General features: G+C 40.4%; 2 protein-coding genes and 1 pseudogene across 2 annotated transcripts; 2 read left to right on the forward strand and 1 right to left on the reverse strand.

Annotated features, from left to right (window-relative positions):
• Window positions 1-11,089: 11,089 nt before the first annotated feature.
• Window positions 11,090-19,005, forward strand: ARL13A (ADP ribosylation factor like GTPase 13A). Its single transcript, XM_061136562.1, has 6 exons — window positions 11,090-11,275; window positions 11,646-11,716; window positions 15,511-15,766; window positions 16,621-16,726; window positions 17,231-17,418; window positions 18,015-19,005. The coding sequence occupies exons 1-6, from the start codon at window positions 11,217-11,219 to the stop codon at window positions 18,148-18,150; spliced, it is 816 nt and encodes a 271-aa protein (XP_060992545.1). The 5' UTR covers window positions 11,090-11,216; the 3' UTR covers window positions 18,151-19,005.
• On the forward strand, window positions 18,313-41,358 carry LOC133052684 (S-phase kinase-associated protein 2-like; annotated as a pseudogene).
• On the reverse strand, window positions 33,252-81,539 carry TRMT2B (tRNA methyltransferase 2 homolog B). The gene is given in 16 exon segments (XM_061137579.1): window positions 33,252-43,689; window positions 53,270-53,369; window positions 53,601-53,720; window positions 55,087-55,191; window positions 55,359-55,573; window positions 55,836-55,927; window positions 57,539-57,685; window positions 74,423-74,493; window positions 76,286-76,327; window positions 76,330-76,369; window positions 77,717-77,806; window positions 77,809-77,853; window positions 79,162-79,216; window positions 79,895-80,215; window positions 81,395-81,406; window positions 81,520-81,539. Coding segments are annotated over 16 exon segments (1,602 nt in total). The 3' UTR covers window positions 33,252-43,562.
• Window positions 81,540-104,074: the final 22,535 nt, after the last annotated feature.

Genomic DNA, 104,074 nt, shown 5'->3' on the forward strand with positions numbered 1-104,074 from the left:
GCCATTTCCTCTGTACTTGTCAGAACCTGTCTCTTTAAAATTAAGCCTTCAGAGGATCCAGAGGCTAAATTCTTAATTATTTTATATCTCCTGGACTAAAGTAGAACTGCAAAGCCATAGTCAAAGATTTTCCCAAAGTAACTGAAATCCTTACAGATTTGCCGAAGAATATTATATAGTTATTCAAACTTATCAACTCTGACTTAGATTAGTTAGTTCATATGCCTGTCAATGAAGACCAGGCCCAACTTTGGATGAAAATTCACAGCTGGGGAAATCCTGAAAGCTCTCTAGAATTATAACTGGGAGACCAGCCCATTAACATATAGGATCAAGCTCAGGCAATCACTAAGTGATTTCCAAGAGCAATTCATAGTGCTTTCCAAAAGCCTGCTAATTGGAACAAAATTAAGGCTTGCACACAAAAATCTGATGAACCTATTCAAGACTATTATGATCAACTTCAGAATGTATTTAAAGAAAATTCTTACCATCCTTCAGATGCTGATTCTACTTGGGTAGCTTTCAACTCTATTTTTATTAGTGGGCTGAACCAGGATATTTCTCCTCTAGTAAAAAGGACCAGGATTGAATGGGAAATTTTGTCCACTCCAGATTTAGTTAATCTGGCAAACCAGGTCTCTCACACTCTAGATTAGTCATGTAAAAGGAAAACTGCTAAAATTCTTAATCTTCAATTCAAGCAAATGGAGGCCCCTAAACAAAAACAAAACCCTCCTAGTTTCTGCTATTATTGCAAAGAGCCAGAATATTAGAAAAGAGATTGTTACCAATTTAAGCACTTTGGGTGCCTGCAGCCTTCTAAGTTGTCTTTCCAACATCCCCCTAATTCTCAATAACAAGAGTCAAAGGAACTATAAGAGCTATTCCCAATCCCTCCCTTTTGATTTTCTTGAATAACATTTCCCCATGCTAAGGATAAATTTTTTCCAGTCCTAAGTGAAACCAGAGCCACATTCTTTGGTGTTCAATCCCACTACAATAAACAGTCTCTGCCTTCGAGTACTGCTGCTACTGCTGCTAAGTCACTTCAGTTGTGTCCGACTCTGTGCGACCCCATCCCTGGGATTCTCCAGGCAAGAACACTGGAGTGGGTTGCCATTTATTTTTCCAATGCATAAAAGTGAAAAGTGAAAGTGAAGTCACTCAGTCATGTCCAACTCTTTTGCGACCCCATGGACTGCAGCCTACCAGGCTCCTACATCCATGGGATTTTCCAGGCAGGAGTACTGGAGTGGGGTGCCATTGCCTTCTCCAGCCTTTGAGTACTAAGATAGTTCAAATAGTAGGGCTGTCTGATGAACTTCAAAAGGTTCCTATCTCTGAAGCCATTCTATTCTTTAGGCCTTTTGAGAAACACACACCATTTTCTCCTCAGTTCCTTCACCCCTACTTATTTATTTGGCCAAGACTTCTTAGGGAAGTATTATGCCAGAATTTTTCTCTCCCACAAGGAGGAAATAATTCTACAGCTTGACAGTAGTCATCAGAGCAGTCAATCAGATAAATTAAATGACCCTTTGACATATTTTATTTGTTCTGTCTTTGATGATACTACAGATGATTCTGGAAACACTGATCATTTGTTCCTACTGGATCAGATACCACCCTCCTTATGGGCAAAATCTCCAACTGATATTGATAAAATTCACAGTTCATGTCCCATCAAGATCCAAATCAGTTCAGTTCACTGCAGTCGCTCAGTCGCGTCTGACTCTTTGTGACCCTATGAATCGCAGCATGCCAGGCCTCCCTGTCCATCACCAACTCCCAGAGTTTACTCAAACTCATGTCCATTGAGTCGGTGATGACATCAAGCCATCTCATCCTCTTTTGTCCCCTTCTCCTCCTGCCCCCAATCCCTCCCAGCATCAGGGTCTTTTCCAATGAGTCAACTCTTCGCATGAGGTGGCCAAAGTATTGGAGTTTCAGCTTCAGCATCAGTCCTTTCAATGAAAACCCAGGACTGATCTCCTTTACGATGGACTGGTTGGATCTCCTTGCAGTCCAAGGGACTCTCAAGAGTCTTCTCTAACACCACAGTTCAAAAGCATCAATTTTTCGGCACTCAGCTTTCTTCACAGTCCAACTCTCATATCCATAAATGGCCACTGGAAAAACCATAGCCTTGACCAGACGGACCACTGTTGGCAAAGTAATGTCTCTGCTTTTTAACATGCTATCTAGGTGGTCATAACTTTCCTTCCAAGGAGTAAGCGTCTTTTAATTTCATGGTTGCAATCACCATCTGCAGTGATTTTGGAGCCCCCAAAATAAAGTCAGCCACTGTTTCCCCATCTATTTGCCATGAAGTGATGGGACCAGATGCCATGTTCTTAGTTTTCTGAATGTTGAGCTTTAAGCCAACTTTTTCACTCTCCTCTTTCACTTTCATCAAGAGGCCCTTTAGTTCTTCTTCGCGTTCTGCCATAAGGGTGGTGTCATCTGCATATCTGAGGTTATTGATATTTCTCCTGGCAATCTGGATTCCAGCTTGTGCTTCTTCCAGCCCAACGTTTCTCAGGATGTACTCTGTATATAAGTTAAATAAGCAGGGTGACAATATACAGCCTTGACATACTCCTTTTCCTATTTGGAACCAGTCTGTTGTTCTATGTCCAGTTCTAACTGATGCTTCCTGACCTGCATATAGGTTTCTCAAGAGGCAGGTCAGGTGGTCTGGTATTCCCATCTCTTTCAGAATTTTCCATAGTTTATTGTGATCCACACAGTCACAGGCTTTGGCACAGTCAATAAAGCAGAAATAGATATGAGATCAGTGGAGGAATAACTCCAGAAAGAATGAAGAAATGGAGCCAAAGCAAAAACAATACCCAGTTGTGGATGGGACTGGTGATAGAAGCAAGGTCCGATGCTGTAAAGAGCAATATTGCATAGGAACCTGGAATGTTAGGTCCATGAATCAAGGCAAATTGGAAGTGGTCCAACAGGAGATGGCAAGAGTGAATGTTGACATTCTAGGAATCAGCGAACTAAAATGGACTGGAATGGGTGAATTTAACTCAGATGACCATTATATCTACTATTGTGGGCGGGAATCCCTTAGCAGAAATGGAGTAGCCATCATGGTCAACAAAAGAGTCCAAAATGCAGTACTTGCATGCAATCTCAAAAATGACAGAATGATCTCTGTTCGTTTCCAAGGCAAACCATTCAATATCATGGTAATCCAAGCCTATGCCCCAACCAGTAATTCTGAGAAAGCTGAAGTTGAATGGTTCTAAGAAGACCTACAAGACCTTTTAGAACTAACACCCAAAAAAGATGTCCTTTTCTTTCTTTCTTTTTTTTTTTTTTTTTGTCCTTTTCCTTATAGGGGACTGGAATGCAAAAGTAGGAAGTCAAGAAACACCTGGAGTAACAGGCAAATTTGGCCTTAGAACACAGAATGAAGCAGGGCAAAGGCTAATAGAGTTTTGCCAAGAGAATGCACTGGTCATAGCAAACACCCTCTTCCAACAACACAAGAGAAGACTCTACACATGGACATCACCAGATGGTCAACACCGAAATCAGATTGATTATATTCTTTGCAGCCAAAGATGGAGAAGCTCTATACAGTCAGCAAAAACAAGACCAGGAGCTGACTGTGTCTCAGATCATGAACTCCTTATTGCCAAATTCCGACTGAAATTGAACAAAGTGGAGAAAACCAGTAGACCATTCAGGTATGACCTAAATGAAATCTCTTATGACTATACAGTGGAAGTGAGAAATAGACTTAAGGGACTAGATCTGATAGACAGAGTGCCTGATGAACTGTGGACGGAAGTTCATGACATTGTACAGGAGACAGGGATCAAGACCATCCCCATAGAAAAGAAATGCAAAAAAGCAAAATGGTTGTCTGAGGAGGCCTTACAAATAGCTGTGAAAAGAAGAGAAGCAAAAAGCAAAGGAGAAAAGGAAAGATATTCCCATTTGAATGCAGAGTTCCAAAGAATAGCCAGGAGAGATAAGAAAGCCTTCCTCAGCGATCAATGCAAAGAAATAGAGGAAAACAACAGAATGGGAAAGACTAGAGATCTCTTCAAGAAAATTAGAGACACCAAGGGAACACTTCATGCAAAGATGGGATCGATAAAGGACAGAAATTGTATGGACCTAACAGAAGCAGAAGATAAGAAGAGGTGGCAAGAATACACAGAACTGTACAAAAAAGATCTTCATGACCCAGATAATCATGATGGTGTGATCACTCACCTAGAGCCAGACATCCAAGAATATGAAGTCAAGTGGGCCTTAGAAAGCATCACTACGGATAAAGCTAGTGGAGGTGATGGAATTCCAGGTGAGCTATTTCAAATCCTGAAAGATGATGCTGTGAAAGTGCTGCACTCAATATGTCAGCAAATTTGGAAAACTCAGCACTGGCCACATGTCTGGAAAAGGTCAGTTTCCATTCCAATCCCAAAGAAAGGCAATGCCAAAGAATGCTCAAACTACCGCAGAACTGCACTCATCTCACACGCTAGTAAAGCAATGCTCAAAATTCTCCAAGCCAGGCTTCAGCAATACGTGAACCGTGAACTTCCAGATGTTCAAGCTGGCTTTAGAAAAGGCAGAGGAACCAGAGATCAAATTGCCAACATCTGTTGGATCATCGAAAAAGCAAGAGAGTTCCAGAAAAACATCTACTTCTGCTTTATTGACTATGCCAAAGCCTTTGACTGTGTGGATCACAAGATCCAAATAAACCCCCCCTCCAAACTTCTCTCCAGAATTAACCTTTCCTGTAAGGAAAGAAGGCCTTCAAGGTAAAAAGCCTATAATAGAAGGTAACAAGTCATCATTATCCCTTGTGCTAATCCCTATAATCCCCTGATTTTACCATCGAGAAACCTAAGGGCTGAGGGTGGAAGTTTGTCCAGGATCTCTGAGCAACAAACAAGACTCTTATCCGTCGATACCCTGTTATTCCTGTCATACACTACTAACATCCATTTCCAACAGAAGCAAATTCTTTACTATAATTGATGTATGCAGTGCATTCTAACCAATACCTTTTTGCCTTCATTTGGAAAACAAAACAATGCATCCATACAGTAATGCCTTGGGGTTTTACTGAGAGCCTTTATTTCTCAGAAACCCTGAAGGCTGATCTGGATAATACAGAGTTCCTTAGGAGTTCTACTTTGGTGCAATGTGTGGATGATTTGCTTCTTTGTTCTCCTTCTCAAGCCTTCTCACAGGAAAGCAGCATCCACTTGCTAAAGTTATTAGCCTTAAAGGGACATAAGGTTGCCAAGGGAAAATTGCAGTTTTCCCAAACCTGCTTTGATATTTAGGACATCTGATACCAGAAAAAGGGCTATAGCTGAACCCTGAAGGCTTCATGATGTCCCAAGCTTCCAAAGTGCCAACTGTGAGGTTCTCTCGGGCTAGTTGGATATTACTCAAACTGGGTTCCAAATTTCTCTCTTACAGCCAAAATCTCTGTATATTTTACTAAAGAGCAACCTCAACCCAATTTTATGGGAAGAACCAGACAAAATAGTCTTTAAGGCCTTAAAGGAGAGTTTGATGAACCCACACACTCTTGGGCATCCAATGATCAGATTCTCTTTTCCGTTTTTATATATGAAAAGGAAGATAATGCCTTTGCGGTACTCACCCAAAAACATTAGGACCACCATCTATCCGCAGGGTATTAAAGCCAGCAACTGTACTCTGTGGCACAGTTCTACCCTGCTATTATTGCAATGAGCCAGGAGATTAGACAAAAAGATTGTTACCAATTAAGCACTTTGGGTGCCTGCAGCCTTCTAAGTTGTCTTTCCAACTTGCATTAGAGCCATACTGCCACTGCCTTTTTGGTTAAGGTCATCAAAAAGATTGAGGTCGATTTACATGTAAATCCATGGCTGATTCATGTCAATGTATGACAAAACCCACTACAATATTGTAAAGTAATTAGCCTCCAACTAATAAAAATAAATGAAAAAAAAAAAAAAAGATTGAGGTGGGATTCCTTTCAACCATTTTTGTACCTCATGCAGTAGAAGCCCTTCTGAATTCTCATCACACTCAATATTTCTCAGTCAGCTGCCTCACCTCCTAAGAAGTCCTTTTGTTAAGTTCCTCACATAACTCTTTTAGGTTGTAATAAGCTTAACCCTGCTGCTCTTCTGCCCTCCATCACCAGTGAAGTCTCTCACCACTACTTAACACTGATGGATCATATCCTGATGCCGTGTGATGACCTGCAAGAAAATAATTTGGGTAATGCTGACTTCTCAAAGTTCACTGATGGTTCTTATTTAAAAGGTGATCATGGTAAATACTGTGCTGGGTATGCTGTTGCAACTCTTTTCGATGTTTTTGAGGCAGCATCTTTGCCAATGGCTGCTTCAGCTCCAAAGTCTGAATTATATGATCTTACACAAGCTTGTACTTTACCCAAGTGCAAAACCGACAAAATTCATACTGATAGTAGATACAGTTTTGGAGAAGCTCATGATTTTGGAATGTTGTGGAAGCAACATGGCTTGCTAACTGTCAGTAGAGATAAACTTTAAAATGGCTCCTATGTCCAAACATTAGTGAATGAAGTACTTTTACCTGCCACTTATTATTAAAATTCCAGGGCATTCGTAACTTGACTCCCTAGAAGCTAAAGGAAATTACCTTGCTGACAGTTCCACAAGGAACGCTGCCCTTAAAGGAATCAAAAGCAGTCAAACTTCTGTCATGATACAAAGGAGTTTTTCCCCAAATGATAACTTAGAGAAACTGGCTGGAGAAGCCCAACAATTGGTCTCAGAAAAGAAAAAAGACTGGAAATTAAACTCCTTGTTTGATAAAAAGAGAAAGCTCTGATTCAGATCAAATAACAACTCAGTCCTACTAGAGATTCCAAAATTTATACTCCTAACCACTGTACATGCATTAGATCATTGGTCTACTGACAAAATTCCAGCTTTCATGAATCAATATTGGTGGGGAAACATTTACAAAGTTGCAAAAAGTGCCTACCTCACTTGCCCCACTAATCCAAAGGACAACCCAGGGAAGCCTGTTCTTACCGCTTCCAAGCATTTTAGACTAACGGACCATGCAAGGTCTGGCAATTGGATTTAATACAACTTTCTCCATCTCAGGGATATAAATATGCTTTGGTCATGGTGTGAATGTTTTCACACTGGACTTAAGCCTCCCCTTGCAGACAGGCTACTGCTTCTTCTGTGGCTGGTCTTTCTGGAAAATATTATCCCTACCTGGGGAAATCCTCCCACAATTCCTAACAATCAAGGGACCCATTTTACTGGTCAGATATTTTGATATCTGTGCTGTTTGGCCAGTTTTACACTTTCACTGCATTTAGCATCCTCAATCCTCTGGTCTAGTCAAATGCATTAATGGAATTATTAAAATTCAATTGGCAAAATTTGCATGGGCCCTCCATATATGTTGGCCAAAAGCACTGCCACTGCTCCTTCTAAATCTTATATCCATCCCTTGTGGAATTCAAACTCTCACCCTTTGAGATAGTCACAGGACACTCAATGCACTTGGCTCCTGCACTGTTTAACCTGCAGCTGATAAAATGAGAAATATTCTAATGTTGCAAATGCCTAATTGCTTCTATTAAAAATAACCATGTTTTGCTAGAGCAATGTTTTCACAGTGCGCTCTCCGGAGACAAAGACCTTAAGCACCCTTGCAACCCGGAGATTTCATATACTGAAAAAGACACCTCCAGAAGGATTTTCTTTAACCTCACTGGAAAGACCCCTATCAGGTACTGCTAACCAACCCTTGTGCCATGAAACTCCAGGCAACAGACTCTTGGATTCATATGACACACGGAGAGAAAGCACCACACCGAGTGGACCTGCACATCATCTGGTGACCTGACAGTAGATAGCTCCCAAAATTGAAGCAGACAACATCTGATGGACAGCTTTCCCAAGATAATTAGATCAGGCTTATCAGAAGTTTGTCTGCCAAATCTTTCATATGATCTCCAATGTTTGTGATCTTGATGATATATGGACTTTAGATACTAATAAAAAGTGGCCTGAGAGTTGTCCCTTCTACCCTTCCTTGTTACTCAAATGTGACCTCAATAGGTTTCCAGTGTGTATGCTTTCCTTCCATCATGGAATACCACACCCAGGAAAGGTCCTTTCTGGCACTGAGGGACAAAAAGTCACTGAAACCAGAAAACCCGAGTCTTAACCCACACTGCTTTCAGAGGAAGATCATCTGGAGAACGTGCTCAGTCGTGTCCGACTCTGCGACCCCATGGACTATAGCCCACCAGGCTACTCTGTCTGGATTTCCCAGGCAAGAATACTGGAGTGGGTTGCAATTTCCTTCTCAAGGGGATCTTCCCAACCCAGGGATCGAACCCATGTCTCCTGTATCTCCTGCACTGCAGGCAGATTCTTCACTTGCTGAGCCATCAGGGAAGCCCTTTCAGTGAAAGATCAAGATCAAAAGGAGGAAATGTAAAAATTAATAAATAAAAATCACAATTAGAATAGGAGGTCAGAAAGAGGAGCTCTCACACCCTATGACAACAGCAGAGCCCAACAGGAAGACTTCCATTTCTTGCCTGGTAAGAGCGAAGCCAGTGAGAGATTGCTACAACTCAGCCAATGAGAGATTGCCACAACTCAGCCAATGAAAAGCCACTATACTTCAAGCTCTAAATTCCCCCAAGAGAGTCTTTTGTTTAGTATAGCCCACCCAACTACCTTTCCCCCTCCTTGCTGTGAGGGGTACTTGTGTGTGACTTGCCATGATTGCAGACCCCAAATGTAATTCTTTGTTGATCCCGAATAAACCTATTTTTGCTGGAAAAATAACTGGCAGTCTATATGTGTTAGATTAATACTATTAATAACAGGGGAAAACAGGTGCAGGGTATAATGTGAACTCTTTGTACTATCTTTGTAACTTTTCTGTATATCTAAAACTGTTCTTAAAAAAGTTTGTTTTAAAGTTGACTTAAAAAGGAATACAATACAGTTTGTCCAGAAAAGATGGAATAGGCCCGGAGCTGTGGTAGTTTCTCTGGCCCCTGAAAATCTCACTCACACAGCTGGTGAGACCCTTAATACACAGACTCTGAAACTAGACCACCTGGGTTTGAATTCTGGGCATTACCACTTACTAAATGGGTAAATTTGGGCAAATTACTTAACCTTTTTTGAATGATGGCCCCTACTTTTTGCCATGTTATTAGTATTAAATGAGTTTAGTATGTATAGATTGCTTAAATGAGTGCCGGCACACTGTAAGTTCTATGTAGATACTTTGTAAACTTAAAAACGTGATGACTAAAAATTCATTTAGCAATTAGCTATATAATCAGACAAGGTAGGGAGATATGAGTTTGGCTGCTATAAACCAAGCAGTGGTTACCATGGATATGTCAGAACCTTGACAGCCATTGTTGGGACATTGCATTACCTTTTGTAAGGGGGCAACTGACCTTTGTTACTCTGGCAAGAAGGCTAGAAGGGGCAACACATCTTCCTATTATTCTACCCATTTTAAGTCTTTCTCTCAAAAGAACCAACTTACAATCAGATACATTATTAACCACCTCAAGGTAAGCAAAATATATCATTATCTTCATTCTGTAGATAAGAATTCTGAAAATGGTAGGTTTAACTTAGGTGATTTCATCCTAAAGTACCCAGGAGAGGTGCTGGAAGTGAAAGGACCTGATAATCCCTAGTCCAATTATTTTCCTTCTTGGTTATCCTACTTATCCTTCTTTAAGATATGTTCTTAAGGAAGAATTTGTGTGATGCCAGTTGGACCTTTCTTAGTGGTTCTAACAAATACAGACTGTCTGAGATCAAGCTAGGAAGCTCTGCAATTATCAGGAAATAGACATGAAGCTGCTACTTCCTGTCTTAAAGGGAGATGGCTACCATGGAACCCAGACAATCACTGGCGTTTCAGGCTCCTGGTCTTATCAGCTTCATGAGCAAAGCTGGAATAAGGCTGGTTTTGATCACAGGCCACATATCAGGTTCCCTTTGGAAGGGCATAAGCCAGACCTATTTTCCAGGAGGTCCTTATGGGAACCGGAATGATTTCCTAGGGAATGAACAATGTTCTAAGAAATGCTATGAAATGTGAGTCTCTATTTGGGGATAGCAGTTCTCTAAAACAGTGGGTGATTCTGCAGAATCCTGCTAAGTTATCCATTGATAAGCAGACACATACTCACCACATAATCATCAGAGAGCTAACCAAAGCCCATCTGAGTATCAGCCTAAGTACTTTGGTAACCCAACCAGAGCTTCCCCCAGCTCTGGGCCCCATACATAGTCATTAAGAAAATATAAATCAAAACCACAATCATTAGGTTGGCTGAAAGGTTTATTTGGGTTTTTCTCATGATCTCATGGACTTTTTGACCAGCCCAATAGACAATACTTCATACCCACTAATATGGCTATAAACAAAAAGACAATGAGAGTTGATGAGGATGTGGAGAAACTGGAACCATCCTCAACTGCTGGTAGGAATATAAAATATAGAAACAATCTGGCACTTCCTGAAAAGGTTAAACACAAAGTTATCATATGACCCAGCAATTACACTCCTAGGTATATACTCAAGAGAACTGAAACCATATGTCCATACAAAACTTATACAATCCTATACACATATATATATAGCAGGATTATTCATAAGAGTCAAAAAGTAGAAACAATCCAAACATCTTATCTTTTGATGAATGGATAAACAAAATATGGTATATCCATACAATGGAATGTTATTTAGCCATAGAAGGGAATGAAATATTAATACATGCTACAACATGGATTAACCGTGAAACAATTGTCTAAATTACCCTTTTTACTTAGGCAACGCATTTCTCCACCTCCATCCCCAATTCCAAGGTTGAATAAAGATATTCCTAACAGGGATGAACTATGGCTGAAGGGATAGGCCACACCTGATGCCATCATGCCTGTGTAGGTTGCTTTAATAAGAAATCACTGTTTTGCCACTAGAGTTGATGATAATCGGTTCCCCCGCACCCCACCCATGACATAAACAAGGTTGGACAGAATGAAATAATGGGCTTTTGACAATCCCAGTCTGTTTATCAGTTTCTGCATATTCATAAGCTAATTTAGGTTCAGAGTTAACCATGGGGCTGATTTCTTGTTTCCCTTAATATTAAAGAACTAAGCTGAATCATGTTCCGGCTTCTGACCTCCTGCTGGTCTCATCTAAAGACAACTGAAGAGACCCAAAGGTAATACTGTAATTATTTCCTTAGACCTGTTCCACCATTTCCTCCAATGTACCTGCCCATAGTCCCTCACAGGACAAATCTTTATGATATATATTATTAGGGGGCATGACTAAGTAGCGTCTACAAGATTAGGGGCAGGGTTGGGGGAGGATGGCCAGTTCTACAAGGCAAGTGAATCAGGGAAGCAAAGTGTCCTTGGAGGCTTTGGGGAGTAGTTCCCACTCCACCTTCTACCACCTGGCTGTGCCTTTATGACTGCATTGGGACTACTGCAGGCAGAGCCCCAAACACCAAGAGTATAATTCTTTCTTTAGCCTAAGAACTAACAGTACTTTTAAGGCTTTGACTCATTTTTCTTTTCCATTTCTAGACATGTAGCCATCATCATCATTGGACTGGACAACTCAGGCAAAACTGTTCTTGTGGAGGCATTCCAGAGAGGTAAGGAACTGAGAGCATTAGATACTAGTTTAGGTCTCCCCTGGGTCCCAGTGACCAATGAAATATCATTCCTTCCTACCCTTACTTCATGGCCCTCAAGTTACCTCATATGAAGGCAAACACTTCCCAACACACACAAACAAGACACACACACACAAAAAGACACACATACACTCCTCTCCTCAGGTGTTACCAGCCTGTTTATGTAATGTCTGTTACCTGCTCCCTTTATAAGATATGTTAATTGAAGGTCTTTTCATAGTGTCAGTATGAATGAACTGAGACTATGCAAAGCACTGCAGTTGATTAGGAAGGATAGCAAGTTTGAAACAATGTCTAGTTTCAGAGCTCAATTAAAGTGGAATTTGGTCTAGATAAGAGAGACAAGTGTGGGATGATGAAGTTTAGTAACGTGAAACTCTTTGTGACAGTTCATATAGAGGGTTGGAGCTTGAGAAATGGTGTCAGTTCAGAGACATGCAAGTTTAATACCAAATCTCCATTTTAATACCTTGACATTTCAGCCAGTGGTTCAGCCTGGTATTCCACCTTACAGGCAGCAAACTTGATTCTGCCTCTCCCAGTTCTCTGATTGGCAGAATGATGATTTTAAAAAAAAGGTAAGCAGCAGCAAGAAAATCAAGGAGCCAAGATAAATCACAAGGTTACTGATAAAGGAAATAATTTTTAGAGCCCAACTCAGCACCACCCCTAGATTCCCATCCAGTCTGAGTGGGGCCTGGGAATATATATTTTAAGAACACCCCAGGACTTCCTAATAGCCACCTTTGGGATGCACTCAACTGTAATTAGCCTTATGCTATTTTGCCTATGAGAATAACATGTGCTTTCCATCCTAATTCCTAGAAGATAGAGCTTGCAGTCTAATTTGTTACTGTTTAACGTGCCTTGTGCTTGATGAATAACTTGGGGCTGATTCATAAACTTCATTCACAAAGACGTTTTTGTGGCTAAAAAGCAAATTTCCACTGATGTCACATTCTGAAGAATTATCTCAGGCCACCTCTGTCCATGTAGGACTTCTAGAGACTAGTAGACTCCTTTGTACCCAAAATGCGATAGCTTGCCCCCTATAAGCTCCTGCAAATGTTTATAATTGCTGAAAACAGATAATAGCCTAGGGAGGAAGTTCCAATCTACAAGCAGTAACTTGAGTAAACATTTGAAGAAGACACTGGCTATAAAATATTTTGGGACATAAGCCATTATTATCAACATCATTCACTACAACTATTTTGTCTGGCATGGTCATATGGGGCAAGGGATCCAAGTATGAGTACCAGCAGTACTCTATATAAGGGCAGTTAAAGCAGTTTCAAACCCAGCTATATATTTCAAACTTTAAAAGAAAATGCTGTCTGAGCCCCACCCCAGATCTCTCTCAAAGAATGAGGCCTACTGTCATAGGTTTTAAGTGCTCCACAGGTGATCCTGGTGCATAGTGGGTACTGAGAGCCAAAAATCAGAATCACACCAACTCACAGGGGACCTGAAGGTTCAGATATTTGGGCCTGGAGAAGGCCCAGGGAATCAAAAATCTTGACAAGTGCACCAGATAATGCTGAGACACAACAGGCATAAATTCTACTGCTCTTTAAGGCAGTGAGTCTCAAAATCTAAGGTGAGAAGAATCACCTGGGATTTTGCTAAACATACAGATGCTTGGGTCCCAAGTGTATAGATTGTTATTCATTTGGCACAGGGTAGGACTGAAACATCACCCTCATGTAACTCTAAAGCAGGTGATCCTCAAACTACGCTTTATGTAGCATTCTCCTAGGGATATAGAGATGGATTTGACTCAGTACCTGTCCTCAGAGTGTTTATAAATTAATAGAGAAAATAAGAGAAAGGTAAATCGTCAGAGAGCAACTTCTGATGGTTTCTAGGGTTTGCCAACAATAGATTGAATTATTGAAGAATGGGTAAGGCTGCAAATAAAAAGAAATAACAGGGAAAAAACATAAAGCTTGCTTTGATATAGAAAACATGATTTAAAAATTACCTTTAGAGTTTTAACCTATTCACTTATTATTTTTAAATAGTCTAATATAGACATAACAAATAACACAAAATTGTGAATGAAAATTATATGTTCTGTGAAAGCTATAATTAAATCATTGACTAACATAAAAATAGAAGAGGACATTATGAGATGATAGTAAAATGTAATAATATATACATATATACACATATAGAGGCATATTATGTATACACATAAATGTGTGTATAGTCATACATTTCCAAAGATCTGAAAGCATCCTGTTAACTTCTCAGCTAAGCAACTTATTCTGGCAATCCTTTAGAAAATGTCCCATGTAAATTTGAAATAAGAAGCTACTGATTCTGGTCTTAGAACTCTCAGGTATGAGTGTAGAGAATCTGTAAAATCATCTTGCTACTAACATGGGCAGAGAGCTAGGCCAGGCTGTCAGTTTAATAGACTGGAATGTGTCTACAGAAATGCTGAACTGCATTTCTCTGGGGGCTGAGTGAAAGGTGGAATGCCCTGTGGGACTGTATGGTCTGGCCATAGCCTTGAAAAGGCAAAGGTGTCTGAGTTTGGCATGGTTTCTAGGAGAAATGAGAGGAAGAGGACTTCATACTCTCCTCCACAGTAACAGGCCCCATAAACATTTACTGAACACCTACTATGTGTAAGGGAATGCAGAGCCCCTGCCTCACAGAGCTTATATTTTCACTGGGGAGGCAGGATATGCACAGAATGAGGTGAAGGACCAGTTTAACACATCATGTGCTTAACTAGAGATCGAAGTGAGAGCTGGGCCAGTCAGCAAGGATTCCTAAAGAAAGTGGTACTTGAGCTGGGCCTTAAAGAAAGCATGGGAGAGAAGAGCTTCATCAGATGCATTCAACAAATATTTATTGAACACCTGTCTGCCAGTTACTGTGCTTGACATTGTGAATATATAATAGTAAATACTGAAGGGGTTTCTATCCTGTTGCAGTGTATAACCCAGATAAATAAATCACAGAATTTATAACTCTGTAATATGGGCTTCCCTGGTGGCTCAGACGGTAAAGAATCCACCTGCAATGCGGGAGACCTGGGTTCAGTCCCTGAGTTGGGAAGATCCCCTGGAGGACGGCATGGCAACCCACACCAGTATTCTTCCCTGGGGAATCCCTATGGAAAGAAGAACCTAGCAGGCTACAGTCCATGGGGTCGCAAAGAGTCAGACATGACTGAGAGACTAAGCATACATGTGCTATGGTAGTGGTAAGCCCAGAAGAAAGGCACCTTATCTGGACTTGGGGATGGTAGTGTGAGTTAAGAGAAAATTTTCTAGAAGAAACAAGATCTGAATTGACATTTTAAAAACACAATAGGTGTTAACCAAGCAGAGTAGTGGAGAAGTGTTCTAACCAGTAGCAATAGTATCTTGTGGAGGCCCAGGGCAAGGGAGAGCCTGACACTCATGTAGAATGGGGGATAGGGAGGCACATGAGTCAAGAAGCAGAGGGAGGAAGAGGCTGGATACCAGAGACCCTGGATATCAGTTAGGGAAGAAATGGATCTGGCAGGTTAGGAGGTAAAAGAGTTTGTATTCTGTCTTCAGAGCAGCAGGCACACAAGGAAGGTTACTGAGCCAGGTTAGGGTAATGTGGGCAAAGTGCTGGTTTAGGAAGATGAATCAGTGAGCATGAGCAGGATGGCAGGACACCTCCATAGGATTCCTGAGGGCAGGCTCTAATCAAGGTCCAGGTAATCATTTAACAAATTCTTTCATCCTCTCTTCCCCTATGCATAGAACTGCCTAGTAGGAGTAAGATGGACAGTTGTTCAAACTCTGAACTAACCACACTCCTGGTGGATAATTATGAAGTTTCCGTCTATGACCTGAAAGGAGACATGCAGGGCCGCGAAATCTGGCCAAACTACTATGCTCAGGCACATGGGCTTGTTTTTGTCCTGGATTCCAGCGACTGGGAGCGCATGCAGGAAGTGAAGGTCCTCTTACCCAACCTGCTGTCTGATGAAAGAGTGGCTGGGAAACCCATCCTACTGTAAGACTCTACCTTTGTGTCCAATTTCCCCTTCCCATTCTGAGCCTTTAGAAGAGAAGTAGACAGAGGAAGGGCTAGGTGGTCCCTTTGTCACATCCAATTAGACCGCCTCTCCTCTTTGGCCAAGGGGTAGTGGCCCAGTCCTTTATGGGCTGTTTTCAAGAGCCACTTTCTACCAGACACTGCCATGGGGAAACCTGTTAGCTAATTGTGCAAAGGTAATTTTGAAGGCAAGCATCAAATGGAAATGCACACACCCTCCTCACCCATCCGTCGACTCATCCTGAAGACTGCCTCCCTACATTTGCTTCCCTTTTCTGGATTCAGTCTCTGACCCTGAGATGAAGGCAGAAAACTCCTGTGTTGTATATTCAATGCAAGTGGCCTGCTCCCTTGGCAGACTGCCCGAGACTTATGCCACTACCTCTTATTCCAGGGTGATAGTTCAGGTGGCCTGTCAATCCTCCCTGCCCCCTTTTAGCCTTTTTTATTCCTTGTTAGCACCCCCAGCTCAAGCATGAACAGAGTTTAGGGGAGGGTATATAAGCTCCAAATTTGTTCCTATCCCGGTTAGAAATTCTAATTAAAGTTTGATGGTGTAGTGTAGAGTGAGAAATGAGGCTTGGGGATTATCTCTGATTCAAATTACTTGTGCTATTCTTTTCTCCATTGAGAGCTGGCTAAATGTCTGGCTCACCTTACTGGGTATGGCTTAAAAGCTAGTCCCTGGATATGGAGCAGCTGTACCAGAATTGGATGTCCCCCTCTTTCCTTTCTTTTCTTGTCCTTGGTTTCTATCTCAGTTTCACTCATCCTCTCTTCTTCCCTCAAAATCTTCCAATGCCTGGTTTTAGCCTGGCCAATAAGCAGGATAAGACGGGTGCCCTGCCGCCTGGTGATATCATTGACTATCTGCTGCTGGAGAGACTAATGAATGAGAACAAGTCTCCGTGCCGAGTGGTAAGTAAGTGTCCAGCCCTCCCTTCCCTTGTCCTCTCAACCAAGGCTGATGCCTTCCACAGCCCATAATCAGTTTCCTATGCCAGATCTCAGGCAAAGCCTCTCCCTGACACAAGTATGGTAATGATTTCTGACTCAATGGTGATAGTAAGTACCACTCACTTACAACACTTTTGCATCTATTTTCTCACTAGGCCTGCAAAGTAGCTCTTTAAAGCTGGAAGTTTCAGTAGCCGCATTTTATGGTTAAGAAAGCCAAGGCTCAGAGACTCTGTGTGTCTTGTCCGAGGTTATACATCCAAGATTTGACACTTCATTAAAGGACCTAGCTTTTGTACCTTTCATTTACCTTCTCAGGAGTAAATGTCGAGTATCTTTTAGGAAGTCTTAAGAGCCTCTCTAGGTACAGCAGAGCTTCTGTGTACCTGCGTGCTAAGGGTGACTGAGACTATGGACCCAAGAAGTCCCAAGTTCCTGGGCTGAAGTCTTCTCTTTTTGTCACAGGAACCTTGTTCAGTCATCAAAGACCTCCAAAGAAGGAGCCATCAACCTATAGTTGATGGCCTGCACTGGCTGTTATCTGCCATTCGAGAGAAATATGAAGAGCTGTGTACTCACCAACAGCCACTGCCACCAACCATTGCAGCCTCCAGAGGCACTAGAGGATTTGAGGAAAGATCCCTAGCAGACAGGTGCCGAGTTGCCTCTGTTAGGTGTACTGATAAGAATAGATGCGGGAGTTAATCTTCAACATAAGCAGGGAGTTCTGGGAGGAGCATGAATTCTGTGAGGTGCTGAGCAAGTCTCTCAAGATCAGTTGGCCCAAATGGAGTGAAGGCAGTGACCACAAACATCCCAACACTGTTAGGTACATCCTTCCCTAGGCACAATTTGAGTGGGATGAGTTAAATCCTCAGTAGTAGAATTTCTCCAAAACAGGGTTTCTATTCTCTGGTTTGTTACACAGAGGAGAAAAGGAACATAAGCCCCTTAAGGAGCTTATTGGCAATATTCTATAGATAACTATCTGGAGCTGCCCCACATTCTCCACTTCCCATTCTCTGATCATTTCAATAGTATAGCAAGGTGGGAGAGAACAGGAATATAGAAAAGAAAAAGAAACAGGAGGTGATCAAAGTTTTGACGAATAAAAAGACTAAATGTCCTCTTCCTCTTTTGTTCCTCTAATTGTCCGAAGACACATGGCAGGGATGGGGGGGATAGTTGAATTTGATTAAGGAGCCTGCATCTGTTTTCACTATGGCTTTATCCTCTCTATCTTCTCCAGCTTTGCTACCCAGATGGGAATGTCCAAAGAAAATAGACAGCATGTAGGACAACACTCAATGGAACCTAAGCCTCTGAAGTCAATCCTGCTAGTAAGTGGCTCATTAAATGTTATTGCCTCAGGGACCAATCTCTGAACTCTTTGAGCACCAATTGACTTTCTCTTCCATCTTCCTGTTATACAGAAAGAAGGTGTCAGAATAAGACCCAAGAAGAACGTATCAGTAACCTTTGCTTTAGATGAACCCATGGAGGAAGGTGAATATTCTGGGGGAAATGGATCTCATATCACCGCTGGAATGCATAACACCACTGGAACTCATAACACTGCTGGAGCTGGTAACACTGCTGGAGCTCGTCACACCGCTGGGGCTCATATCACCGCTGGAGCTCGTAACACCCCCGAGCTTCGCTATGCTCCAAGTGATGACTTTCAGCCCCCAGCCCCATACACTGAGGACGATCTTTTTGAAGGTAAGGCTGGATCATTGATTAGTTAGGGTAGGAAAGATATAAAGGCCTTTCCTCACAATTTAAAGTGGGGAGTTTTGAGCCCAAAACTCTTTTTTCATGCTATGGTTGGTGATCAGGAGAGAAGCAGATGAAGTGCTTGGAGAGTACCATCTGGCAGCCCAGTACGATGCTCCAAGATCTTTGTTTGGATGGCTGTAGGGTTATCTTAAAGGTTATGATTTCCACTGGTAGAAGTACAAATTGGTACAATCTTTAGAGTAGTTTGGTTGTCTGTCTCCTTCCTACTCTCCATCTCTCTCTGTACATGTGTGTGTGTGTGTGCGCGCATGTGTGTACACGTGCACATGCTCAGTTATGTCCAACTCTTTGCAACCCCATGGACTGTAACCTGCAAGGCTCCTCTGTCTATGGGATTTCCCAGGCAAGAATACTGGCATGGGTAGCCATTTCCTACTCCAGGGGATTTTCCCGACCCAAGGATTGAACCTGTGTCTCTTGTTCCATACACACACACACATATATATACATATATATGTGTGTATGTATATATATATATATGTATGTATGTATATATATATATACACATATATATGTATATATATCTTGGAGAAGGAAATGGCAACCCACTCTAGTATCCGTGCCTGGGAAATTCCATGGACAAAGGAGCCTGGTGGGCTACAGTCCATGGGATCACAAAAGAGTGGGACATAACTTAGCAACTGAACAACAAGAACAGCGTGTGTGTGTGTGTGTGTGTGTGTGTGTGTGTGTGTATATACATATATATATATATGTATATATATATATATATATTGAGAGAGAGAGAGAGAACTTTAAAATTGTGGAAACCATATGAGCCAATCATTTTATGTCTTGAATTGTAGCCAAAGATAATTACACAAGTACACAAAAAAGAATGCTCATAGTTGTTTAATCACAGCATTGTGCCTAACAGCTAAAAGCTGGAAACAAGCTAAAGGTCTAACAATGGTGAGTGGCTAAATAAATTATGGTGCAGCAATACAATGGAATACTATGCAGACCTTAAAAGGGCTAATGTGAATAAATTGACTGGCATGGAAAGTTTTCCACAACCCAATGTTTTGTTGGAGAAAATAGAAAGTCAGAGCACAGCATGTACAGCATGATGTATAAATGTGCATAGACTATCTGGAGGGAAATCACCAAACATGAGCAGTGGTTTTCTCTAAGGGTAAGATTCTAGGTGATTTTTAGAAGAGCCGAGGTACCTTTCTTAGGATTTTTGTATTATCAGAAATTTTTTAATAATCATATATGATTTCTCCCAATACACTAAAGGCACTAAAAAAAGAAAGCTGTGAGGATTTAAAGGCCCATTGTTGTTAATGGCTACTCCATCTCAAATGTTCCTTGGCCCCAGTTTCCATGACGGTAAACTGTCGATTTTATAATGTCATCTTTGCTCTCCAAAGAATCTGGCCCTTCAGGCTACCTCAGAGCCTTGGGTTGTTACACCTACACAGAGGGGCCTGGACAGGAACACTGAGGACAGAGGTGCTGCTCTGGTAAAGAGGATGAAAGTTGAGTGGCAGGAATCCTGCAGAAGAGTGGAAGAAGTGTCTTTCTAGATGTCTGATTCTACTCCTAAGTCTCTGTCCAAAATTGAAACCCATTTTTCATTTCTATAACCTCAGAGCCAAGGGCCAAAAGGAGAATGGACACCTGGGACTCAGAGGAGATGTTACTGGACAATCCCTGATGAAGCCTTTGGAGCCTGTGGTTAGTATTCCTTAGGTGAAGGGAAGAGAGCAAGAGGGAGAGCAAGTATGAGGTCAAGGCAGAGGGGGACACCTGGTGGGATGCAATCTACACCCCTTGGAAAGTAGGCAACACCCTCCTCACCTGGAAGGACAGGAAGCCTGGTGCCTAGCTTCACTTGCGGTAACTGCCTATTTTCTTTCTCTTTTTAGCAGACTTTTAACAGAGAGCTAAAGAGAAAAATGAAGGAATGTCAAAAGAAACATCTCATATCCCTCCTTTAGTAAATGGGTTCATCTGCAGAACCATTAAGATTTTTCAGTTTTCAAATTTGTCTGTTAATACCTCTACAGTCCCCCTATAATTCCACCTACTCTAACATATCCCTTAGAACTCCCATTGTGCCTATACATCAATCTTTGAGCCATCAAATGAATCTTATCCCCACCAAGAGGCTCAAAAATAGTTAAGGGGAATGAATAGTTTGAGAATAGTTTGAAATAGTTTAAGAATGAAGACGACCTTGGCAAAGATTAGATCTTTGTACCCAGATGCTCCTGATGAAGTCTGTGAGCAACATATCAAAGGTAACCAACTGCAATTGAGTCTTAGAAGTACAGGGTCAGTTTAGAACTATATTTTCTCCCCTTGTGTTCTTGGGTGGAAGGGGACTGGCATGAATAAATTATTCTGCTGAGAATTATGCTCTACGGAATCATTTTCAGTCACGCCTCCGAAAACAACTCGGTTTTAAATTCCCAGCCACTGGCAACAATTCTTTTGCTGTCCCTTCAGGAATAGCAACTGATGTCTCTCCTAACATTTAGGTTAGGTGTGCAAAAACTGCACGAGCTTAAAAACATTCAACTGTCCATCCTAGAGAGGGCAGTGTTAGTGGTGGGAATTCATTATGATTACAGCTGCTACTTTCACCATCAGTACCACAGCCCCCATTTCCTGAGTGCCTTCTGGTTGTCAAACACAGCACGAAGCTCTTCATGTTCATTATTTTATTCACAAAAACCCATGGTTGTGGCAGCATATTTGTTTTTGTTTTACAGATGAAGAAATTAAGGGGTAGAGAAAAATAACTTATCCAAGGTCCCAGAAGCTGTAAGATGCAGAACAAGGAACCAAATCCAGATCTGACTCTAAAGCTACTTTAGGCCAGAAAGATCTTATGCTTTTCTCAAACTTTGCCCAGAAGAGAAAGCTACATCCAGGGAAAATGCTAAAGCTTCATCATGCCCATGTTAGAAGAATTAGGTTGACTGCAGTAAGCATACTGATGGTAGTGGCAAACCCAGGTGAGTGAGCACTTCCATTCTGCCAGACACTAGGCTAAGTGGTTTACGTACATTACTGCCTTTCATCTTCACAAGCCTATGAGGTCAGTTCTACTACCATCATCTTACAGAGGCAGAAACTGATGTTTAAAGAGGTCAAATAATTTGTCCCAAGGCACCCATTAGGAAATGACAGAACTGCTCTTCAGACTAAACCAAGTTCCAACTCCATAACTCATGGTCTTAACTCCTACCCTATATGGTCTCACCAGGAAGTATAAACCAACTAGCCTATAATTGTTTCTGAGAGAGAGAAACCTGGCACATAATAAGCATCAGTCTCACAACCCCATCTGGAGCGCCAGACACTGTCTAAGGCTGCATCATTTGCTGTTATGCATTGCATATGGCCTTATGTCCAAGGAGACCACCTCAGGCACTTTGTGGGTCTTTGACAGGATTCTAAGGTTCGGCTTATTAGTCATGGCACTGGAAGCAATCTTAAAGAACCTCTAGTCCAATCCCAATTGTTATACAGATTAGGTATTTGGTACAGAGAGGTTAAATGACTTGCTGAAGACTGTAGAGCTGATCACTGACAGACATGCTCCTAAAATCCAGATCTCCTATATGCCTGAGCCAGTGTGCTATCTTCCCTGCCCCAATATACTACACCCTCTCTGGGTCTTCTCTGGGCACTCTTGACCCACCTGTACTTGTGCTTGCATAGTTGCTAAGTTGCTTCAGTCATGTCCAACTCTGTGCAACAGTATGGACTACAGCCCACCAGGTTCCTCTGTCCATGGGATTCTCTGGGGAAGACTACTGGAGTTGGTTGTCATGCCATCTTCCAGGGGATCTTCCCAACCCAGGTATCGAACCCACAACTCTTCCATCTCCTGAATTGGGAGGTGGGTTCTTTACCACTAGCACCACCTGGTAAGCCCCTCTTGACCCCACCTACATTCCTCCAATTTGTCCAATAAATATCACTGGAGAATTCTGCTGACAATCATTTCAACCCAGGGATATAGCAAAAGTCTCTACTGAAGAGGAGTTTATCAGACAGGAGACTATAATTCAACAAACCAAGGTTCTTCACTCACGCTGCTCTTTACAGCATTATGTCTTAGGCAGGCACACTTTCTCAGCCAAGAGGGGAAGAAAGTATGGCTAAAAGGGATTAGGAGTGCTATCTATGAATATGAGCAGGGTGAAGAATTTAGGTTGAAACAACCTCTGACAAAAGTGAATTTTAGTATATTGGCATACTTTCCTTTCTACTAAATATACGTGTTCCTGGGTGTCAACCAAATTTTCCTACAGAAAGTCTATTAATCAAAAATATTTAAAAAATATCCCCTCAATACAGCCAGGAAAACCTTATTTATTTTGAGTGAATAATTTGGTTGCTGCAGGGTGTTACCATACTTTCCAAACCCTTTATCAAGCTGGATGACCTGGCAATAACCCCCAGTGAGGACAAGAAGAAGAGCACATACCTCACAGGCTTGTTTTGAGGATCAAAGAAGACAAGCCAGGGCCAAAATGCTAGGCAGGGTGCCTGGCACATAATAAGTAGCTCATGAAATGTTACCTACTATTATTATGATTAGGGGAGGATCTTAGATCATCAGATAGCTATACTTCCATACTGGGAGAAGTATCCTCCTTTCTGCAAAGAATAACCCAAGGAGAGGTGTCTTAGATTCTAAAGTACAAACAGTATAGAGAAAGAATCTAGGGTAATTATAGGGCTTCCCTGGTGGCACAGCTGATAAAGAACCCACCTGCAATGCAGGAGACCCCGGTTTGATTCCTGGGTTGGGAAGACCCCCTGGAGAAAGGATAGGCTATCCACTCCAATATTCATGGGCTTCCCTGGTGGCTCAGACAGTAAAGAATCCACCTGAAAGACCTGGGTTTGATCCCTGGGTTGGGAAGAACTCCTGGAGAAGGGCATGGCAAGTCACTCCAGCATTCTTGCCTGGAGAATCCCCATGAACAGAGGAGCCTGATGGGCAACAGTCCATGGGGTCACAAAGAGTCAGACATGACTGAGTGACAGCACAGGGTGATTATAACCACCACTTCCCAGAGCCTCATCTTTGAGAATCCTAAAATCTGCAAAAAAAAAAATAAAAATAAATAAAAAAGGTCTTACAAACCTGTCTCAGTGTGTCAGCCCAAGGACGAAGATTAATGAGAGCTTCTTGAGCCTTGGGGGCAAATTTTCTTTCAGGCAAGTGGTTGCCTTGGAGTTTCTCTCCTTTCATTGTCAAGGTCTTGGCCTGCCTCCTCCAGGACTTGTAAAGTCTAGCTCCTGTCAGAGACACTTCAAATATATGACCCTGGCTCATCATTCAACGAGCCCTATGTGGCTCTGGGTACTTGTCCATTTCGTCTTGCAAGACAGGCCTGGGCTTTTGGATTAGAGAATTCCATGTGTATAGGTAGAGATGCTGTGTTCTGAATGGTTTTTACTCCTGAAATCTTGTCACCACTCTTCATACACTGTTACTACCCATCCTAGTGTGCAATCAGTAGCGTTGGTATCCAGTATGATCTGCAGAACATGGGTCAGAGATTCAGTACACTGTTAAGAGTTAAGGAAGAACTGTGGTGATTTAGGATTGGATATGGAAACCAAGAACAGGTAACCTAGTCACAAATCCCCGGGAAATTTGAGCTTTTGGTGCTTGAACCATCCCAGTTGTGTTTCAAATATCACTCTTTCCTCCCAGTATCCTATTAAGACCACTCATCTTCAAGGCAGTTGCAACTGGCAAGACTTAAATACACCACTCAGGAGAATTTTGCCAACTAGCATTTTTAACTATAAAACACCATTGGCTATGGGTAGGATAGGGCTCAAGTCGGGATTCACTGCTTTGTCATTCACCCCTATAAACTCTTCATTGGATAGCCCAAACTTGGATTTCTGACAGGAAAGGGTGCAGAAAACAGGTGTTCTATCGCCCACCATCCCAACATCCCACTTCATTTTCACAGGTGCACCTAAAAGAAATACAGCCATGGCACGTCTGACCCATGCCTATTCCTTTAACTATAATAATCCATCCTCCCACTCCCCTGGCTTTTTCTCTTTTATCAAGCCCTATGGGAAACACAGGTGGAGTTAATATCCCAGGCAAGAGAGAAAGCAGCAGAGGGAGACTGCTGTTGGGAGGGAGACAGTATCAGCTGAGGGTTGTGGGAGTCAGGGGGCTTGTACTTCCACTCTAGTGCTCCTGGAATGCCTGGCTCAGGTCCCAGGAACCCAGGAGGCTCTGCGGTCGGGTGGTGAGCAAAGCAATGTTAACAAAGCACTCTGTTAACTGTGCTGGGTGATGATGACTCAAGAATCCCACACAATCCCACGCTCCTGCTAGTCACCACTTCCAGGAATTAAAATAGACCTCTGGTGCTAAGAGACAGCAGGCCTTTTATATCTGCTCAAATAAATGAGCCCAGCCTTAAGGACTATCCTGCTATTTGATACAATGGAATATTACACAGCCATTAAAGATGCCAATTATGTGCACTGTGCAGTTGGGAACCAGAATGTGAAATAATGTTACACGAAAACAGCACAATAGGAAATAGGTACACATGCTGATCAGAACTGTGGAAAAAACACATTGAAGAATTCATCCCTAAAGTACCAAAGAGAATGAAGAGCACCACAGTCCTTTGAGTTTCCACCCCTACTCCCAACAACACCTTGTATTATAATACACTTTTTAAAATTGTTGTGCTGGTCATGCTAGGTTACTAAGGCATCTGCCTTTTTAAATGACACAGGAGTTAACTCTGCAGATTATTTGAATCAGGGAATAAATAAGAAGTGAATGCTAAGGGGGCTGATGCTTTAAAATGGGCTTCCCAGGTGGCACAGTGGTAAACAACCTGCCTGCCAACGCAGGACACGAAAAGAGACATGGGTTTGATCCCTGGGTTCAGAAGATCCCCTGGAGTAGGAAATGGCAACCCACTCCGGTATTCTTGGCTGGGAAATTCCACAGACAGAGGAGCCTGGTGGGCTACAGTCCATGAAGTTGCAAAGAGTCAGACGTGACTGAGCACATATACACCATTTCAGGTTTAGCACTCCAGTGAAAAATTCCTTCAAAACATCTAGTCCATCAAGCTCCAATATGGGAGTTTAAGGAAACATGTGTTTGGACCTCTTTTAAGTGGGATTGCTGTGTTTTGAACTAAGCTAGCTTATAAGGAGAGAAAGGAACTATTTTTGGATAGGCTTCCAGAAATCCCTTATTAAAGAAGAATTGCTACATGCTTTCCCCCAGCCCCACCCTTGTCTCTGGTAGTGCTTATTACACTTAGCCAAACATCTAGCACATATATGGGTGTCTGGGTAATCATTATTCTCTTTCTGGAGCCCTGGCCTCAAGCCCTGCCCAGACTTGGTTTTTTTTTAGAATTAGCTTTCAATCAGTACATCTAGTTTTTAAGACTATGTGTAGTCTTTTCTTTATTAAAAAAGAAAACTTTGTATTCTGAAATTTTAGATTTATGGAAGATTTGTAAATATAGTACAAAGAGTTCCCATATACCACTCACCCAACTTCCCCTAACGTTAAGACACATATAACTCTGGTAGATTGATCAAAACTATGATATTAACATTAGCACAATACTATTTATTAAACTATAGACTTAATTCAGATTTCACCAGTTTTCCCAATAATGTCCTTCTTCTGTGCAGGGTCTAATCCAGGATCCTATGCAGTGATTATAGTAGTTTAGTTAAAACAAACAAACAAACAAACCTAGAAACAATTCTCCTTTTAGGAGGTGAAACAGGTAAGCCAGTAAGTGACTGGCCAATTTATGATCCTGAGCTATTCTACTCATGAGGGAACTCTATCACTTCTGTACAAAGCTCTGAATCTGTGACACCTCTCATCATGGTTATTTTCAGAAAACATGTCTTACATCAGCACTTCTCACAGTAGTACAAAGGGATTTGACAAGCGGGTTATTTTAGCAACCAATATTATGAGGGTGACAAAATGAGCAGGATGGCCTTATCTGTTTCCCATGTGTCATTTTTCTTCAAACTGTATTTAAACGTCTAACTAGAAGCTGTAATATTTGACTGTAACATAAATGCTGAGAAACACCCACACCAGCACAGGGACTCTCTCCAACGTGTATTTCGTTTTGTTTGCCCGAAATGAAGTATTGAAATCTTACAGAAACCAAATTGAATAAGTTATTTTGACTCTTTGTGAATGTCAAGACAGGAAAGGGAAATGAGGCTATGATATCCATTTATTCCTTCAACAAATAATTGGATTATTAAGAATAATTCCCCCCTTAATCCAAGCAAACTAGGTGCCAGGCAATTTGCAAAGTGCTTCACAAATATTGTTTCACTGAATAAATCACAACAATCTCATGAAGTAAGTACCATTACCATTCTTTTACAGACAGAGGGGCAGGGAACAGAGGACAAGTAACTCACCCAAATTCACATGGCATGTAAAAGTGATGGAGCCAGAATTCAAGACTAGGTCAGCCTGATTCCACAGCTTGTCATCTTGGCCAGTATGCTATATCGTTGCTCTGAGCACCTGCTACATTTCATACACTGGCTTGGGTGCTGGACAGAAATACAATACTGAACAGTCCTTATTCCCTCAAATCTTATTCTAGTTGAAGGACAGAGACCCTTAAATAGGTAAATAACAGCCCTCTCTTCTCCTTAGGTATTCCTTGGATTGGTTACAAGATGAGCAGTAAATACAAACAGTGAATCCCAACACCTTTATATATTTAAATTCCCTCCGTGTACCCTGAAGATCTCTGACAGAAATGGACTAGAGGATATTGACATATTCTTTCATTTTGTGGCTCTGGGCAAGGTGTCAGCATCCCTCCCCACCCACTTAGTCTCCTTTGATGAAAAATATATATGAAAATGCATGTAACAATGAAATCAAATCAGCTGATGGAAATTTTTAAGTCTGGTACATAATAATTATACTCCAATTCAGCTGTCCTTGCACTTGCATTAATTGGTGAGCTCTAAGGGAGCTTCAATTGGTTCATGACTATACTTTATGGCATGCCATTTTGAAATATATTTCTCAGAAAAATGACAATGATGACCCTATAAATTATAAACTGGAAATGTGATTTGAAAAGTGAAGGACTGAAAGTCATTTTTTTAAATTTATTTTTATTAGTTGGAGGCTAATTACTTTACAATATTGTAGTGGTTTTTGCCATACATTGACATGAATCAGCCATGGATTTACATGTGTTCCCCATCCCGATCCCCTCTCCCGCCTCCCTCCCCATCCCATCCCTCTGGGTCTTCCCAGTGCACCAGACCTGAGCACTTGTCTCATGCATCCAACCTGGGCTGGTGGTCTGTTTCACCCTTGATAGTATAGTTGTTTCAATGCTATTCTCTCAGAACATCCCACCCTCACCTTCTCCAACAGAGTCCAAAAGTCTGTTCTGTACATCTGTGTTTCTTTTTCTGTTTTGCATATTGGGTTATTGTTACCATCTTTTTAAATTCCATATATATGCATTAGTATGCTGTATTGGTCTTTTATCTTTCTGGCTTACTTCACTCTGAATAATGGGCTCCAGTTTCATCCATCTCACTAGAACTGATTCAAATGAATTCTTTTTAATGGCTGGGTAATATTCCACTGTGTATATGTACCATAGCTTCCTTATCCATTCGTCTGCTGATGGGCATCTAGGTTGCTTCCATGTCTTGGCTATTATAAACAGTGCTGCGATGAACATTGGGGTACACATCTCTCTTTCAATTCTGGTTTCCTCGGTGTGTCTGCCCAGGAGTGGGATTGCTGGGTCATATGGCAGTTCTATTTCCAGTTTTTTAAGGAATCTTCACACTGTTCTCCATAGTGGCTGTACTAGTTTGCATTCCCACCAACAGTGCAAGAGGGTTCCCTTTTCTCCACACCCTCTCCAGCATTTATTGCTTGTAGACTTTTGGATAGCAGCCATCCTGACTGGCATGTAATGGTACCTCATTGTGGTTTTGATTTGCATTTCTCTGGTAATGAGTGATGTTGAGCATCTTTTCATGTGTTTGTTAGCCATCTGTATGTCTTCTTTGGAGAAATGTCTGTTTAGTTCTTTGGCCCATTTTTTGATTGGGTCATTTATTTTTCTGGAATTGAGCTGCAGGAGCTGCTTGTATATTTTTGAGATTAATCCTTTGTCTGTTGCTTCGTTTGCTATTATTTTCTCCCAATCTGAGGGCTGTCTTTTCACCTTGCTTATAGTTTCCTTTGTTGTGCAAAAGCTTTTACGTTTAATTAGGTCCCATTTGTGTATTTTTGCTTTTATTTCCAATATTCTGGAAGGTGAGTCATAGAGGATCCTGCTGTGATTTATGTCGGAGAGTGTTTTGCCTATGTTCTCCTCTTAAGAGTTTTATAGTTTCTGGTCTTACATTTAGATCTTTAATCCATTTTGAGTTTATTTTTTGTGTATGGTGTTAGAAAGTGTTCTACTTTCATTCTTTTACAAGTGGTTGACCAGTGTTCCCAGCACCACTTGTTAAAGAGGTTGTCTTTTTTCCATTGTATATCCTTGCCTCCTTTGTTGAAGATAAGGTGTCCATAGGTTCGTGGATTTATCTCTGGGCTTTCAATTCTGTTCCATTGATCTATATTTCTGTCTTTGTGCCAGTACCATACTGTCTTGATGACTGTGGCTTTGTAGTAGAGTCTGAAGTCAGGCAGGTTGATTCCTCCAGTTCCATTCTTCTTTCTCAAGATTGCTTTGGCTATTCGAGGTTTTTTGTATTTCCATACAAATTGTGAAATTATTTGATCTAGTTTTGTGAAAAATACCATTGGTAGCTTGATAGGGATTGCATTGAATCTATAGATTGCTTTGGGTAGTATAGTCATTTTCACAATATTGATTCTTCCAATCCATGAACATGATATATTTCTCCATCTGTTTGTGTCCTCTTTGATTTCTTTCATCAGTGGTTTATAGTTTACTATATATAGGTCTTTCATTTCTTTAGGTAGATATACTCCTAATTATTTTATTCTTTTTGTTGCAATGGTGAATGGTATTGTTTCCTTAATTTCTCTTTCTGTTTTCTCATTGTTAGCATATAGGAATGCAAGGGATTTCTGTGTGTTAATTTTATATCCTGCAACATTACTGTATTCATTGATTAGCTGCAGTAATTTTCTGGTAGAGTCTTTAGGGTTTTCTATGTACAGGATCATGTCCTCTGCAAACAGTGAGAGTTTTACTTCTTTTCCTATCTGGATTCCTTTTATTTCTTTTTCTGCTATGATTGCTGTGGCCAACACTTCCAAAACTATATTGAATAGTAGTGGTGAGAGTGGACACCCTTGTCTTGTTCCTGACTTTAAGGGAAATGCTTTCAATTTTTCATCATTGAGGATAATGTTTGCTGTGGGTTTGTCATATATAGCTTTTATTACGTTGAGGTATGTTCCTTCTATGCCTGCTTTCTGGAGAGTTTTTATCATAAATGGATGTTGAATTTTATCAAAGGCTTTTTCTGCATCTATTGAGATAATCATATGGTTTTTATCTTTCAATTTGTTAATGTTAACTTTCCAAAACTGAACCAGGAAGAAATAGAAGATCTTAACAGACCCATCACAAGCATGGAAATCAAACCTGTAATCAGAAATCTTCCAGCAAACAAAAGCCCAGGAGCAGATGGCTTCACAGCTGAATTCTACCAGAAATTTAGAGAAGAGCTAACACCTATCTTACTCAAACTCTTCCAGAAAATTGCAGAAGGCAGCAAACTTTCAAACTCATTCTATTAGGCCACCATCACCCTAATACCAAAACCAGAGAAGGATGCCACAAAAAAAGAAAACTACAGGCCAATATCACTGATGAACATAGATGCAAAAATCCTTAACAAAATTCTAGCAAACAGAATCCAACAACATATTAAAAAGATCATACATCATGACCAAGTGGGCTTTATCCCAGGAATGCAAGGATTCTTTAATATTTGCAAATCAATCAATGAAAGTCTTAAATCTCAGCAAATGACAATCATTCTCTCCTCTCTCCCAACTTCCAAACATCAAATACCCTAACCCAGTGGTTTTCAATGCTGGCTGCATATGGGAATCACTGGGGAAACTTCAAAATTACTAATGCCTGTGTCCATCCCGAGATTGTAATGATTTAATTATCTGAGGTGTGGCTTGGGTTTTGGAAGTTTTAAAAGATCCCCAGGGAATTTTAATGTGCAGACAAATTTGGGAACTTTGGCCCTTATTGGAGGATCATAACCCTGGCAGTGGACTTCCCAGGTGGCGCTAGTGGTAAAGAACCCACATACCAATGCAGGTAGACAGAAGAGACACAGGTTCGATTCCTAGGTCAGGAAGATCCCCTGGAGGAGGACACAGCAACCGACTCCAGTATTCATGTCTGGAGAATCCCACGGACAGAGGAGCCTGACAGGCTGCAGTCCATTGGGTCGCATAGTCAGACATGACTGATGCAACTTAGCACACATATGCAATCCTGGCTGTGGGCTTCCTCTGTGGCTCAGCAGTAAAGAATCCATTCGCAGTGTGTGAGATGTAAGAGACGCAGGTCTGATCCCTGGGTCAAGAAGATCTCCTGGAGGAAAGCATGGCGACCCATACCAGTATTCTTGCCTGGAGAATCCCATGGACAGAGGATCCTGGTAGGCTACAGTCCGTAGGGTCACAAAGAGTTGGACACGACTGAAGTAACTTAGCAAGCAAGCAAGCAACACTGGCTTCACGTTAGAATCACGTTCAGGGAATATTTTAAAAATCCTGATGCTTGGGCCACATCCCAGACCAATTAAATTAGAAGATCTAGGGGTAGGGCCCAAGTCCCAGAAACCAGGATTTTCTGAAAAGCTCCCAGAGGTAGTTCAATGTTCAGCCAAGACTGGGAAGCATGGTTGTGCGTGCAACTTCACACCTGTAATAAAGGCGACGGTAGAATTTGCACTCAGAGGTTCAGCAACTCTTAAGATGAGCCTAATGAGAAGCCAGTTCTAGACACCAGGTAGGAAGCAGGCTGAGGACAAACCCTTAGAATAACTGTCCTAATTAATATCAATAAAATGAGCTCACCTTTTCTTGCCATGTATGCGAGTCAATTTTAAGGCTTATCTAGGACCACTAGCAACTGATGGTTCTATGCCTGACTCCCTACCACACCTACCAAAATAACTGCAGAGAGAATGGGAAAGTAAGTGCTTTAAGGGGATGAAAACCTTTGCAAAGGACTGCAAACCAGTGCTCAGAGACCCTGCATGGATATAGACAAGGAGAAACCACAAAAGCAAGTTATTTAGCCTACACATTACCCAACTAGTTAGGTTTTCAAATTTATTTTATTGGAGTATAGTTGATTTACAATGTTGTGTTAGTTTCTGCTGCACAAAAAAGTGAATCTGTTATACATATACCTCAACTAGTTAGTTTTTATCTGCAACTTGAAGTGCATTTTTACTCATCAAGCCAAATGCTGGGTTTGGAGGGGAAAAAAAAAAAGCTAGCACAAGATTCTCATCCTTATTACACATTAGAGCCATCTGAGGAGGTTTTAAAATAATGATGCTAGGGCCACACCCAAAGTGAATTAAATCAGAATCTCTGAGGGCATGATACCCAGAAATCTGTTTTAAAATGTCTCCGGGTGGAAAGGTGAGGGAGAGGGATAAATTAGGAGGTTGGGATTAACATATACACACTATATATTTATACTATATGTAAAACAGATAATCAACAAAAACCTACTGTATAGCAGAGGGAACTCTATACTCTGTAAAAACCTATATGGGAAAAGATTCTGAAAAAGAATAGACATATATATATATACATTTGTATGTATATGTATATATGAGCTTCCCTTGTGGCTCAGCTGGTAAAGAATCCACCTGCAATGCAGGAGACCTGGGTTCGATCCCTGGGTTGGAAAGATCCCCTGGAGAAGGGAAAGGCAAGCCTCTCCAGTATTCTGGCCTGGAGAACTCCATGGACTGTATTGTACATGAGGTCGCAGAGTCGGACACAACTGAGCAACTTTCACTTTCACATGTGTATATATATATATGTGTGTGTGTGTGTGTGTGTGTATGTGTGTGTATGTGTGTAACTTAATCACTTTGCTTTATACCTGAAACTAACCCAACATTGTAAACCAACCACACTCCAATAAAAATAAAAATTAAAACACATAGTTTGATTAAAAATACTTTTAAAAGTAAAAATTGCTTTAAAGTGCTTAAAAAAAAAGGGTCCCCAGATGATTCTAATGTTGCAACCATAAAACAAAGAATGTTGCCCACCATCCACTCCTACCTAAAGTACCCCGAAAGGAATTCAGGGCAAAGGTCAGGAATGAGGCATTCTGTGCTCTTGGAAAAAAGGCCTATAGTTAGATATTTTCAGGAAAAAATTTTATGTACTCAGGTTTTTGCATCTTCCCATACCCAGAAAAGCACTAAAATCATTAACTGAGATACCTGTTCCTCGTGACAAGCAGCAACCTTCTACTGGGACATGTGCTTGATCGCTCATACCACCTCCTCCGTAATCACATACATGCTAACTTCTCCCCGGCTACCTCATCAGAGCAGTTCCTCAGAGCTATCTGAGAGGCTATCTCCTGGGCTACAACCCTCAGTAAGTCACCAAATAAAACTGAACTCACAGCTCGCAGGTTGTACGTTTTTATTTCCGTTGACACAACCAAGGTTGCGAACTGTCATTCTAAAGCAGTGGTTCTCAAACTTGAGTGTACATTACAACACACACATTCAGTAAAACACAAAAAGCTGGGTCTCACCCTGAGGCTCTAATCCAGTTAGGGTGGAACCTGGAAGTCTGCATTTCAAACAAGCTCCTAGATGATGCCAATGCTGTTGGTCTAGGGACCACACCTTGAAAGGCAGAGCCCCACATGGACCACTGGTTCTCAGCCTTTGCTGCACATAAGAATTACCGGTGGGGTGGGGGTTGCATTTTAAAAATACAGATGCCTGAGCCCTTCCCTAAACCAATTAAACTGGAATACCTGAGGTCCAGCGATCAGTATTTTTAAAGGTGATACTAATGTGCACTGAAGTTTGTTATCCTAGACCTAGATATTTTACAGTTGCAAAAGATCATTTAGTATAAACCCTTGAATTTCCTGAGAATTTAGAGGTACGTTAGCTACTACTGGTCCACAAACCCCAATTTCTACTATTCTCCCTTAATCATTACTAGGTATTAACTATGTGAACTGTAAATCAACTATACTTCAAGAAAAAATAATAATAAAAATCAACGTGACCAATTTAGGGTGACCAACTTGTCCTGGTTTGCCTAGGATGCTCCTGGTTTTAGCACTGAAAGTCCCTGATTCAAAGTAAATCAGGATAGTTGGTCATTACAGTTATGTTTTGCAGCTCACAGACTGGAATACAGTACTATTAGATTTTGCTTCTAACATCCAGCATCCAGATCTTGGTTTCTAAATACCATTCTCTAATAAAAGGGATCAGGGCTCCTTGGAAATGGCTGATTTCAGAACTAAAGCAGAGAAATGTATGACGAACCCAGGAATCTTCTGTCAGAATCTAAGTTAGTGATCAAAGACTCATGGAAGCATGTCTAAAGGACTAAAGGGACTCCTATTGGCAAAACCGGAGAAAATTTGAGCATTACAAAGAAAATGATGGAACTGGATGGAAAACATTAAATTTAAGTAACACTGAATTGAGTGATATCCAAAAAAATAAATAAATCTACCTCTCCACTATTGAAAGTAACTATTATATCAACTTGCTCTGAAAATTGGTATTTGAGGGGAAAGAATCTGGCTTTTACCTGGCCCTTTTGGGTCATATCCTACGGATAAGTAAAAGCTCATCTTTACAGAAGAATGCCAGCTAACAAATGTAGACCGGATGACAGAATTAGAAAATCACCATTCTGCAACCCCAATTAAATCACAAAATCAGGAAATACATTTTAAAAATTAGAAGAAAAAATTACTGAGTCAGGAAACAGTAACTGATGGATGCTGAATTTTAAGGTGAGAGGTAACTGAGGAACAGGACAGTCACAAGGTACCAAAGTAAGGCCAGATTTATTGTTAATTAGGAGGAGAAAATTAAAATTACATGGAGAGTTCTGAGGGCCACGACCTTAACCACCATCTTTACTATGAGTGGACAATTGCCAATGTGTACCTCTTAATGGGATGCTACATGAAGTATGCAGAATATTTATGAAGCATTCTTATCAAAATTGAATCTAGTGAGGTAGATAAACCTAGATCCTGTTATATGGAGTGAACTAAGTCAGAAAGGGAAAAACAAATATCATGTGCTGTGCTTAGTCACTCAGTTGTGTCCGACTCTTTGTGACACCATGGACTGTAGCCCACCAGTCTCCTCTGTCCATGGGGATTCTCTCCAGGCAAGAATACTGGAGTGGGTTGTCATGCCCTCCTCCAGGGGATCTTCCCGACCCAGGAATCAAACCCAGATCCCTTGCATTGCAATCAGATTCTTTACTGTTTGAGCCACCAGGGAAGCCCAAGAATACTAGAGTTGGTAGCCTATCCCTTCTCAGGGGATCTTCCTGACCCAGGAACCGAACCGGGATGTCCTGCATTGTAGGCAGATTCTTTACCAGCTGAGATATTAATGCATATATATGGAATCTAGGAAAATGATACTGATGAATCTATTTGCAGGGAAGGAATAGCAACGCAAATGTAGAAAACAGACTTGTGAACACAGTAGGGGAAGGAGAGGGTAGGATGAATTGAGAAGCTAGAATTGACATATACACACTATCAGGTGTAAAATAGTTAATGGGAAGCTACTATAAAACAAAGAGAGCCCAGACTGGCACTCTGTCACAACCTTGAGGGGTGGGATGGGAAGGGGGAGGGAGATTCATTAGGGAGGGGATATATATATATAATTATGACTGATTTACGTTGTTGCACAGCAGAAACATTGTAAACACAACATTGTAAAGCAATTATCCTCCATTTAAAAATAAATTTAAAAAAAACTGGATCTAATCAAGCCTCTAAACCCAATAATTTCCAGTTTATAGGAAACTCGGGGGCTGGAAGGGAAAGCTAAAGACAATCTTAAGAAAACAAACCATCCTGGTTTGCCCAGGACTGAGGACTCTCCAGGATGTTAGGGTCAGTGTTAAACCAGGAGAATCCTAGGCAAACCAGGACAGTTAGGCACACACACTACAATCAGACAGATTCATAAGTGGGGTAGACCTGGTCTCTAAAAGTCCATGCCATTAACAAAAAGTGAGCAAACTGTTTTATATTAAAAGACACTAAAGAGAGACCATACTCAAATGCAACATGTGAACCGACCATAAAAGACATTCGGGGGACAGCTGGGGAAATCTGAATATAGAGCAGTACTACTCAGGCAGCCCAGAGATGTAAATGAACCATGTCATAAAGTACAGGATTTAATCTGCCTGACATATTTCTGGAAATGAAACTTCCTCAATGAAGGATGTAGTGCACGTATTGATACACACTCTGGTGCAAGCTCCTTATCTTAGGAAAATGCTAATATTTGTTGAATCCTGGAGGTGGGTATACTGCCATTCATTGTATTCAGATCAGTTCAGTCACTCAGTCGTGTCTCTTTGCGACCCCATGGACTACAGCACACCAGGCTTGGCCAAAAAGTTCATCCAGGTTTTTTCATAAGATATTCCAGAAAAACCCAAACAAACTTTTTGGCCAACCCAATACTTATTCTTTCAACTTTCCTGTATGTTTAAAAGTTTCCATTATAAAAATGATGAAAGTACAAATTCTAAAATCATATTACTTACACAATGTACACTAACAACAGTTACCACGAAGCTGATTATCTACAACTAATCCTATATTTATTCAGTAGATATTCCTCAGGGAATAGCTAAGTTAAAAATAGAAAAATGAGTTAGCCAAAAGAAAAAAGCACATTCCATGCTGAGGAAACAGAATGTAGAAAGGACCAGAATGAAAGAAATTTGTCTTTTTCAAGGAAAGGAACTCAATGTATATAGAAAAATGAGGCTACCCAGATGATGAAAGGGCCGTGAGGCTCTATGAAGAAGGGTCTTTATTTTATTTAGGACTTTATTTTAAAAACAAGAAGCCCATGACAGACAGATTTCAAGCACTGGAGAAACAATGAGAATGGCATTTTAGAAAACTCACTCTGGCTACAGAGAATGGAATGGATGGGGGCAAGCATGAATACAGCTGCACAAGTTGGGAAGATGGCCGTTTCAATAATAACCTGGTCCAAGATGATGTAACCTGCAGGATGGAGACTTGGTGATCTGCTGCATGTGGGCAGAGGGTGTAGGAAAAGGACTCAGATGTAATTCCCAGGCTTCTAGCTTGAGTGACTGAGTAGATTGTTATATTCATCAAGATTGAAAATACAGAAGCAAGAACAGGTTTGGAGGAAAGATGTAAAGTACATAAATTAGATACTTTGAGTTCAGAGTACCTAGAAGATATCCAAGAAGAATCTACCTTGTAGGCAGTTGAATATGAGAATGAGAAAGATAACTCTGACTTCCAGTTTACATTTAGTAGATAGGGAACAAAGGAGGAGAAAATAAGTCATTTTACATTTATGCTTTATATTAAAATTTTTCCATTATAAAAATAATATACTAATATTATTTACATAAAATAAAAATGGGGAACTGGAAACATATGTCTATAATATATAAACATATATTATTTTCATAAAATGAAAAATAGGGAAATGGAAATAAAACTTATTTGACTACCATTAATCAACACTCTTTATCATTTGAGACTATTTCCTTCTAATATTTTTATATGGATATTCATACAATGGGGCTTCCCTTGTGGCTCAACTTGTTAAAGAACCCACCTGCAATGCAGGAGACCTGGGTTTGATCCCTGGGTTGGGAAGATCCCCTGGAGAAGGGAAAGGCTACCCACTCCAGTATTCTGGCCTGGAGAATTCCATGGACTGTATAGTCCATGGGGTCGCAAAGAGTCGGACACAACTGAATGACTTTCGCTTTTTCTTTTCATACAGCAGCTTTAAAAGCCGTATTTTTCTGACAAAGAGGCTTCTCTAGAGGTATTTACGGTTGACAAGAATTAGAAACACTAGGTGACCTGATATCACTTTGTAAATCAGACAGTGCTTGCTAAGTTACAAGTCCTTAGGCTGTTAAGATTCAAAACATAATTTAACTATTTTTAAATTATTAAATTTAATTAAATTAGGCTACTAAGATTCAAAACATAATTTGCCTATTTTTCTGAAACTCTTCCAAAAAATTGCAGAGAAAGGAACACTTCCAAACTCATTCTACGAGGCCACAAACACCCTGATACCAAAACCAGGCAAAGACAACATGAAAAAAGAAAATTACAGGCCAATATCACTGATGAACATAGATGCAAAACTCCTCGACAAAATTCTAGCAAACAGAATTCAACAGCACATTAAAAAGCTCATACATCATGATCAAGTCGGGTTTATTCCAGGGATGCAAGGATTCTTCAATATACACAAATCAATCAATGTGATATACCATATTAACAAACAGAAAGATAAAAACCATATGATCATCTCAATAGATGCAGAAAGAGACTTTGACAAAATTCAGCATCCTTTATGATAAAAATGCTTCAAAAAATGGGCATAAAATGAACCTACCTCAACATAGTAAAGGTCATACACGAAAAGCCCACAAATATTATTCTCAATGATGAAAAACTAAAAGCATTCCCTCCAAGATCAGGGACAAGACCAGGGTGTCCACTCTCACCACTATTAGTCAACATAGTTTTGGAAGTTCTAGCTATGGCAGTTAGAGAAGAAAAAGAAATAAAGGGAATCCAGATTGGAAAAGAAGAAGTAAAACTCACCGTTTGCAGATGACATGATACTATACATAGAAAACACAAAAGAGACTATCAGAAAATTACTAGAGCTAATCAGTGAATATAGCAAAGTCATGGGATACAAGGTTAATACACAGAAATCACTTGCACTCCTATATACTAACAATGAAAACTCAGAGAAATTAAGGAATCAATCCCATTCACCATTGCAACAAAAAGAATTAAATATCTAGGAATAAATCTACCTAAGGAGACAAAAGACCTGTATATGGAAAACTATAAGACACCAATCAAAGAAATAAAAAACGACATAAACAGATGGAGAGATACTCCATGTTCCTGGGTAGGAAGAAACAATATTGTGAAAATGACTAAACTACCAAATGCAATCTGCAAATTCAATGTGAATCCTATCAAATTACCAATGGCATTTTTAACAGAACTAGAACAAAAAATTTCACAATTCATATGGAAACACAAAAGACGCCGAATAGCCAAAGCAGTCTTGAGAAAGAAGAATGGAGCTGGACTTCAGGTTATACCACAAGGCTACAGTCATCAAGACAGTACGGTACTGGCACAAAAACAGAAATATATACCAATGGAACAAGATAGAGAACCCAGAGATAAACCCACGCACCTATGGGTACCTGATTTTTGACAAAGGAGGTAAGAATATACAATGTGGCAAAGACAGCCTCTTCAATAAGTGGTGCTGGGAAAACTGTACAGCCACGTGCAAAAGAATGAAATTAGATCACTACCTAACACCATACACAAAGATAAATTCAAAATGGATTAAAGACCTAAATGTAAGACCAGAAACTATTAAAACTCTTACAGGAGAATATAGGCAGACCACTCGATGACAGAAATAAAAGCAAGATCTTCTATGACCTGCCTCCTAGAGTAATGGGAATAAAAACAAAAATAAACAAGTGGGACCTAATTAAACTTAAAAGCTTTTGCATAGCAAAGGAAACTACAAACAAGGTGAAAAGACAACCCTTAGAATGGGATAAAATAATAGCAAATGAAACAACTGACAAAGGATTCATTTCCAAAATATACAAGCAGCTCATACAACTCAATGCCAGAAAAGCAAGCAACCCAATCAAAAAGTGGGAAAGGAACATGAAAAGACATTTCTCCCAAGAAGACATACAGATGGCTAACAAGCACATGAAAAGATGCTCAACATCACTCATTATTAGAGAAATGCAAATCAAAACTACCATGAGATACCACCTCACATCAGTCAGAATGGCCACCATCAAAAAGTCTACAAACAATAAATGCTGGAGAGGGTGTGGAGAAAAGGGAACACTCTTGCATTGCTGGTAGGAATGTAAATTGATACAGCCACTATGGAAGACAGTATGGAGATTCCTTAAAAAGTTAGGAATAAAACCACCATATGATCCAGCAATCCCACTCTGAGGCATATAACCTGAGGAAACCAAAATTGAAAAAGACACATGTATCCCAATGTTCACTACAGCACTATTTACAATAGCTAGAACACGGAAACAACCTAGATGTCCATCAACAGATGAATGGATAAAGAAGCAGTGGTACATATATACAATGGAATACTACTCAGCCATAAAAAGGAATGCATTTGAACCAGTTCCAATGAGGTGGAGGAACCTAGAGCCTTTTATACAGAGTGAAGTAAGTCAGAAACAGAAATATAAATACTATATACTGACACATATATATGGAATCTAAAGCAATAGCACTAGTGAATTTATTCTCAGGGCAGCAATGGAGGAACAGACATAGAGAACAGATCTATGGACATGGGGGGAGGAGAGGAGGAAGAAGGGGAGATGTATGGAGAAAGTAACATAGAAATTTACAGTACCATATGTAAAATGCTTCTTGGGGTGTAAAATGTTTCTTCAGGTGTTTCTTGGGACTCCCTTCCAGACGAGCTGCTCTTAGGAATCTTTTCCTGTCTGTGCCTCCCTGAACTCCTGAAAGTTTCCAGTGTTTGTAAGAGATGGTATCATCTAGCATTTGATGAGTCTCTCTGGCAGACTGTAGACCTCGCAGGCAGAAACATCTACCCAGACGTGGTTGGTCGGCTCTTGTCCCGAGGGGTGGTTGCCTTCTGCTGTCATTTATGGTCCTTTATGGACCAACCGTTAATTGAACATTTCAGCCCTTTTCATCTACAGCACCTGAAGCTGTCAAACTGTGTCTACCCTGCACAGTCTTCTGTCTCACTGCTCCAAGTTGCAGAATCTCAGCCTGGAAGGCCTCCAACTTTCAGATCCCATTGTCGATAATCTTGCTCTGAACACAAATTTACTGCGACTAAACCTTTCTGGGTGTTCTGGATTCTCTGAATCTGCCCTGAAGACTTTGCTGAGCAGCTGTTCCAGATTGGATGAACTGAACCTTTCTTGGTGCTATGATTTCACTGAAAAGCATGTACAGGTGGCTGTTGCACATGTGTCAGAGACCATCACCCAGCTAAATCTCAGTGGGTACCAAAAGAATCTGCAGAGATCAGATGTCTCTACCTTAGTTGGAAGATGTCCCAATCTTGTCCACCTAGACTTAAGTGATAGTGTCATGCTGAAAAATGACTGCTTTCCAGAATTTTACCAACTCAACTACCTCCAACACCTATCACTCAGTCGGTGCTATGATGTAATACCTGAAACTTTACTTGAACTTGGAGAAATTACCACATCAAAAACACTACAAGTCTTTGGAATGGTGCCAGACTGTACCCTTCAACTGTTAAAGGAAGCCCTCCCTCATCTACAGATTAATTGCTCCCATTTCACCACCATCGCCAGGCCGACGATTGGCAACAAGAAGAACCAAGAGATATGGGGCATCAAATGACGACTGTCACTGGAGAAGCCCAGTTGTCTATGAAGCCTCTATCGCAAGATGGTGTCTCCTCTTTTCTTTGAACAGGGAAAGTAAGCAGGAAGCCCAACTGTGGAGAGCTCCGCTATTTTTATTCTTGGTTTTCTGTTGCCTTCCTTCTACAGGTATATTAGAGAACCATTGGAGAGAGAAAACTATGAAGTGTTGCTTTTTAGAAATGACTATGAAAGCTTTTATCACTGCTATACCCTTAAGAGCCTAAGCTCTATGCTTCTTGAAATTTTAGGAAGAGTGAGCCTATAATTTCAAGATACCTTAAATAGCAAAATTTGAACCACATCTTCCAAGTGCCATTCTTCATAAATCTATTTAGAATCAAGCTTAAAAATCACCACTAGCAAATCATTTTCGTAGCATATATGGCAACTGAACTTTCTTCTATTTAATTTTTCAGCACTGCTTTATTATAAGACACAGGTTGCAAAAAATAATAAGCTATTTGTATTGTAAGCTGAAAAGAATGAGAATCATAGAGTAGCTTTGCAGCAATCTCTTCTAAGGATAGCAAGAAAAACAGACATTTCAACTGTGCCTTTAGACTCACAATCAGGTTGATGGAAACAAATAGCCCCAGGTCATTCACCTTTAAACCTAAATAAAGAAACAAGCAATCGGCCAACCAGAGGCGTAGAATTGGTATAGAATTTAAAGACTCAAGAGACAGATTTCTATAACAGGTTAAGCTGGGGTATCCTCTAGTGCACATCAATGAAGTCTCCTTTATGTACAGTTGGGAAGGTCCCCTGGAGGAGGAAACGGCAACCCACTCCAGTATTTTTGCCTAGAGAATCCCATGGACAGAGGAGCCTGGTGGGCTACAGTCCATGGGGTTGCAAAAACACTTAATACTTAAGGCAAGAACACTTAATACTAATACTATGTAAAATAGATAGCCAATGGGAATTTGCTGTATGACTCAGGGAACTCAAATAGGGGCTTTAACAGGCTGAAGGGTAGGATAGGGAGGGAGATGGGAGGGAGGCCTTGGAGGAAGGGAACATGGGTGTACCTATGGCTGATTCTTGTTGATGTGTGACAAAAAACCACAAAATTCTGTAAAGCAATTACACTTCAATTAAAATTTTTAAAAAATTGTTGGGCACATATCCAAGAACAACTCCAGAGTTGAAGAAATCATGACTAGAGAATGTTAGAGAAATATCCAGTTTGTTATAGTATATACTGTAGGGGGTTCTGGAACTTTCTGCCTCCATACTACACAGCACAATTATAGGTATTCAGTTTCTTCTTTGAAGTTCTCCTTTCCCATAGGGTCTTTACTACAATCACCTCTCCTTCCACAGGTGAGAGGTAATTGGGGGTATTGCTCTTAAGGGTAACCACACTTTTAAAGGCTGTTCTAGCCTAGAAAACCCAAAGGAATGAAGCTCTACTGAGATCACACAGCCACTCTGCAATCACTTCATAGCTTACTCTGCTTTTTGAAAAAGCTAGACTTGTTTCTGGAGAAGGCAATGGCACCCTACTCCAGTACTCTTGCCTGGAAAATCCCATGGATGGAGGAGCCTGGTAGGCTGCAGTCCACGGGGTCGAGAAGAGTCAGACACGACTGAGCAACTTCACTTTCACTTTTCACTTTCATGCATTGGAGAAGGAAATGGCAACCCACTCCAGTGTTCTTGCCTGGAGAATCCCAGGGACAGAGGAGCCTGGTGGGCTGCCATCTCTGGGGTTGCACAGCGTTGGACACAACTGACGCAACTTAGCAGCAGCAGCAGACTTGTTTCTAATTCTAATCCACGGCTACCTCATGAATGCAGAACACATCTAGTAAAATCTCTGGGCAAATACAGATACCCAAGTCAATGTGAAATTATGACCACATACAGAGAAAAGCTCAATTGTCACCCCAGAACCAGATGGAGGAGACAGGCTATAAACTAGGATCAAGGGAGCCGTGACAAGCTGACAGCAAAAGGAAGGAATAGTTCAGATCCACAGCCAAAGAATGGTCACAACCAGGCAAATATGCATGACAGCCAGTGAACCTGAAAACTAAGGTTATAAATCTGCCTTGGGAAGGAGGCCCACTTATTCTTCCTGCTCATGATCCAAAGATTGGTTTCCTCAGTAATATTTTCAGGGTCTGTGATGTCACAATATGGCAAACCTGGAAGTTACTGACACTTCAGCCTTAACAAAGAGCCGACAGGCTTGTAAGAGGCTGCTTATGGAGTGAAGAGAAGCTCTAGTTCACAGTGCAGGGTGTGGGGGAACAGATCCACAGGCACAGCTTGTCTCAGGATGAAAGTCTTGCCGAGGAGCTTCTTAGTGGAGTCTGGAGGACAGCACAACCTGTAGAAAACAATCCTAGTATCAGTTTAATAAACCAAGGAGAAACTACAGAAATCTAATTCCTTATAATTTAAGCCCTTGCTCTGTGTTCCCACAGCCCCGTGTTTCTCTCTTTAATAGCACTTATCATATTTAATGTAACCACCTGTTTTTTTTTTTTTTAAACCATCTTCCTCATGGGAGTATATAATCTTTTTAAGGGTAGAAATGAGGCCAAAACTGCTTATTATTCATCTCTGTGTTCTTGGTGTGTGACACAAAGTAGGGGTTCAATGGTAAATGGAGCATCACATATTTTTGTATAATCTGCAAACACTAGGTAATTAATATATATTACTGACTTACTCTATTGAAAATTTAGAACAAAAATTCACCTATAAGCTCATCATTCAGTGAAGAATAACTGCTGCTAACTTTTTAGGATATATCTTCCCAAGTATGTACATTTAAATTGGTGTCTTAAAGTGGAGTCACACTGTACATATTATACATATTGCTTTACCACAATTTCTTCAAGTAATAATGTATCATGAGCATATCTCCACTATATTATATGTAGTTACCTCTTATTTATTGGCTATATGGTATTTCATTAAATAAATGTAATGTAGCTTATTTATCTAATTCCTTGCCACTGGAAATATAAGTTGTTTCTAACCTTTTGCTATTTCAAAAAGTCTCTTCATCAATACTCTGACAGTAAAATTTTTGCATACATTTTTAGTTATGTAGTAGAACTGCTCAGTTGAAGAGTCTGTATGTTTTTAAGGCCCTAAGACATGTATGACTAAACAGTTGTTTAAAAATGTTATATTAGACTTCCCTGGTGGTCCAGTGGTTAAGAATCTGCCTGTCAATGCAGGAGACATGGATTCGATCCCTGGTCTGGGAAAATTTCACAGGCTCTGAAGCAACTAAGCCCACGTGCCACAACTACTGAGCCTGCACAATGCAACTACAGAAGCCTGCACCCTAGAGCCTTGTGCTCTGCAACAAGAGAAGCCATCACAATGAGAAGCCCACACACCACAACTAGAGAGTAGCCCCTACTCGCTGCAACTAGAGAAAGCCTGCACAGCAATGAAGACAGCACAGCCAAAATCAATCAATAAATAAAAATTGTAAATGTTGTACTAATTTACACTCAAACCAACAAAGAAGACGAGTTCTCGTTTCCCTGACTAACACTCAGTAGTTTCAAGCACTGCCCTATCAAAATAAGGAAAAAGACAAGATATGCACTATCAGTCCTACACAGGAACATCTTCTATCCAATATAATAAGGGGGAAAAAAGTATTTGAAGGAAAGAGACAAAACTGTTTTTATAAGGTGATCATATGACCAGCTACCAAGAATAAGCAAAAGAATCAACTGGAAAATGTATAAAGCAAAGAAAAGAATAGGTAGCTTGACACAAAATCTCCAATAACCAGTCAGCAAATATCATGAAAAAGGTCCCTTTCTTAATAGCAAGAAAAACTTTACAGTACATTAATCTTAAGAAAAAAGACCTAAATTGGAAAAAATTTCAAAAATCACATAAGCCTACAGTAATTTAAGAGACAGGTCACATATCTGAACAGAAAAAATACTGTAAAAATTTCAATTCTCCTTAAATGAATTAATCACTTCAGTGTACTTCCAATCACAAGCCCAAGAATATTTTTGATAAGTTGATTCTAGAGCTCTGTTAGAAAATACATGAAAATGTTAACAGTATATATCCTTTAACCCAGAAATTCCACATCAGGAATTTATCTCTTATATATATATATATATATATCTCATCACATACACTTATTCATAACATATATACAGTTATTACACAAAAACACAAAGATATATGTACAAGGACATTCACTAACATTATAATAATAATAAAGTAGAAACAACCTTAAAATTAATTAGCAACAGACAAGTTAAATGACATATTTATGGAAGTTAAAACTATATAGACTATGCTAAAAAATCAAGTAGACCTATAAGTACTGACATAGATTCTACATCATTGTAGAACAATCTCCAAAGTCTCTTGTTAAATGGCAAGCATGGTGCAGAACAGTGTTTTTTTTAAAAAATTTTAATTGAAGTATAGCTAATTTACAATATTGTGTTAGTTTCAGGGGTACAGCAAAGTGATTCAGTTATACATATATATAATATATAATATATATATATATATATATTCTTTTTAAATTCTTTTCCATTATAGGTTATTACAAGATAATGAATATACTTCCCTGTGCTATACAGTAGGTCATTGCTACTTACCTATTTTATATAAGTGCATGCTGTGTGCTAAGTTGCTTCAGTTGCATCTGACTCTTTGGGACCCATGGACTGTAGCCTGCCAGGCTCCTCTGTCCATGGGATTCTCCAGACAAGAACACTGGAGGGTATTGCCATTCCCTCCTCCAGGGGATCTTCTCAACCCAGGGATCGAACCCGCATCTCTTTATCTCCTGCATTGGCAAGCAGGTTCCTTACCACTAGTGCTACTTGGCAAGACCCATTTTATATATAGTAGTGTATATATGTTAATTCTAAATTCCTAATTTATCTCCCCAAAGAGTTGACTCATTGGAAAAGACCCTGATGCTGGGAGGGATTGGGGGCAGGAGAAGAAGGGGACGACAGAGGATGAGATGGCTGGATGGCATCACCGACTCCATGGACATGAGTTTGAGTAAACTCCAGGAGTTGGTGATGGACAGGGAGGCCTGGCGTGCTGCGATTCATGGGGTCACAAAGAGTCGGACATGACTGAGCGACTGAACTGAACTGAACTGAACCACTGCTGACCCTTTTGGTAACCATAATTTTGTTTTCTATGTCTGTGAGTCTATTTCTGTTTTGCAAATAAGTTTGTTTATATCACCTTTTTAGATTCTGCATATAAGTGATTTCGTTGGATCATAGAAAAAGCAAGAGAATTCCAGAAAAACATCTACTTCTGCTTCATTGATTTATGCCAAAACTTTTGACTGTGTGAGTGTGAAAGTCGCTCAGTCGTGTCTGACTCTTTGCAACCCCATGAACTAAACAGTCCATGGAATTCTCTAAGCCAGAATACTGGAGTGGGTAGCCTTTCCCTTTTCCAGCAGATCTTCCCAACCCAGGGATCAAACCCAGGTCTCCCACATTACAGGCAGATTCTATACAAGCTGAGCCACAAGGAAAGCCCCAAAGTTTGACTGTGTAGATCACAACAAACTATGAAAATTCTTCAAGAGATGAGAATACCAGACCACCTGACCTGCCTCCTGAGCAACCTGTAAGCAGGTCAAGAAGCAACAGTTAAAACCAGACACAGAACAATTAACTGGTTCCAAATTGGAAAAAGGGAGTATGTCAAGGCTGTGTATTGTCACCCTGCTTATTTAACTTATATGCAGAGTACATCATGAGAAATGCTGGGCTGGATGAAGCACAAGCTGGAATCAGGATTGCTGGGAGAAATACCAATAACCTCAGATACGCAGATGACACCACCCTTATGGCAGAAAGCAAAGAATTAAAGAGCCTCTTGATGAAAGTGAAAGAGGAGAGTGAAAAAGCTGGCTTAAAACTCAACATTCAGAAAACTAAGATCATGGCATCTGGTCCCATCACTTCATGGCAAATAGATGGAGAAACAATGGAAACAGTGACAGACTTTATTTTGGGGGGCTCCAAAATCACTGCAGATGGTGATAGCAGCCATGAAATTAAAAGATATTTGCTCCTCGGAAGAAAAGCCATGACCAACCTAAACAGCATATTAAAAAGCAGAGACATTACCTTGCCAACAAAGGTCTGACTAGTCAAAGCTATGGTTTTTCCAGTAGTCATGTATGGATGTGAGAGTTGGACTACAAAGAAAGCTGAGCAAAGAAGAATTGATGCTTTTGAACTGTGGTGATGGAGAAGACTCTTGAGAGTCCCTTGGACTGCAAGGAGATCAAACCAGTCACTCCTAAAGGAAATCAATCCTGAATATTCATTGGAAGGACTGATGCTGAAGCTGAAATTCCAATACTTTGGCCACATGATGCAAAGAACTGACTCATTTGAAAAGACCCTGATGCTGGGAAAGACTGAAGGCAGGAGGAGAAGGGGACAACAGAGGATGAAATGGCTGGATGGCATCACCAACTTGATGGATGTGAGTTAGAGCAAGCTCCGGGAGTTGGTGATGGACAGGAAAGCCTGGTGTGCTACAGTCCATAGGGTTGCAAAGAGTTGGACACAACTGAGCAACTGAACTGACTGAAGTAAGGGATATCATATGATATTTGTCCTTCTCTGCATGACTTACTTCACTTAATATGATAATCTCTAGGTCCTTTAGAACAGTGTTTATAGTCTGTTTCTACTTGTTTAAAAAAGAGATAAAGAAGGATGTGTACACACACACACACACACACACAGAATATCTCTGGTAGGCTACACAAGAAACTAGTAAGAATAGTGACATCTGAAGCACTAGAAGCCAGGAATAAAAAAGACTCATCAACTGCATGCACAAGCATTTTTTTATATTGTTTGAATTTTTCTACCACATGCACATACCATCTTTTCAAAATATTTTTTTTTTGCCTTTTTGACACCATGTTGCCTGTTTTATTCAGTCTGACCATTAGCAGAATTCTAGCTTACTCTAAATCATTGCATTTTTTAAATGTTTTGCAAAATATTTTCATTCTATTCAAAAGTGAAACAACATGTAAAGATATATAGTGAAGTTTCTCCCCACCTCTGACTCCCATCCCTGTAGTTTTCCTCCTCAGTAAGTAACTACTATTATCAGTTTCTTTTTTCTGCCCCACTCCGGCCATGTGGCATAACATTTAGAATCTTAGTCCTCTGACCAGGACCAGGGATCAAAACTGTGCCTCTTGCTGTGGAAAGGCAGACCTCTTAACCACCAGAATGCCAGGGAAGTCCTTTTCATTTTAATTTTTTTCAATTATCAGTTTCTTATAAAACTTATCAATTTCTCTATGCATATACAGCAAATATAAATCAATATTCTGTTCATCTTTTGCCCTTTTTTACAAAGATATTATGAATACCTTGCTATTTCAACTTAGTAACATATCTTATAACCAAAATCAGAAGCCACAAAAGAAAAAACAGACTGGACATCATCATAATTAAATAATCTTGTGCTTCAAAGGATAATGTCAAGAAAGTGAACAGACAACCCACACAATAGTAGAGAATTTTTGCAAATCATGTATCTGATAAGGAACCTGTATCTATAATTTTAAAATAATTATTAAAACTCAATAATAAAAAAGATGACCCAACTGAAAAATGGGCGGAGCATCTAAATAAACAGATCTCCAAAGAATATATACAAATGGCCAATAAACAGGAAAAAATGCTCAACACCACTAACCACAGGGAAATGCATGGTTAACATCATTAACCATGGGGAAATGCAACCAAAACCACAAGGAAATATCACTTCTCATCCACTGGGATGTATATAATAAAAAAGACAGACAGTAGAGTTGACAAGGATGTAGAGAAAGTGAAACATTCACATACTGCTGGTGGGAATATAAGATGGGCTAGCTGCTTTGGAAATAGTCTGGCAGTTCCACAAAAGGTTAAAATAGGTATCATATGACCCAGCAATTCTACTACTAGGTATCTTCCCAAGAGAAATGAAAACATATGTCCTCACAAAAATTTGCACATGAATAGTCATGGCAATACTACTCATAATAGCCAAATGAGGAAACAACCTAAGTGCCCATCAACTCACGAGTGAATAAATAAAATGTGGTATATCTATAGAATGGAATATTATTCAGCCACAAAAAGGAACGAAGTACTGCTACATGCTACAACACGGATGAACCTTACAAATATCACACTAAGAGAAAGAAGTCAGATACAAAGGACTACATTTGCAAAGAACTTCACTTGTATGAACTGTGCAGGATAGGCAAATCCATAGAGACAAAGTAGATTAGTGATTACCTAGGGCCAGGAAGTTAGGAAAAAATGGGGTGACAGGTGAGAGCTGCAGATTTCTTTTGGAGTGATGAAAATGTTTGCAATTAGACAGTAGTGATGACTGTATAAGTCTGATAATGTACCAAACATCTTTGAATTGTATGTTTTAATTAAGGATGAATTTTGTGCTATGTGAATTATATGTCAATAAAGTTGTTAACAAAAAATAACATACCTTACAGATCTTTCCATATCAGTAAACAGAGAACATCTTCATTCTTTTTTATAGCAGTATGGTATTCCATTGTATGGGATGTAGCATATTTAATTTAACTTAGTTCCTCACTGATGGGGCTTTTAGGCTATTTTATCATTTGTTGTTACAATACTGCAATCAATCAATCAATGTATGTCAGTATATTTGTAGGACAAAGCCTCAGGAATGGAATTACTATGTCAAAGGGTATACATACATTTGTAATCTTAATCCATATTGCTAAATTTCCCTCCATAGAGATAGTGCTAATTTACACTCTGATTGGTAAATTTTTAGGATTTGTGTTTCCCCACAGTATTGCCAACAGTGCATTATCAAATTTATGAAATTGCCAATCTAAGATATAAAAATGGTATCTCAGGGTAGTTTTAACTTGCAATGTCATAAACACATTTGTTTTCTTTTTATATCATGCATTCATTTTCCTTTTAGGCTATTGTGTTTTTTATCTATTTCCAGGAGTTCATCATAAATTAAGGAAAAAAGCCTTTGTGATATGAACTGCAAATTTTTTCCAGTTTGTATGTTTTCTCCTCTCTTTGCTTTTGATGCTTTTTATCAAGCAAGTTATTGATTTTTTTAAACTGTTTTACTGCAATATAATTCAGATACCATAAAGCACAATCCTTTATTCAGTTCAGTTTTTAGTATATTCACAGGGTTATGCATCTATCACAAAAATAAATTTTGAAACATTTTCATTAACTCCGTAGCAGTCACTCCCCATTTCTCCTCAAACCCCCGATCCTCTGCCTTTGTTGTTCAGTCACTACTAAGTCGTGTCTGACTCTTTGTGACCCCATGAACTGTAGCCTACCAGGCTCCTCTCTCCACGGGATTTCCCAGGCAAGAATACTGGAGTGGGCTGCCATTTCCTTCTCTAGGGGATCTTCCTGACCAAGGGATCGAACCCAAGTCTCCTGCATTAGCGGACAAATTCTTTACTGCTAAGCCACCAGGGAAGCCCCACTCTAAGGCCTAGGCAACAACAAATCTACTTTCTGTCTCTAGAGATCTGCCTAGTCTGGACATTTCCTATAAATGAAATCATATACCATGTGACCTTCTGTGCCTGGCTTCTGGATACCAGTTCCTTATCAGGTAAATGATTTTTCAAATATTTTCTCCTATTCTGTTATTCTGTGGGTTCTTTTCACTTTCTTGATGGTATCATTTGTAGCACAAAAAGTTTTTTTTTTTCCTTTGATGATGTTCAATCACACACACACACACACACACACATTCTTGTAGCTGTTCCTTGGGTCTTTGATGTTATTTCTAAGAAGGCTTTGCCTAACCCAAGGTCAAAGAGATGTACTCCCATGTTTCAGGCTCTTACATTTAGTTCTTTAAATCCATTTTGAAATCATTTTTGTGTATTGTGTAACAAAGGAAATTATGTTTTATGTAGCCACACTTAACAACTTTTTATTTTACATGGCTTCTGAATTTTCATAGTTAGAGTTTCTACACTTCAAGATTATTTTTAAAAATTCCCTGATTTCCTAGGGTATATTTATGATTTCCTCCTTTTACACTTAAATCTTTAACTCTTCCATAATTTATCCTGGTCTGCAGCATGAGATATGGATCTAATCATTTTTTTTTTTGCCTTGGCTCCACAGTTGTCAACCACCATCTAATCTATTAAGTAGTTCATTCGTTCCTCAGTGATTTGAGGTCCCATCTTCATAAACATATAGATAAACATTTTTAAACGGTATAATGAAAATAAAGGACAAGTGGAAGAGTATTCGAGAAAAGAGAAGGAAATAAGAGTGTGAAAATATATGGCTTCATGACTTTATTTTAGGTAGAAGAAGCTATTTAACTATTTTCTTAATTTTTTCTTGTGGGTGATGGTATGTTAAAGTTTACTATAGCTTCTAGAATTAATATTAGCCATTTGCATTCTTCTCGAAAATCTTCCATTTCACCTAGGTTTTTCAAAGTATTAGGAGGGAGTTATACAAAGTACTTCTTTAAATTTTTAAAAATGTCTTCATACCTATAGTTATACTCTTTTTTCTCATTTAAGACTATATTCCTGATTAGGTTTACTTATCTATTTCATTTTCTTCTTCCAATAATACCTTCTGGCTTATTTGTTGAAGTCTATAGGTTTTTTGTTTTGTAGTTCATTAATTTCTAGAATTTTAAAACGTTATTTATTTCTTCCTTTAGTTATTTTTAGCATCACTGTTCTTTTTCTAGCTCACTAACTTGAAAGCTTAATTTATTTCCTTTTAATTCGCACTTTCATCTAGGTATGTCATCTTTAATTTATCTATCTGTCTACTTATCTATTTATGCCACATCATACTTGTGTGGCATAAATGGGATCTTAGCTCCCCAACCAGGGACTGAAGCTGGGCCCTTGACAGTGAGAGCACACAGTCCTAATCACTGGACTGCCAAGGAATTCCCTCATTTGTACTTTATGCCTACCTATATTGTTTGAATATTACAAAGAAGTTATGTTACTTATGTAAAAAGAGAGAGAGAGATAGATTACAAGAAAACAACATTTCAAAGATCAAAATAATTTACCAGGGTCAGAACTGGGAATAAAGCAGGAGGCATTCACTGTGGGTGCAAAATGTAAAAGGGTGCCCCAAACTCAGTAATCAAGACATATGATATCTTCATGCAATAATCTGGAAAATCAAATTGTAAAACTATGACCTGCAGACTGGCTGCCTGCTTTTATAAATAAAGTTTTATTGGAAGTAGAGCCAGGACTAGAGTAAGACGAGTGAGGCATGGTTTAGCAAGTACAGGAATGTACTTAGTACTTCCTAAGTACTTAGTTAAAAAACTTAGTATTTTGTTCACAGATATTTTGGACTAATTTTAATTTTTTAAAATATTGCATTAAAAATGTTCTTGAGGATTTCCTGGTGGTCCAGTGGTTAAGAATCTCTCTGCCAATGAGGGAGACAAAAGTTCGATCCCTTGTCTGGGAAAATTCTACACGCCTCGAGGCAGCTGGGCCCATGTGCCACAATTGCTGAGCCCTCATACCTAGAGCCCATGCTATGAGTTAAGAGAAGGCCCCTCCACAGCAACAAAGACCCAGTGCAGCCAAAAATAAATAAATACATAAATAATTTTTTAAATGTGTCTTGATTACTAAGCTTTGGGGTATCCTCTTAAATTTTATACCCAATGTGGGTTGCTTTACTTGCTTCATCCAAGATCCAAGCCCCATAACTAACGCTTGATGATAGTATAATGACTTTTTTATTTCTTTTCACTTCTCTATGCTTTCCAAATTCTGCACAATAAACATAACAATAAGGATTACTTTGATCATCAGGAAAAGATAATCTGAAAATGAAGTCAAGACTCACTCAATGATGTTCCTTGTGGTTTCACCATGGGGCTTGCAGGAAACAAAAACTAGAGTGTGGATGGCCCCACAGTTGCAAATGGCTTGAACCACCTAGTAGTCTGAAGGAGGAAACACGTTGCTATTAATATAATCAAACTATCACGGTCCAGGTTATCACAAACTCCCAACTGGTGAGCACACAGGACTGGTTAGGAATAAAGAGGAGAAGCAGGTTCAGAACCAGCCCACTGAGAGCAGCCTTAACAAGGTGTAGAAATGAGGAACCAAAGCTGGTTGACATCATGGAAACACCTAACTTGCTCTGTAGCAGGAAAGCTAGTCATCCTTACACAGTCCCACCCGGGCTGGGTTCACCACAGCAACAATCAACTGCCCATCTTCCTTTGACTTTAGTAGCTGTGGCAAAATCTTCTCTGCTTGACCAGGGTGGAATTCACAGTTGGTGGTGCCTGCAAAAGAGAGGCCCGCGTGCCATAACCAGGGCTTGTTAACAACCTAGAGGGGTGGGACAGGGAGGGAGGTGAGAGGGATGTTCAAGTGGGGGAGGGACATGGGCAAACCTATGGCTGATTCATGCTGATGTTTGGTAGAAACCAACACAATACTGTAAGGCAATTATCCTTCAAATAAAAATAAATAAATGAAAAAAAAGAACAAGCCCAGCAGTTTGGGGTGGGGAGCTTCAGCTTTATGGAGACGTGCAGAAGCCAGTGATCTTCCCTTTGGATCTAGCATATTTCTGCCTAACAATGAAAGAAATGCTTTGGACCTGCTTCATTTTTTCCAATGTACTTCCCTTGCAGTATCTCAGTGAGACTTTCACCTTGAGAGACTAGATGTATTATTTTACAACTCAGCAACTCACACAGTACTTAAGGACCTATACCAAGAAGAGAACCTTGACTATAACTCAAGTGCTCCTTCTGCTATATTGGAGGCTTTCACACAGAGCCTCAGGAACTGTCTGGAGGTTGACGTAGAGGGGGAGAGAAAATCTTTTTTCTATGTTGCATTTGGCAGAAGATTTTGTTCAAAGAAAAGATCCTATTGCTAAAAATAGTTTGAAACCGAATGTATTATGTTATGATGCCTCCTAAGTCTAATGTCAAGAAGGCTCTTTTATATTAAAGCTTTGCCAAGTTCCCTTTCTATCAGCTAGGCTTATTCCTTTCTTTAGGCTTTTTCTGGATAGAAAAAAAGAATTATTCGGGATAATTAGGAGTTTGGGATAAATTCAGGTGGGATAAATTAACAGATACATACTACTATATGTAAAATAGGTAACCAACAAGGACCTATTGTTTAGGACAGGGAACTACACTTAATATTTTGTAACAACTTATAAGGGAAAATAATCTGAAAAAGAATATATCTTTATATATATGTATATATATATACATATATATATATATATATATATATATACACATGAATAATTTTGCTGTACACCTGAAATTAACACAACACTATAAATCAACTATTAGGGAAGGAAATGGCAACCCACTCCAGTATTCTTGCCTGGAGAATTCCATGGACAGAGGAACCTGGCAGGCTGCAGCCCATAGGGTCGCAAAGAGTCGGACACGACTGAGCGACTTTCACTCACCTGACATAAATCAACTATACTTCAGTTTAAAAAAGGGGGGGGGAGATTAGTTATGGGGACCTCTTTTGGAAAACCATCAGGATCCAACTCTGACCACTCCAGAATACTTTCCCTTCCTCCCCACAGTTGTGGATACAGTGCATGCTCTTTCCCACACAACCTTTCCCATGGCAGAGGAACAACAACTCCCCAGAAGGTAAGCAGTGTACCTTTGAAGGCTGCTGTCCACCAGGCATCCTCTACCGCCTGCTCCACCAACTCAATCCCAAGGACCTAGTAGGTATACTGGGCCAGAGAGAGGCCGATCACACCTGAAGAAGTAGGAGAGAATAAGAGGAGGGTATTTTAGGGTATGAGACCTGTGAGGTTATGCCAATACCACTACCACAACCTCCCAGTCTACAAGGGCCCTGGGTGCAGGGTGGATGGTATTAGGGAGATAAGCTGCATGCAGATTCTGCCCTGGGCTGCCACTTGTCGGTTCCACAGCAGATGTCAAGGAGGACGGTGTTAGAGTTCACTCCACTCAGCTCGCCCACAGTTCAGTACAGCATCTCTGCACCAGCAGTGTTGACCTGGAAAAAGGCATCCGGAGACATGCAGATCTTCAAGCCTAGGAGATCTTCAAAGATGCAGGGGTCCCCAAAGAGGAGCTGGTAGGGGGACTGCTGATGGCTGCAATGGGTCATTGTGCTACAAAAGAATAAAAGAAGACAGCCCTTTGGAATGGCAGGCCAACCTATCTCTGTGGTTGGCTGGAGAAGAAGCCCCCAGCATCTCAGCTAGGAGACAAAGCCTCCATGGCATGGCCCTGAGAGCTCTGCTGGTGTTCCCCTCTCAGGGGATGGAGTACATGCAGTCACTCAGCCATCAGTAGCTCTGCCTCACTAATCCACAACCCAGGATATAGCAAGCCATCAGCCTCCGGCTTGCTGTGGGGCTGTCCCAGGTTTATCTATCCTGGAAGTAAAGTGATGTTAAGTCACAGACTGCTCCTGGCCCTTTGGTGAAAAACTCCTTTGCAGCTTCCTTCTGAACACAGAGCTCCTCATGCCCAGAGCACAAAATCAGGAGTCAAGCAAAAACTCATCTCTCATAATGTTCTCTCCAAGCTCTATGGTAATCAGCCCTGCAGCAGTCAGACAAGAAGGTACATTTCTCAAATCCTATTATAAATAACACTTAACATAAAGCAATGATCTGTAGAACCAAAAAAATATTATTTTCACATTTGAGCAAAGCATTGCTTTGCTTATTAGGTTTTGACAAATCCTAAAGTGCCATAGACATGGCACTTTCTCTGGTTTGATCATCTTTAATAATTCTCTAAAGAAACTGTGACACTTATTCTTGTTGTAACCAAGGAGCTAAACTAAGCTTTTGTTCCATCACAAAGCAACAATGACCTTTCAATTCGCTTCATACTTCTCTGTTTCAAATATCCCACCCACCCATCCAAATACCACCTCAGAAGACATGCATCCTAGGAGAAAGGAAAGAAAGGGCATGGAAGAGAATGACCATAATAACTAAATCCTTTCTTCGAGTCCCAAATGTTTTAAAATTCTTGTATCACTACAGAGAGCCCTATCCATTAGCTTGACACAAGGACATATGACAATAAACAATGTTGGAGCTATAGAGTTAAAAGGCCAGGAATCAATGATGTAGGTTCAAGCCTTAGCCTTGCTATTCTGTTGTTGTTGTTAATCTCTTAAGTTGTGTCTGACTCTTTGCAACCCCATGGACTGCAGCATGCCAGTCTTCCCTGTTCTTCACCATCTCCCAGAGCTTGCTCTAACTCATGTCCATTGATTTGATGATGCTATCCAACCATCTCATCCTCTGTCACCCCCTTCTCTTCCTGCCCTCAATCTTTCCCAGGATCAGGGTCTTTTCCAATGAGTCAGCTCTTGGCATTTATTTACTGGCCCTGTAACCTTGGGTACCTCTATGCCACCCTCTCCTTCTCTAGTCTACTTCACCAATTACTTAACATGATCACATAAGTACAAGAATATTTTAATGTTGGAATGTTTGAAAGTTCTAAGTGTATTACAAATGTAAAAGTATTATGTGGATTATGAAATTCTGACCACATTCTGAAAAAAAAAGTCAAAGTATTAGTCTCTCAGTCACATTTGACTCTTTATGACCCCATGAACTGTAGCCTTCCAGGCTCCTCTGTCCATGGAATTCTCCAGGCAAGAATATTGGAGTGTGTTGCCATTTCCTTCTCCAGGGGAGTTTCTAGACTTAGGGATCAAACCCAGGTCTCCTGCATTGCAGGTGGATTCTTTACCATCTGAGCCACTGGAGAAGCTCTATATTCTAGTCTCTATTAAATTGCCTTTTTGAAGTTGGTAGAGCACCTAATAACTTCTGTGGGCAAAGTTCTTGTGAAAAAACTTAGGGATTCCTTCTGTGATAACTAACTTGGTAACGGAGCCCGTCCCTTTAGTTTGATTATGCCAGCAGCATGGTTAAGAGAATCCTGGCCATCTCGTTCTCCTCATCATCCCTAACCCTTCTTTCTAAAGCATACAAACGTCCCATGGATGCTTTGTATCTGCTATTTACTCTGAAACCTCTCAACACCAACTACAGCATACTGATAGTAAGGATTACTATAGAAGCTGCCCCTTGTCATTCCTTGAGTCTCTGCATTAATTCCTGAGAATGAAAAATGATGATGGCCATTGTGTGCCCTTGGCTGTTGGTGCGGACTATGAGCTCATGCCAGTACCCACCTTCATGAAACAGAAGGCACGGCTCCAATGGGGACTGTCAAAGGAATACTTCATAGTACTGGAAGAAAACAGTATTATTAACACAGGCAAAACTAACAAAGTTTGACAGCTGATTACTCATGCTGAGTGACTGTTATGGGCTAAAATACATTCCCCCCCCCCACCTTAATTCAAATGTTGAACCCTCAGTACCTCAGAATGTGACTAGATTTGAAGATGAGGTCTTTAAAGAGGTGATTAAGTTAAAATGAGGCCATTAGGGTGGTTTCAGTAGGCAAGGCTGCCACCTGAGTGGGCCCACCACACCAGTGGGCCTGGAGAACAGTATTAACCCAAAGAGGATTATTCTTGAGCTTTAAAATCAAATGGAATTTTCCTGCTAGATTTCAAATTTGCTTGGGACCTGTGACCCCTTTCTTATTTCCAATTTGTTCCTTTTGGAATGGGAATGACTATCCTCTGTTTCCCATACTTGGGAAGCAGTTAACTTGTTCCATTTCACAGGTTCACAGCTAAAGAGAAATTCTGTCTTAGGATGAATTATGTGTGTATGCACTCACTCAGTCATGTCTAACTCTTTGCGACCACATGGACTGCCGCCTGCCAGGCTCCTCTGTCCATGGAATTTTCCAGGCAAGAAAACTGGACAGGGTTGCTATTTCTTACTCCAGGGGATCTTCCCGACCCAGGGATCAAATCCCCATCTCCTGCATTGCAGGCAGATTCTTTACCACTACGCCAGCTGGGAAGCCCAATGTGAGTGAGGGCTTCCTGGGCTGCACATGCATGCTCAGTTGCTCAGTTGGGTCTGACTCTTTGTGACCCCATGGACTATACTATAGCCTGCCAGGCTACTCTGTCCAGCCACCTGGGAAGCCCAGGATGACTTATACCTTGATTGGTATCTCTCATCCATACTTCATTTAGATAAGATTTAAGACTTAAGAATTGATGCTGGAATGGGTTAAGAATTTTGGGCTGCTGGGATGGGCATGATTGTATTTGCATATGAGAAGAACATGAATTTTGAGGGGCCAGAGGATAGAGTATTATGAGCTAAACTGTCTCTCTAGGATTCATACATTGAAGTCCTAACGCCGAGTACATCAGAATGTGACTATGTTTGGAAAGAGGGCCTTTAAAGACGTAATTAAATTAAAATGAGGCAATTAGGGTGGGCCCTAATCCAATCTGACTGTTCTCTCAAGGAAATTTGGATACACAGAGACATTGGGGATGCACATGTGCACAGAGGAAAGACCACATGAGAACACAGCAAAAGGCAGCCATCTGAAAGCCAAGGAAAGAGGCCTCCAAAGAAACCAAACCTGCTGACACACTGATCTTGGGACTTCCAGCCTCCAGAACTTCGAGAAAACAAGTTTATGTTGTTTAAGCCACCCAGTCTGTGCAGTATTTTGTTATGGCGCCCCTAGCAAACTAATGCAGTGATATAAGAAATATGATTCCTGCCTATGACCTTACAGAGGGATCCTACCCATTGTAGCTCAAACTGTATGCTCCATGAAGACACAGAATTGTACCCTGAGTCTAGCATACAATGGGTGCTCAATAATTATTATTGAGAGAAGGTATGAAAGAACAGCAAAGGTATTTATATGTAGAATCTCAGTTTATTGTATGCATAATGTGGCATACAATAATCTTCCATTTCTGTGAATTCCTCCTGGCAGCAATTCCTAATATACTACTAAGCTGCTATAATTCCATTTTTATTATAACCTCCTAATGTAAGCCCATTGTTTCTATATTTCTTCATGGAACCAGGTGCCAACTATACCATAGCTTAGTCAGATCCTTCATCTTGTCCTGGTAAACACAGGTCAAAAGCAATCCTGATTGAGTTGTTGAGATATCAAAAATCCTTAAAGCCAACCTTCAAACAAAAGCCAGTTGCTAAGACAACAGGACACATTATCTGATTTACTAGGTCCTCTTGTTTTCATAATACATGTGTTCAGGGTCCACCCTATTTTCAAACAAACCCAAAATTGTGCATGGAAGGGAGAGTTACACCAAAAGCCAGTACTGCCTGAAAGGGTAAAAATCAATTAAGGGTGCACTTGATCACTTTTGCTATAATTTCATATAAATGCAGCATAAGATGCTTAACTATACTGAACATATTTTCCCAAATTTTGAAGTTGGTGATTTAAAGAAAGACTGGTTCAGGGACTTCCCTGGTAGCCTCATACACCTTTCAATTAAGGGGACATGGGTTCGATCCCTGGTCGGGGAACTAGTGTCCCACATGCCACATGGCAACTAAGCCCAAGCGCCACAACTACTGAGCCTGCATGATGCAATGAAGAGCCCACGAATTGCAACTAAGATCCAATGCAGTCAAAAAATATTTTTTTAAATTGTGAAAAAAATTAAAAGACTGGTTCAACTGTTGTTTACTTGCTGGTTGGAAATTAATGTTTTCTAGAGGCAAAATTCAAATGTCATTGAGGTCCTAGAAGGATGGAAACTGAAAAACTCAATCTGACCTGGAAGATAATGGGTAAGTAAATATGAAATACAGCTTCTCCACTGTATGAGCCAAGGCCTTGGTTTATTTATTTACAAAATAGAGGCTGAAACTCCTATTCTTACATGGGAATGCCAAGTTTCATATTACAATATACAGCTGACCCTTGAACAACATGGGTTTGAACTATGTGAGTCCACTTACATGTAGGTTTTTTTCAATAAAGAAGTACTACACTATCTGTGGTTATTTTAATCTGGGGTTAGTTGAACTTGAGATATAGAACCACAGATATGGGAAAACCAAGGCTATGGAGGGCTGACTATAAAGTTATAGGTGGATTTTCAACTGCAGAATGTCAGTGCCCAATCCCTATATTGTTCAAGGATCAACTGCATAAATGCATCAAATCAACACACTGTACACCCTAAACTTAGGCAATGCTGCATGTCAATTATACCTCAATAAAATAATTTTTTTAAGAGTGAAAGGGCCTTCTGGTTAAAATAACAGACTATTCCTCTTAAAAATCCCACTAAAATGAAATAGAAAAATAAAAAACATAAACTTATTTAAACTCATTACTCCACCAATTCTCCCTTCTTTCTCTCCTGCATCATTTTCATCCCTCATTACTGGATCATTCCCATCAATATATAAGCATGCCTTTCTTACTCTCCTACCTTTAAAAAGAAAAGTAACCTTTTCGACCCCACTTTCCCCACCAGCCACTGTTCCATCTCTCTGCTCTTCTTTGTATCAAAACTCTCAAAAGAATTGTCTATACTCACTGCCTCCCATTCCTCACTTCCTGTTCACCCACCTGAATCAGGTCCCCACTATTCCACCAAAACAGCTTCTGTTGCAGTCACCAATGACCCCTATGGTATGCAGAATTGTTAATTCGCAATCCTCATCTTGACCCACCAGCAGCACTGACATGGCTGATGAGCCTCTCCTCCTCAGTTCACAGTCTTCACGTGGCTTCTAGCATACCATACTCTCCTGGTTTCCTCCGACCTCACTGCCTGCTGCTTCTCAGTCACCTTTACTGGTTCATATTCTCCTCTCAGGTCTCTTAAAATGGGAGTGCCCCTGGGCTCAGTCCCTGTTCTCACTTCTACCTACACTCCCTTGAGGATGTCTTCCAGTCTCATGATTTTCAATAGCATCTACATGTTAACAACTCCAAGATTTCCAATTTTTGAACCTCATCCTAACAGATCCAACTACCTATTTAATATATCCACTCAGATGCCTAATAGGTATCTCAGTGCATTATATACAAAATTGAACTACTAACCTCCCCCTGCTCAAATCTGCTCTGCCACAGCCTTTTCCAACTCAGTTGATAGTAACTCCATTGTTCCATTTTGTCCTCCCAAAAACCTAGAGCCATCTCTCACTCCTCTCTTTCTCTTATATCTTTCATTCAATCCATCAAGAAATCCTGAAGTTCTATCTTCAAGATATACCCACCTCCACTGCTGCTCCCACTGGCCTACATCTCTCTCAATGGATTACCACAGGGCCTCCAAACCTGCTTCTACCTTTCCCCACAATAATTCATACACAATACCACAGCCAGAGTGCTCCTGTTTAAAATCTAAATCAGGAAATTCCTCCTCCTCCAATCAAAACTTCGAATAGCTCAGAATAAAAGCCAAAGTCCCCACAATGACCTCTAAGGTACTACATGTTCTGGCCCATATTAATCATCTTACCTCATCTCCTGTTCCTCTTCTGGGTGTACTTTCAGTTCCTCCAGAAAGCATGCCACACTCCTACCCTAGGGCTTTTGCCATGGCTGTTCTCTTTGCCTAGAATGGTCTTCCCTCCGACCTCCACATGGCAGATAGCCTCATTTCCTTTAAGTCTTAATTCCAAAGCTTCCCAACCTTGGCGTTATTGTCAATTCCTTGCATTGCAGGATGTTTTAACAGCATCCTTGGCCTCTACTAACTAGACAGATACCAGCAGCACTGTCCAACCTCCTCCCAGTGGTGACAGCCAAAAATTTCTCTAACAGTGCTAAATGTCTCCTGTGGAAAAAATAAAAGATGGTAAAGAATCTGCCTGCAACTTGGGAGACCCAGATTTGATCCCTCGGTCGGGAAGGTCCCCTGGAGAAGGAAAGGGCTACCCATTTTAGGCAACTAGCACACCCAGTTGAGAACTGCTTTATTCAAGTATCAGTATCAGTATATATGTCAAGTATTCAGGCTTCTCAATGAAGTCTGCCTTGATCCCATTTAAAATTACAACCCACATTTCCCCCAAACCTATGAATTCTCATCCTCCTTATCCTGCTGTAGGTTTCCCACAGCATTTATCTTAGTCTGTCTGGACTGCTAAAACAAAATCACCGTAAACTAAGTGACTTATAAAGAAAAAAATTCCTCAGTTCTGGAGACTGGGAAATCCAAACTCAAGATTCTGGCAGATTAAGTGTCTGGTGACAGTTTCCTCACTGATGGCTGTCTTTTCACTATAACCTCACATGGCAGATGGGACAACCTAGTTCTGTGGGGCCTCTTTTATAAGGGCACAATTTCTTTCATGAGAGCTCCATTTTCATGATCTAAGTACCCCACAAAGGCCCCAACCTTGTAATACTATTACCCTGAGGGTTAGGATTTCAACATATAAAATTTGGAGGGACATAAACATTCAGACCACAGCTACACTTATCATTTTCTAATATACTATATAATTTACTTTATTATTTTTTAAAATATGTCTCCCCCTACTAAAATGTAAGTTTCACAAGGGAAGGGATATTTTCTTCATTATTATATCCTAAGCACCCAAAATAGTGCCTGGCACTTAGTACTCAATTGTACTTGTTGAATGAATGAAAGAAAGAATAGAGATAATGGGAGAGAAGACAACAAGAGCAAACTAAATAAAGTTTTATTATTTTTTTCTAAATAAAGTTTTAAAAGAAGCAAAGCAGACTGTAGTGGCAACTGACTTAGCAAGATGAAGGAAGCTACATCTGGACTACCTACAAAGGGGGATCTGATGAAATATAAACCTTATCTGCTCCACACAAGTTGGAAAGGCTCAAACTTGAAGTTCAAGGTATTATAGGAGGCAGAGGTAGAATAAGGCATAGAGCTAAAAACAGGATTTAGTTGAAAGTCTGGACATAAAACTGGTAAATAACCTCATCCTACCAAAAACCTCTATCCTTCTATAGCAGGAGATTGGGGATTCTTTTTTCCTCAGGAGAAAATGAACACATAAAACACATATTTCTGAATTTGGAAATACCAGGCAGAGTGGTGGCAGAGCAATGGACACTGGAAAATTCAATACAAATTCTCTCAAGAAACTGAAAAGTCTCAGAGTAATGATCTCCCAATACAGAGACATGGGCCCCCACCCATAAGCACCAGCAGTGAAGCAAAGAATCAACAAACCCATTCAAGATGAATTGCCAATCAATTTTTAAGGCCTCATTTTTAAATATGAAGTCAGGCAAGTACCAACCAGCTATTTGATTAAAGCCTCCATTGCAAAAGACAGTGCCCCCCCCCCAAAAAAAAAACAAGAAAAAATATTCCTAAAGGAAGCAGATAATTCAATGAACAGGGAAAAAAAGCAAAATATATATATTTATATATATGTGTATATATGGACATGAACTTGGGCAAACTCCAAGAGGTGGTGAGGGGCAGGGAAGCCTGGCATTCTTCCATGGAGTCACAAAGAGTCAGACATGACTTGGCAACTGAACAACAACAACAACAAAATATATATATATATATATATACATACACACACATATATTACTAAAAAAGAGAAGATGCTATACAAAATGAACAATGAGAGAACAAGAAAAGCTTTTTAAAATTAAAAGGTAGTAGAAAAAAATCAATAAAAATGTTGGCATTTATGTCAAGAAAATTTCATAAAAAGAACAAAAGGGGAAAGAGATGGCAAATAGAAGAGGAGTGAGTAGCAGACTACAGAATTAATTGGTGAAGTCCAAAGTCTAAACACAGGCAGTATAGAGAGAACATATAAAATGAGAGAAAGGAGATAATTTAAAAAATAATATATCACACCAGTCAGAATACCCGTCATCAAAAAATCTACAAATAGTTAATGCTGGATAGAGTGTAGAGAAAAGGAAACCCTCCTACACCATTGGTAAGAACGTAAATTGGTGCAACCACTATGGAAAACAGTATGGAGATTCCTTAAAAAACTAAAAATAGAGTTTCTATATGATTCAGCAACCCTACTCCTGGGCACATATCTTGATAAAACTATAATTTGAAAATATACATGCACTCCAATGGGCATAGCAGCATTATTTACAATAGCCAAGACATGGAAGCAATCTAAATGTTCATCAATAGATGAGTGGATAAAGATATAGTATATACATGTATACAATGTAATGCTACTCAGTCATTAAAAAAGAAGAATGAAATAATGCCATTTGCAGCAACAGGGATAAGCCTAGTTCAGTTCAGTCACTCAGTCATGTGTGACTCTTTGTGACCCCATGAACCACAGCACGCCAGGCCACCCTGTCCATCACCAACTCCCGGAGTTCACCCAAACCCATGTCCATTGAGTCAGTGATGCCATTCAACCATCTCATCCTCTTTCATCCTCTTCTCCTGCCCTCAATCTTTTCCAGCATCAGGGTCTTTTCAAATGAATCAGCTCTTCGCATCAGGTGGCCCAAGTATTGGAGTTTCAGCTTCAACATCAGTGCTTCAAATGAACACCCGGGACTGATCTCCATTAGGATGGACTGGCTGGATCTCCTTGCAGTCCAAGGGACTCTCAAGAGTCTTATCCAACACCATAGTTCAAAAGGATCAATTCTTCCGTGCTCAGCTGTCTTTATAGTCCAACTCTCACATCCATACATGACCACTGGAAAAACCATAGCCTTGAGCAGATGGACCTTTCTTGCCAAAGTGATGTCTCTGCTTTTTAATATGCTGTCTAGGTTGCTCATAACTTTCCTTCCAAAGAGTAAGCATCTTTTAATTTCATGGTTGCAATCACCATCTGCAGTGATTTTGGAGCCCCCAAAATAAAGTCAGCCACTGTTTCCCCATCTATTTGCCATGAAGTGATGGGACCAGATGCCATGTTCTTAGTTTTCTGAATGTTGAGCTTTAAGCCAACTTTTTCACTCTCCTCTTTCACTTTCATCAAGAGGCCCTTTAGTTCTTCTTCGCGTTCTGCCATAAGGGTGGTGTCATCTGCATATCTGAGGTTATTGATATTTCTCCCGGCAATCTTGATTCCAGCCTGTGCTTCCTCCAGCCCAGCGTTTCTCATGATGTACTCTGCATATAAGTTAAATAAGCAGGGTGACAATATACAGCCTTGACATACTCCTTTTCCTATTTAGAACCAGTCTGTTGTTACACGTCCAGTTCTAACTATTGCTTCCTGACCTGCACACAGGTTTCTCAGGAGGCAGGTCAGGTGGTCTGGTATTCCTACCTCTTTCAGAATTTTCCACAGTTTATTGTGATCCACACAGTCAAAGGCTTTAGCATAGTCAATAAAGCAGAAATAGATGTTTTTCTGGAACTCTTATGCTTTTTCGATGATCTATCGGATGCTGGCAATTTGATCTCTGGTTCCTCTGCCTTTTCTAAAACCAGCGTGAACATCTGGAATTTCACGGTTCACGTATTGCTGAAGCCTGGCTTGGAGAATTTTAAGCATTCCTATACTAGCATGTGAGATGAGTGCAATTGTGCGGTAGTTTGAGCATTCTTTGGCATTGCCTTTCTTTGAGATTGGAATGCAAACTGACCTTTTCCAGTCCTGTGGCCACTGCTGACTTTTCCAAACTTGCTGGCATATTGAGTACAGCATTTTCACAGCATCATTTTCCAGGATTTGAAATAGCTCAACTAGAATTCCATCACCTCCACTAGCTTTGTTCGTAGTGATGCTTCCTAAGGCCTATTTGACTTCACATTCCAGGATAAGCCTAGAGATTACCATATTAAGTCAGACAGGAAAAAGATAAATATCATATGCTATCACTTATATGCAGAATCTCAAAAAATAACACAAACTAACTTATTTACAAAATAGAAAGACTCACAGATATAAAAACAAACTTATCTAAGGGGAAGCATTAGGGGAGGGATAAATTAGGAGTTTGGAATTAACATATACACACTACTATATATAAAATAGATAAGCAACAAGGATCTGCTATACAGTACAGGGAACTATATTCAACATCTTATAATAATCTATAAAGGAAAAGAATATGATAAAGAATATACATGTATCCATTCATCTGCTGATGGGCATCTAGGTTGCTTCCATGTCCTGGCTATTATAAACAGTGCTGCAATGAACATTGGGGTGCACGTGTCTCTTTCAGATCTGGTTTCCTCAGTGTGTATGCCCAGAAGTGGGATTGCTGGGTCATATGGCAGTTCTATTTCCAGTTGTTTAAGAAATCTCCACACTGTTTTCCATAGCGGCTGTACTAGTTTGCATTCCCATATGGAAGCTGTGGTACATATACACCATGGAATATTACTCAGCCATTAAAAAGAATTCATCTGAACCAGTCCTAATGAGATGGATGAAGCTGGAGCCCCTTATACAGAGTGAAGTAAGCCAGAAAGACAAAGAACATTACAGCATACTAACACATATATATGGAATTTAGAAAGATGGTAATGATAACCCTATATGCAAAACAGAAAAAGAGACACAGAAATACAGAACAGACTTTTGAACTCTGTGGGAGAAGGCGAGGGTGGGATGTTCCGAGAGGAATCGGGTGGAGAGGGAGGTGGGAGTGGGGATTGGGATGGGGAAGACGTGTAAATCCATGGCTGATTCATATCAGTGTATGACAAAACCCACTGAAATGTTGTGAAGTAATTAGCCTCCAACTAATAAAAAAATTTAAAAAAAAAAGAATATACATGTATAACTGAATCAGTTAGCTGTATACCTGAAACTAACACAACACTGTAAATCAACTATACTTCAAAAAATAAAATAAAAATAGAGAATTCCCTGGCAGTCCAGTGGTTAGGACTTGGCGGTTTCACTGCAAAGGCCAGGGTTCAATCCCTGGTCAGGGAATTAAGATCCCATGAGCTGAGTGGCATGGACAAAAAATAAAAATAAAAAATATTTAAAGAAATAACACAGGAAAATTCCCTACATCTGAAAGTGTTAACTTCTAGGTTAACAAAGGCTACAAAGTGCCCACCACCATGGGTGAAAGAAGAGCCACATGCTCATGAAGTTTCAGGGATAAAGAGATTTCCTAAAAGCTTCTAGACAGAAAAAGAGGGGAGAGATTATCTACAAAGAAATATAACTTCAAGTAGCATTTAGATTTACACCGCACTAGCAGTCAGATGCGGAGAAGGCAATGGCCTCCCACTCCAGTACTCTTGCCTGGAAAATCCCAGGGACGGGGGAGCCTGGCGGGCTGCTGTCTATGGGGTTGTACAGAGTCGGACACAACTGAAGCGACTTAGCAGCAGAAGCAGCAGCAGCAGCAGTCAGATGACAGTGAAACCAAGTCTTCAAATTTATAAAGGAAAATGATTCAAATCTAGAATTTGATATCTAGAAAAACTCTCAATCAAATGTCAGGAAAGAATGAAGACATTTATAGACATGCAAAGACTCTTATTCCTAGGCATCCTTCCTCAGGAAGCTAATGGAGGTTGTATTCCAGCCAAATGAGGATGTAAACCAGAAAAAGAGGATCTCAGAAACAGGGGGAAGGACAGGAGGAGAACAGCAAAAGGAGTCCCAAGGTAACAGTCAAGCAGAAGCCCTCAGGAGCCTAGCATGGATTCTCCAGAAAAAAGCTCTTCAGGGAAAAAAAACTAAACTCAAGTTTTTGACCATATGGATAATATTGATGAATGTTCAACAGAGCTCTTAGAGCACTCAGAAAAGATAAAAAGCAAAAGGTTCATAGAAAACTAAGCCAATGAGAAAATGATATAATTAATCAAGTCAATGGAACCAAAAGTTTTCAAATTCATCACATTACATAAAACTAAGCAGCTATTTTTTTTTTTTAAAAATGAAGTACATTATTAAATGGAAAAAAACTGGGCATACACACTGAGGAAACCAGAATTGAAAGAGACATGTGTACCCCAATGTTCATCACAGCGCTGTTTACAATAGCTAGGACATGGAAGCAACTTAGATGTCCATCAGCAGATGAATGGATAAGAAAGCTGTGGTACGTATACACAATGGAATATTACAATATTATACAATGGAATCAGCTACTAAAAAGAACGCATTTAAATCAGTTCTAACGAGGTGGATGAAACTGGAGCCTACTATACAGAGTAAAGTCAGTCAGGAAGAAAAACACCAATACAGTATACTAATGCATATATATGGAATTTAGGAAGATGGTAATGATGACCGTATATGTGAGACAGCAAAAGAGACACAGATGTAAAGAACAGACTTTTGGACTCTGTGGGAGAAGGCCAGGGTGGAATGATTTGAGAGAACAGCACTGAAACATGTATATTATAATATGTGAAATAGATCGCCACTCCAGGTTCAATGCATGAGACAGGGCGCTCAGGGCTGGTGCACTGGGATGACCCAGAGGGATGGGATGGGGAGGGAGGTGGGAGGGGGGTTCAGGATGGGGAACACATGTACACCCATGGAGGATTCACGTTAATGTGTGGCAAAAACCACTACAATATTGTAAAGTAATTAGCCTCCAATTAAAATAAATTAATTAATTTTTTAAAAAGATACAGAACCATGTTCACATTAAGCTACCTTTTAGCTAAGAAAGGGGGAGATACAAATATGTTTCCATTTTTCAAAAATAAATAAAAGTGAATAATAATGTTACCCGTAGATGAAGGAAGGGAACTGAGTAGACGGGGCAGAGGTAAAAGCTAGAACTCTCTAAATACACTTTCATTTTGTAGATTTGACTTTGAAACCATGTAAATATCTTATAAAATTATTTTAAGAATTCAATCAAAAGGAAAAAGTAAAAAAAAAAATCCATCCCTAAAATTTGAAAGCAAGCAGAATGAGGGGGAATAAAAAAAAAACCATGTATCAAGTGTCAAGTTGGTGATGTAACTACAAAGAGATGAATTCCTTCACAGTCACAATAATTTGACAAAAAGAACTGGACAGAGATCTCGAACTCTTTTCAGTAACCATTTGTTAGTAATATTAGTACAACTGTTCCGAAATTGTGCATAAAGACTCATATAGAATAAACAGGTACAGCTGACCCTTGAACAATATGGGTTTGAACTGCATAGGTCCACTCATAGGAGGATTTTTTCCACTAAACCTGTACTACAGGACTATATGATGCATGGCTGGTTGAATCCACAGATGAAGAATCACAGATAAGAGGTGGATTTTCAACTGTACTGCGGTTGGCACCCCTAACTGTGGCCTTGTTCAAGGGTCAATTATGCTAATACTAATTATGCTGTAATTATGCTAATATTGTCAGGACTAAAGTTTTTACTCTAAGAGATAGGAGATAAAAATATAATATCAAAGGATTTAAGTAAAAACTCTGTAATTTTTAATTTGATTTGGGTATATAGCTATAAATTCATGATATATTTTCTTTTAAAAAATATTTCCTAGCACTGTCCACCTAAAGAGGCTTTGAAATATGACCAACTTAGTATAAATATGCACCCACCTAGCACCCTGCCATTTCCCATTAAAAGAGACAAGGATCCCTTGAAGAAACGGCTGATTTCAGCTCCTAAACAGAAAATGGACTGGATATGCTAGAAATAGGATATCCTATCATTCTAGAACTATCAGGGCCATCTAGGGTTCATAAGCAACCTAAAGAGGTTTCAATTGGCCAAAAATGGAATATTCTGAGTACCAAGAAAACTCTAGTAGCTGTGGTAGATTGAAATATATCAAGTATGCTAAAAAAATTTATGATTCATAATGGTACCAAAATAAACACATTTAACTGATCACCTTTTGAGGAAGGACAAAGAAACAAGGATTTATCCTGCCTTTCTTGTAAGAGTACCTTAGAGTAATCAAAGGATTGGTAGGGAAAAGTTATTTCTATAAGGATTTTCACTAATAAATGATAGATTTAGAATATCACTACACTGCAACCCCTTTCTAAAATAATGGATCTATGCAATGATCACCAAAGACAGCTAAACCATTAGGTGAAAAGCTGACAGGGAACTTTTCAATGAGTGGATGAGACTGATGATACCTGAATCAACTGTTCAATCTTAACATCACCAAAAGACAGCCCATTAGACATTATGTATAAACAACATCCTTGCCAAAAATCAAACGTGATTCTGATAAACACTCTACATCAACCAGCTCATAGTAAATACAGGGGATAGAGGAAGAACACTCAATGATATCAAGGAGATTCAATCAGCAAAATCCAGAAAGTGAGAATCTCCACAGGAAAACCAACCAGTTTCTTCAAAAAGTAAACTGCAGGGACAAAGAAATTAATAGGGAAGGGTACTTATAAATTAAGAGGCTAAAGAGACATGTTAATCAAATGCAATGTGTATACCTTGTTTGAATCTTGGTTTGAACAAACCAACTGTAACAATCAAGCGTTTTGAGATAAGAAAGAAAGTGAAGTCACTCAGTCACGTCCAACTCTTTGCGACCCCATAGACTATAGCCTCCAGGCTCCTCCATCCATGGGATTTTCTAGGCAAGAATACTGGAGTGGGTTGCCATCTCCTTATCCAGGGGATCTTTCCGACCCAGGGATCAAACCCAGGTCTCCTGCACTGCAGGCAGACTCTTTACCATCTGAACCACCAGGGAAGCCCCTTTTTTGAGATAAAATAGTGCCAAATCTGAACGTTTACTAGGTATTTGATGACATTAAGGGATAAATGCTTATTTTCAGGTGTGATAGGAGTATGAAATTATGTTTAAAAATTTAAGTCCTTTATGTTAAAACTCAAGCTGCAGTATTTGCATATTATATAATATAATGCCTAGAATTTGCCTCAAACAAATCCAAAGGGGTTAGTGGAAAGTGGGCGAGAGTACAGCGAAAACAAGTTGGGCCACGTGTTGGTAGTTACTGAAGCTTGGTAATGGGTATATGTGGTTTGTTATACCATTCTATACTTTAATATGTTTGTAATTTTCCATAATACAAAATGAAAGAAAAAAATAGTACAATAAAGGAAACAAAATCTTAATATATCTACTTAGCTCAGGAGTGAATATTTATAGAGTCATAAGAATATAGGGGCTTCCCAGCTGGCTCAGTGGGCAAAGAATCTACAATGCAGGAGACAGAGCTTCAATCCCCAGATGGGGAAGATCTCCTGGAGGAGGGCATGGCAACCCACTCCAGTACTCTTTCATGGAGAATCCCATGGACAGAGGAGCCTGGTGGGCTACAGTCCATAGGTCGCAAAGAGTCAAACAAGAATGGAATGACTGAGAACACACACATGCATAACAAACAGACCCTAAATAATAGTGAGACCAATTTGGAGGCTATTGCAGCAGTCTGAGAGAAGATGGAAGCTTGGACTGGAGTGGCAGTGATTATGATAGTGATAATGGTGATGGAAATAGAAAGAAGAGGGTGGAGTCAAGATATTTTAAGAAAGAAAAACTGAACCCAATAAATAAATAACAAAACCAAAGAACCCCCACCCCTGCCCCACAGCACCAAAAAAAAAAAAAAGGAAAGGAAAACTGAAAGGACTTGGAGATAATTAGATGCGGCTGAGGAGGAAGAGGTGGGATTAAGACAGAGAAATCTAGAGGAATACCCTACTGGCCTAGTGGTTAGGGCTCTGCACTTCCACTGCAGTGGAGCATGGGTTCGATCCTTAGCTGGGGAACTAAGATCCTGGAAGCTGCATGGCCCAGCCATAAAAAAGAGAAGTCAAAGATGATATATGTTTCTAGTACATGTTGCTACCATTTACTAAGGTGAGAAAAAAAGGGCACACTTGGAAAGGGAAGAGGATAAATTTAGTTTAGGGCAATGTTTCTCAACCAGAGGTGATTGTACTGTACAAAAGATATCTGGAGACATTTTTGGTTGTCACAACTGATTGATGGTCCCTAAGGGCAGAGGCCAGGGATGCTGCTAAACATCCTACAGTGCACCTAACAGCCCAAAACAATAAATAATTATTCAATTCAAAATGTCAATAGTGCAGAGGTTGAGAAATCTTGATGTGGGCCAATGCTGACTTGAAGAGCTCTGCAGGACAATGCTCAAGAGGGAGCTGGAATGAAAATATAAGTTTAGGAGTTGTCAATTTATAGGTGGTCATTCCAATTATCTATCCATCTAGTCAAAGCTATGGTTTTTCCAGTAGTCATGTATGGACATGAGAGTTGGACTATAAAGAAAGCTGAGCACCAAAGAATTGCTGCTTTTGAACTGTGGTGTTAGAGAAGACTCTTGAGGGTCCCTTGGACTGCAAGGAGATCCAACCAGTCCATCCTAAAGGAAATCAGTCCTGAATGTTCATTGGAAGGACTGATGCTGAAGCTGAAACGCCAATACTTTGGCCACCTGATGTGAAGAACGGACTCATTTGAAAAGACCCCAATGCTGGGAAAGATTGAGGGCAGGAGGAGAAGGGAATGAGAGGATGAGATGGTTGGATGGCATCACCGACTCAATGGACATGAGTTTGAGTAAAACCCAGGAGTTGGTGATGGACAGGGAAGCCTGTTGTGCTGCAGTCCATGGGGCTGCAAAGAGTCAGACACGACAGAGCAACTGAACTGACTGACTGATTCCAATCATCAGCTATAGGGGTGTGCAATCTCCCATGATTATATTCAAAAAGAAGGCCAAGGGCAGAGTTCTGGAGGACACCAACACTTATCATGGGAAATAAAATGAGAAAAAGATCCCATGAGAAAGACTAAGAGATTTTGGCCAGTGAAACAGGAGGAAAACCATCAGAGAATGGTATCACAGAAACCAAACAAAAACAGTGTTCCCAAGGAGGAAAATAAGAATAAGAAGTGGTGCCAAAGGCAGAGAAAAGTTGAATAAGTTACGGGCAGAAAGTTTCCATTAAACTTGGCAAAACAGAGGTCACTGATAACTTTGGAAAGATTGATTTCTAGGGATTATTAGGGGCAGAAGCAAGAACCATCAGATTTTTTTTAAAGAGATGAAATATACTGAGCATGCTTATGAACTGAAAGAAAAGAGCTGACAGAGGTGGGGGAAAGGAGTAAATAAATAGGTAAAAGAGGGAATGTAATGAAGGAGCAAGGATCCTGGGGAGAGAGGAGATGAGTCCATGATGGTGTTTCAAGAAGAACAGCCTTGGACAGGGAGAAATGACAGCATTTCAATGAGATAGGAGGAAAAAGGGGGGTAAGGTTTCAGCAAAATTGGTAGATGGTAGGGGAAGTAGCTAAGAGAGTTCTCATCTGATGGTCTTAATTTTCCAGTGAAGAACCACGCACAGCCATCTGTCAAAAGCAAAGGTAAACGTGATGGGATAGGAAATTCGAGGAGAGGTAAGAATTTAGAATAGTCACTGAATACAATGGGAGAAGATGCTGATAAGGGTCATGTAGGAAGATTTTTGGAGAATGATGCTATGATGAGAGCTATGTCCTGGCCAGGAAATCTTTGAGGTCAAGATGTATCCCATCAGAAGGAACCACCAAGTGTCAGAAAGCTGATGGATACTGGTAAGTATAAATAGGGAACAAGTATGTCAGTTGGGAGTCTTGTTTAGTCCTTGTAAGTAAGGCTTTTGCCTTTTTAAGTTCCAGGAGGGCAGGCATCATGTTTGAGTCATCCCTGGATCCCCAGCACCTACCACAGTACCTGACCCATAGTAGGTACTCAGTAAATAATGGGTACATGAAACAGAAGGATGTAAAAATGTCATGATGTAGATGTCTTATGCCCACTCCGACATCTCTCATTATATTTTTCAACCTTGTTCTGCTGAAAACACTAGCCTTCCCACTATTTCAGACATATGCTACCTGCTATCCTGTCCTCATCAGTACCTCTATGTTCTAAATTTTCCCCCTATTAAATTCCTTGGACATTTGACATTTGCAATAATGGATGCAGTTCTCTCTCCTCCTCTCCATCCTCTCTGAAATGAAACACTAGCAATGTTCTCTCTGACGTTAAGAGGTACACTTTCAGAACAGAACCCCTCCTCCCCTGCAGCACTAGATGCGGCTCTATTATTAAAATGTCAGGGTTGCTGTAGTTAGACTGCAATGCCCTGGGTCATCTTCAACCAGCCTTTCTTTGCTCCTTATTACCTGTGCCACTTGATTGTGTTTCTCAGGGATGTTTTTCAGATGGTTAAACCATACACAGTCTACGTCCCTGTCTATGGAAAGAAAAAAAAATTTGATTTACATGGTTTTCTTCCTAAAAGATAATGTAGAAGAATGTCTGGCAACTCAAATCCTCTCCTCCAAAGAGGCATATGCAGATGTGAAGAAGCAAAGTACCTAATTCATGCTCAAAGACATTTTTCAAAGGAAAAACCTGCTTCCTGGTCTGGCCATTAAAACACCTATTCTTAACAGAGCTAGTTCTCAATATTTTCTCTCGTGCCACAAATGCATGATATGACAATGTATGCTTTCTGTTCAGATTTTAAGAGGGAAATAAAATGTAATGGGTTTTGTTTTTCTGTTAGTGAATAACAGAACACTGACGTCATATACTCATTTAATTCAGTACACAGGGGGGAAAAAAGAAACCCAAGTGCCTGCCCTAATGAACTGTAGTTTAAGGCATATGGATATTAAACAGTGTGACTAATATAAAAAGATGGTTTTTTCAAGTGGATTTATTGAAAATGGGCAAATGGAAAGTTCAGGAATGGAATCTGGGAATGGATACTGGAATTAAGTCTCAGAAATATGACAGTGTGATTTCCCTCAAAGAACTCACCTTCCCTACCAATTCTTTTAAGGTAGATTTATCACAGAAAGCTCTAATTTTCAGGGACTTAGGGATGTAAAATAGAAAGGGCATCTCTCTAATAAGCAGGAGACCGCTGTCAGTACAGAAAGTAATATAAAACGAAGACAATAATGATGACAATGATGACAACAGTGATGATAATGAGAGAGCAACAGTACCAGCATTAACATTGATGAAGTGCTTACTAGGTCTCAGGCATATGGTTTTTACAGGAAGAAAGCTGGGGGCAGAGGTTGATTGCTAGCACTATAATAGAATAATTACTCACCAAAAAGTATCCCCAATTAACCTTGTTTTTTTATGTCTTTTTTATTGAAGTATAGTTGATTTACAATTTTGTGTTATTTTCACATGTACAGCACAGTGATTCAGATATATACACACATACATATATATGTTCTTTTTCAGATTCTTTTCCTTTACAGGTTATTACAGAATATTCAGTATAGTCTAATATATAGCACAAGGACCTGTGCTATACAGTAGGTCCTTGTTAGTTATCTGTTTTATATATAGTAATGTTGTGTCTATGTTAATCCCAAACTCCTAATTTATCCTTTCCCCTCACTTTCCCCTTTGGTAACTGCAAATTTGTTTTGTGTTTGTGGATCTATTTCCGGTCTGCAAATAAGTTCATTTGTATTATTTTTTTTTAGATTCCACATATAAGCAATATAATATTTTTCTTTATCTGTCTAGCTTACATCACTTAATACGATAACCTCTAGGTCCATCCATGTTGCTGCAAATGGGATTATTTCATTATTTTGTGGCTGAATAATATTCCATTGTGTATATATACATACCACATCTCCAATTAACCTTGTGATCATGCTCTGAATCAGAGGCTTCCAATTCAACCTTCTCCTTTGGGCTTCCCTGGTAGCTCAGATGGTAAAGAATCTGCCTGCAATGCAGGAGACCCAGGTTCGATCCCTGGGTTGGGAAGATCCCTGGAGAAGGGAATGGCAATCCACTCCAGTATTCTTGCCTGGAGAATTCCATGGACAGAGGAACCTGGTGGGGCTACAGTCCATGGGGCATCAAAGGCTTCAAATTCAACCTTCTCCTTTAAATCCACCATATTTCCCACTCCTCTCCACTCCCACAGACACTGTTCTCTGCAACCTCCCCTTTCCTCTCAGTGTTTGGTTTGTTATTTCTACTAGGCACATGCTTCAGCTGACCTCTCCAAGTTCCCAGGTAGTACCCCACAGTCTGTGGATTGTCACAGAGAAGGTGGACTTATTTCAGTAGCCATCAATGACAGGCTGGAGAAGGCAGAAGGACAGGATAGGGACAACAGGTCAATTAAAACCAAGCAGGACAACAATACAAAGAATGAAAGAGTGTTCTCTGGATGAGAAAAAAATAAAAGATGCTTGATTGGGAGGTATGACTACATGAAAGTCCATGGCTGAGAAGATAAAAGCACTCCATAAACACTTTATAGAAGAAAAAGAGTCCCAATCTTTCCATAAAGCAGGAGCTGAAAAACTTTTTCCATAAAGGAAGTGTGCATGTGTGCTTAGTTTTGTCTAACTCTTTGTGACCCCTGGCCATGGCCCACCAGGCTCCTTTGCCCATGGAATTTTTCAGGCAAAAATACTGGAGTGGTTTGCCATTCCCTTCTCCAGGGGATCTTCCCAACCCGGGGATCAAACCCATGTCTCTGGCGTCTCCTGCAGTGGAAGACAGATTCTTCACCACTGAGCCATCTGGGAAACCCAATAAAGGGCCAGAGAGTAAATAATTTTAGGCTTTGCAGGCCGTATGGTCCCTATCACAACTATTTAACTTTGCCATAGCAGTGCAAAAGTAGCCACAGATAATCCATAATGAGTGAGCCCAGCTGTGTTCCAATAAAACTTTATTTACAAAATCAATCAGCAGAGCAGATGTGGCTTTTGGGCCATAGGTTGTCAACCTCTGCCACAAATTAAATTCTGACTCTCTGCAGCCTCATTATAAGTTTTCCAAAGTCTGAGATCTTTTTAAGAAGGTAGCAATGTGTACTGGTTGAAAAAGTGGCTTTGCATCAGATCGACCTAAGTATAAACCTTAGATCTGGCACTTTCTAGATGTGTGTCCTTCAGCAAATCATTTAACCTCTTGGGTTTCCCTGGTGGTGCAGTGGTTAAGAATCTGCCTGCCAATGCAGTGAACATGGGTTTGATCCCTGTTCCAGGAAGATTCCACATGACATGGAGCAACTAAGCCCATGTGCCACAACTACTGAAGCCTGCATGCCCTAATGCCCGTGCTCTGCCAACAAGAGAAGCCACCACAATGAGAAACCCACACAACACAACTAAAGAATAGACCCCTGCTTGTTGCAACCAGAGAAAGCCTGTGTGCAGCAACAAAAACTCAGTGCAGCCAAAAATTTAAAATTTAAAATAGACAAAAGTAATAAAATCACTGAGACTCAAGTATTCATCTGTAAAATGATAGTGTCTACCCCTCAGTGTGACTGGAAATAGTAAAACAAGACAATGATGCATGTTACTCACTTAGCATAGAGCCTCGTCCCCAGCAAGTGCCCAGGTAAGTATTAACTGATATTATTAGCAATTAAGGAGACTTAGTAGATAAAGGATAGGGAAGTATGGACTTACAGAAGGTATAATAGGATGGAGAAAACAACAGAGCCCCTTGGATCTGGGTCCAGTTGTTGTCATATTGACTCCATTAAGCCCTTGAAGGTAAAATTATCTAGTCTCTGAAAAATTTTCTTCTGAGCTTCAAATTTCACCTGCAAAAGAACATAAGCAATGAAACAAACAACTTCAGCAGTATCAACTCAAAGAATAGAAAACAAACAGGATGAGAGAAAGTAGTCCCATGAATCCTTGGGTCATGGTCTCAGCAGATAAGGAACTCAGAATGATGGGACAGCCACAGATCTAACATGGTATTGGGAAAAGGTTAAGTGAGCTCTTGTGTAAACTCATCGTTCTATCTGACCTTTCAGACTGAACATTCTAGCTATATGTTAGTGCTGTCCAGTAGACCTGCTGTGATAATGGAAATGTTCTCTATTGGTGTTATGTTCTCTATAATACGGCAGCCTACACTAGCTACAGGTGGCTACTGAGCCCTTGAAAAGTGATTCATGCAACTGAGGAACCAAATTTTTCACCTTATTTCATTTTAATAGCAGTTGGCTCTGCTATCATGTATGACAAGCATTCTTACTCCATACTATGCACAATACTCCAAACAAATCACAGGGCTCACAGGAAAATGGGGTTGTGCACTCACATTCCAAACTTTTATCAGTTACATTCACAGAAAATGTAGGAAACTAATAAAAACAACACAGTTTTCTGCATGTTAAATGGTTAAGCAATGTATAAATGGGATGGCACGTTACCACAAAGACCTGAAACTTGCTTGTGGAAGTGGCTATCCACTTGTGAGTTACCATGAGATGGTGAAAAGAGGATTATGTGGGTGGAACAGAAAGTTCTCATAGCAGATGTGAATGGTTGTGGCTCATAACACACTCAGTGAACTGGGGAAGCCGGGAGATGTATGATATGTGTACATGTGTCATTTTATGAATTCATACCCAGCTCAGTTCAGCTGGGTATGGATACCCTTTTATCTTGTGTTTCTTATGGATGAAGTCATTCCTAAGCAAACATGAAATCTGCATTATGTTCAATTGTTCCCTAATACCTCAATCTGTTGGAACAAATTTTCATTTTCAAAACAAGCATTAGAGCAGAATTGACTGTATTTAAATTTAAATAGCCACATGTAGCTAGTGGCTACCATGTTGGCAAGTGCATCTATATATGAAGCAAGAACAGTTGCTACACAGCTGTAAGTATCACAAACACAAAAAAAAAATCAAGGAAGAAAGGAAACAGGCATTTGGATATAAGGCTCTAGTGTTTGGAAGACATAACTGGCCTAAAGTGAAAATTTCAGATTCATTAGCATATTGCTTTTCTAAGGACCTGTTGGGGCATCCGGGTAGAGCTTTCCAGCCAAGTTTCCTACAACTCTAGTACCTGATGGGATGGAATAGTGAAGACTTGAGCTGGGTCCCTACCTTGAGCTGTTCTTCATAGCTCAGCCTCCAGAGTGGTGTCACAACATCAGCCAGCCTTGAGTAAAATAAACCAGGTACCTAATTCAATATCTAAATATGTACTGAGCCTCTTACTCCGCAAAAGTACTTCCTGCCGCCAACTGCTCAGGCATTTTACTCGTCATTCTCTAACTCTCAGACCCCCGGGGAGATAAGAGTCTGGGAGAAGAGCCCATTTTGGTGCTATCTGCTTAACAAAGCTGAACAGATGGGCAAACCTAATATAAGAAAAGTCCAGATTTATCAGGAGGTAATTAATCATATTACAAAAAGGCTTCACTGTTGGGTTCCTTTAAATAGCTCACCTCCCTAACGCTTTTAAAATATAATTTGATTTAGAAAACACAGTTGTTGCATAAAATGAGGTGTATTTGTATTTGCATGACTGCAATGGGACTATTCATTTCTAATCCATCTCATCTCCAAGTCCCTTGTTTTCAGCAGACCTATCCTGGACCTTTTTAGACACAGGATCACAGTTTAATATCCCCTTTCTGCCAAAAACACATATAAAGACAAGAATATTTTCTGCAGTCCCAGAGCATTTCCGCCAGCATTCCTTAGATGTTTTCAGTTTGTCCTGGGTATCCTACCTGAGGTGCCCTCTGAATCCTTGCAACACCACATTGCACATCAAGCCTACAGAATTTCAACAGGCCCAGAGATTCAGACTTGTTAAAGGGAAGGGCCTTACCTTTCCTGCCAGAAATCATCTAGTGGTCCAAGATGTCTTGGTTTCTTCTGACTTTCCTGTCCTCTTTGATGTTTCTTGGCTATCACCTGGGTGAAGTTTTCTTTACATGCTGAGCCCAGAAAGAGCTGTGACCAACCTGGAGGTTTTCTGGCATACCAGGGGAGCAGCCCTGGTTTGGAGAAGAGACCCATTCTGGAGAGGAAGCATCTTGGGCTGTGCACTGGGACTCTTAATAACTGACAACAACAGAAACACTGAAATTCACCAGCAGGAATGGTGGACAAACAGAAGTAGGGAAACAGAAGAACAACTTCAAAAGTCCTTCATTCATTTAGAAACCTTACCCAGCACCTAGCACAGTGCCTGGCAGAGAGTCACTGCTTGGCTGAACTCAATTACTGTGCTCCAAGCACTGGCTATGGCTCCCAATATAAAAAGATGAGGAAAAGATAGTATCTGTCCTCCAGAAAAGGGTTCAACTCTCTGGACACACTTTTGTGGCCAGTCCCTCTCCATTCTACACTCCTACTAAACAACCCATCAACCAACTAATATTTAGTAAGTACTGACTATGTGCCAGGCACTGTGCCACACTAGATACCAGAGGGGTTACAAAGGTCATAATCTATTGAGTAATTTAGGAGACCAAGCATGGACACAGGAAAAGACGAAATAATCCCCTATGCCTGGTTCCTGATGAGTGCTCAGGAAAGGTTTCTCACAGTAAGCAGAACATGCACTGGGTCTTAAAAGATGGCAGGGAGGTGAATCAGATATTTGAAGGACAGTGGCTCGATCAACCTGGCTAAAATGGTAGTTCATTTTAGGGAACAGGGGAAATCAGGTTGAAAAGTTCCACCAAAGGGTTATTTGGAAGAACTTTAATGCCTGAGTAAAATGTGGACTTTATTGTGAAGGCGATTGTAAGCTGATGGAGGCTTTACATAGAAAAATTAAGATGAAACACAGAGGTTAATAAAAAGCAAAGTCATGTTTGAGGCATGTGTTTGAAATGGTAAGGAAACATCCAAGTGGAAACATCTAACAAGTAGAGAAGCAGTACAATTCAGGAGAGAAGTCAGGGTGAGAGACTTAGTCAAGTGTCTACAAGATTAAAAAGGAGCTTTTAGCAAAGATAAGAGCAAAATGACAAAACCTGGGAGAAAGGCAATATTTGGAAAGCAAGATGAGATGCTGGTAACCCAGCTGAATCAGGGGATTACAGAGCTTGGTGGCCAAGGGAGATGACTTTTGGCAAGAGCATTGACCCATTCAGTAAGTCTGAGTCCAAAGAAAAACAGGAAATAAGGCAATGGGAAATGGTAGGCAGTAGGGACAAAAGAGAGTTTGAGACCTTAGGAGTACAGACCCTAGAGTCAGGAAGACCTGGGCAGTTCCCTGGCTCTATCACCTACTAGCTAGGTGGCCTTTGGCAGGTTAATCATTCTTTCTGATCTTCCTCCTTTTCATCTGCAAAATGCAAATAATAATGGCACCTACCTTATAGAGTAGCTGCAAGAGTTAACAAAGGATAATTAATAAAAAGCACTAAGCGAAACATTAAATAGAGATGATGTTTGTAAAACTCAGAACGCAGTGTCCAGTGCCTGGGAAAAACTCAGTACATGTTAATTACAACTGTCATGATGTTTAAACACAGTATGGGACTGAGTGGGGGTGGCAATAGTAAAGGAAGGGAGCAGAGGGGGAAAGAATAGTGGGAATAACTATGAGTCAAAAACTGGAAGTGTTAGAACAGGTGAATGACCTCACTTTGAAAAGAGGTAGTAATCCCTTTTTCCCAACACAAGACTTTGTGTTGTTGCCTATTTATCTAATGGTGCGTGATCATTGATGTGTAACTTTTTTAAACACCCAGGACACGTGAATGGACTCAGACACCTCACTGATCTGTCATGAAGTAACTTTTTTGCCCTTGCCCTCTACCTTGGATTTCATCTTAAGTCATACTTTAATTCAGAATGAAATATATTTAAAGTTTAATTATGGAATAGGTTTATTAACAAAGATTCTTCCATGGCTCTATTACCACAAAATTAGTATGCATGATCACTAAGTAATTTAAAGGAAGCTGACATGAGTGCTATAATATTTAGCCATATAACATTTTGTATGTTTACAAAGTACTAAAGAAAGTAACTGTCATAACATGGAAGCATTCTGGTGGGGGGGGGTGGTTAAATTTCTAACAGGATAAATGTAAGTTGGCCCAGAGTTCAGGTGTTAACATCAGTTCAGTTCAGTCCCTCAGCCGTGTCCGATTCTTTGTGACCTCATGGACTGCAGCACACCAGGCCTCCCTATCCATCACCAACTCCCTGAGTTTACTCAAACTCATGCCCATTGAGTCAGAGATGCCATCCAACCATCTCATCGTCTGTCATCCCCTTCTCTTCCCATCTTCAATCTGTCCTAGTATCAGGATCTTTTCCAATGAGTCAGTTCTTTGCATCAGGTGGCCTAAGTATTAAAGTTTCAGCTTCAACATCAGTCCTTCCAATGAACATTCAGGACTGATTTCCTTTAGGATGCACTGGTTGGATCTCCTTGCAGTCCAAGGGACCTTCAAGAGTCTTCTCTAACACCACAGTTCAAAAGCATCAATTCTTCAGCACTCAGTTTTCTTTATAGTCCAACTCTCACATCCATACATGACTACTAGGAATACCACAGCTTTGGGACAGACCTTTGTTGGCAAACTAATGTCTCTGCATTTTAATATACTGTCTAGTTTGCTCATAACCTTTCTTCCAAGGAGCAAGTGTCTTTTAATTTCATGGCTGCAGCCACCATCTGGAATAATTTTGGAGCCCCCAAAATTAAAGTCTGTCACTGTTTCCATTCTTTCCCCATCTATTTGCCATGAAGTGATGGGACCAGATGCCATGATCTTAGTTTCCTGAATGTTGAGTTTTAAGCCAGCTTTTTCACTCTCCTCTTTCACTTCCATCAAGAGGCTCTTTAGTTCTTCATTTTCTGCCATAAGGGTGATGTCATCTGCATATCTGAGGTTACTGACATTTCTCCCAGCAATCTTGATTCCAGCTTGTGTTCATCCCGCCCAGTGTTTCTCATGATGTACTCTGCAAAGAAGTTAAATAAGCATGGTGACAATATACAGCCTTGACATACTCCTTTCCCTACTTGGAACCAGTCTGTTGTTTCTTGTCTAGTTCTAACTGTTGCTTCCTGATCTGCATACAGATTTCTCAAGAGGCTGGTAAGGTGCTCTGATATTCCCATCACTTGAAGAATGTTCCACAGTTTGTTCTGATCTACACAGTCAAAGGCTTTGGTGTAATCAATAAAGCAGAAGTAGATGTTTTTCTGGAACTCTCTTGCTTTTTTGACAATCCAGCAGATGTTGGCAATTTGATCTCTGGTTCCTCTGCCTTTTCTAAAACCACCTTGAACATCTGGAGGTTCACAGTTCACGTACTGTTGAAGCCTGGCTTGGAGAATTTTGAGCATTACTTTACTAGCGTGTGAGATGAGTGCAATTGTACAGTAGTTTGAGCATTCTTTAGCATTGCCTTTCTTTGGGATTGGAATGAAAAGTGACCTTTTCCAGTCCTGTGGCCACTGTTGACTTTTCCAAATTTGCTGGCATACTGAGTGCAGCACTTTCACAGCATCATCTTTTAGGATCTGAAATAGCCCAACTGGAATCTCACCACCTCCACTCACTTCGTTCGTAGTGATGCTTCCTAAGGCCCACTTGACTTCTCGTTCCAGGATGTCTGGCTCTAGGTGAGTGATCACACCCTCATGATTATCTGGGTCATTAAGACCTTTTTTGTGCAGTTCTTTTGTTTATTCTAGCCACCTCTTCTTAGTATCTTCTGCTTCTGTTAGGTCCATACCATTTCTGTCCTTTATTGTGCTCAGTTTTGCATAGAATATTTATTATCTTGGTATCTCTAGTTTTCTTGAAGAGATCGCTAGCCTTTCCCATTCTGTTGTTTTCCTCTATTTCTTTGCACTGATCACTGAGGAAGGCTTTCTTATTTCTCCTTGCTATTCTTTGGAACTCTGCATTCAAATGAGTATCTCTTTCCTTTTCTCCACTGCCTTTCACTTCTCTTCTTTTCACAGCTATTTGTAAAGCCTCCTCAGACAGCCATTTTGCCTTTTTGCATTTTTTTTTTCTTGGGGATGGTGTTGATCCCTGCCTCCTGTACAATGTCTTGAACCTCCATCCATAGTTCTTCAGGCACTCTATCAGATCTAATCCCTTGAATCTATTTCTCACTTCCACTATATAATCATAAGGGATTTGATTTAGGTCATACCTGAATGGTCTAGTGGTTTTCCCTACTTTCTTTAATTTAAGAAAGAAATTTAAGTCTGAATTTGGCAATAAGGAGTTCACAATCTGAGCTACAGTCAACTCCTGTTCTTGTTTTTCCTGACTGTATAGAGCTTCTCCATCTTTAGCTGCAAAGAATATAATCAATATGATTTTGGTATTGACCATCTGGTGATAGCCATGTGTAGTCTTCTCTCATGTTGTTGGAAGAGGGTGTTGGCTATGACCAGTACGTTCTCTTGGCAAAACTCTATTAGCCTTTGCCCTGCTTCATTCTGTACTCCAAGCCCAAATTTGCCTGTTACCCCAGGTATTTCTTGACTTTCTACTTTTGCATTCCAGTCCCCTATAATGAAAAGGACATCTTTTATGGGTGTTCATTCTAGAAGGTCTTGTAGGTCTTCATAGAACCATTCAACTTCAGCTTCTTCAGCATTACTGGTCAAGGCATAGACTTGGATTACTGTGATATTGAATGGTTTGCCTTGGAAATGAACATACTCCAACCAATTCCCAGAAAAGTGCATGTGATTAAGAATATGGGCTTTTGGGTCATGTTCGGGACCCCAGCTCTGCTTCTCACTAGCTCTATGACTTTGGGCAAGTTACTTAAGTGCTATGAATCTCAGGGTCCCCATCTATAGAAAGAGAACTGGTAACACCTACCTTTCAGGGTTGTGGTAAGAATTAAATGACCTCATATATGGAAAGCACTCAGGACTGGGCCTAACACAGCAGGTGTTCAACATGTATCACCGTCCTGCCTCAGGCTCTGATTCAAAGTGTGTCACTTGACTTCTCTGTGCCTCAATGTGTCCAACCTGCAAACCTGGCAAGATGTAACAATGTATGTGAGTGCTGTGAGGGTAAAAACTATTATTGTTGTTGTTTAGTCGCTAAGTCGGGTCCAACTTTTTGCGACCCCATGAACTGTAGCCCGCCAGGCTCCTCTGTCCAAAGGATTTCCCAAGCAAGAATACTGGACTGGGTAGTCATTCCCTTCTCCAGAGAGCTTCCCAACGCAGGGATCAAATGTGGGTCTCCTGCACTGCAGGAAGATTCTTTACTGACTGAGTCACCTGGAAAGCTCAAAAACAATTATGTGGAAACTTAAAAAACAGCACACAGGGACTTCCCTGGTGGTTTAGGGCTTAAGAATCAGCCTTCCACTGTAGGGGACATGGGTTCAATCCCTGGTCAGGGAACTAAGATCCCACATGCCTCTGAGCAACTAAGCTGGCACGGAACAACTCTAGCGCCTGCGTGTTCCAACTACTAAAACCCGTGCGCTCTGGAGCCTGCACACCACAACTATTTGAGCCCGTGTGCCACAACTAGAGAATTGGTGCATTGCAACAAAAGATCCCACATGCCACAACTAAGACCTGATATAGCCTAATTAATTAATTAAAACACACACACACACAAACCTTCCTAACCTCAGTGCTTGCTGCAGTGTGATGAAACTTAAGGCTCACTCTGCACCACCTGTTAATATTATTAAATGTGTGACCTGTGAAAGACCTTTTTCCAAGGTGAGACACATGTGTGTACTTAATATAAGGAAAAGCAAAAGCCAGAGAGAGGAATTGAGTGAAGGTGCAGGAGACAAAGAACAAAGAATGGTTTGGAGGGGGCACTGAGGAGGCCCCACTACAGAGAAAGGGAGTGGTGCTCATCCAGGAAAGGGGCACTGTCCCTCCAGCTGGCAAGGAAGGAAGGAAGTTGCATGCCTTAGTGGGGTTGGCAGGGGAGCTGAGGTATTTGAAGAAAGCTATCTCTACCCCATAACATCTAGACTTTTGGGGAAAGTGTGGCCCCTTTCCCTCCTGACTGCCACAATGACTGTGCTCCATCTGCCTCGTACCCCTTGTCTTTCTAGATTTCCTTCTCCAAATGATCAGATATAGTCTACAGTAGACCTCTACTATTTCAAGGTGCCAACCAGACATCTCTCCTGGTAAAGAACCTCTCATCATACTCAGTAATTTCTGTAGTGAAATACATGTTCAGATGCAGTACAGTAATACCAAAGTGAGTTATATCTGTTTCTTGATGATAGAGGGGGCATTTGTTCACAGAAAAGACTATTTTGTTTTCATAGTGTTTCCTGTTTTAAGTAAATGCTTGGGTTCAAAAAAAAAAAAGACTGTGACAATCTCTCTACTTCTGCCTCAGGAATTGATCAGAAAGGGCACCCAGGGTCCAAAGTCGGCAGACATGAAGGTAAACTAAGTCTCCAGGACTGAATAGCGAACCAGCCTGAAATGCTCAGAGAGGTTCAAAGCAGAGACTGTGTGGTAGGTCTGATCCTCACACAGCCATGGATCTCCTCGGAGCAAATGTTCACTCGCGGAAAAAGATCCTGCTTACATTCTCCATTCACCTTTCTTTCAGTTGACCTGGTCCCAGACATACTTCCTAGCTAAACCAGATGGACAGACGGGTTTACTGCCGCATCCGTGACTGCAGCCCTCGTGCCGTCAGGCTCTTCCTTCCCCCACCAGACCCCCATTCAACAGCCCCACCATCCCTTTCCTCTTTGGGCAAGTTCTGCCCACCGAGTCTGTAAGAAGCCTAACAAGAAGAGACACTAGGAAAGGCTACTACTGAACTTTGGCCGCCTGCAGGGTCTGGGGAGCCGGGAACCCGGAGGTCAGAGGGCAGACAGACGGACGCAGGGCAGGACGCGCCCAAGTGCAGCCAGCGTGGGGTCGTCCCCTCCCACCCCGTCTACCTTCCCCCCTCCCCGCCCGGCGGGCAGTTTGGCGCAGTAAGCAGTTTTCTGTACTGTAGGGAATATTCAAGTCGGGTTTTCGGACACTTCACGCACCCCTCTTACCTTCTGTAACCAATACAACCCGGAGGCGGTCAACGAAAAGACTAAGCTAAGGGCCCGGATCGCAGCCGCTGGGGAGAGTCACTTCCTGGTGCGCACGGCGCCGCGAGTTCCCGAAAGCAGGCGCGGCAGGACGCGAAGTTTCTGCCCAGAACTAGCGGCCCGGCCCCGGGCAACCGGTCTCAGGATCCAGTCACACGACTTTGCCCGCGGCACTTCCTCTGGAGACGTTCCGCCAAAGCACTACTGGCCCTACAGCCCGGCGCCTCCGCGCCCAAGTTCCCCCCACCCCGCCCCTCTGCGTGACCCTGCCCACTGCCTGCTCTCCTCACCCTCCCATTGGTGGACCTGAATAAACTTCCAAAATCGCTTAGGAATCCCCCTGTGGTGTAATCAGCCCTAAGCCTGTCCCGGGTGCTTGCCCTTTAACTCTTTGAACTGAAAGAACAGTTTTCTAGTGGTAGAGTCACAGGCATCAGATCCTTAATGGAATGGAAGATTGGGAGATGTAGAGTTTCCTCAAATCACAATGTTGATGGATGCACACGTGTGTGCTGTAAAAAAGTTACTTTAACAGAATAAAATTTACAACAAAGCGAATCTCATTTTATGACACTTGATTTGTATGCTTAATTGGGCTTAAATGAAAGCACTTTATAGTCAGCAGTTATTTATTTATTCAAAGCAAAATATGCCTATTATGTGTGAGGCAATGTATTACCCTAGTGAGTACAGCAGTTAAACATGGGCCAGCAACTCACTTAACAGCCATGCGACCCCCATGAACTGTAGCCCACCAGGCTCCTCTGTGCATGGAATTCTCCAGGCAAGAATACTGGACTAGGTAGCCCATTCCCTTCTCCAGGGGATGTTCCTGACCCAGGGATGGAACCCAAGTGTCCTGCATTGCAGGCGGATTCTTTACAGGCTGAGCCACCAGGGAAGTACACTGTCCACCAGACCAAGGTTCAAAGCACAGATCTGCCATTTATAAGCTGTGTGAATTTGAGCCAATTACATAATTGCTGAGTGCCTCAGTTTTCTCATCTGAAAAAAATGTCCATAATAATTGCACCTATCTCACTGGGTTGTGAGAAAGATTAACAAAGTTAATACATGCAAGATGCTAAGAACAGAGTAAGCACACACTCAATAAATGTTAGCTATTATCATTCAAAAATAATTGTATATACTGTGTGTGTACACACACGTGCACACATGTGAATATATACCTTTTTTAAAAAGAGATTTTTATATGATGTACAAAATAAATAAGCTACAAGGATGTATTGGACAGCACAGGGAATTTTCTATTTTTTAATATATAAAAAATTTGAGTCTCTATGTTGTACACCTGAAACTAAGAGTATTGTAAATCAACTATACCCCAATGAAAAAAAATTTAATCCACTAAAAAAGAAAAGAAGAAAAGAGAGACTTTTGCTTTCCATTTCTAAAGACTTGAGCAGGTACTCACCTTGACTCAAATTGTGGCCTTCCTAACTGCTCTAATAGCTCTTGAGCAAAATGGGAGCTCAAACTGTTGCTTCAGGTTTCTAATTCTATGCTGAGCTAGTAAGTGAGACCAGGCCAGAGACTGCACCTTCAGGTCTCTTCTCTCCCCTTTTAATTCTCTCTTATTCAGAAAGTCAGCCCTACTCTTTTCCTCACCTCTTCTTCCCATTTCTTCTTCTGATGCACTCTGATCCTTTATCATTCCTCATCTTGGCATCCTTTGTTGTGCCTATCCCAGAGCCAGGTGTCCAATAGGAGCTCAATAAATATTTGATGAACTGAATTGAATCCCACCTCCTCTACTGAAAGGAAAAGTGCATCTTTGGTCACCCCCACCCCCACCTCCTCTGAGCATCCAAGCAAACTCATTTAAAGCAGGTCTACTATTTGAGAAAGGAAAACCCTGAGGTGTGCAGAGAGAAAAGAGATTAAGGAAGCTATAATGTAATTATTTATCCATTAACACTTTTATATATGTTTAATATGATAAACCATGGTCTACTCTACAAGAGAAATCATTACATATATAAGAGGGGAAAGAAATATCCCATATTATGGAAAAGGTTAGACTCTTCAACTGGCAAGTCAATAAATGAACATGTCATAGATGATAAAACATATTGTTAAATTAAATAAGAGCTGAAACCAAAATAACCTTTGCTTAACTTTGTTATCAGCAAACCAAATCACTACAAAGTGAAGTCTCTAGAAAACTGTCAAATATTCTCATTTTGGACAAGGAAAGATTTTCTGAGGCTACGGAATTAGCTCTCAGAAATAACATGCATTAAAATCACTTGAAAAAAATAAAATAAAATCACTTGGCAGTGAGGTCTGGTTCGGTTGCATTAACCACGTTCTTTAGGTGTGCTTTCCTGGCCTCTTGGCCTGTGTTAGAGGCCACAAGGGATAGACACAGACCGCGCCCTTGAGAGTGTGTGACCTGATGGAAAGATAAGACGCACAAAGTCAGAATATACAACCATGGGTTTTGGTAATTCCAGGAAAGCAGCAGATCTTCTTGGTAGTCAAGGAAGGAAGAGAATGAGATGCATAGAACTTTAATCACTTGAGAGGAGGTGGGGGCTGCAGCATGAAAACACGAATGAGCAATATGTGTCCATATGTGTCCAAGGTCCAAGGCCCAGGAGGAGGCAGGCCGAGTTGGAAAAGATTATGGTGCCTTTTTCCCGTGCATCTTGCTGGATCTTAGATCTATTGGACTGCCAGGGAATTCCTCCTACTGTATTTTTATACATTTTGGCAAATTAAATATTTTTATTAAATAGAATAAAAAAAGAAGGATCTGAAGTTGGAGTGCTGGGATGCAGGGTTTGATCTAGTTCCCTTAACAACAGGCAACTGGTGAAGAGTTTTTCATGAGATGTTCCTGGAAGGGAATTCTAGAAGCTGTGTCATCAAGATGGGAGGTGCTGAGTCTTTGTACCAAGGCAGGCTACACTGTATTCTGTAAGAGTGTTTTAACATGTGCACAGAAGCCCATGAGCAACTTATGCAGGGGATGATTGTAACACACGTAGGTTTCTGAGCCCTACTCCACACCTACAGAATCGAAATCCCAGGGTGGGTAGGGCTCAGGCCTATTGGGCTTTTAATAAGCACTCCAGTGATACCCATGAAAATTTGAGCCCACTACCAGGCAACAACTCAAAATTCCAGATGAATGAACTGAAGGTAAAAAAAAAAAAATCAAATCATAAAAGCCCTAAAATATAGATGATTATACCTCTAAAATTTGGACATAGGAAAACTTTAGCAGTGCGAGAAACCACCATGTAGGTAGATTTTATGACACAAATCTGAAAAACTTATATATGACAAAAATTTAATTAATGAATTCAGTCATAAACAGAAAAATATATATGACTATGGCAAAAGAGCATTATTTTATTGCATAAAGAGCTACATAAACTGATAAGAAAAACCCAATGACCCCAACAGAGACCTTGGCAAAGGCACAGAGAGATAATTCACAGGGAAAGAAACATAAGTGGTCAAAAATTACTTTGTTCTACCTCTCTAATAATGACAGAACATGCCAACTACATCATGTAGATAATATTATTTTATCTATAAAATTAATGAAAAAAAAAGAACCAATGTTACTGAAAGTAGTCCATGGACAGTGAGGCAGATGCTCTCACACATTGCTGGTGGAATTGTAAATTGATACAAATTTCCTGGAAAGCAATTAGAATCCAGAGCTTTTAAAATTTTCATACTATTTGCCCCAGAAATTCCACCTCTAGACATCTATTTTAAGCAAGTAGAGATGTGAACAAAGATACATGACCAGAGGGTCTCAAGGTTAAAAATAAAAAAACCATCTTCAAGGTCCAACATTAGAAGAATAGGGAATGGTTACATAAAATATGGTCTGTCCATAGACAATTACAGAGACACTAAAAATTATTCTTGTGGCATGGTGTTAGAAATCAGGATGCCCTTTAGGGTGCAGGGAGTGGCTGCCAGGGGGCATAAAGAGGCTTCTGAGGTGCAGATAGTATTTTATTTCTTCATCTGGGTGCTGGTTATAAAGATGTATTCACTTTGTGAAAATTCATTGTGATACTCTTGATATGTGTGCTTTTCTGTATGCATGTTATATGTCAATAAAAAAATTACTTAAAATTGTGTCTTTGAAAAGTCTATAATGGCATGAAAGTGTGTGTAGAAGGCAATCTTAAGTGAAAAGGGCAGGATAAAGACTCGTGCACACAGTATAATTTTAAATTTGTAAAGAAAAAAATGCATTGGAAGACAATGGTTGCTTCTAAAGAGTGGACTTGGGGTGACCATTTACAAAATTTTTTTCCATTTTTCCTTTTCTGTACTTTCCAATGTTTTCTACAATGAACAGTCATTACATTGATAATTAGGGGAGAAAACACCTAAAATATCAGAGAAAAAGTGAATTGATGAATCTTAGTGAAACTCCCATAGTATGTGAAACTGATAACTAGATTTCATCAGTTCACAGGGAAGTGGTTTAGACTCTGAGGGACTAACTTACACTAAGCAGATTTATAGGAGACATAGTGCCAGTGAGGAATATAGTTTCTAGAAACTAAAACATTCTTATCTCCTATATAAGGTTATACCTACCAGCCATGAATGTATCTGAGAAACCAAACTAACAATCATTTGTAGTTTGAATATATGGTGCTAAATGGTTTTGATGGAGCTCTTTGACTGGGTTATATGTAACACATTTATCAGATCAGTGTTTCTGTTACTTGATCAAAGATGGATAAACACTGACTCTCCAATGGTCTTTTCCCACCATCTCTAACTCGTTACCAGAATCTTCTGTCATTACATTATTAACTGCCTCCTAGCCTCATTACATGTCACAGTTGCCAAGGTAACAGCTCATCTTACATGAATTACATTCTAGGTTGGTAGCTCCCAAGTGAGATATTGGGAAGCATCTTAATCTCCTTGGCAGTATATCTGCAAATTATATTCACAAGAAGTTGCTTCAAGGAAGAGTCACAGATGGCTAGTTTCATCCACTGTGAGCTTTTTAAATTTTTTTCAATTGAAGAGTCTATTGCTTTCTGATATATGTGTCTAATTTTTTCTAAACTCTACCTCTTAGGTTTGGAGATACACATTACCTTGGGGGCCCTTCAATTACCTGATAAACATCAAGCATTTTGGATGATAGTACTTAGGAGAATGGCACTTACAAAAATAGGGAAGTCAAAAAAGGGAAGCTTTTGGGAGAAAGAGATGATAGCGGAACATCAAGTGAAGGTCCAGTGGGCATGTAGAAAAAAAAAGTTAACATAATAGAAAAGCTGTTATGTTGGAGGTGGGAGGAATTACCCTGGAAACTGTCACCAAACTACCTAGCGACTTTTATGTTCTGGTTTCTAGGGTAACACAGATATTCACTACCTCACATTTACATGGGTGGTGCTAAAGTTCATTTTCTCACTTAATAAGGTCTCAACCCTTTGCTTTTATATAGCATTGAAATTTGCAATTCAAAGTCAATAGCATTCCAGCATTGACAGATCCATCTCTTAGAGCTAGATGTAGAGAAATAACATGAGGACACCTATTCCATGTCCTGCTCTACATTGGAATGCTATCAGTACATGAGCCTTGGCTTCATGCCTGGGACTCAGCACCAAGGGCACAAATTCTACAACTACCTAGAGGCTAAAATTTCAGTCCTTTCCAAACTGTCATCCTCTGTAAGCCCTCAATTGCCGGGGTCCAGCCCCAGCAGGATCCAAGGGGAACCCTCAGGATGCACGGCATCAGCGAGAGAGAGACACATAGGACCGGCCTTAATGGGGCCAAGTCTGCTAGAGGGGAGAGAGAGAGAGAGAGAGAGACCAGACCAGGATATGCGGCAGAGTCTGGCAGTTGCTTTATTTTTCACCATCGCCTTTATACCCTAAGTTGGTACATTTCTAAGGGGCAGATAAGCATACAGACTTAGTCTAACATTATATCAGCTTGTCCTTCATGAAACCAGGTGTGCTCTGTATATTTTTTGTTTATGAGAGTCTTTTCCCATAGATTTTTTGTACATTATCTTCTGGCCTTGAGGTTAGCAGAAAACAGAAAAGTGGCAGTTTCATGGTATAGCAAGTCGCAACATAATAGAAATACAATCCTGTTAACATAAAAGTTAGTCTTTTTGCAGAAATTCTCAGCTAAATTTATCTAAAAAGTTTAACACACAAAGACTCTGCGGCTCTGGTGAGGCAGCCCCTGTTTAGCACTCTTGGTTAAAATGAACAATTATCTTATTGTTTTACACTAGGGCTAAACTCTTATTTTACTATATCTTTAACTATATTAACAATAGTTTCCGCTGCACAACCTCAGCACATTAACATCAATCAACCGTTGATCTAATAACCACTTTTAAAACAATATTTTTTTGCATTTTCTAATAGGGCTTCCTCACCCCCCAAAGGGCTCTTTGCCTATTAGGGCCTTTTTAATGGTTAATCTCTATGTATAATATCTTTTGGCTTTCAGGCCTGTTGGCAATTTATGGCTTGCACCTGGTGCAACTTTAAGCGACTTCAGTAGCCGGTCCTGTCTTTTTTGTGGTTACTCTATTTTCTTTCTATTAGGTGTCATCTCCATGGGAACTAGATAGGATTACATTTTCACAGAACAGAAATGCAAAGGATTGCAAAAACAGCAGATATGGCACAAAACAGGCTCTTAGTCTAAAAGTTAATTACCTGCAAGAAGTCACCAGCTAATCTCTATCTAAACTATTTTCTATTAGGCACATTTGTGGCTGTAATATTTGTGGAGCTTTTCTCACCCCGCGAAGGGGCCTATGCTTAATAGTTTCTTTTGTTAGCGTACTGTGCTTAGGATGTTTAGAACAATTATGAGCATTTTGTGCAATGAGAGCACACATTTATCAAACAAGCCAGAATGCCAGCAAAAGGGTTTGAATTGAAGCATTTCCTTCATCCCTGGCCCCTTCATAGGGTACCAGCGTCCAGGAGATTTATTAATTAGGGTTTTACGTTGGTCCTCATTCAGTGAAATAGGAGCAGGAGAGCTCTCAGCAGGCAACACAAGAATCTGCAGCAGAGCAAACAAGAACAACAGCAGAAAAGGGGGGAGGATATAGGGTAGGGTAGAGCCCGAGGCCAACCTGGAGGGTCCCTTATCCTAGACGGCCTTGCCTGCCCGGTATTTTCTTCATGACCTTGTCATGGGCGGGACGTCCCATAATGGCTCCCGACACTCAATAACACAAACACTCATCTCTACCTTCTTTCCTGATGCTGTGTGCCTGGATTTTTTTTAAGAGCCATTATTAGATTGAATGGAATGGTAGAACTAGATTGCTTCTGAGTCGTGCCCCCACGTTTATGTTCCATGAATCGCTGAAGAAACTGGTAGATGAAATACTTTTTGCCCCATCCCCACTGAGTAGTTTGGGCTTTCCTTGTGGCTCAGCTGGTAAAGAATCTGCCTGCAATGGGGAAGACCTGGGTTTGATTCCTGGGTTGGGAAGATCTCCTGGAGAAGGGAAAGGCTACCCACTCCAGTATTCTGGCCTGGAGAATTCCATGGACTGTATAGTCCATGGGGTCACAAAGAGTTGGGCACGACTGAGCAACTTTCACTCACTTCACTGAGTTAAGATACACTACTAGGTTTATGATCTTATAATCAGGATCTTTTCCAAGGGAACCCAATCATATTGGAAATGAAAGGTGATTACAGTAAGGTGATTACATTGTGCCCTACACACAAATGAGTTTCATTCTGAAAGCATGTTCATAAGTCCAGTCTGTTTGTAAGTCCAACCAACAATTTAGCCTAGGTATCCAACTAACATGATCGGCTATATAGTACTATACTGTAATAGGTTTATAATACTTTTCACACAAATAATACATAAAACAAACACAAAAAATAAATAAAACATTTTAATCTTACAGTACAATACCTTTAAAAGTACAGTAGTACCAGCTACATCACCACCGTTTTTATGCTTGCTTCTAGACATCTGGAGCTTGAATTAGAGATACTGTACTACAGTACTCTAGACATTACTGTACAGTAAAGTGCACAAAAGCACAACCACTTAGTAACGGATGCACGCATATGACAATGTATGCCAGACATGTGAACTAACTTGTGGATTTGGACATGCAAACTTATGTTTGCATCTTTAAAAGTTCTCAATGTGAAGGTTCCTATGTAAAGACTTACTGCATCCAGAACAGCCCATATAATAATGAGTGTGTGTGTGTTTAGTCACTCAGTTGTGTCCAACTCTTTGCAACTCTCTGAACTGTAGCCCACCTGGGGTCCCCTGTTCTTGGGATTTTTTCAGGCAAGAATACTAGAGTAGGTTGCCATTTCCTCCTCCAAGGGAATCTTCCTGACACAGGGATCAAACCCGAGTCTCCTGTGTCTCCTGAATTGCAGGCGTATTCTTTACTCACTGAACCAAAGTATCCAACATTTATTGAATCCTTACTTTGTGCCTCATACTGTGCTCTGTGTTCTATGCACATCATTCTGTGTAAGTATCTATTTTACAGAGAAGAAAATTAGCAGCTCTATTTTATAGATGTGATAACTGAGGCTTAGAGAAGGATCAATAACCTGCCCAAGGTCACACTGTAAGTGATGGAACCAGAACTTGAATTCAACAGTCTGATGCGACTTCTCCACTTTTAATCTTTTAACTTTTGGCCAGTGGCTCTCAAATTTTAGCATGCATCAAAATGCCCTAGAGGGCTTCTCAAAACACAGATTGCTGGGTTCCATCTTCCAGAGACTCTGATTCAGTAGGTCTGGGGGCAAGGCCTGAGAATGTGCATTTGTAAGACATCCCCAAGTGATGCTGGTGTTGCTGGAGCAGAGGAACTGCACTCTGTACTCTACTGCCTCTGGTCAAGAACAGAAGAGCTTACAGCTGAAAAGAAGCTCAGGTGGTTTGTGCTTGCCTCATGGCTCAGTGCTCAGGGATCCTGGGGATGTTGTGATCTGCAGGTTTCAGTTGCCTCTCCAGGAAGACCAGACAACTGGCTAGAGACACCACCCAGGGTGAGAAAACAGTGCATTGGCTGCCCTCACAAAATACAATATTTCTGGAAACAGCTAGACATATCCTGAGTTAGGCTCAGTTTCTTAGTCCTAACAATTATGGAAGCCTGATGCATGTACCATGTGATCTTGGTTCTCCTTTGGAAGTAACCTGAAGAGTTAAAGAGGAAGTTTAGTATTTGCCCAGTATATCTACCTGTCAGTTGGGATTTTGATATAAGTCACACATTCAGTTCAAGGCTGTCAGGCGAGTGTATGCTCCTCAGTTTTTGTCTCGTCACAACAAAGATTTGGAGTGATGGACATTAAAGCCCCCTCAGCATGTCACACTCTCGGGTCTTGGACAGACTGTGTTGTAGCTCTCAAGTCTTGAGCGGACCGTGTTATAGCTCTTAGACAAATCAGTGTTACAGCTCTATTTTATTTAGATAATAGCAGGAAAATCCATCTTCGAGGTGTGAGGGCATGTCGACCCAAAGACGACAAGAGAAGAGTGCCCCAGAGCGCGGGAGAGAGAGAGAAGAGAGCTTTGGCTCCTCTTTTTATATGTTTTTCTCTCCCTGGGCCTGTCCTTTGTAAACTGGGCCAGCCAGGAGTGCCGTTTGTTTTACCTAAGGTTCTCGGACCTTCCTTTGTTCTATTTTCGAGGGCTTTTCCCTTCCAGGTCTTTTAGCCACCGCCATTTTGGACTCCTTTTCCGTATTCTAACTACCTAAGAAGGCTGTGGAGGGTCTTGATTAGCACCACTTGTGAAGCTGAGGAAAGAGCCATTACTGTGCAAGCTCTCCTCAGAGCTGGTTGTTCACACCTACCTTATAAAGAATGTCTGTTGCCTACAGTAGACACACAGAGGCACACATTGAACATAACACTCACCCCACCATGACCTTATTTCTCTTTTCACTTTTTCCACCAAGTGCCTCGTATTTTCCTGAGATAAAGCGGAGGCCGCTGAGTTTTAAGACAGCAGAATGCAGTGTTCATTAGTGTAGATGCATATTAGAAGCACTTGAACAGCTTTGTAAAAATACCACTGCTGGAGACCGCACCCCAGACAAATTAAATCAATCTCTGTCAATGGGTCCCACTGCTGCTGGTGCTCAGGGGCTCAGTAGTGTCCAACTCTTTGCAGCCCCATGGACGGTAGCCTGCCAGGTTCCTCTGCCAGAGGACTCTTTCAGGCAAGAATACCTGCATGGAGTGCCATTCTGTTCTCCAAGGGATCTTCCCAACCCAGGAATCAAACCCACGTCTCTTATGTCTCCCAAATTGGCAGGCAGATTCTTTACCACTAGCGCCACTGGGGAAGCCTCTGTTGTTGTTATTCTTGAGTTGCTCAGTCGTGTCTGACTCTTTGCAACCCCATGGACTGCAGCACTCCAGGCTTTCCTATCCTTCACCATCTCCTGGAGCTTGCTCAAATTCATGTCCATTGAGTCGATGATGCCATCCAACCATCTCATTCCCTTTTCCTCTTGCCCTCAATCTTTCCCAGCATCAGGGTCTTTTCCAATGAGTCGGCTCTTCGCATCATGTGGCCAAAGTATTGGAGTTTCAGCTTCAGCATCAGTCCCTCCAGTGAATATTCAGGGAGGGACTGAATATCAGGACCTCTGAGCTCCACTAACATGCATTAAAAACCCATTTTCTGGTGATTTTAATGCTAGTCAAGGTTAAGGATCAATAATGATCCAAAAATATAGGTTCTGCTGTGGCTCAGACTCCATTTCTAACTGTGCCACTTAGGAAAAGATGATCTTGGGCAAATGACCTAAACTCTCTGAGCCTCAATTTCCCCCATCTGTAAAAATCGGCATAATAACTGAATTCACTGGGCTTGTTCCACAGGACTATTTGGAGGATTGAATGGGCTGGCATATGTAATTCACTGTAATGATACAGTGCCTAACACAGAATGATTGCTATCAAGATGGTTGTTGTTCAGTCACTAAGTTGTGTCCCACTCTTTGTGACCCTATGAACTGCAGCACACCAGCCTGGTAGCCAGTGATAAAATTAAGGCATCCCACTTCAGTCTACAGAGCAAGTCATCATGTTGTGACCCTACGGGAGGTGTGGGTGTTGCACATATGCTGCTGTGACTCTCAGTCTTCCAATCAGGACCACTATTACAAGGCAAATGACTCAGCAGGACATCTACTGTACATCACAGTAAACCTCTCCCATAACAAATAGGGGAAATGACACTTCTTTGGATAAGACACATGTAAAAGCAAACCAGAAACAAAATAATATTAATCCTCTAAGAGATCAGCCCACAAAATACCTCAAGGAAATAATGGACCACTTGAGGTTCTCAAACTACTCTTTGAGAACCACCAAAAGAATGTGAGTGATCTTCGCTATAATTGGTGCCCTCATTAGCAGTCAGCCCTGAATTTCCAGAGCATTCAGGAATCACAATACAAAAACTTAGTATCTGCTGCCTAATGTCTCACCAATTAACACATTTATGTTAACTCTTCACTGTCTGCATGCTTGTGAGTTTGCAATGCCTTGGGCAGTCACCATTCAGAGACCTCTACAGTTGGAGCAAAAACCTACCAATATTTACGTGCTAGGATGTAAGGAATGAGATGGATCAAGAAAAGAATTTCTCAGGCCCTCAGAAAAAACAAAGATGTCCACCTCTTTGAAGGAACAAGGTATAAGATCTCAGCTCAGTTTCAAGTTCAAGACGAAAAATCTAGTATTCTATTTCACATCCAGAGCCAAATAAAGATAAAGAATATCCATCTCAAACCAACAGCCAACATCATGACAAATGATAAAATAGAAGTTAGCAAAACAGTAGTTGTTAACAAAATGAACTTTTGGCTTCACACCTACCTGGGTTTCAAATGCCGGCTCAGGGACATACAGGCATGTGACTTTGAGCAAATTACATAATCAGTCAAAGCCTAACAATGATAGTTGCTACTTTTTAGGGTTGCCATAAGGAATGAATTAGATTACATATGCAAAGAACTTAGAATGGCATTTGACACATGCTGAGTTCTCAATAAATGATAGCTCTTTACTAACTTGAAATAAAGGGCAAATGCATCCAAATGTCGTGATGTGAGTTATGCTGCCACTGATGTCAGACACTGTTTGGGTATAGGGAAAATTTGAGTAGCAGAAGTGCTTAGTAAGAGAAAAGACAAATAAACTTGTCAAGTCCTTCCTCTCTCAATAGCAATAGATTCTTTCATAACAATGATTGTTTCCCAGTAGTAACAAGCATTGGCTTTCATGCTTCTTTTTGTGTTCCAATTCATGGTTCCTTGACATGCAATAAGTGGGCCTCCATTTGTACTCTTGCCCCAGGCCAGACAAATGTAAGAAGCTGGTCTGTAGCTAAAGCAGTAAGATGTGAAAAAGAAACAAGACATAAGTATTGGAAGGGGGACAAAAATCATCATTATTTGCAGCTGATCTGGTTGTCTGTCCAGAGAACACCCAAGGGAATCAATTGAAACCCATAGATTTAACAAGAGTTCAGAAGAGTTCAGCAGAGTGGCTGAATACCAATCAATAGTTTTCCTGTAAGTCAGCAACAACTAGTTAGAAGTATAATGGAGAAAAAAATCCATTCGTGATGACAGAAAAGCATAAAATCTATAGGAATAGCTTTTTTAAAAAGTATAGGCCCTACACAAAGAAAACAAGGATGTTTGTACATGTCTCAGCAACTAGGATTTGAATAAATGGAAATCAATACCATATTTCTGGATGGGAAAGCTAAGTTTTGTAAGATATCAAGGTTTAAAATTAATTACATGTTTAATTCAATCCAGTCAAAATTCAAAGTTATTTTACCTTGATAAAGTGATTCTAAAGTTTACATAAAATAATAAAGAGGGGAGAATGGCAAAGAAATTTTAGAAAAAGAATAATAGTGATGGGAGACTTGGCTTATAAGATTTTAAAATGTATACGTAAGTTGTAATATTTAAAATACAGTACTGTCACAAGAGGGCTTCCCAGGTAGTCCTAGTGGTAAAGAACCCTCCTGCCAATGCAGGAGACAACGGTTTGATCTCAGGGTCAGCAAGATGCCCTGGAGGAGGGCCTGGCAATGCACTCTAGTATTCTTCCCTGGAGAATCCCACGGACAGAGGAGCTTGGCAGGCTACAGTCCATGGGGGTCACAAAGAGTTGGAGACAACTGAAATGACTTAGCACGCATGCATGCACATACTGTCACAAGAATCAGCAAACAAAATCAGTAGGATTGAACGGAAAGCCTTGAGACTGACCTAAAACAAAACAAGAACCTGATGATACACAATAATTTATGGCTGATTTGCAATATTGTATGGCAGAATCCAACACCACATTCTAAAGCAATTTTCTTCCAATTCCAAAAGAAGCATCACAGACCAAGGAGCACAGATTTTGTCAACAATATTAAATATAAAAAAGGTGAAAAACTAGAACTGCTTTAAGAAAATATAGACAAATGTTTAATCTTGAGATTGGGAAGAATTTTCTAAGCAAAAGTCAATGAATAAAATCACAAAAGGATTCCTAGATTTGACTCTACCAAATTTATTGACAAAGAAGAGCTCTTATGAATCAATCAAAACCCACTAACACTCAAAATAGAAATGGAAGAGGACATAAACTGAAGACATGCATACAACTAATAAATATATGAAAATGTTCTAACACATTAATAATCCATGAAATACAAAATTCTACACAATGAAATTGGTGAAGATGAAAACCACACTGATACTTGGTGCAGATCTGATGTGGTGATGTGTATATATTTCTATGTTGCTGATCAGAGGGTAAAAATTTTTTTCTGGAAAGCACTTTATTAATATGTACCAAGAGTCTTTTAAATATTCATATCTTCTAAATGAATTAAAGGAGTGTGCACACCAAGTAGCTTCAGTCGTGTCTGACTCTTTGTGAACTCACGGACTATAGCCTGTCAGGCTCCTCGGTCCCTGGAATTTCCCAGGCAAGAATACTGGAGTGGTTAGCCATTCCCTTCTCCAGGGTATCTTCCTGATCAGGGATCTTCCGAATCCAGATCTCCTGTATAAGCAGCAGGCAGGTTCTTTACCACTAGCCCCACCCAGAACACCCAATCAAAGAAGCAGCAGCAACAAACTGAGGAACAATACAGGCCTGAGTACCCTAACAGGCAGAAGCCCTGCTCTAGACTTGAGGAGATGTTTCCCTCCTGGCTCAGTTTCCTCATTCACAAAATGGAGAAAATTAATAGTACTAATCTCACAGTACTTGCAAGTCATTTAGCATAGTGCCTGGTATCCTCTAAGTGATAAGTAAGTGTAAGCTCTTATTAAATTTGTATATATATGAAAACTTCATAATTTTGACCTATCATCTTCTAGGAATTTACCCTAAGAAAAAGTTCAGGAATTCAGACAAAGACTGATATATAAGGATATGCACAGGGAAAAAACATGGAAACATCAACCATCAACATCTAGCAATAGGAGAATAGTTAAATGAATTGCAGTACATTCAAAAGATGCTAAAGTACTATGTGATCATTTTTTAAAGATGTGTCTAATGATACAGAAAAAATGCTAACAAGTTAAAAACAAAGCAGGGCATATAGCTGACTCTATAGTAGGATCAAATTTTGAAAAACTAATTTATAAATATTTTGTACATAGAGAGGTATTTAAGAAAAATGTCAGTGAAAATATCAACCCATCAAAATATTAAGAATATTTATCTCTGCACACTGGAATCATGAGTAACATTTTCCTTATTCAGGATTTTATTATTCAGTATTTTATGCATTTTTATAATTAATAGTGTTATTCCCAATATCATGTAATTTGAAAGGAAAATAGCATATATATACATATATATTTTTTTAAATCAGTTACTCAACTACACGAATGGACTTCCTTAGGTACTCATTTTACTGCCATGTTCAATGTAAGACATTTGGAAAACAAATTATCAAGACAAACATTTCATTTTGGTTTATTCTTTCCAGCTTTTTATGTATGAAGAAATTATCTCCTCTCTAACAAATTCTACTCTCCACTATGCAACGAGCCGATTGGGAGCAGGATCTATGCCTCATATATTTGTGTGTTCCTACAGTGCCTAATTAACTTGTATGTACGTTGCAGTCACTCACTAATTTATAGGTTGAATCATAATCAGAAAAGAGTCTAAAATGCTTCCACCATAAGATATAAATGATGGCTAAAGCTTAAAGTGTTACTACTCCCCAGAATGGGCTGTGCTGTGCTTAGTCGCTCAGTTGTGTCCGACTCTGTGACCCCATGGACTGCAGCCCACCAGGCTCCTCTGTCCATGGGGATTCTCCAGGCAAGAACACTAGAGTGGGTTGCTATGCCTTCCTCCAGGGGATCTTCCCAACCCAGGGATCGAACCCAGGTCTCCCACATTGCAGGTGGATTCCTTACTGTCTGAGCCACCAGGGTAGCCCACTCCCCAGAATAGTTGCATTTAAATTCATCAAATTTTTCCCAGTCAAGAAATATAAGGTTCTGGTGCACAACAGCGGTTGTTCTAGGTATTGTGGGAGATACGCAGAAGTTGTTCCCACCTTTTAAAAAATTATTTATTTAGGTATTTTTGGCTGTGATGGATCTTCGTTTCTGCATGTGAGCTCTCTCTAGTTGAGGCGAGTGGGGGCTACTCTCTAGTTGCAGGTACGGGCTTCTCATTGCTATGGCTTCTCTTGTTGCAGAGCACTTGCTCTAGGGCATGCAGGCTTAGTTGCCCCACAGCATGAGGAATTTTCTCAGACCAGGAATAGAACCTGTGTCCCCTGCATTAGCAGGAGGATTCTTAACTGCTGGACCACCAGGTAAGTCCTACTCCTACCATCTAAATGCTTACAATCATAGCTAGTTGTGGTGTGGATTAGGAAAGCAGAACAAGCAAGAATAGAACCACATCCATTGAGCTCTTGTTGCGTTAGACACTGTGCTAAGCAATTTATGAACATAAAATTCTTACAACAAACTTTTGAGGTAGAATTTTCATTCACATTTTATAAATGTGGAAATGGAGGCTCAGATAAGTGACTTATCCAAGTTTACAGTTAGTGGTAGAGCTGGGCTTGAAACCCTGGACCTTCTGGGTCTGACTCCAGACTGTTCTCTCTCTCTTAATGAACACTGCCTCTCAAAAAGTTGCATCTGTGTGTGTAATTACAACGTTCAGCAGTACCAGGTAAGTGCCATATTTATGATGCAAAATATTATATAGAGAGGCAGTAGATGAATGGTTGAGAACCTGGGCTGTGGAAATGACTGCCCAGGTTTGAATTCCGTCTCTCCACTTATTAGCATATACTCTAGGGCAAGTTACTTAATTAACTTCCCTGTGCCTCAATGTCCCATCCATAAAATGGGAACTCATATCTAGCTCAATGATGTTGTTAAGATGAAATTAGTTAATACAAGTCAAGGGCAGTGTCTAGCACTTAGTTAACAACCAATAAATATTGGTTACTAGAACAGGAAGTCAGAGGGAGAAATCATATCCAGCTGGGAGTGCATCAGGGAAGTCTTTATGGAGGAGGTGACATTGAAGAAAAGGCTGATTGCTAATGAAGAGTGTCGGAGCAGGGAAAGCGAATGTAGGGGAGGTAGGACATCTCAGGTTGGATGGGACCGTGAGTAGGAAGGAGACGGGGTGGCAGCGGGGGTTATTGGAAGATAAACCTCCAAAGGGGCTTCCCAGGTGGCTCATTGGTAAAGTATCTGCCTGTCAAGCAGGAGACTGGGGTTTGATCCCTGGGTCGGGAAGATCCCCGGAGAAGGGAATGGCAACCCACTCCAGTTTTCTTGCCTGGGAAATTCCATGGACAGAGAAGCCTGGTGGGCTACAGTCCATGGGGTTACAAAGAACTGGACACGACTGAACACACACAAACCTCCAA

The sequence above is a fragment of the Dama dama genome, chromosome X (genome assembly GCF_033118175.1).
Source record: "Dama dama isolate Ldn47 chromosome X, ASM3311817v1, whole genome shotgun sequence".
Classification (NCBI taxonomy): Eukaryota; Metazoa; Chordata; class Mammalia; order Artiodactyla; family Cervidae; genus Dama; species Dama dama.

Bases quoted from the DNA above. Each gene is read 5' to 3' on its own strand.
- ARL13A (XM_061136562.1), top strand. From the start codon at position 11,217: ATGTTCCGGCTTCTGACCTCCTGCTGGTCTCATCTAAAGACAACTGAA. The intron at 11,276-11,645 runs GTAATACTGTAA...TTCCATTTCTAG, and splicing joins ACAACTGAAGAGACCCAAAG to ACATGTAGCCATCATCATCA. The intron at 11,717-15,510 runs GTAAGGAACTGA...CCCTATGCATAG, and splicing joins TGTGGAGGCATTCCAGAGAG to AACTGCCTAGTAGGAGTAAG.